The sequence below is a fragment of the Nyctibius grandis genome, chromosome 21, assembly GCF_013368605.1.
Source record: "Nyctibius grandis isolate bNycGra1 chromosome 21, bNycGra1.pri, whole genome shotgun sequence".
NCBI lineage: Eukaryota > Metazoa > Chordata > Aves > Nyctibiiformes > Nyctibiidae > Nyctibius > Nyctibius grandis.
Genome location: NC_090678.1, coordinates 6,425,488 through 6,542,037, shown reverse-complemented (window position 1 = coordinate 6,542,037; position 116,550 = coordinate 6,425,488). Strand labels below are relative to the sequence as shown.

The window sequence follows — 116,550 nt, the reverse complement described above, 5'->3', positions numbered from 1 at the left end:
AGTTATGTGTGTAAAAAGAAAACTTAAATCTTCTCTTATCTCATGATTGTTATCGTCAGTCTCAGAGCATGGTTAAATAATATTTAAAAAAAACCCACCACCACCACAATCCTGGATTCGTGTTCACATTCATTCTAGCCAAACACTGAATTCCTTAATTTTTTCCTTATATGAACTATTCATTCGTATCTTGAAATTGATTCACCTTTGTTTTACTTTTTATTTTTCCTGAGTAGAAGTTGTCAGTAATGGAGTGAGGATCAGTTTTCAGAGAGAAACTGAGCTGAAAATTGGATCCCTAAGCTGACCCATGTTAAAAACAATTTTAAAGTTTTTTTGTTCTTTTTGCAGGGGGGAGAGTCACATTGTGAGAGTTACACCAGGTATTTTTGTTCCCTTAACTTGTAAGTGATAGTATGGAATACAGCTACTACAAGGCTATGTATTATATTCAGACTGCTTTTTTTAGAGGATGCTGGATTTTGTCACAGAAAATAACAGTTCCTCTGAGAAGTTCTTCACTCCCCCCAGACTATTATTTATAGTAACTGTAAACGTAACGTGCTGAACTTTTTTTTTAATTGTGAAATAATAAGTACTGTACCATTTGGTTAGTAACTGTTTGCAAAGGCGAATGCTGTTTACATATGAAGAGTCCCAGTTCTTTAAATTAGGATTATCATCAAGCGTTCAAAGGTAACTGATGCTCTAAGAGGCTTAGGCAGAAAGGTAATGCTGCCTGCAACATTCTTGAGAGCACTTGTTAAAACATGTGAGCAAGCTGTCTCTGAGGCATACACATCCCTCTCTTGTGCAAGCTGTTCTGTGTGATGTTTGTTTACCCACTGCTGTATTAGGGACTTACTGCAGTTATAAGTGTGTGACACAGCTACGATTAGCTACAGTGAAAAAAGGGCAACAAAACATGTCCTCTGAGCTGCTGCAGTCCTGCCAGAATTAGGTCAGTGGAAAAGATGTATCCCAAATTTATGCAAGCCATCTGTGCTTGGATTTGTGAATGAATTTGCCAGGGGTTGTGTGAATGTTGCCACAGAGAAAACATTAATTGTTTTGTCTTTTATAGAGCTTTGTGTAAGCTTTCACTTGGGCTTGTGGAAGCCTGATCTACAGAAAGTCACTTTTAAGCCACGGTCTGCTTGGCATACTTAGCTGCATGTTTTGGTAGAAGGAAGAGTAGACAGACATTACAAAGAAATATATGGAAATAAGGGACAGCCATATTGTAGGCCAATATCTCATGTTTGCTGGAGAAAAGCTGCTGGCCTCTCATCTTGAAAATAGATGTTAAAACCAATACTTCAGTTCAGCACAATGTCCATTGGAAACACCTGCTGAAAATAAGCTATAGCATAACCACAAACTGGAAGCTTTCACAGAGCTCTCATTGCTTCTACCTTCCTTCCTTTCTCCTGTGTGAGACAAACCTGTGGAGAAGTGTTGCTATGTCAGCTACACCAGAAGATGCAAAGTCCTGGTCTCCTCTGTTCAGTTAATCTTTAAGTAATCTTTCGTTAGAGGTGTAGTGTGTAAGAAAGGGTCGGTGGTTCTCTATTGCTGCATGGTTTGGGTTGGTTAGTTTGGTTTGTGGGTTTTTTTTTTCCCTTCTTCATGCAGCAGAAGTCTCCAGGCTCAAGCCGAACCAGCAGTGTAAATCTGGACATCAACTTAATGAGAGTCCAAAGTCCTTGAGGGTGCCTTTACACTACTCCTTTTTGTCCAAAGAGCAAGCACTAATACAATGAGTACATGCAGACTGCTCCCTGTGTTGGAGGTACAAATGAGGCTGTTGGCTGTTACCAGAAAAGGCCACTGGTACACAGAGCAGCCTCCCATGCTGCAGTATGTATGCACAGAAAATTAGTAACAAACACCATATCGTTACTATCTCCAGATTCCTCCAGTGATTTCCACATGTCATCATGACTCCTCTGCTCTTCTTCAGTCTCTTTTCAATATGTGTGTGTATATGTATGATGGACAAGAGAATTGTCTAGCCTCTGCCTGCTCTACCTGGAGCAGGTGGCTTTGTTGGGAACAGAATCACTGGCTGGATGCAGGTGCTGCCTGAGGATTTGTTTTGGGTCTTTGCTGGTATGGATCAACTTGTGATGGTTCGGTGTTTTTCCACACATGATGGTCGGGTGAGTTCTGCTCCAGAGAACTTGAATGACTGGCATACATGGGATGTAAACAGTAGGGAGGGGAAAGGATTGTACAAGGGGTTTTCTTGCAGGAGCCAGAGTTCTATGTAAGGCCTCTGTGCTCCTTTAACCCCTCCAGTTTGCTGATTTCTTCTGTTAGAGCTGAACAAAACACTGGTAAAATGGACAGTTTATTCCCCACCTGTAGGGGAACTGGCTCTGTGCATGTTTCAATAGGTTCAACAGGAACAACCTTCTAGTGAGTTTATACTACCCCTATGTAACACTGGAGATAAGTTTCTGGTGTGTTTCAGTATCTTTTTCCCCTTCCAGAGCAGGAATGTAGCATGCTGGTGGGATTCTCAGCAGCCAAAGTGTGGGATTTTTTTTCTGAAAACTTTCCAAGCCTATCCAGAATACTTCAGGTTGGGCCAAGCTGAGGAGAGATTGCAGCGTTGGATTTCAGCCATCCCACATGGCTTGGGTGAGTTTGGCTGCCAGGGTTTTGTACAGACTGCCATAAAGACTGGGACAGTTTTCAGAACTCAAGATGGAGTTTAATCTTACATTGTGCTGGTACCTCTCTCTCTAGAGTTAGCTAAATTACAATATAACTTCACAGCAGCTTTGTGTAATCCCGTGCTGCAGGTACCCAGAGGTTCAGGGTGCTGATTAATTTCCAGGTCTGTTGAAAATAGACCGCTGCTATACAAAAATACTATAACTCGTAACAAGTCAGCAGAAATTTTCAAAGAACGGTTTCAGCTGTTTGCAGCTGGATTTGTACCTGCTATTTTACCCCATGGGGAAAAGGGGAGAGCTACTGCTCTGTATCATCACTCTCCTGTAGCCCAAGGCTGACAGAAGGACATTTGTGTAGGCTTTTCTTCGTCTTGGAGAGCATGGGGACCTTAGCTCAGACCTGATGTAAGGACGCTTAGTGCTGTGGAAGCCAGAGGACATTACTTAAGGGTACAAAACTATTCTTGGAGCAAGGTTGTATGCTAGACCTAGGTTTGCTGCATATGAGCAGGAGGTGGTGCTTTGTACGCTTGAATGGTGAAACTCCGAGCTCAGGTAGGCAGGACTCCGCTGCTCTGTATTTCACTGGCATCTCCCACTGGGAGGAATGGAGCAGGTATGGCATCAGGCGACGCTACACTGATGTCCAGTATCTGGTGAATACCAGCAGCCTCGGAAAAAGAGCCTGCAATGGTAAGAGCAGAAGGATCAGGAGAGCTTATGCTCTCAAATGTAAGGGTTTCTATTTTTTCCCTGCTTACTTTATACCTTAATTGCTTGCACAATGATTTGTTTTGACCACACTTGCTGTTGTCAGTGTGTGTAACCAGCCATCCCATGAGGATGCTCGGTACGCTCTTTGGCCCACATGTTAACAGCAGCAGCAAAGGCACAGACAACTGACGGCCACCTAAATGGTGCGGAATGGAAATCCCCCGTGTAAGCTTCACCTGACTTCACCTCTAAATGTTTGGGCTCTCATTTTAGGCTGGTGTTCTAGTTTGTTGTTTTTTTTCAAAGCATTGCTTTATGTAATTAAAAAATGTTGATTACATGCAGTCACCAGCTGTGCCAGCGAGAATTTTACAGCAAACAGAGCTCTGCGTCAGATACATTCAGCCTGGATTGGTCACATTTGCCTCTAATAATCCATCAGGCTCCAGCTTTCTTGGTATACTTCAACAGCCTTTTTGTTTGCTGTAGTGCTAAAGTGGAGTTGTTGAAAAGTGTTACACATGGTTCTCCCATTAATTTGGTCGTATTTTAAATGTATTTGTATTTCTGTAGCCATGAGTTCTGCTGTTAAACTATGTGTTTAAAGTACTTCCTCTTGCTTAATTTAAATCTCTCATCTGATCATTTCATGAGGTACCTTCCTATTTAGGTTATTGGGAGGAATGAATACTCAAATTCCTTCTATATTTTCCATTTCACTCATCGTTTCACAAACTCATATCCTCTGTTTTTCAATCACATCAGTTTTAAGCTCTAGAGTTTTAGCTGATTTCACCTGCCTTCCTGTGGAAATCACTGCATGCCTTCTGTGCTACAAGCAGTGACCTTCCGTACACCCATTGACAGCTGAAGTTGGCCAGAAGTTGATGCTGTTGTAAGTTGTTTGGAGTCTGTCTGGTTTTTTTTTCCCCCCATGTGTTATTGTTTGTATTTATCAACCTTCACTTTCTGCTCTGTACTGTGTAAAGGTACTAGATATAAACTTTTTTTGGTGCAAAAAGTAGTATTAACCATGTATTTCAGTTACTTTCTGAAAAAATATAAACTGTCAGAAAGATCACAAGGTACCTGGAAAAGAAAGCGGCAAGCTTTGGCAACACTTTGTGCTTTCCCAAGTAGCAGGTGTACACCAAAGTGAATGATATAAAAACATTTCTGGGAACAGTTAGTACAAGGGGCATGTACAGTGGCAGTTTTCACTGGAACAATAATCACAGTGTACTATTGGATTTTTTAATATCTTTTATTTAAAGAGCGATAGATTTAAAATACTCTCAGCCCTGAGAATTTTACTTGTTTGCCCAGCAATTTGAAGAGAATTGTAGATGAGGGCTTCAGCTCTTTGATGGTGTCCCTTGAAATGCAGGCTCCTCGTTTGTCATCTATTCAGTTTTGCTTGTCATTAGATCTGTATTTGTGTATAAAGAAAAAGACATCCAGTATAGTTTTGTAAAAGAAAAGCCTTAAATGTTTTGGGGTTTTTGTTTGTAGCATGAACAGAAGCGATTTGACAGCAATTACAGTGCCAGGGCTCTGAGAAGGGCGGTACCCAGTGACTCTAATCCTTTCAAACAGCGTCATTTTACTTTCAGTGGCAAAACAACAGGGTCCAGAGAAAATGGGTGTGATATTTCTCCTGGGTGATACAGCCCCCGGTAATTGTAGAATGCCGTTTTTCGTGGCTCTGTACAAACACATCAGAGAACAAATAGGAGAGGTGGGTGGATGACAGGCTGACTAGCTCAAGGCCACACAGGGTATTGTCCCAAAAGGAGCATCCCAGGAGCACTGTAACGGCTCGCATATAAGGCTAACTCCCCTCTAACCTCCCATGCTTCTTTACAAGGAAAAAAGGCTGGAGTTTAAATAAAAATACTATGTCATTTTCATAGTAAAAGTTTAAAAAAGCAATTATGGAAGGCAAGAGCTTGATTTGGATGTTTAGGATGTCTTGTAAAAGTCCCAAGAATGTTTCGAATAGAATTTAAAGTGAAAGCATATAAAGCCATGAATTCTCATTTCATATTTTCACTGTTAATATTGAATAACTAAAGACAGATCCAGCAAACCCCTGGCAAATGTTTGGGGTGGGGGGAAGTTATTATTTTAATGGGAGGAGCATAATTTTAGCACAGCTGCCACAGAACTACACAGGACCAAGCTCTAACCACGGTTGCCTTTGGAGATAGCTTGCTGATTTTAATGCAGTTGCAGGAGCCACATGAAGAAAATATCTGGCATGCTGTTACTAATTTCATTTGTGGAAGATGAGATAACTAGTAATGAATATAAACACTCATTAAAGGTAGACTCACCAGTTAAATAACTATGCTGACTAAATTAATATACAAAGAGGTGCTTTGCAGTCAGGAGGACATTCAGCTGGGATGATACTCTGAAAGGCAATTTCTGCAAATTTATGATTTTATTAATGCTACCTGAGCAACCTTCTGTTTAAGCTGGGAATCTGCAGACCTTTTTCTTCATGTCAAGGTCACTTCCATCCCCCCTTTCTGCTCCTTGCTGCTTCCTTGGCAGTGCCAATCAAAGCGTCCCAGGGATGCCTGCTGAGCAGCACTTCGTTATTTCAACTAGGACCAGTTTTTTGGATCCAGCACACTGCATGGCTTTGTGAACAGCTGCTGCAGCTCAGATGAGGAGCAGGAGTAAGTGCCTGAGGTTTGGGGAACATAGGATTGAGAACTGCTTAAACTGACTTTGAAGTAAAATAATGTGCAGTTAAATCATGCTGCCATCTTGTGCCTCCTGCTTAGAAAGATTTTTTAAAATACTGAAAAGTGACAAAATAATCGGAGTCTATCGTGCAACAGCAGGAAATGCTGAAGCTGTTCTTTAAATAGCCAGTGACACAGAGAGAAGATTTTTACATGTTTTCCGAGGGATTACTGTTCCTGTTGAAATCATGAAGTAGGTTGCCATTTTATTCCTTAGCCTTTCACAGGAGCGTGGACTAAAAGCTGGAGTTGTACAGTGTGTGCATATATATATCTTCTGTGATACTATACATCTTATTATGGAGAACAGGCATCCCATAATGTGCAGTTATATAAATTTTTATGCTTTTTAACAAATTCATAAACAGAAAATGGCATTTAACATGAAAGTCAGTTTATAGTGTTCATTTATTTACTAAGTGTACCTGGAGGAGGAGAAATCTCGCCAAAGTCTGCTGGAGGCTGTGTCCACCCCAGTATCATGAAAGAAGAAATGATGAGGGTCATCAGGAGGGTGAGTTGCTTAAACCGCCTTGCTTTTGACAGTCAGGACTTGAACATGATGCTACTGAATAGTAGGATGTTTCTAATTGAGCGTCATATTTTTATGACCTCTTTGGCAGCTCTTGCGTTTCACTTGACCTTGCTTTTGAACTGATGTAGGTTTGTTTTGTGGGTTTGTTTTCCACTCCCACCCCAGAGCTGGGATTGCTCATTGCTCATGTCTCACATTTCTTCTCTGTCCGTGGATGACTCCCTCCAATTCCCTTAGTCACCGCGGTCCCTGTTGCAGGCAGAGGCAGGGCCTTCAGGCGTCAATGCCTCCTGGCAGTGCCATAGGCTTATCCAGATCTTTTTTCAGGGCACTCTGAGGCTACACAAATGGTTACCACTTAACTGTTGGCATTTGTCATTTATAACATTTAATGTAATATTTGATAGATGGTGTGTTGGACTGTACTGCATAGCTTGCATGGCCAAATGAGACTTAATTTTCTTATTCCAGGTTTCTATTTCAGTATTACAGCTTGGTTTCTTCCGGGTTGCCTAACTTGGAGCTTGAGCAAAGGGAGCGTGCCTTTAGTGACAGCAACCTAAAGTAAATGAATACTGCTACTACTACTAAATGAATAACCACAATTCTCCCTTTGTACCTGTGGGATTAGTTTATATCTCTAAGCCTGCAGGACAAGTGCTTTTGGCTTTATCATGATCCCTTCATGTAAGAAAAACTTGTTATGACTGTGACAACCCTTCTTTTCAGTAGTCCCGGTGAGCACAACAAATGAGCAGGTCAGCACTTTCCTTGGTCCTCCTCATCCTATTAATGTACGTGTGGGATAGTCGTGGGAACAGAAAGACCTATTGAAAAAAAGTCAAGAAGGCCAAAATGTTTACTGCTTTATTTTTTCATGCTAGTCGTTGTTAGAAAGTTCAAGAGAAAGAAGTGCTGACTGGCACTGCTGGTGATCATGACAAATAGCGAGATCTCTGCTTAGAATAGGGGAAAAAATACATTAAGGAGGGAAATCAGATGGTGTCATGCTGTCTGGGCATCAGGAATCTTATTAAAAAGTTAACTGAAGTGATTTCAGCATCATTTGTGGTGATTTTTGACAAATTATGGTGAATAGGTGTCGCGCCCGACTGCCGTAAAAGTCGTGCAGTACCTGCCTCTAGAAGGAATAAAAGGAGGAGCTGAGTAATCTCAGATCAGTTTAATTTTCATGTACAGAAGAAAAAAATCTGAAACAAAAGCAGCTGGACAAGTAAACCATATGGGTTTTTTTGAGGCAAGTAATCTCAAACCAAAATAATGCCATCCTACGACAAGATAAAAAAGGTCTGATTGCTAGGGGAGAGGCAGCACGTGACAATATACCAAGTCTTTTGGCATAGCTATGCCTAACGTGACTTTAGATGAAACTGGGTACAAAATGGTTGCATGGTGCTACCCAGGGGAAAAAAAAAATTAAATGTTTATTTTCAGATGCTTGTCCCAGGATCATTTCTTTCAATCTTGGGTGGTGAATAGAAAAAGTAGTTTCGTATGTTTACTAATGAACTAGTACAAATTTGGAGAATCTGTAGGCTATAGGGAGAGGGATACAGCTGGGATTCAAACCTTGACAAATGGTGAAATGGTCATGGAAAAACCAGGATGCCATGCAATGGAGATAAGTGCAGGCTGCTGAATTTCAGGGAAAAAAAAAACAGCTCTGTAGACAGCAGCAGGCGACCGGCTGTTCTGACAGCAGAAAGTGCTGGCGTTTATGCTGGGTCACAAGCTAAACATGTCAACAAGCTTGTCCTGTTGTGAAAAAGCCAGTACCACGCTGGGGTGTAAACAGTCATGCAGACAGCAAACTACGCGTTGCTATCTCTTCGTTCCGCTCAGCGTGGTGCGGTCACAGCTCCAACACCTGGGTTTTGGGTTTGGAGCTGTGCCCTCGAAGAGAACCTGCCGTAATTCCCAGTCTGCGCTTCGGCACCGGCGGAAGCGGTGCTGTTCGCTTGCTGCCTCATGACTTGGGTGTCCGATGATTCTTTTTAATACAGACAAGCTGTTTCTTCCTGTCTGCAAGCAGGGAAGACAGAGACTGATGTGAGAGCTGACCGGGTGAATGAATTGGGTTCTCTTTTTGGTGTCGTGTGTGGTGCTGTCCTAAAGCTTGATTCCTGGCCCTGCAGAGCTGACCTGGTATGCCCGTGTGCTTTGACAGTTAGTTTTACATTTGACCACTCCATCTTGTGTAGTAGGTGTTGATGTTTTCCAAGAGGGAGAGATACTGATATTCAGGTAGTTGTGAAAGTCCATTCTTGTATTTTTTACTTAATCTCGTTGCACATTTCTCTCAGATTTAACCTTATAGACCCAGCGGATGATCATGTGCCCATTACTGTATGTTTTTAAGAGCAGAGGGGATGTCTACATCATACCTTTATTGCAGATTCTGGGTGCTGCCTGAAGTCCACAGCACTCCTGGAACTTGCATCCACACTGCCGTTGTAGGCAGTATGAGCTCAGGATCATCTGGGTCTGGATCAACTTGACTTGCCCATGCAGCTGTGAGGACTTGGGAGCATCTCGCCTGCCTGCTGTCAGACAAATAGCGTCTTTGCAAAGGCAGATGATGGAAAATCCTGAAATATAACCCTCTCTCTGTGGGTCACCTTGTTTGGACATCTTTAGTCATGTGTAAGGAGACTGCAAGCAGGATATACACAACCTGGCTAACAAATACAGCTTTATGGTTTTAGCACACAGTGAGGGCAGGTAGGTTTTAACAAGCCGCTAGACAAAGTGTTAGTGCAAGCTGCTAGACCAGGCGTTACTATGCTTCTACCCTCCTCTCCCTAAGACATCCAAAGAGTCATTGCTGGCCCTGTAGACATTTCCAGGAGCAGAAGGGTTGATCTCCAATGCTCCCTGCAGCACAGCCTTAATGGTACTCGGTTGCTGTCTTCTGCCTCTGTATTTCCTGTAGAATTTTCAATATTGATGTTTTTCCTCTTGAATCTTTGAGCCACTGACTTTCCCTGCTGTAGCAATCCTGTAACTTTGTCTTACCTGGCATAGCTCTGTTTTATATCTTTTTTTTTTCAATTCTTGGCAATTTTTTCCGCCTATTTTAGGGCGCTGGGCTGCCTTGAAGTTAGGCATTGGGCCCTTGGACACTGTTGAACTGCTTGGAGAGGAGGCGGAAGGTTTACAGAGAAAGGATTACACTATCCCCAGCCTTGGAGGCAGTGTTGGTGAAGGCTAAGCAGGCAGCAGCGTCGATGTCAGGCAAGTGATGGGTTAGGCTGACAGGGGTGGAGGAGAGTGAGAGCCAACCTCAAGCACCAGAGCCAGCCCCATCTCAGCACCAGTGTTGATTCTGGGGGCTGCATTGCCTGCCTTCCTAGAAGACAGACCTTCCTAACTCATGGCTACTTAAAGAGACTTTCTGCTGCCTCTGAGCACGGCTCTAGGTTTTGTTGGGCTGCAGTGATAGAAATCTGAAAGAGGAGTTAACCTGCAGGTGCTTAATCAGAGCTGGCACATGGTTTTCCAGGCATGGAAGCCAGTTCTCAGGGTCAAAATGGCTGGACTGCATTTTATATATCTTGGCCAGGGTCATGAAAGCATCTAAATGCAACAGCATGGGCACTGGAGAGGGATGACTTAGTTCCTGGGCCTCTTGTTCTTTTCCAAATGGTAGTCAGGTCACACCATCTTCTACAGAGGGTGAAGACACGCACGTCTCTCCGAGTGCACCACTCTTTAAATAGAGGCTCAGCAGTTTTCCCAGATGTTAGTTTAGCAATGTGAGGGCTAAACAAACAGCAGCAGATGGGGAGTCCCGTGTTGTTGTGCACCACAAAGCTGGAATACGACTCCAAAACACATTTTGCAGAGTTGCTGCTCACAGCAGGTTAGTGTGAGTGAGCGGTGAGCTACAGCCGAAGGAAATGAGAGAGCAGCAGGAACATTGTTATATCATCCTCAGTCGTGATTAGGAAGGAGCACTGGAAGATGATGGCTCACCTCTGAGCTCTGTGTGTGGCTGCTGCAGCAAGGGTAAATGCAGAATTAGTAGCAGGTTTTTTAAAGACTTTTTTTTTAAAGACTTTTTTTTTCCTCTAGAAACCTTTTACCAAGAGTGTTGCTCCCAAGGGCACTTACTTTAGGAGGGAGAGAGGTTATCTCAAGAGCCCTTTCCCAAAAGAGTTCTGTTATGTGATGTTTTAGCAAGAAAGACCTTCTCCAGAGACTATGTGTTCCCTCAGGAGATTTATCTGTTTTGCAGAGCTTTTCCTTGTGTGTTTCAAAAAACCCATTTCTGTCTCCATTGATTGGAAAAAAACATTAACATCGGTTGTAGCCTTTGGTCTGTTGGTCTGCTGTGGTGTGGTGGTCTCCCTGACCTCCCAGGCTGGCCTTCAGTCACACAGACGTTACACTACGGCCACCTTGGTCTGTGCCTTTGTTTGGTACCACCCCTGGCTTGCGCTCTGCTTCCAGACATTCAAAGCCCTGGGTCACCGTCCTTTCTGAAAATCATCTCCCACTGCCTTCAGATAGGTGTCCAGGAACATGGCCCCGGGATCAGGGACTAATGGAATCAGAGGCTACACAAGCAGCCAAAATTCCGTGCTTTTTCTCTTGTTTTGCCCATGGGAATCTATTTGCCTTTTCTGCCATTTGCAAGCCCAGTTTAGCCAATAAAGGGCTCTCCCAGGGTCACAGATTCAAAGCCAGATGTGTAGCAGTATCGTGCTGTTTCCCACCAGTGCCAGTGCTGCCCCATGATGGTTTCTGGAGCTAAAACACCTCTTAGGGTGTGGGACATCTGAAAAACACCCGAGTGACTATCTCTGGGGTTTATATTTCCAAGGCCGGGTATTGCTGGATTCACAACCTGGTTTACGTAGGGCAGAATATGTGTGTGTGAGGGGAAGGGGAGAGAAATGCCACGGGCAGGCAGACTGCTGGTGAAGCTGTCTGTCTCTGCATGGGGACCGGGGTTCCCGAGGTGGATCCAAGCCATCAGACTTTACAGCCAGCTCGAGCTGCTAATTTCAGTAGTGGCACTGCCCCGGCTGCCTGCTTTGAAAGGTGCTTGGGTTTTGTTTATGCACAAGGGAGCCGTGTTTTGTGAGCGCACCATCCACCACGGGGGATGTTTCTGTGAGCACAGGGCCAGCACTAATGCCATCCTGTGTGGCTGTGAATGCTTTTGCCCTTCATTCAGCGCTCTCCACCCCTGCTGAGCCGAGAGCCCTGCACTGCTCACAGGCGTACATAAATGCTGCTGTTCACAGCGCTGCTTCAGCCGGGCTTCCACACCCCAGTGCCTCTAATCCCGGACAAAACCCGGGCCGTAGAGCAGCAAACACAACGAGACCTCTATTCTTAGCCTGGAAAGCCTCAAAGCCTGTTCTCTGGGGTGTAGGGCGATGAATATGCAGTTGCTGGAGCTCTCCACAAAGCCGAGTGAATAGCAGCGTTTGTCGTTAGCCCTGAACATACACTGCTCTCCCATTGGATCCGGAGCCTTCGCTGCAGCTTCTCCCAGTTACATAAATATGGCCTATTTTCCCCTCACGAATTAACATCCTGCTCGCTAAGTTTAGGCTTCTGCACGTGTACAAAACAAACCCTCTGATTTTTTGCATGCAGCTGGAAATCCTGGCTCACCCGGGAAGAAGCCATCCCTACCCCTGTAAAGCCTTCACAGTGGTGGCAGACAGTGCCCCAACAGTGTCCCCATGCAGGTGGCACGACCCTGCGAAGTCCTGGACAGTGCGTGGCAAATCCGAGGTGCCCTGGCCTTTCCCCCTGGGAAAGCCAGACCCCAGCTGCGAGGATGCTGGAGGGTCTGCCTCCCTGGCAGGCTGCACGGCGTCCTGGAGACACGAAGGTTGGCCGCATGTGTTGGGGCATGGAGCAGATGGCTCCTCACTCCCCAGAAGACGCAGATGTGGGTATTATTTTCCCCAAAGATGCTTCACCCCCGCCCCTCTGAGCGTACTGGGAGATGGCACTGCAGCATCTCTGCATCAAAAACAGCCCTATAGAGAATGGATGTCATTGGGAAATCTCCCAGCCCTGGGGCGTAAGAAAGCTGACCTGCATCCACTGAGACTGGGGCGGCTTTATTAGAGATATATAAGTAATACAGATGCACAGGGCTGGAAAAGAGATGCCTGCGCCCCCCGCTTGCAGGGATATTACCCCCTACTTCAGCAGCCTAAAGGGATCCAGCTCCCCAGTGCTGCTGGGGTCTCTCTGTGGTGGGGAAATGGTCAGGATCTTGACGTAGCATCAGATGTTATCTTCTTACTCCTCTTGTGGTGGAAATAAGGGTACCTGGTTGTAGGTCCTGAAATGATCATCCCCTGGGCCAACGTATCTGCTGCTACAGCCAGAGAAGCCAGCCGTAGCTATGGATGCACAGTGAGATCTTTTCTGTTCCAGGGCGGATGGCATGCTGTGACTTGAAATCTGTTCTGACAGCTCCTGGCAGAGTAACCCGTGAGGGAGATGTTTCCTGGAGCTGGGCACCGATGTCCTGAGGCCAGCTGAGCAGGCAGGCAGTCAGAGTGCTGGATTTTGGCTCAGTAGGACTGGGTCCTACCCTGCTCTGCTGTAGACATGTGTGTGATCTCAGGTGAGTATTGAAGGTGTATTATTGAACATAGTCACTTAGAGGTAAAGATGGAGCTGGCAACGTGGTGTACTCTTGGGTTAACTGCTGTGGAGGGTATTGGAGGCTTTCTGCGCTCGTAATTCAGTGCATCACACCTATTGATTTTTATTACTAGCAGCCCTGTAGCTAGATATCTGTGTGTCTCTGAAATCACCAGTGGGAAGCCTTAGAGTAGGGAGTTGCAGTAAATGGGTGACTGGGGGAGTTTCAGTGGAGGATATAATACCTTAAGCATCTGACTTTGCTTTCATTTTAATCCTTGTGACCAAATCCAGTGACCAAATTGAGCACCCCAGGTGAGACCCAGCCCCTCTGAGTGGTGAGCCAGAACAGAAGAGGGGAAGAGGTGGGGGATCTCTTCAAAAGCTGGCAAAGGCATTAGGCACAAAGCTCTTCCTTCCTTCTAAAGCATGTGATGCTTTAGAAAAGCACATTGTAAAAATCGGTGTAGTGAGGAACAGGTGCCCCTTGGGGGAGGATTACGGCTAGATCTCAGCATCCCTGGTGTTTTGGGTCTGTCATTGCAGCCGGTCAGGGGAGTGTCAGGGACTGCAGGCAGCTCTGCAAGCAGCTTTCTGTGCAGCGTGCCCAGGGAAGGTGTTATGGCTGGAGTGCCTCTCCACACCCTCCCACAGCCCTGCCAGGCCTTTGGAACTGCATCGGCATGACCCAGATAATGGGAATGAGGGGGGGAGGCTGAGCTTTAAATGGTGCTTAAATGGTGCAGCTGAGGATGGGTTGGGGATTTTTTTTATGTTCAAAGGAGGAGAGGAGTCATCGAGGAGAAGCTGAACTCTCTATCACCGCAATCCCTTCCTGCCCTCTGGTACGGCCCTTCCCCTCCCAGGTGAAAGCAAACACAGACAACAAAGCCCCTGGTGCCCAGGCGGTAGTTTTCCTCGCTCCGATGGTCCATGAGTCCCTAATCTCTTCCCTGTCCCTTTTTCCCACCGTGCCCCCGGCCAGCAGCGGATGCTGGCGAGTTCTCCCCGGGCAGCAGCCAGCCCGCGGCAATAACGAGAGCAAGCCAGGCAGTGCCATCCTATACACGGCTCTGTCTGCTCTGCCTGTGTGCATCTGCGAGAGCGTGCGCTCTCCCTCTCCCTTCTCTCCCTTCCCTTTCTTTCGTAACCCCCCTTCTTCCACCAGCTCTTGTTCTTTTCACACCAGGAAAAGTAGCACAGTGCTGCTGCTCCTCCAGAGAGAACCGTGGCCGGGCTGGGTCCTTTGCCCTCCCCGATGCACCGGGAGTCTGCAGACACTGTTCCTCAGGGTCCCAACCAGCCACGTCCATCAAGCACCAAAAGCCACGTAGCCACCACCCCGCTGCCAGCTGCAAGACAGGTAAGAGCTAGGAGGGCCGTGGTGGGTGATGAAAGGTCCCATGGTCCTCTGCTTGGCTACCAGTCCCTGGGTGAGGGATTGTTACTTGCTCCTGCCCCAGTTTTCGTGGGGAAGAAAGGCTCCGTGGACAAAGCGGGAGGAGAAGGGTGCTGCTTGGGTGTCATCCCTACTAATGTCATGGCAGCGCTTCTCCCAGTGCATTCATCTTCCCGTGGCATCTTATGAATGGTCAAAGGGACACAGACACCGCTTCTAATTAGCAGATGGGGAAAGAGAGCAGTGTATTTCTTATGTTAAGCCCAGCTCAGCCCTGGCTGGGCTGATACAGGAGCAGGACTGGTTCTGGGGTGATCTCCGTTTCAATGGGATTAGCAGTGGGCCTTTGATGCTGGGAGAAAACATCAGTCTGTGCTGGTGCCTGCAGCTCTGAGATCTTCACCGTCTTTTATTTTTCCCCCTCTTTGCTGTTGTTGTTATTTTTAAAATGATGGATTGTATTTCCTTTGAATATTTGGATGTCTGTGACATTGTGACTAACACCTGGGCTGAACGCTGGGGCTGAGCTAGTTAAAAATAAGACTAATTGGAGCGAAAGGAGAATGTGTTGGAAGTGAGAGAACTGCATGGAGCAGAGCCTGTAGCGACAACTTGCAGATGGCAGGAGTATGTGCGCTCTTTGGGGGAAGAACAGGGGGCTAACCCGAGAGGGCTTGTCTTCCTGATCCCTGCAGCGGCAAGGGTCGTCTCTTTGCTGTTTGATGGGTGGGGGGAATAAGCTGGTAATTTGGCAGAGCTCAGAAATACAAGCTGTGCTGGCATCTTCTCTCTGTGGCTGGTTGCCGCTGGACCCAGTCCCGCAGGAATGCAGTTGCATTCCTCCAGCTGGGGAGCGTACACGTTGCATAAGTGGCTGTGCTTTCGCTGCCCTGTTGTGCTGCCCTTCCCCGAGACCTGCTTGTCCCTGCAGCCCCAGGCTCCTCCGAAGCAGCACGGTCTGCGCTGGCAGGACATGCCTGGCCTCTTGCCCTGCAGTCCTTCCATGAGGCTCTGGAGATGTTGCCCAGTCCTTAGGGCTTGACCAGGGCAGGTGTTGGCAGAGCTTGGTGTGCATCTCTACCCAGACTGGCAGGACACCGGTGATGACTGCAGGCCAGCCTCCCGAGGAGAGATCGGTGCTGGATGCAGCAGGCATTTTTATGAAAGAACTGTCTGCTGGAGAAGGAGGATGAGCCCATCTAACTCCATTTATGTTTTAATTAAGGCTAGAGCAGTGGCCTCCAGAGAAGAAAGAGAAATCCCAGCTCACCCGTGCGGTTAACTCTGTTTGTATCTCACCGTACAGATATCCATTCAGCTGCTCACGTGTTTAAAGTTAAGCACAAGCTCGGGTGTTTTGCTGCAGTGGGAGTGACCTCCCAGTGCCACGTTGTGTATCTGTGTAGCGGTTAATTGCCCCAGTAAATCCTTGCTGTGGGACCTGGGTGCCCTGTAAGCCTGAGTCTTTGAAATAACGGCGATAAGAGAAAAGATGCCTCGACCTTGTCCGTCATAAATGGATTTGTGACTGCAACCCTGAGATCTCGGGGCTGATTTCTAACATTCAATAAGCAACTAGTTTGCAGCGTTCAGCTCCCAAAATGCAGGCTGCTTGCAAGCACCCTGAATGATCTCTCAGCAGAAAATGAACCCCGTGTGTCAGCAAGCCTCACTCCCTGGCCCGTGTCGAGCATCACATCTCAATCAAAACGTACAAGGGATGGAGCATCTGCGGTAGGGATCTTTGTGGAGCGCTGTCTATCGGGGTGGATCCGTTTTGGCTTCCCGGCCATACACACCAACTGCCTTACAGCCACTGCCATATTGACAGCAGCCACGATGCTGAAAGGTGGGAGGACTCCAGGGCTGCCCAGAGCAGCTCTGTGTCAACTCCGATCCTTTCTGCCTCCCTGCTCCACGCTAACAGCATCCTCTCTAACGCGCACACAGAGGCACCGACACGCTGCTTTATGTGTAACTGCTCCTGGGCATGGCAGCGTGCTTCCTCAGAGAACAATTATGAATTCGTAATCAAGTGCTTTAAAGGGGAAATTCTTCCCCTTGGTTCCTGTCTCGCCCGCTGCCCCTCTCAGCCCGGAGCCTCCTGCACTGCTTCGCTGTCGGTTTTGCATCCTGCCTGCCTGGAGGAACTGGGAAGGGAGCTGGGGCATGCTGGGGCCAGGAGCCATCTCGCAGTGGAGGCATCTGTTCTGCTGCAGCGATCGCAGTGCCCGAGAGCCGCATACACGTCCGGGAGACACTCTTATCATTGACCAGGGGGAGAATTTAAATAGCTGCCATGCTCTCGAGCGAAGCCAGAGACAGAACTGTGGATCATACTTTATGTAACTCATTTTTATTTTTGAATGCAGCCTTTTATTTCCACAGGGAGTTCAGCTCAGTGGGTGTCTCCTATCTCCTGCCCTGCCTTGTTAGCACATGTGAGGTGGCTTCTTCTATCAGCCCCTCATCCAGTATATCAGCTGCTTGGCTTCCTCACCTATCCCAAAAACTCAAGCTCTCCTTGTTTCACTTTTGAGGATTTCCTGCCTGCCTGGCCTGATGTGGAGAATGATTTGAGGTTTAAGGTGAATAGAAGAAAAATTAACCCCTTAAAAACACTCTGAGCTACATCTGTGGATGTTTCCTCATGTTACTGCAGCTCTGGGAGCTGTTCTTGTGGCTCTTTTCACCGGTAGGACAAGTCTGTGGTTTGTTTTGCGGTTTAGAAGCTATCTATGTCAGTTGTAATTCCTTCCTGCCAAGACAGTCACCTCGTGCTGGACCAAGCGTGTTTTCCCCTGGACCCTAAAACAAGCAGGCAGGCAGCCTGGCACAGTGAGCAGAGCATTGCATGTCACATGTCAGTTACTAACCATTTTCTTCCAGCTTTAATCGCAAACAGTGATGGAGAACAGCAAACTCTGGAGATGAATTAATTACTAATTCGAATTACCTTGGGGTTGAGCCTATACAAGTACCAGTCTGGATTCTGGATAAATTTTGAACGACCATGTATCAGAGGAGATCAAATGCCACTTTGTGTCTTGAGAGATTTCCTAGGATTGTCACTCCAGGTCAAGGGTGGTTGTTCCTTCCAGTCTTCCAGCAAAACACCAAAGCCCCCTTGGGTCATAGCAGAAGTGGAGGACCATGGCTGCAGGCTTGTGGTTGAGCTAAAGGCAGGCTTTGCAGCATGCAGATCACCTGCATTCCCAAAGCAGTGACTCCTGTGGGAGGCACCCGGCCCCATGCAATTGGCATTTTGCAGTCACAGAGCCTCCATCACCAAGCATCTTCCAGACAGATCACAGAGGCAACAGCACCACATGAAAACGTACCAAAGAATGACTTCAGCCGTGGGGATGTAGCTGCCAAACATGACAGCAGTCTGAAGAAGCACTTTCTTGGTGCTAGGGAAAAACTTCTTGGACTAGCAAGTCGTGAAGCACACCCTGGAACGAGGCCCTTCCAGCACGGCGCTAGAAAAGAGAGATGCTGGCACAGACCCAGGAAAAATTGCAAAGTAAGAGCGAATGCATCCCCCAAGAAGTTCAAAGCCCTCGTGGCGCGGATCACTGTAAATATGACAAGGCCATGAAGTCAGAAATGAGAAGTGGAAGCGACAGCAGCAGGCTCAGCGCGACAGCTCGTTAAGCATAAAATAATGGAATCCCAGAGTGGCAGCAGACCCCAGGGAAACAGAGCAAGAGTGAGAAGATAGAGAGAAGTTTGCTTAAATGTCAAGGTGAAGGAGCTTATTTAAGGCAAACCCCCTGGAGATGTCAGCCAAGCGAATGAGCTAGTCAGCGTAGGCATCCTCTGATCTTCCAGCTCCAAACTGAGAAGGGTGGTCAGCTGCCAGCCCCGGGAGGAGCATCCCTGTAGCTGGAGCGGCTAAAGCCACCCAAAAGCTACCAGCCAGAGCTGCCTTCCTGCTCTGTGTGAGGAGGATGTGTGAGGGCAGCAGTACTGGAAGGAACAGATGTCTTCAGGCCACGCGATTTTGTCCAGCAACTGAGTGGCAGAAACTGGGACCGAGTGGACTGGTGGAGGTGTTTGGTCCAGAAGAAGTTTTTGGGTAAAAAGCACTTGAATGATGACCAATGGAAAAAACACACAGAGTAGGCAGGGAGACATTTAAAATAATAGGGAGGGTGAAAAGGACCCTGGTGTGGTGGAGAGAAGATTAACGTCCTGGGACCAGGCTGGCAAATTCCCTTCTGCCCTGTCCAGTGACAGCCAACACTCCCGACGCTGCGTGTGTTCATCACTTGTGTGTTTGATGTTAGCAGGTCATGAGGCAATTGCTTTAAAGTATTTATTGGAGAGATTTAAAATTTTGGATGGGATTCAAGCCTAATATCAAAATGAGTTATTTTATTAAAAGCTTTTAAATAGAAGCTACAGACTGGTCAGAAGCAGGAGGGCTATTTTAGAAGGAATTTGCTATAAACCTCTTCTACTGCACAGAAGCTTTCTAAAATATTATTCTGTAAAATATAATTCTCTGTATCTGCAATTTAATTATATTTCCCATAGTGCCTCTGTCAACACAGTTCACTTATTTTTGTTCTCTATTAACTCACACCTGGCACAGGAAACTAGAAGAAAAAAAACCTGTTGATGTTGAGTGTCGTTTGTGGGCTGCTCCAGGACCTCACTGAGGTCACGAAAAGGGTGTGTTGACGTACTGGAGAAATAAGGACTGGGGTCTTGGTCCGTACTGGTGATGGCAATATATAAAACTGGCATAAAAGCAGGAGGAGGAGCGGGAGTGCCCACGTGGTCCTCTGATCTATCCCACCCAGGGTTAGTGGATCAGAGGTTTTGATTTGTTTGAGACTGCAGCAAAGTCCAGGTGTCTGAATAATGGACTAGAATTATCTAGAGCTTTGTTGATTGAACATTTTGTTGACCTCCCCCACCTCACAAAGTCTGTGTAAATGAGATCTGAGGGATGTCCTGGAAGTATTATGAAAACGTCGTCACTTCTGACATCCTGTGGTTGCTCAGAGAGAACCTGGAAGTGTGGAAATGCATTAATACAAAAGTGACATGTTACAAGTTAATCCCTTGGTGATGTTGTATTAAATTTGGCTTGGGTTTGGGGCAAAGGCTGAAGCTGACTGTTATTTAGTTTGAACAAACCAGCCTGTTGTACCAGAGGCATAAGATGAACCTCAACCTTTGACCTTGGCTGAGAGGAGATCATATCAAGCCGTGGCATTTTTTCAGTGCTTGTCTTCTGATAGCTGGAGACATGATTAACCCAGGTCAGGATGAGCTGGGCTTTGCGATGGGAGGATGCGAACAAGGCAAATATTTCCTTGCCAAGTTGAGCTGTGAAGGAGGGGATCCAAGACGATGGAGAGCTGGGATCATTGCTGCAGTGCTACTGATGCCTGTGTTTTTGTAGTGAGTTTTGCAGGACTCTGTCTCTCCCCGGGGATGTTGCCTGGTGATAATGTGCTATCTCAAGACACGCTTCCTGCTGGTAGCACCAGCATGACAGGCCCAGCAGTGTTTTAGCAGAGGAGAGGCATGTGACTACAAGTTTCCAGGAAAAAGCCAATGACTTGTTTAACTGCAGAGGAGTTTCTTTTTTATTATTATTATAATTTTTATATTTTTTTTTTAGTCAATCAACTTCATCAGGATCAAAAATCAGTGGAGATCTCATGGCTTGAGCTCTCAGTGAGTCAGTGACCCACATCAGTGCCTGTGCAGCTGGCGTGACACCCGGGTGTTGTTACTGATGTGTGAGCTAAGCCCAGAGCTGGGGGGCTGTGCTGCAGCCCCACCGTGTAGGTGCTGTGCGTGAGTTAGTTGGTAGAGTCACTGGGGTGCACTGGGCACCCCATATACATCCTCTGGAGGATGGAGGTGTGGGTGCAGGAGGGAAAAGGGAACGGGAGCCTGTACCGTGGGGTGAGCGCCCCGAGGGAGGTGGCAGGGAGCCTGCTGCGGGGCAGGGAGCGAGCAGGACTGCACACCTCAGGTGTGAGGGAAGGGGAGACAGATAAAAGGGGTCGGTCACATCACTGACTTGCCAGGTGGATTTTTTTCTTATTTCTCCCCCTGGCCTGCAATGAGGTCCTCTCTTGCCTGCTAACGATTTTATTTGGCCCTATTGACACCAGGGCTCGTTAATTAAACTCTCCCATCCCTTCTGTCTGTGCCAGCTCCTTGATGATCTGTGATCTGAGGGCAGCAGCCTTCCTTAAACCTCAGAGGAGCCGATTACAACGGTGCAGGCGGATGCTTTATTCCAACATACCGAGGGTGACAACAGTGAGCGCTTTCGCAGGCAATCCCCCCCCCGCCCCCAGATGCTCCCCGCCAGCATTTGGCATCCGCTGCCCGTGCGGAGCGGTCCCCCGTCCCCAACGGGGGAGAAGCTGGGGCTGTGCGGCCAGGTGGGTGAGGAGGGGTGCGGTGAAAGGTGCCGATGCGGTGGGCTCCGCCGGCTGCGCAGCCCAGCCCCAGCCTGCCGGGATGAGGCTGCTGGAGGGTTTTGCTGGATGCGAGAGCGATCTGCTCTGAGCTGCGCCGCTGCTGCTGCTGCTCGGAGAGAGGTGGGGAGGGAAGGGGTGTCCAAGGGTGACTCTCACCCCGTGCAGGGGGTTGTCTCTGAAGAAGACGGCTCTGCTCTCTCCCCAGAGCCTCTCTGACCACGCTGTCAGCGCAGACCCGCCGGCAGAGAGGACAGGTCAAAGGCAGTGAGTATCTTTATCTGTGTCTGTCTGTCTGCAGTGCCTCTGTGTTCAGCTCTTTCTGGCTTTCTCTGCATGTGAATGTATGGTCTTAAATCTATTGAAGCTCCTGAGATCTCATGGTTTGTGTTTGGTTTTTTTTTTTTTAACCTTTGTGCTGCTGATTTTTGCTATTGGGATGGCTTCTTCATCTTTGCCCAGGTGATCTCCTGGGGTGGTTCGATAACCTGAATGTCATAATCACACCCCTCCCTTTCTGTCTCCCAAGGAGAAACCCCCAAAACACAGCTATGATGAGACTGGCAATTCTCCTTGACCCACGGGTGTCCTTTCATAGGAGGGGGAGGTAGGATGAATGATGGAGCAGGAGGCAAAAAACCTCACCATGGACCCTTACCAGGATGCCTTTACTAGACACCACAGATTGTATTTCTAAAGTCATAATTGACCAGCTTTGTTTGCAATCAGAGGAAATATCTGTGGGTACATCAGCCTAGCAGTGGGATTGCCTTCACGGGAAATACAGGTCTCAGTGTCCGTGAAGTCAGGCAGACTTTGGGATCACAGGGAAGTTGGGTGCTGCTCAGCTGTGCAGGTTGTCGTTGCGGGGGCTGGCGAGCGGGGGCGAGCAGAAGGCTATTTCGTAACAGTACCCCCAAAAAGCAGGGTGCTGGAGGAGGCTGCGAGGGAGAGGGCACCCGGCTCCGCTGCCAGCCGTCACTTCGGAGCAGCAGTGGGACAGGGGAGTAGGGGCTGCTGGACTCTAGGAAATCGTGTGCCGTGGCCCCGCGTGCGGGTGAGGCTGTTAATGAGGAAATTTAAAGGGGCTTAAGGAATTACAAGGATTGATTTCAGTTAAAGCGCACCGAAGCAGCCGGTCAGGGTAGGGATTAAGGAAATGCACTCACTGGCATGTAGCGCAATCCCAGTTCCATTAATTTAGTTGGGAAGAGGCTTTGTGCGTTTTTAATGTAATCAGGTTTTAAAAGGGATGTTGCGTTGGGCAGCCCAAGCTCTGGGATCTCCCCAGGCCCCAGACGAGCAGGGTCCTGGCCCCTTTGCACACTGTCTCTGCTCTCATCAGTTCCTTTGTCTCCTCCTCAGTTCTTCCCTCTGGGCAAGAGGACATGGAGGTTATCTGGAGCTTGGCCCTGTCCTGGCAAATAAGAAACCTTTGCCCTTTGCTCACTAAACAGTCCTTCTCTCTGTCCCATTGGTCTCCTGGCTGGTGGACCTTGTCTTCACTCTCTGATGTGAGATTTGTTCAACCTGCCTGTGTGCCAAGGCTCACGGAGACCCTGCCATCCCCTCGGTCCCTCCCTTCCTCCTTCCCTCCCCTTGCAGACTGTGCATCTTCTTGGCGGCTCCTCGCAGGCTCACCCCGAAGAGGAGATGCTTTCTTTGAGTTATTTTTGTGTGAGTGCTTGAGCCTGTGATGGTGAAAGGACCAGCATCTGCAGACGCGTGAAGTCCTCCTGTTATTTTATTTGCAGTGCCAGCTTTGCCATGATGCCTGGCCATTAACATCAGCCATGACCTGGAGGGACAGGGACAAGAGGTAGTTTGGTCTTCTTAGCGAGGTCAGCCCGGAGCTCTGCCTGTTGAGGAGAGACCTTCAGAGGTGTTGAATGATGAGTGCGATAATGCCAACTCCTGCTGCTCCGTGGTGAGCTGTGACGCCAAACTCAATCACTTTAGACCTGAAGCTGGACTTAACCCACGGTCCTGGTCTTAGAAGGAGGAAATGCTGTCTCTCCTCTGTGATCATCCCTCAACTCTGAACGTCTTCCACTGAAAAACTGACCTGCAGCGCTAGGAGGCAAGGATCAAATGGGTTGAGAACAACTGGCCCTCCTTTTTTTTCAGAGGATTCTTTGATATGTTTTTAAGCGCCAGGACATGAAACAGTAAATCCCTCCTTTCCGCACTCCTGCCTCCTGCAAACAGCCCCGGACTGCTGTCCAAAGCCAGCCAGTTAGAAGGTTAACTATAACTGGATGCCTGAATGGCTGCCTTACTGATCCCACGGAGGTAACTGAAAAGACACGATGCATCCCTCACCTCTGCCCACCCTGTCGCTGTCTACCTTGTCCTGCGAGCCTTTCAGCCTGCTGCAGTGTCCCCTCTTCCCTCCTGCCCTTCCCTTGCCTCTCCGCCTCCTGTGGACCCGGTTTCTTTCCCCCTCTTTCTCCTGTGTCCTGTCTTGGAAGTCCTCACCTAGAGATCGGTGTTCCATGAGAGACAAGCTCCTTGCTCATGGCGCAGCATCTCCGCCCCCCATACGCTCTGATTTCCCGCTGCAGTCCCTTGATCTCAGGCATCAGAGGGAATCCTGAGCAGCATTGCAGTAATGCGTGTCACACCTCTTGCTGAGAGATTCATGAGCTTGCTAGAACAAACAGCGCAGGATACATAAAGGCTGGGGGCAGGAGGTATCAGGAAAGGTACCAGAAAGATCGTATAGTGGACTCGGTGTCCGTTGGAGCACAGCAGGTCCAGCGTGCTCAGCTAGAAACACCACACTTTGCAAACAGTATTTTTGCATTGGTGTTTGAGGTTTATGTAGCATGGCATCCCGAGGCCACTGGTCACGGGTCTGTGCTTTGAGGCCGTGCAACAATTTCTGCGACTGAAGATCTCCAGGTTTTTGTGCTTGTTTTAAACGCTGCGAGCTGCCTGTGCTGTGCCAAGGAGACACTCATTGCATTTAATTAACATTTAATTTGCTTTAAGATTACATTAAGATGTGCAATAATAGAAACTCTCCGAAGGGCGGGAGGAGAAGGGGGAAACAGGCGTGCTACGGATTGGCTCAGTTGCTGGTGCTGAAGTGGTTCTGCAAGAATTACATATGGAAGGGAAAAATACTGTGCTTCCCTCTGCAGTCACAGAAAGTATTTGGCATCTGTTTGGCAGCAGCGCTGGGAGAAGGGCTTTCTCCAGCTCCAAACTGGGTCCAGCAGCTGAGAAGTGGAGGCTGGGTTGCTAAATCCTCCTGCCACAGTCTGGAGGAGAGAATGGCCTCGCTCGACATGCAAGAGAATCTAGTAGAAGAGATGCCCTTGGGCTGGAGAGGCAAATCACAGGCTCTGCCCTTGTAGACCATGTAAAACCATTAACCGGCACGTATATGTTTTTGAGAGGAGATGATGCCAGTCCCCTCTAATGCATGTGTGTGTTATGTTTCCCTCTCCCTTCGTGTTCCTCCCATCCCAGGGTTATCTAACGAAGGATGCTGCAGACGTGCTGGCTGTCCTGGGAAGGGGGCTGGGGAGGATGCGAGGGGCTGGCAGAGGAGTGAAGGCTCTGGGGCTGGTTTGAAATTTAGAGGGGAAAAAAGCATTAAAGGCATTTTCTGCCTGGATAAGCCTGTCAGGAGAGATGCAGTTTGTTCTGCTTATGTAACCCTGAGTCTGAAGAAGCTGCTTGGGATCCTGGCCAGGGTCTCATGGCTCTTCAGTACAATCTCACCTTGCAGGTGCCTTGCTCCATCTCTTCTTCCTCCAGCCCCCTCCACCCCTCAAATCCTGGTATTTGTGCTGTTTCTGGTGCTGCCGGATCGTGGTGACTGATTTCTGGTATTGCTACTCTTTGTCCTCCTCCCACACCTGACCAGAGCAGGTCTTTCCAAGAAACCATCCCAAATCACCACCTTTAAAAGCCTTTTTGCCAGCCAGAGCAGCTGAATGACTGCTGTGGGTGAGCCTTCAGCTGCTCTGGTGCTGAGTCCGTCCTTAGCGTCTGCTTGGCATCTTACTGAAGACGTTTCAGGGTCCCTCCCACAAATGAGGGAACTAAGGACACAGGTTTGATGAGGCACAGAGTCACTGAGGTTTCTTGGGTTTGTTGGGTTTTGTTTTGTTTTTTTTTGTCACTCTGGCTAGACTTGTAATCGTCGTCTTCTTTGGTTTTCCCCTGCTCACACCCCTGCTCCCCCACATCGACCACAGGAACAGAGGGATGAGGACTCGCCTGGGCTGCCTGTCTCACAAATCAGACTCATATAATGATTTCACAGCTATTCTTCCGGACAAGCCCAACCGGGCTTTGAAGTGAGTATAGCTGCAGCATCCCACCCCACTCCCATTTCTGTCCTTCCCCTGCCTGCCCACCACCCCTTCTAGTATTACCTTCCTTTTATTGTTCTTTGTATAAGCTTTGACTGTGACTCTTTTAGCCACAAGGAAGGAGGAAAACAAAACAGCACTGATACAGCAGGAACAGCCTCAGAAAATACCTGGACGTCCCAGGAGTGATGTACTCAGTCCCCACTGCTGTATTTGGGACATGTCTGCTGGTATCTGAAGATGTAATTTACCCCTCTGTCATCACAAACCAAAGTCCGAGCAGTTTACTCGGTGTAAGAGGTGACCAGCAATTTCAGGCCACAGTCCTCCTTAGCTAAGCCTTGTCATTAAACACTACCAAAAAGTCCTGCATTAGGTTGCACAGCACTTAAGGAAGATGCTTCAGACAATCCAAGAGTCCTGATTTGAGATGAGTGGGATGGGATCCGTCTGATCACAAGTCACTGCTTACATCGAACCTAAGAGTCTAACCTTCCCCTTAAAGTCAGGAGAGAGAAATAAACACTTCTGCAGGGGTGGGTTTCATTTCACTTAACTTTTGGCATTTACAATGTAAATGTCTACATCTGAACTTGTTCCCTGAGCCTCTGCTTAGAGTCAATGAGGAAAAAATTATCCCTTTTCGGGTATGATTCATCTGGCCCATTTTACCCACCTACCTGGAGATGTGAGGTGAAGAGAAGTCAAGTCCCTTGGTACCTCCTCACTGACTCTAAGGGAGCCCAGGGTGACTTGCTCACCTGGAGACCTCCACATTGTAGATGTCCAAAGTTAGGTGAGAAGAATCCCGCCTTCCTCGGTGTCCTTGTCAAACAGCCCCAGAGGGGGTCAGCAGCCGTGGGTTGTCTGTAACTTGCCTCTTCCTTTCTTTACAGAAGACTGTCAACAGAAGAAGCAACAAGATGGGCAGACTCTTTTGATGTCCTTTTGTCCCATAAGTGTGAGTAGAGATCAAATTCTACCTTTTTTTTTGCCCCTCCTACCCTTAATACTGGTTTTAGCTAGGGCAAACGAAGTACGCATTGCGTTGCATAGCACAGGAACGGTCTATCGGGTAGTTGCCTACTACCCACCAGGCAACGGTCACAGTCGTTTATAGGTGGTATTTGTCCTCTGGTTAAAACATGAGGGAGTGGGTTTCTGTGGGTTCCCTCCCTGGCTTTGCTCCTGACAGGGTGATCACAACTGATAAAGCCACCAGCCCCAGCTCTAGCCTTCTCCAGCTCTTGGGGATGCACTGGAGGCAGGACCCTGATGCTGTAGCCACGTACGCTGTCCTTTGGCATGTGCCCCTGGGTCCAGTCTTGCAGCACAAGCACATGGCAGGTTCTCAGCTTGCCAAAGCCCCCTGGGATCCGTGGCACCGGCTTGTCTCCCTCTCCCTCCAGCTGCTCTTCTGAGCCTCTGTGCAGCTACACCGTGTGGAAGTGCAGCCTTTGCTGGGAGTGCTACGACACATCGGTGTACGTGGCCCAGTAACCTTGAACAACTTGCTCTCTAGCAGAAAATTCATGCGTGGTAGCCATTAGCAGGATCTAATTACCAATGCAGACCTGAAAATTTCACCTCCAGAAGCCTTATGCAACCCTCTAACCAGCACACCTCGCTCCATTCAATAGATCAATCACATCAGTTCTGTTCAGAAAATATTGTTCTGCTTCACCAGTGTTTTCACGCTGAGAAATTATAGACAAGACAGCAAAGTTCACAGTATAGGTTCATTACTGTGTTTCCATTGGAGAATAAAACAAGAGCGAGTCAAGGTCGGGGTGAAGTCAATGTGGGCGGTGAACTATTTTATTGCAATAAGGAACTGTCTGGCTTGCTTAGAGATTCAGGTTTTTCTGCACTTATAATTTAAAATATAAGTGTAGAATTATATTTTTATTTTAAATAAAGTGTAATTTTGCTGGATTTCTGCTGAGATGACAACAGTTTTGGCAGGGAATTAAGTGACAACTTTAAACAGGCTGGTTGTCCAAGGCAGAAAAAGCAATATATAATTTTAGCAGCAGTAGCTCGTTGAGAACATTGCTCTTGCAGCCAGTAGGAAAAAAAAAGATGGTGTAGCTGGGTATGGCTAAGAAGGAACATTTCTTTTGTCAAAATTCAAAACAAGAAGGGAAAAATGCACCAAAGAGAATATAGGGTGCCTGGGGCTGGGGAGGGGGGACAGGATATTCACGTCAGTGTTACAGTTCTGTACTTGAGCCCCTGTTCCTGCTTCACCAATGCAAAAGTCGAAATTTTCCTTATTAGATACAGACTGCAGCAAAAGTGCTTTGGTTACAAAAGCCAGTGGATTTACGCATCTATGTACTGACATTATACAGACTGTTCCCTCTTCAGCTGACTGCTGCACATGCTAAATCAAACCTTAGTTCAATTATTTCATCCACCAGCCTCCACAAGAGTGTCTGGTTTTATTAATAAATTAGCCTTATAGAGTGATAAATGAATTATCAGATTTTTGCCTGTCTCTAGAACGGAAAGTAATTCTGATAACTCCCTGGCACCTAATGAAAAATATTCAGTTCCTAGTAGCAACAGAAGGTGGTCTTTAAAATTTAAATTAATCTTTTTCTTTTTTTTTTAATCAGCAGTCATGGTGACATTGCCTGGTGATCAGTGACAAAGAAAAATTGTTTAATAAACTACTTTCTAAAGGAATATATTACATATATTACAAGATCTGCTATGAAAACAGAACAAAAGAGAGTTGCATTTTTTGCTGTTAGAAGCATGTGCTGTAACTGTCTCAGTCTAATTTCTCTGTGACTGCTCAGGTGAACAATATTAGCCAGGGCAAATTTGAATTCGTGCTTGGGGGCACGGGCTAAGCATCAGCTGGGCTCCGGGAGAGTTTCCCCCGAGGCTCACAGCATCAGCAGGTAGACTGTATCTGCTCAACCGCTTCTGCTCCACGCATCTGTCATAACCTCTTCCTTCCCTAGATGGACAGCTTGTCTGTTTTGGGAAGGAGATCGTGATGCCGATTTCAGGGGGTTCAGTGGTGCTTTCTGCCGTGGCCCGATGTTATGGTAGTTTTGGATCCCTTCCAGTCAACCTGTTCTTTGGGGGGGAAAAAAACCCCAGAGTGCTTCAAGGAGGACTCAGGAGCTGGATGTAGCAGCTGAAAATGGAGCAGTCTTTGTGGGTAGTATTTCAAGGGGTTGGACAGATGCAGAAAAGAGCTTCAAGGAGCAAGAAAGTGGATCAGAGCTCCCTGAAAGACGCTCTGAAGTGCCAAGGTGAACAGGCTGCCCTCGTACGCGGAGGAGGCTCGCAGGGCTGCAGTGCTCGTTATGGGAAAGGCAAACAGCTTGTACTCTTCCACTTCCTATATTCGTGAGTCTCCAAATGGAAGTGACCTGAACAGGTGTTATGTATTATACAGACTCTATGGAGAGTGTCATTATACTAATTTTTGTCAAATACCCCTTGAGGGACGCTGGCCCTGTGCAGCCCCCTCCCTTCCCTCTCCACCGATTGTTTTAATGAATGGCCTCTGTGGGTAATGTTTGATCCTGACATGCTACTTCTGGCAGCGCCTTGGGTGGAGGACTGAAAAACCCTGGGTTTTGAAGCAGTTGCATGTCTCCAGAGATTCCCGGGCTGGGCAATGCCCCTCTGCATGGAGTGGTCTAATTGGATTAATTCCCCGGTCATTTAGAAAATAACCTGTGTTGACATAAGCATAAGATTGTGAGCAGGAAAGGCAGAAAGGTTCTCACTGTCACACCCCCACCTTCCTTTTGCACTGGCATTGGGACATCAGCATCCCTCAGCCTAGCCTTCTTAGAGTAACCAGTGAGGAATAGTGGGATGCAGCTCAGCTCTGTTTCATTGATGGACGCAGATGCATAGGTCAGTGCAATGATATCCTACTTGTTTTTGCTAATGGGTGGAGCAAATCAACTTGAAACCATACGATCAGCCAGCTGGTCCCCTTTTTACAGCAGGGGCCTTGTCTGCGCTCTCTGCAAGAGACCCAAGCGCAGTGTTGCAGTGTTCCCTTGGTCAGGGCTTCTAAGCCTGGCAAGCAACAGGAGAGAGGAGTTTGAGCCTACTTTGCAGCAGGAAATTGAGAGAGCAAGAGATGGATCGTATGTAGAATGCTGCTTTGGGTGCTCAGGGAGCAAAAGCAGTGGTTTTACATGCTAGATTTTGGCATCTTTTCCCATTTTTTGCCAGCGTGGATTAGTGATGGCTCCCAGGGAAGTGGAGCTCAGTGTGGCCTGCAGAGTGTGTGTGGATGCATGTGAGTAACAGAGGAGTAATCCTTCCTCTGTAGCCATGCCCAGGAGGTACAGGCTGGTCAGCCAGATGGAGATTTCTTTTGACAGGCTGCTGGAGGGAAATACAAGCAGTGGCATGTCTCATTCTGCAGCCCTCGTGGGGCTGGACACATGGCTTGTCATTTGTCCAGAATCCAGCAGGACAGTCTGTCCTCAACCCTTAGTCACTTTTCAACGAAGCATCCGACGCAGAAAACCTTTGCACTGAATTTCCATTTTTATCTCAAGGGTGATTTTTTTCCCCTGTCCACCATGTTTTGTGATCTCTTTGCTCTTCTACACAAACTTTATTGTCCCCCTCCTCTTTCTGTTGTCTACACATTGCTCCTCTTCCTACACAGCACAGGAATATCACAACCTACTCCTGGTTCTTTCGAAGCCAGAACAGCATTAGCATTAGCGTTGTGCTGGTGACAGGCAGCTAACGTTCACCAAAGCGATGCTGAGCAGCAGTGAGAGCATGTACCTACACGATACAGAGCACTGTGGTCTTGTCTCTTCAGCTCTGGACCCAACATGCTCCACAGAGCATCCATCTACCAGCCATAAGGACTCTACCTTTATTCCCTACACGAAGCGCTGATTGCCCTGATGGTGTGAAATGCATGTGTTGAATAAATGATTGTTGATCACTTACTCTGACAGTGGCTAATGCTTGGTTATGAAGCTGTCTGCCTGAATGATTTAAGTCCCTCATCTCTGCTCTTCCTCGAGCTGCTGCAGCTTGCCTTAGTTAAGACCCGTGCTGTGTTTTGTGCTAGCCAGTTCAGTCCCTTCCTCCACAGCCCTTCTTGCCAGAAAGGATCCGCTCTCCGTGGCCTGAAGGACAACATTTAATGGTTTGTCAGGAGCGTCTGAGTCCCGATCCTCACATAGTTTTTGGTCTGCCTGGCAGTCCCCATCTGTAAAACACAAGTCCTTGTCATTGTGTAATTCACAGGTGACCTGCAGGGTTATAGCTGTACGGCCCACTGCAGGATCTTGGGATGGGGCAAATGGTGTGTACAAATACTTGCACAATCCTTCCTGGCAATCCTCGTGTGCATTCCCTTGGTCTATTTGAACAGAGAGCAGGGCATTTTGAAGCTTATGTTTACACTGCAAAAGTAAAAAGCAAACATCATCTGCTCTTCTTTCAGACTCTTGACACTCAGTAGAAGAGCTCCATTTCTTTGCCTTCATCCTCTCTGCTCCATCAGTGCTGATTTACTCCTTTGGTTTCAAGCAAGGCTCACTGCTCTTGAGTCAAATTCCTGAATAAGTGTCCAATAGTTGTCTTGAAGGGCTGTGTATCTATACTAGTACCTCTCTGTTGTCTTGAATGGCCATGCCTTTAGGCTACACATTTTATGGATACCTTGTGCTGCTGCATCTGAAGACTTCTAATCCTGCTTTTCATTTCTGTGCTGTTTCTGTAAAGCATCCCTTCGGAATCGCACTTCTCAGGTGTTCCCATCTTTCAGGGTATTTCAGGGGGCTGACTCAGTAGGTGATGCTCTCCTGCAGATATCCTACTGCAGTCCAGTGCTGGTTGGCCCAGCAAAAAAGCTGCCCAGTTGTGTGGGATGAGCTTTGAAATGCTGATCGTTCCTGCATGATAGCCTTCCTGGGTGGGAGGAGATTAAAGCCAACATCCAGGTCAAATTCCAGCTCAGGTGATGACAGTCCCCATACCTAATTGTCCTCCTGCCCTTTCAACTAGATTTGTCATTGTTCCATGGTGAACTCGTGGGCAGCAATTTGCTACTGCGCAGTCATCTGGGCTCCCATCTCTGAACTGCGGCTGCCAGGCGCAGCTGTAAATGCTGGCAAGCAGTGAGAGGCTAAAGGTGAAACCTGCCGAGAGCCAGGCAGCCTCCAGTCAAGGATGACTTCTGCATCCAAGGCCACCTCTGCAAGGTCCTCCCAGGTCCACCCTTATCATTTCCAGGTCTTCAAAGGCTGTGCGGAGTGCACAACAGGAATACCTAAAGAAGCGGAGAACAGCCAGACACTATTATTTATCCTCTGTCTAAACTTATTTGAAGATAAAAAGGAGCTGACTGACGTGAGAGCGGGAGGCAGAGCATATGGAAACTCCTGGTCCCAGGAGGGACCTGCTGTGGCTGCTCTCTGGGGCAGGGCTGAAGCAAACGCCTTTCTCGCCTCATCAATCATGATGTCCCCTTCTTTTAGCAGATACTATATTTGGCAGATATTATATTTTGTGGACATTATATCTGCCACACAAAGCTTCTATTTCTGCAAGTGATCGTCTGTCAGTGCTGGGGCTCTTGTGGAGAAAAGGGCGGGGGGAAAAAGCCCAGGACAGAGAAAGGGGAACAAGACCTCTGCAGGGACCAAGAGCAGAGGTTGTATAGTCATAACAGCAAGCTTGGGTGCTGGAATACTTAACATCAAACATCCTAGGAGCTGATGATGCGTAAAATGACATACGTCTCGGGGAGCTGCTGTTTCCTCGCTTTTGTGGTTTCTTCTTTCTGAAACCTGCCAGCCTGCTGTTATGTCCTCTCTGTTCCCTCCTGCAAAGGCTCCCTCTTCTCAAGCCCTCCACTTGCTCCCTGTGTATTTTACGGCTGTTAAGGGGGACATGGGTTTTGAAAAATGTTTGTGTCTCCTAGATTTCAGGGAGGTGACCAGCCCTAAAATATTTCTCTCATTCACCATATTTATCTACCCACGGAGAGGCTCAAAGCAGCCACGGGCAGCGTGATCCTGGCAGGTACCCTGCTCCTGGAGATGCCTGTGTCCCTCTCTGCTCTGCAGGCTTCTTTGGGGCTAATGTCACTTTATTGCCCCAGGCTTGAATGCACAATTTGCACTGTTAATTGCTCTGCAGCGCTCATGGCCCAGAGCCCTGGTGTTGTCCACAGCAGCAGTGTGAAACCCTGATCTTCCCCTAAAAGTGCATTAATCAAGAAGTGGCTGGGCAAGTTGATGTGATACAGCTATTTCTCACCCTCCCGGGGCTGACAGAAGCAGCAAGCGTAGCTCAGATGGGATGTTACCCATTTTAGTTGCCCATCGCTGTGCTCTTTGCATCGCGGACTGCTGACGGAGCAGTTAGTGCAGAGCCCATTCAGGGAGGAGCTTTGAGAAACACAGAGCAGAGAGGTTTAGCCTGTACTTTGGTCCTGTCTGGCCTAATAACTTTTCTGCCTTTCCCTTTGAGAATGTGGGCAGTCAGGCATCTCCGCTGCCAGAAATAGGATTGTTAGTTGCTGTTCAACACCTGGGGCCGTTTCTTAGGGCCTCAGGCTCAGGACCTGGAACTGAAAAATATCCCCATGTCCTGAGTTATTACTGGAAACAAGAGAAGCAGGAATAAGATTAGGACACACAAGGGAGAAAAAGGGCAGTGTTACGTTGCTGCTTCTCCTCGCATACCTGGTGCAGGCGAGAAAACCAAGACAAAGCTGTAAGGGAGTTTGTGATGGATCCTGTGACATGGCCAGCCACGTCCCTGGTGGGCCCGGGCTTGCTGTGGACGTGTGAAAATGACCTGCACCGAGCATCAGGCATCGCCCCTTGGGCTCCATCCAGCTCCCATGTCCCCTGCCACAGGAGGAAGGAGGGAAGGCAGCACTGCCAAGATCTCTCACGGCAGAAAGGGGGGACGTGGAGCCCTCAACCCACAGCATTGCAGGAACTCAGGTCCTACAAACCCTCATGGCTCTTTGTCCATCCCTTCCAGGCACACACGCAGTTGTTCCTCTCATCCTTTTGGGGAGTCTGACCTTGCCAAGTGTATTCCCGATTCCATCAATATTTTTAGACACTTGAATGGAAGGAGACAATGCTGACTCCGGAGGTTTCCAGTCATCAACTACAAATATTCAGACCCTATAGAGAAAGAGCAGGAAAAGTTAGAAACATGTTACTGGAAAAAAAACAAACAAACATTAGGAGCCAAATTTATCCCTAGGCTAAAGGAAGGAGAAAGGGCATGTGTGAAACCTTCAGCTACTTCAACTCTGCTGGTGCCATTCAGGGAAAGGAAATAAAAAACAATAGCTGTGTCCATAAATATGCCCAGGCAGGGCTTTAAGAGGACACAGATTGCCTAATAAATCTTTCCATATTTCTAATCTGCCCCGGCTGACTCAGATTACATTACTGAAATGTCACAACTGCTAAGCATTAACAAGCGATAAGAACACTTTTACCACCGACTGCACAAGTGGTAATTATGCCGCGTCCTTTCCCTTTCCCCCGTATTGTAGCTGTAGCAGTTAGACTCTCCGAGATCCTTCCTCTCTTTAAATAAGAACAAAAAATATGTCACAAGGCAATAAAGCAAAGTGACAGAAAACATAGGAGACAAGTCCACGGACGCTATGTTTTATTAAAGGTTTTTCTAAATGACAGATTGGGCATTACAAAGTGCTGCATTAACACGCACAAGATGCTGGGGCAAAGACCGTATCATTGAAGCTTGACATTTTCAAGAGGAGCTTTTCAAAGGTTAGGTGCCCCAATCCCGAAGAAAGCCTTTTGCCGTGTTAGCTGGCAAAACGCTTTTTCAGAGCAACAGCAAATGTTTGGCTTTGTGGCAGCTCACGAGAGTCTGGCTGATGTGACAGTGTAAGTTATGGACACATGTTGGGATCACAGAACTTGGGAGAAAAATCGAACGATCTTTGGTAGGCAGGGGTGGATGGAGGGATGCCTATTAAAGAGACTGCTCCCTGCCCTCTTTCCCCTCCCGCTGTAACTCCCCGTGCCTCCCTCACAGATGGGCTGGCCGCTTTCCGCGCTTTCCTGAAGACGGAGTTCAGCGAGGAAAACCTGGAGTTCTGGCTCGCCTGTGAGGACTTCAAGAAGACCCGCTCGGCAGCCAAGCTGGCCTCCAAGGCTCAGCGGATCTTCGAGGAGTTCATCGACGTGCAGGCTCCTCGAGAGGTGGGTATGCCAGCACCCTGGGCAGGCAGAGCATCCCTCCTGCGCAGGGAGATGGTCCATCTCCCTCAGCTGGGACCTGTGGGGTGCTAGGGGGTAGGGGAGCCCTCCCTTCCCTCCTGGGGGTGGTGGTGAGGAGGATGGGAATGCCATCCTGCCTGCTAGAGCTGCCTCTACCCGGGGTGACTCATCCCCTGGTGAGGGCAACTGCTTTGATGATGCTAAATTAGTCACAGCCAGTGAGTTCACTGGCAACTGCAACCTACATTTCCTAACCTCTATGAGCTTCCTAGGAGTACTTCACCTTGCTCCCCTCATTTACTATCAATCCCTGAGCAGGCTGTGGGGCTCATTTCTCGCAGGACATTTTGTATAAGAGCATCCCACGAATGACTAACTTGTTGACTCTCCAGGGAGGAGTGTTTATCTGCTGACTAACTCCCAACTCAATTAGACCTCCTGAAAGATACGAGCAATAACTCAGAGCTGAACAAAAACTGCAGTCACAACCCGAAGCCCAGAATAGTGAAGTCCTCTTTCAAGTACTGACAGGCTGATGTGACTGTCGGATCCTGTGTTGTGATGTTGGGTTGTGTTATTGTATTCATAACACAACCGGGAGGGTGCTTGCTGCACCTGCCCTCCCATGGCGGCCCTCCGGCGAGATTGCACGGGTGCCTGCGAGGGGATCCCCCTAAAAGGGCTCTCTCTACTCCACCTATGAGCTAGGAAGGCTATTGCGAGGCCACTGACAAGCACCCAGATTTACACCAGCTGGTGGGGGCATCTCGGGGCGCACTTCAATCCCCATCGCCCTCGGTGAGCATCTTCCTGCTGTTATTCATGAAGCTGGGTGAGATTTTTCAGGACTGCAGGGCTGAATCTGGATTAGAAACGTGAGGGCAGGTTGGATGGGGTCTTTCCTAAAACTGGATGCTGTGGTCATAATTTTGGCGTGCTAGAATGTGAGACAACCCTTAAGTGACACAGAGAGCTAATCTGTATTGCTGTCATCTGAGTTAAGGCAGACAGCTTTACTTTCTAGACTCCCTTAAGTTTGGACACTGGGTTAATAGCAACAAATAACATCTTTTCAGTCAGATTTTAAACCACAAGCCTAACAAACACTGACTGCTTTGCTAGGGAAAGAAAACAGGGAAACTCAGGCTGCTGGCTTTGCAAACAAACGGCAGTCATAACATCACGGTGGTTTGTTTTTTCAAGTCCCTGCTCGAGACATTGTAACACAAAGCTGTTATGGGAAAAAACAAAAATTTGTTTTATAACAACATAGTTTAAAAACATTTAAGAAGACCGTACTAATAGTTTAAACCCAGCTAAAAGTTCATTCACTCTTATATTGGGGATGCAGTGAAGAGTAAAGTGAATAGAGAAACCTTGGTTGACAGAGAGAGGTTAGGCTGAGTCAGCATTTTTAGGTGATGTGCTACATAAACCCGTGCTTAAGAGCCTGAACAAAAGTAACTTGATTTCAGCAGTGCTCAGATCAGTATAAATCTAGTTCAACTCTTCCAAATTTGGGGCAGGATTTGTAACACCGGATTGCTAAACCCCACAGAGTTTTGGGGGTTGTTTAGGCATGGATGAGGGTAGGACCTTGGTCCTTCTGCTCCTCGTACAGCCACAGCTGAGATGAAATGTGCCATGTGAAGCAGGCAAACTGGCCTCTCGGTACCAAACTCTCTTCTGCTACTTTTCCCAGGTGAACATAGACTTCCAGACACGGGAGCTGACAAGAAGAAACATGCAGGAGCCCTCCCTCTCTTGCTTTGACCAAGCTCAGGGGAAGGTGCACAGCCTGATGGAGAAAGACTCTTACCCCAGGTTCCTGAGGTCCAAAATTTACACAGACCTGCTGTCTCAAACCCAGAGGAGGCTCAGCTAGAGCAGCGATGGGGCCCTCAGAAACCATGTGCTTCCCACAACAGCCAAACCCATGTCTAAATGTGAAACTTTCTTGGTGTTAAAAGCAGTGGGAATGAGAAAAGAGGGAGAAGGGGAAGAGGAGGCTTCCAGAGTGTGATCTAGACGTGGTATTAGGACTCTTTGAGTTTCTGTGCTTTTTTCCGTTAGCAGTAGCATCTTGCAGTTGTTGCCCCTCTCTAGCACAAACCCATCATCCTCTCTAGTTACAGGGTCATCTGTTGGGAAGGCAGGTTTCCTTTAAAATTGCTACCTTGGTTTGTGTGTAAATAATGCCACTGCACCTTTCCACCCTTCCAGACATCTCCCTGGCTCTCACCTCTCCCCTGTGTTTGGAGGGGCCCTAAGGGCAGTTCCGAAACTTGTGGAGCGAAGTCCAGCCCAAAGCATTGTCTCCCACACTGGTTGCTGGGGTCTGGACCCAGAGACCGAGGGGAGGGAGAGAAAAGGCAAAGGCACATGATTCATGCTGCTTCCCGGAGCAGAAACCGTCAGCGAACTCAGCTCACCTTTCCATTTTGGTCGCACACCTTATGACACCAGCTGTTACCCTGTCACAGCCCCCCCGCACCTCTGACGTGCTTATCTTCCAGGGATGGAGACTGTTACTTTCCGTATGACTGTCAAGGAGCTGAGTTTTTCTCGCGAGGAAGGTGATCCCAAAAGCTCTCGCTAGACCTGGGCAGGGAAGTCTTCTAGTGCGAATGGTTGTTTTTCATTAATGTTATTTATTTGTACTGTAGTTCAGCCTCAGGACCCCAGTCGTCGTTCAGGCTTCATTGTGCTAGGCACCATACCAAAACCTAACACAAAGAGGCTCCTGGCCGCCAGAGACATTAACAGGCTTGTGGCTTCTTGGGAACGAGCTGCCAGGCGTCAGGGAAGTCGAGAGAAGGAATGTCCCATCTGCCCCATGCTGAGATATAAGAAGAGCACAAGACCTGCCTGCTATGGCAGATAGCATTTTTCATGTCGTACCTGACCAGTGTATGGCAGGGAGAGGTAACATGAAAAATCACAATTATATTTTTATTTGCTGATTATTGACTGTTGTTGTTACCTACCAATTGTCCACTGTGGGTGGGTTCAATGCCATGTAAAGAACTACTAAAGACACAGACCCTGCTGCATGGTGCTTGCTTAAAAACAGGACACGGGGGAGCACGCAGTGAGCAGGACGAGTGTCCGGGTGTAAAGTGGTGTGTGAAGTGTTCTTTGGCCCTAATCCCATGGCCTGGCAGCCAGCTGCAGGAGAAGACTCTGGGCAGATGTCACTTGTGTAGCACCTCCTCTGTGCTGGGCAATAATACCATCTGAAGGCCCTTCATGGGCCCATAGCTTTATGGCAAACAAGGTCTAGTGGGACGGGTCTCTGGGGAAACTTGTGCAATGCTCTGGAAGGAGTCAAAGGCAGACTCCAGAAGGCCCAGGAGGTAACACCTCTCAGCAAGCTCCTCCAGCATCAGTGCTGGCATCCTTTCAGTTCATGTCAGAATTCATCGAAAAAACTTCAAAGTAGCCAACACTCTGTAAAAACCAAGCTCCCCTCTCTCCTTCATCAGCCTGGGGAACTGCTGTGAGCAGGCACACGCAGAGGTGGCATTGCTGCAGTTGTGACAGCAACTGTACTCGTGCAGGCTGATGTAGGAGTAGTGTTTTGCCCATTAAATTGGTGCCAGGTAATCTCCTCCACGGGAAACATCCTAGAGCATAGAGGGGAGCAAAAGTATTGTCTGAGGCATATGAGTCTATCATGGTTATTTTTGTTGCTGCTCTTACAGTTTGTCTCTCTTGCAGGAAAGCAGACTAGTTATTTAAAGTAATTTTTTTTTTAAAAAAACCCAAGAAATTGGCACCAGCTGCTTCTTTTATGCCAAATGTCAGTCTGAAGTGAATGAAAATAGGCAGCTTATAGCTCTTCCCCTTAAACCAGGGGCTGATTAAGGAAATAATGACTGAGCCAAAGCTTTGAAAGCACTGAGTGATGACTAAGCCCCATCAAGGACAAGTATCCTATCTTTCTTTGATTCATCTCTTACTGATGTGAAAGGAATACAAACCCCATTTCCCCTCTCCACAGGCACACACCTCCAAAATTTTGCTCCCGTTTCAAGTAATGTCAGAGTGGGCCAGCACATGAAAAGAGGAAAAAAAATTGTTTCGCTCAGTTCTTTTTATTCTGTGCGTTCGCTGGCACGTACCCAGTCAGCTCCCAAGCCCTTTGACAGCAAAAGGGATGAAGAGCTTACAAATTGCCTTGCCCTTCAGAGGTTGTTAACTCCAGAAGCAGACGAATCTGCTTTGAGTTTCTTTCTCCTGCTTTGGCCCGTCAGCCAGGCTTGGGATGATTTCCATCACTTTTACTGGACTTGTTTAATGTACAGGATGGGTCCCTGCCCTCCACGCTGGGGAAGTGTGAAGGGCAAAGTCCTGCTAGTGTAAGCAGGGGAGGGAAATAGGTGTGTGTGTCTGCGGGTGCGGGTGGGTGAGAGCGCATGTGAACTCATGTGTGTGTTATTTAGTGTCTCCTACTAGAGAAGCTTTTCTGAGACATAGATGTGCATGTTAAAATAGGAGCATTAGGCGTAAACGACATAAAATGAGATTTTTAGCCAGTGTTGTGTTTGCCTCGTGTGTAAGTTTGACTAGTAATAAGAGACCTAAGCCTCTGCTAGGCTTCCAGTTACCTATAAGAGCACATGTATCGAACTGAATGTTCACTGACAGGCACAAAGCCAAAATGTTTACAGCATTCAGAGCAATAGCAAAGCATACCTCATGCCAGTCCTGGAGTGCCTCTCACCCTCCAGTGCAAGCTCTCCCCTCCCTGGGGGCCTCTTCCTTCTCCCCCAAACCCCTCTCTCCTGCCCACTCCTGTCCTTGTGGTCTTCCTTCCTTAGGGTTTCCTCCCTGAAGCACTCCTGTCCGTGCCAACCGTCCTCTCCACCAGCACTGCTTGTCTCCATATATCTGAGCCTGGGTCTCGCATCACCTCCTCCCATGCCCTCCATCTCCATCTGTCCCTCCTCTATTCTTCGCCCTTTACTTTCCCAGACACTTGTCTCTGGTCTTGCCATCTCTCTCCTACGTACCTCCTACTGTCGCTATAAAGCTCCTAGCAGCTATTCCTTGCCCATTATATAAGAAGAAAATGCTTCACGTAATTTCTGCATTATCTTTCATTCCTGGGGCTGTTGCAGTTGTCTTCTTCCTTGGTACTGTGGTTTCTCCAGCATTGAAGCATTATATGACAGAACTGGAATTAAAGTACATTTTGCTGCTAGACCAGAATGCTTTTCTCTACCCCGCACCCCTTGGGCTTTGCAGAGGCTCGGCTTGTCCCCAGTATCGTGTCTTCCTCCTCCATCCACGCTCCACGTGCTGCGCCTGTGGCAGGGGCTGGCGAAGAGAGGGTTGTGCGGAGGCAGCGGCTGCTCCGGCAGGGTCACAGCTGTGCTTCCTCTTGGCTTTCTGATTTTAAAGAACGAGTGTAAATAAAGGTGTGTGTGTTGTGTTTGCGTAGTAAAGTCAAGTCGTTCTGCTCTGTGCATCTTCTTGGTTTTACTGGAGGGGTGTATCCAATTGGAGACTGCAGTAAACTCAACTGGAGTTCAGGGAACCGAGGGTGTGGGAGGGAGGTGGCAAAAGGGGATGAGCTTATTACTGAAAAAAAACAACATTTCTGGCAAAAAGGCACGGAAGAAAAGGCAGTGCCTGCTTCTGGAGGGACCGTGTGTACCAGGGAGGTGTGGGGACCAGCCACGGTGTGAATGGCTTGTCTCCAGCAGCCCCACAGCTTCCAGTTCTCATCATGTGCTGCGTGCCCCAGGCTGGATCTAAACCATGACGGAGGAGGACGTAATAAACAGCCTGAGAGTACTCGCTCTGTGCCCGAGTGTCTGAAAAGGTGCGAGTCGAGCATGTTTTCCTGCGTGGAAAGTGGGAACTGCGAGCCTGGGGCTGGGGAGGTGCTTCCTAGCAGAATCGCTGAGGAGGAAAAGGATGGGAGAAACTTGTGCCTTCTGGGACCCTGCCCATTCATGGCCACCTCCATGAACACCCTGTGGGGAGAATGGGGATGGCTGGGGAGCAAACGCTCTTTATCAGCTCGTGAAGCCCACTGATATGCAGCCAGAAATGGCCATGGTGAAGGTGGCACAGCTGGGGCATCAGCCTCTCCCACAGACCCGGCACCGCGGGTGGCACGGCTCCCACCTGCCCCTCTGGCAGCGTTTCCATCACACTGAAAACAAGTGCCAGGTCTGCTCCCTGTGCCAGGACCAGCAGTGAGGAATGCACGAGCAAGGTCTCCAGAGAAGGGAGCAGCGTGGATGGATCAGGCATGACCAGGCCACGAACAAACGCTTTCTCCAAGCCAGAGAAGATCTTTTGAAATCTTGGGTGTCCGTGTAGGTAACAGCAGCTTTACTGAAATCAGAATGTGATAATACAAAATGCCGTTGCAGCTGGGATTTCCTTTATGTTAGAACTTCAGTGAAGTTTTCACTGATCAAATAACAAGAAACAACGAGGGAGAAGGGTTTGATTAGGGCAATTACTTGGGTATGATCCTACGATTCCTGCATGTGTTTAACCCTATAAAATGTTTGATGAGTTCTGCTTTTGGAGGAACCAGAAATATGAATGGAAATGAGCACAAACTTTGGGATTTGTTTAATTCACCAATATTGTTGTTGTTTCTCCCATATGATCATTCTTTCCTTTCTGGTTTGGGACTTGTGGGGAAAATCCTCATATTTATGAGAAGTTTTCTTTCAGGTCAGCCTGTTAATGAAGTGTTTTTACTTTTAATCAGCTTGAAGTGTTGGACTTGAGGATCTTAAAGGTCTTTTCCAACAAAAATGATTCTATGATTCTAGGTCAGGGTGACTCGGCGAGTCCCAAGGGCCAGTTCAGGGACTCTGGAGGAGCCTGGGCTTGCTGGGGAAGGGTCGGGCAGCAGCTGAGGGCAATCCCAGGTACTAAAGGAGGAAGGGGAGGTGTTAGCAGGGGCAGAGACCAGAGTGGGGGCAGTTGGGGGGTTGTCTGGGTGTCAGCAGAAAATGGCATGGTGGAAGATCTGCTGCAGAGTGGGGCTGAAGCCACCCCATGGGGGCTGTGGCTCGCCTGGAGAAAGGGCTGGGGACAAGCAGAGCATCTCCTGAGGATGGCTGGTGAGCGAGGGAGAGCAGTGACCTGGGTCTGGCCTGGCCCTGGGTATGCCAAGAGTGCTCCTCACCTGGTGCACAGCCCATCCTCCCTGCCAGAAGGTGAGTGTTTGCTGCATGGTCTGCACAGGGTTGCATTTAAAAACAAACATTAAGTGAGCTTGTTTTTATCTGGGAATTGATGACATGGAATTTATCAGTCTCTCTGTCTTCTCTCTACCTCCTTTTTTTTTTTTTTGCCCTAATTCCCTTCCCTTCTTTTGTTGTTTTCCCTTTTCATCTGCTGCCTCTTCCCTCTAAGCCTGTCTCTGAGCCAAAGCAATTTGCATGCATCCTAGGAAGGATCTGCCATTAGTGCTGCTCTGGCTCTCCTCTTAGTTAGGATATATTTAGCCATCGCCTTTGGTGGTGTGGATTTTTTTTTTTTTTTTTGCTGTTTAGTGGCTTTAAAGAGCAGGTGCCAGGAACAGAAAGAGAAGATTAAAAATACCTGCTGTCAGATACCTCTCCCTACGCAGATGTGCTCTGGCGCTGTGCAAAGCGAGCGCGTGAGCCAAGTGGATAACAGCTGCCCCTTGAAGAGCTCATTTGTAATTCTAATTTTTTTTTTAAATTTTAATAATCTCTTTCCGCATTGCTACAAATTTGCAGAGCAGCTATTTCCTCTCGTGCTTCGTGCGTACGCTTCTGTTGGGAATGAATTAAACGCCCCGTGGGTCAGGGCGAGGGCATGTTGTCACACACGAGCCGCAGAGGGACAAGCAGTGCTGCCTGCGCGGGCAGCTGCCTGTCCCCCAATGGCACCGGGGTTTCCCTGGGCAGGGAGGCATGGATGGAGCAAGGCTCGCCTGCACCCACACGGACGTGGCATCCTTGGGGACCCCTTGCAAGCGCCCTGCTGGCACCCCCTGCCAGCACCCCTTTCCCCGTCTCCTTTGCCTACATCTGTCCTTAAACACAACCAGAGCTTAATGCCGGTTTGCTGGGGGAGGAGGGGGCTGTGCGATACGAGCAGTGCCTTTAAGTCTCTGCCTTCCACTCCTCTGCATTTAGCATCTCCCTGATTTCACGCAGACAGCTCCAGGGGACGCGGCGGGCTTTGGGCAGTCTCTGTTGAAGCAATGCGGAGGGCACACGGTGCTGTCTGCAGGTTTTACTGGTCCTGATTGCCTGCCACCTCTGCGGTCCCCCATCAGTTTAGGGAAAATAAATCAGGTGTCAGGCTCCTCGGTGAGCCTGCCTAGCCCACGCCTCCTGTGATGCAGCAAGACCCCAGCAGCGTGGCTTGCCCTGGCTCTTCCTCTTCTCATCCTCCTCCCTGCCTCCCCCTCGCATCCATTTCTGTATCTTCCCCGTATTATTCCACTCAAAATACAAAAATACACAAATACCTGGTACCAGAAACTCCTCAGAGCTTGGCTGTGCTCTGGGGCACGTGTGCAAGGGTGCTTTGCACCATGTCCCCAGTCCCTCCCTGTTTCCCTGTTACCCGCCTCATTTGTGTGGTTTTCGGGACAGGAACTTTATTTTCCTGTTTTGCGAGGTAGCTGGCACTTCACAAATCCTAACCCAGAAACAACAGCAGTGGTACCTGGGGCTGAGAGGTTTTGTTTTGCTTCTGATGAGGAAGCTGGTAGCGGTACCCCTGCAAAAGCTGGAGGTCAAAGGTGGCTGCGGATGCCATTGTAGGTGCCTTCATGACCTGTACCTCCACAGTCCAGCCATGTCCCAGCCTGAGCATGCAGGGTCCCCCCAGTGCACCCTGCCTGAGTTGCTGGGACCTCCCCAGTAGAAATGATGCCCTGACAGGGCCGGTCCCCATGGATGGGAGGTGGGCTCCATGCCCACAAGGCTGCGGCATGGTTACGGGAGGGGAGCCTGGCCCCTGGCGTTGCGACACAGATGAGGTTGTTTTTGTGTTCCAAAACAAGGACTGATAATACAGGCAAGCGGGCTGGAGCCGCGGGAGGCTGCTAAGCTAAATGAGACAGGAAGAACGTAATTAAATTAGATATAGAGTGGCATAAAGACATCTGAGTACATGTGCGTCGTTGGGCTCCGAGGCTGTTGCATAACCCTGCTGAAGAGCTCTGCAGTATGATCTATTGCACCTACCACGTCCCGCGCTGGCCAGCTGCCTCTCCCTGAGCAGCATCTCCCACCCCATTGGACAGGAGAGCTAAAAAAGCTGCCCCAAAGGAGCAGAGCTGCCGGCCAGCGGTTTGTGCAGGGGGCTGGTGGCCGCGGCAGAGAGGGCAGAGGGTCTGTCCCAGCCTTGGCGGGGAGGACATCGCCCACTTCTGTGCCTGGGCTCAGACACAGTTGCCCAACGTACTTTATTTCCATGGGGAAAATCTGCGGGGAGAGAGGGACTGCAGGAAAGGAGAGGTTTCAGCAGGCTGTCACAGCAGGGCAGAGATGTGCAGAGTTTCTCCACTCTGGCTCACATCACCCAGCTCCTCTCCCATGTCCTGTGGCTGTGTTGCTGCCGTCCCGGCTGTATTTGTGCCATACAGTTACATTTCCCTGGCTGCTTCAAGCAGCACGTCGCTCCCAGCTCAGCGGCTGTCTCGGGGACCATGGTCATGCTGCCAGAAGCCATCTGTCCAGCTCTGTGTGTCTGTAACACATGCCCAGCCTCCCGGAGGTTTTCCTCTGGGCATAACCTGCTCGAGGGATGCCTCAAACACCGGGGAGAGTCACCAGAGCATCCTACAACTGCAAACCTGGGGGTGGGAGAGTGGGCTGCAGCACGTAAGCACGGTTTTAAAGGGGAAAAGGACACAGATGCAGTCCTGCTTAACACTGGGCATGACCCTCTCCTGTGGGTACCAGAAGCCCACACCCACATCAGCATGGCACCGCTGCTGCGGCACCAGTGCTCCCAGCATGGCAGTGAGCTGGGCTGGAGCATCAGGCTGATGTGGCCAAGCATTTCCCTTGTACTTCCCCTTCTTTCCTTAAATCCACAGCAAGGTTCACAGCTCTAATCGTGGTTTTAAGGTACTGGGAAGACATGAACAAGGGCCTTCTGTAGCTCCAAACATTTATCTGTAGCTGAATATCTGCAAACCAATAAGCCTTAAATTTTTTTATTCAAGTGAAAGAGCACAAAGCTGTTGGGAAAGTGGCTGCTCTTGTCATTAAAGCTGAGACAGGAGCTAAAAACATGTGTTTGGTCTTTAGCCCTGATGCATCTTTACTGGCTCGCTGTGGGCAAGACACTTTGGTGGCTTTTTTGAGGTGGTGGCAGCAAGACAGAAGTCCTTAGTGCAGTTCAAGGGAGCTGAGGTGCCTGGTGCTCCTTCGAAAGTCTTGTCTGTGTGAGCCGTGCTGGGGAAGCGGCAGCACATCTCCTGCAGCGAGGTGCTCCAGCAATGTCCTGCGTGTGCTCAGTGAGGACAGGAGACAACCTGAGCTCCGGAAAAACATCTGTGCTCGCTGTGGAGCCGGTAATAGCAGGGGCCAAGTGGGGAGGAAGGAAGAGGATGAGGAGTGGAGGTGGTAGCTCTTGCCTTTGCCATGGGCAGGGAGGTTCAGGGTCACTCCCCGCACTGTGGTGAGCTCCCTCCCAGAGCCACCACCCAGGGAATTGCAGGGAGAGCAGCTCTCCAGGACCCTGCATGAGCCCGATCTTGGCACAGGGGGACCTGTTGGCTGTCAGGGATCTCTGCTTGTTGCACCAGAGCTTGGGGTTCACTGGCACACAGTGTCTGACACTGGTTTAACTCTTTCTCTTCATCCTTCTGTTTTGCTGGTTCAGTCCTTCCCCTCCAGTTTCCAACCTCTCCCCTGCTTTTGGTCTCTTCTTTCCACCTTTGCTGCTCATTAGGATCCCCCTTTTTCAGATGCTTTCCCACGCCTTGCTCAGGCTTTCTGTGATGTGCACCCCCTCCCTTTCTCTTCTCCCACCATAGACCCAGCAGAGAATTTGTGATGAAGAAGTGCAACTTCTGCCAGCTTGTGGGGTCAGACATCGGTCCTTATTTATTCTGGCAGCGTAATCTGGGGAGGATGTGGAAACATTACACCCTCCTGCTCCATCTGCATTGCAAAGTGGGTGTATTGCACTGCCCCGGGGAGCGCAAATCCTTCCCCCAGGCTTTGCATCTGCCCCTGGGATGCTGCAAACAGCCTGACTCAGCTGCGGACTGCCATCCCCTGCTTAAAGCACCCGGGGGAAAGCGGGGTGCTGCCACGCCAGCCCTCGCAGCGCCGGGGGGATTGGAAGTCCTCGGGCAGCGGGATGGAGCTGACGGATTCCCGTGCGTTACGGCATCTGTCCTGTCCCCCTCGCTGTCCCCATCTGCGTCCCCAGCCGCCGGCCGTTACTCAGCAGGCTCCGCACGGCGCTGGAAACGAGCCTGTTTTTTCCTGTTATCGAGGAAGCAGTTATGACTGTGATGCTCAAGGACAAGCCTGGGCCTCCCACCCTCCCCTCCCTTACCAGCACAAAAGAAACCTACCTAAGCCGTTATCTTGGCTGGGTGCTGCCAGAGCAGCGTTTGGTTGGCTGGAGCGGTGCTGGGTCCCCCTCCCAGCCCTCCCACCCCATATAAAGCTCGGCTCCTCGCTGCTTTCCCAGCCCGCAGCACACGACTGCGGACAGCTGCCTGTTGCACCCCCCTGCCATCGCCGTGAGGACCCGATGAGTTGCTGGATGCCCGGGTGCCCAGCCCTCGGCGTGTGCCGGGGGCTAGCCGCGCTCCCCATCGCTTGCCTGGAAAGGTAAGGGGGCTTCGCCACGCCGCACGGCCGGGATGCGGAGGGTTAGCTGGAAAAGATGCGCCCAACTCCAGAGCGGCCAGGCCGGCCTCTGGGATGCTGCGGTACAAACTGGGGCGCAGACCGCGAGGAAACACACAGCAAAGGATGGCCCGAGTGGTTTGTTTTGGCTGCATCCCCGGAGGGGAGCACAGAGGTAAAACAGAGGGAGAGGAGGCTGGATGGGGCTGCCCTGCGTGTGTCCGGGCGGACAGACACACCGGGGCTGTTTCTCCAGCTCTGCAGGACTTGCTTCAGGTTGATAGCGGCAGGACTATTATTTTTGTCAACACGGTTGAAATGTTAAGTGACACGTTGCTCCTCCTGCCAAACACAGCTCCAGAGCCCCACGTTGCCGGCTTGACATTTAAACCCTTATTTTTATACGAGTGCCTTGGGATGCCTGAATGAGCGGCAGCACACAAACAGCAGCGGGGCTGCGTGCTGCCTTGGGGGGACCCTGGGGAGAGGAGCTCGTTTAGCAGCAGCTCCTGCCGTGTTGCCGCAGAGACCTCCCGGCAGGGAGGTGCCACCGCCGCAGAGCCACGGTGATGGGCAGCAGCGTCCCGGGCTCTGGCACAGGAGCATCGTGCTGGGTCTCCGAGGCATGGGGTAGGTGGATGGTGGCAGCGGGCAGTGCAGCCACCTCCACGGCGTGGTGGCAGGCTCCTGGTGACTCAGGGGCACCCCCAAAAAATAATAAAAATAAGCAGGGGAGAATCAGCGCTGCTGCAGGAGCCTGGCAGCGGGGGGATGCTGCCGCTCGGCCAAGCAGAAAGCCATGGCGGTGGTTCTCCAGTGTTCCCAGAGCAGCGTAGCACTGCTGGGAGAGAGGGGACGGGAGAGGAGCCAAGTGAGCGCCGGGGAGCCGGGGGGTGGCGGGGGCTCCAGCTGGGCACTCGGCAGCTGCTCTGCTACCCATCCCAGGGGAAAAACCTCGCCATGCTTTGTAAACGCCTACCTGGGAAGCGAGCGGGAGGAACCCATCCCCTGGGCTTAACGCCCTGCTGAGCAGGGTTGCCAGGGAGCAGCTAAAGCGATTGGGGGAGAGTTTATTTCATACAGCAGAAGGCAAGGGAGCCGCGGAGGCTGTGGAGCAAGCGCTGCCCCTCCACGCTGTCAGGTCCGCAGGGGGCTGGCGGCAGCAGGCTGGAGGTCCCACAATCCCACCCCTCCCCTCCCTCCCTTCCAGAGCCAAGGATCTGAAGACTCGCTTAGGGATCCTGCTTCATAAACCAGAGCTGGGACACAGGATCGGGACCTCCAGCAAGTTGCAGCTGGGCTCCAGGCAGAGGTAAGCCCAGCGGTGCCGTGTCCCGGGTTCAGCCGGGGACGGGTCCCCACGGACCAGGCTGTCCTTGGGGATGCTCCTGCCCATCTGCGCAGCAGGGAGGACACAGCGCAGCTCACCCTCCCCACGGTCCCACCCCGGCAGGCAGGGAGGGCGGATCACTTCCCAGCTCCACCAGTTATAAAATCAGACTGGGGACTGATGCTCTGGCATTAGGCACAAGAGAGCAGGGCCTTAAAACAGGCAAGAAACCCAGAGGGTTCCCGCAGATCCTGGTATCTTCAGCCGCTGCCTGGGAACCCCAGGGAATGGAGGCAGCATTAAAAACAAAATACTAAATATTGCTGCTGAAGGCAGGGTGTCTTCTTGCAGAGGAAGGTCTGCCGGGCTTGTACGAGCAGAAAAGGGCTGCTCTGAGTACCCTTTAGAGAAGCTACCTGGCGAAAGCTGCGTTATGGAGCTGGGGTCTGGCGAGCCATCGGGGAGGGTGAAAGAAAGGGAGAAAGGAAAGAGAGCCCACAGGTAACGGATACTGGGGTCACGCTTTGGTTTCCTACCGAGTGCCGCCCTCCCTTCCTGCACTGTCTCCCACTAACGGGGCTGCTTGACTGCAGAGCTCCCCTCCTTTGCCGCGGGGCAGGAGAAGTGCTGTTGGTGGGACAGCGAGCCTTACGTCCTTCTGTCTTTTCCAGAGACTCCTCACGAGACGTACTCGAATGGAGGGAGTCCTTCGACCAGCTCCTGAAGAGTAAAAGTGAGTAGGATCTTGTTTTCTTCTCTTGGTGACAGCGCGTGGGACAAACACGCTCTCAGTGAGCAAGAGGGTGACTGTAAGCCTGGAGCCAGTGTACGAGGAAATCTTGTCTCCTCCTCAGATGAGATGATTTAGGAATTAGGAAGAGGCCCCTTTGCTGCCCTGATGGAGCTCATCGCCTGGCTTGTGAAGCTGTACCATTTTCTCCTGGCATGGTGCTTTTTGGGAGGTCTTGCAATGCCTTGCTGCTTCCTCCAGACAGGAGCATCGCTGTGGGCATCCCGTGTGCAGCAAGTCATCAGGGAGAGCATCATGCTGTGCCCTGATGGTCCCTTTCTCCACGCTCAGGAGAAGGCAGCGTGTCTGCTCTCAGTGTTCTCCGTTGCACAGCAATGCAGCCACCTCCCCACAGGCTTTTGTTGCTCAGAAAACTGCGTTTCTGCCTTCTATCTGTCCTGTGCCTCCAGGGAGGCTCTTCCCCAGGGAGAAGGAATTCAGCTGCTTTACTGAGTTCCACGCAGCCATTTTCCCCTCCAAAATTTGCTATATGGGTGGTGATGCAGAGGGTTCCTGTAAGGTGCTGTGTCTCTCTCCCCCATGCAGACAGTACCTGTAGACCCAGAGAGGGGACCTCTTTTTGAGTCCCATGCATAATCCCTTCCTTACAGCAGGTACACAACGGCAGGAGTGCCAAATTTTAATACAAAAGTAGTTGTCTACCTTAAAACTATTCCACAGCAGGAGAAAATCTTTCCATTGTGCTCATTTGGGGCTGGGTGTATTTTTTTTCCAGCCTTCCCCACGTGCTGTGATGGCTAACAAGCACCTCCGGCTTTGTAACTTAATACATTCCCCCAGCCTGGCGCTGAAATCCTTGCTGTAATTACTCTCCCATACTCCTCAGCATCTCGTTCCCCCTAGACCTCAGCTGAGAAATGAAAACAAAGCCATCGCTGCTCGGTTCCTGCAGGCGTACTGATACCTCAGTGGATTTCTCCTTAGGTAGAATTAGGTCTTTTCCGAAGCTGTAAAGAAAATACTCTGAAGCCTCATTACAGAAAGGTCAGATAAATAAAAACCAGAGGATTATTTGTCTGTGGGAAAGGATTTTATTGGAGTCTAGAGGCCAATTAGCAGCATCTCAGAGGGTGGAGTTTGCCCAGAGGGAAAGGAAATCTGCAGATGTCATGGTCTGAGCTCCCAGGGCGACGCTGCAGGCAGCATCTGGCAGCCATCCTCCTCTTCCTCCCCCTGCTTCTGCCCCATTAACCGCTCTTCTCTCCCCTCCCAGGTGGGGTGACCGCCTTTCATACCTTCCTGAAGACGGAGTTCAGTGAGGAGAACCTTGACTTCTGGCTGGCGTGTGAGGACTTCAAAAAGACACGGTCGAAAACCAAGCTGGCCTCCAAGGCCAACAGGATCTTCGAGGAGTTTGTCCAAAATGAGGCACCCAGGGAGGTGAGAGCATTTTCTGCCTCTGTCCTGTGGCATTGAAGAGGGTGGGAAAGGAATAAAAAATCCTGCTGGGTTTTATCAAAGTGGGAAGGTGTGCTCTTGTTCATGAGAGCTTTCAGTTCTAACCTCGCATGGTCTGCCAGCGTGAAGGGATATAAAGGGTTGTGAGCATCTTCACCCTCATCTGAAGATGGAGAAAACAATTTTCCCCCCCTGGTGGGAGGGGAGTTAACGCCGAGTTAATGTTTGTGGACGCTGCTTCCTTGCAGGTGAATATCGACCACGAAACCAGGGAGATCACGCGGAAGAACCTCTCGGGTGCCACCTCCGCTTGCTTCAATGAAGCCCAAGCCAAGACCCGCACCTTGATGGAGAAGGACTCCTACCCCCGGTTCCTGAAGTCCACCTCCTACCAGGACATGACCAAGCAGGCCACCAGCCGCGGCATCAGCAAGCGGTCACATACCTGACCCGAGCCCGAATTCACCATGGGGGGACGAGCCGGGCGACCAGGCAGAGGCTGAGAGACCATTTGCAAGGGCTGAGGTCCACGTGGTGGGGCTTCGGCTTAATTCCTGCCATTTTAGCAGGATTCCCAGAACCTCAAGCGCTTCCCACCAAGCTGCTGGGAAGAGAGGTCTTCCCTCCCCGGAGGAGCGGAGTGGGTGGGAAGCTGATGCCTCCCCTTGCAGCGCAGCTGGAGACCTCTGCACCACCGCAGGGACAGAAAGAAACCGGATTTGAGTTGTAAGCCCGGGAAAGAGAGACCGGATTCCCCTGAGCACCCGCAACCAGAGAGCTCCCACCTGCCCTCAGGACCCTCAGGATCCCCCGCCGGCTGCAGAGACAGCACAGGAGCCTCCAGTCCCCGCAGTGCCCAGGCAACCGCCCCACACCTGCCCGCAGGGCTTGTCCTGTGAGGGAACATCCAGAATGAAAGTCCAAAGGCCACGTGGCATTTTCAGCTGGAGGGACCCCGCGCCTGCCTCCCCCTGACCCCGAGATCCTGCTCCTGCCGTTCCCTCCGCATGCTCTGCAGCAAAGATTTGACCTTCTTCCAGTACAGCCCATCCCTAGCAGTGGTGGTTTTATCCCTTGCTTAAGCTCCGGGACCTTTAGATCGCACCTAATCTTAGGTCACGTGCATAACTTTTTATTACTATTATTGTTATTTATTTTATCATTATTATTATATATATTTATTAATAGAGCACAGCTGAAAGCATACACACATCCCTTGCTCTGAGGAGCTTGTAAATTAAATTATTTTAGGTAGTGCAGCACTTAGCACACCTCCCACCTTTGCTATATAATAACGTATGAGAGATGACCAGACAGATCTGTACCATGACCGTGGGACAAGGTATGCCAGCAGCAGCAGCCAGAGCTGCGGTGCGGGAGGGCTGCTGGAGGGGTCAAAGGCGGCAGGTTTCCTGTGAGCTCGGAGCACCGTTGATGGCAGTAAAAGGATGCTTTGCAGTCTGTGCAGTTACTTAGAGGAGACTTAGCTGAAAGCAAAAATCACTGAAAGGAAAATCGGCCTGGTTTAGGCCAAACCAGGACACCCCTAAAATAGAGCTTTGTGGACAGCATCTCGGCACGTAGGCTTGTGCTTTGTCCTAGGCAGAGGACAGTGATGTAAAATATGCACTTTGGTGAGGGAGCCTAGTGAAAAATAATTTTTTTAAACACACGGGAGAGGAAACCTGGGGCTTTCCTCTGGTTTAAAAATGGGTTTGGCGTTCCCTTGGCCAGTGAAACCAGTCTGCAGCCACAGCACTTCACCAGAAAGCTTGGGGAGCCAAGCGAAACGGCGATGCGTGCTGTGAATTCAGTGTGTTGGGGGGCAGAAGGACATTTCATTGGCTTGGACCTGTGGGGCGAGCTCTTCAGAAAGCCCCTCTGAGCAGGGATTTCTGGGTCCCACAGCCACCCCGGAAAGCTGTGGATCCCCTTTGGCAGCAACGGTGCCAGCAGCCGCGTGGGTGGGTGATGGGGAGCCCACCAGTGTCCTGTGGAACGTGCCACCAGCATCGTTTCCTACTGATACAGCCTGGGGCTGCCACATGTACCTCCATTCATCCCTAAAGACCAAACCTGGAGGTCCTTACCCCACTGGTACTCGCTCCTTGCCGAGGGAACCAGCTTTTGCCCCCCACCCAGCATTAGCCGAAGCACAGGATCGCTCGGGCTTTTCACGGCTGTTTGAGCAGAGCAAGGGACCGAGGATCAATTTGGGGGTGTTCTGAGTCCTCTCTTCCCCTTTCCCTATCCCGGTTCTACCTCTGAGCCTCGGTGGGTCCCGGCTGCGTTCGCAAGGAGATTTTAGCTGTTTTCTTATTTATTATTTATTTTTACAACTGGAACCACCTTTCGTTGGGTTACTGAAGTGAGCAACGCACAATGGTCCGTTTTCGTTACTACACAATATCGTCATTATAAAATAAAACGTAAAGAGGAAAATACTGTGACAAGATGGGTTTTTTTTGGCTGTGGGCTTTCAATTAATTCTTACATGCTAATTCTGGACGACTTGCAAAGCACGCTAAAGCAAGGTGCTGGTGTTGGTTGGCTCGAGGGGCATTTACAGTCGCTTTAAATGTTGCAATGTCAGAAATGGGAAAGGAAGGGGAAGACTTCGGAAGAGTAAAGCTTCTTCATGGTGTTTGGCTTATTGAGGAGAACCAAACAGTTCAGAGCAAGAATGAAAGCAGAAGTAAAGTTTTGAAGATATTAATTTCCAGGGTGTTCAGTACTGTTTATATCTCTTGCCATTTTTCTGAGCACTTTACAGGATTGCGGCTCCCAACACCTATTTAACGTCAGTAAGACACTGTTGTCTTAAAAGCTTGGGGGGATTCCAGTTAGGGCTGCTGTTTGCAAAAACTGTTTTTGGGTTCATCTTATAAATAATATTTGATTTTTAACAGTAACTCAGCTGATGATTGAATTAATTTACAAGGCAGGGAGTTATCTGGCTCTAGAGGGGCTGTTAGAAAACATCCTCCCTGTGTTGCAGCACGTGCTGTCTCCGAGGCCTGAGCAGTGCCCTGTGTCCCTACGGGATGCTTTGGGGGGCAAAGGGGGGTGCATGGGGTGGGCACCTCCAGGCACCGTGGGAGCCCTGGGGGGCTGCCCGCGGCACGAGCGATGCAGGGAGGGGAGCACCCACGTGTAGCTCAGAGATGTTCATGCCCCGAATAAAAACTAAACAAAACATGTTTTGAGGCTGTCTTCTATTTATTGTGCATTTTGGAAGCCAAAACTAACTTTCCTGCACCGGTGGAGAGAGTGAGCGGACTGCCAAGGAGGAGCTGGCATCACAGGTGACTGTAACTCAGGAGCACTTAGGTCCCAAGGTACTACTATAGCACAAGCCTCTGCCATTAAAAGGCATTTTACAAGCAACTGCATCTATACAACATGTTATGTCTCTGCTAATGCAGCCCTACAGAGCTCAAGGATCATCATTCATTGCAAAATACATCGACTCTTCTCCATCCCTGCTGCCTACAGCTGCCATCCACCTCTCCGGAGGAAGGCAATTTAAACTTTCCCTTATCTTTTATTCACTATTTCATTAAGCGTGGCCTGGTCTTACAAGACAGGCAAATCGGAGTCGCAGCAGTCTGTGTGTAAACCTGAACTTGGTGCATGTCAGGGAAGAAATGAACTGAAAGGTGTCCAGCAAGTATTTAAATTATCTGGCAATAAAGAGCAGCAAAACAGTGTAGAAGCAGCCAGAAACAAAAATCATAACTTTTCTTTTTTAACTGAAAAAAAAAATGAATATTGTCTTGCATACCTTGAAGTTAATTTAAAACTGATTCTCCATTAAAAAAATATTTAAACTGACCAACAAAAGAAGTAAGAAACATTTAGAATGAAAATCTTTTCGAGCTTCCTTTAGAAGGAAATCTGGGGCTGCGCCCACCCTTGATGCACCGTGTGTGGAAATGGATGGCCCAGGCCGAGTCTCAGCCTCGGCGGTACCCCTCAGACCTCACAGCTGATACGGGAGTATCCCATTTGCAGCGTAGTTTCATCTCCACAAGTCTGAGATGCTTCCCAAAGAGAAAACTCAGTCACTAAAGCCATGCTTGCATCCAGCGCGTCCTCCGCGATTGCTGGCAAAACCCAGTAGCAATATAACAAAACCTTTAAAGCCTTGGGGGGGATAAAAAAAAAAACCCAACCCACAAAACTGCCTTGAGAAAGAGGAGCCGAAGCTTCCCGCGACCGCCTGTGGGCTTCCAATAAACCACGACCGAAGTTTCCCAGGGCTGAGGCTGCGAATTTGGAAGCAGCAGAGAAGATCTGAGCTCCGGGGAGCAAACGTGGGGGCTGGCGCTGGCCCCCCCCCGCCCGGGTTTGACACATACTTGCTCCAGGGCCAGGTTTCCATGAGCTGGGATGGGAGGTGGATTTATTTGGTGGATAAAACCCCACCCGTTTCCCTCTGCCCTGGGAGCTGGCGTGTTCCCAGCAGCGGCTCGTTGGGGTGGCATCACCGCTCAGCTGCCCCATCTCCTCCTGCGGCCGGGGTCCGGCAGGACCAAGCAGCCTTGGGGCACGTGCATAGGTGCATTAGTGTCCCCACAAAGACACGTATTCGGGCAGGTGGATGTGCATGTGTAGGTGTAGGGATGCTGAGCTTTCTGGTGCGTGCACCGCAATGGATACACGTGCGTAACAACACACGTGTGCAGGCACGTTCATATGTGTTTGCATGGGCATGTGTGTACATCCATGGTTTATTTTTTAAAGACAGATTTTAAAGACAGATTCATGCTTTCTGATGGTGCTGGGCTCTGCAGCCCTCACACCTCCCCGGGGCCAGGCTGCCTGTACTGGAGGGCAGCTCTGACCCAGCGCAGCTGCAACCTGGGTGCAGCCTGCAGGGAGAAGTAGTGGATGAGAAACAGCTGGGAGAAATGCTGCTGGGGAACCGCCTCCGCTGCTCGGGAAAGGCATTTAAGCTCAGGTCCTTGGCCTGGCTCCTCATTTTGGCTATTCTGGGATGCTTTGATGGACCTGCAGTGCTGTGTCCAGCTCTGGGGGCCCCAACATCAGAAGGACATAGAGCTCTTGGAGCAAGCCCAGAGGAGACCATGAAGATGCTCAGAGGGCTGGAGCACCTCTGATATGGAGACAGGCTGAGAGAGTTGGGGCTGTTCAGCCTGGAGAAGAGAAGGCTCCAGGGAGACCTCATAGCAGTATGCCAGTACCTGAAGGGGCTATGGGAAAGCAGGAGAGGGACTTTTTACATGGGCAAGTAGTAACAGGATGAGGGGGAATGGTTTAAACTGAAAGAGGGGAGATTCAGATTAGATATTAGGAAGAAATTCTTTCCTATCAGGGTGGTGAGACACTGGCCCAGGTTGCCCAGAGAAGCTGTGGCTGCCCCCTTCCTGGCAGTGTTCAAGGCCAGGTTGGATGGGGCTGTGAGTAACCTGGTCTAGTGGAAGGTGACCCTGCCCGTGGCAGGGGGGTTGGAACTAGATGGTCTTTAATGTCCCTTCCAACCCAAACCAGTCTGTGATTCTATGACTTGCTCTGCCCTCCTTGCCCAGGGACAGGGACATGGTGCCCTGCTCTGTGAGGTCCCTGCCTGCCTTGCTGTCACCCTCACCTCTTCCTCCCAGCCCACTGATGTGCTGGCCTGGATTTGTGGTGATGAAGATTGAGCAGCAGCCTTAAAGGCTAGCAAATGCAGGTTAAAAATGGAAAAATGCTTCATGACAAAGCGAAATGAGGTCGATGCTCCTGCGTGGATAGCATCACCTGTTGGTATTTAAACCATATCCTTCTGTGGAGTATTTTCCAGGGCCGTGTTCCAGCACCGAGAGTCACATCAGCGTGGCCAAGCACATAAACCCTGGGAGGTTCCCATTTGGAAACATAATAAGGAAGCAAGTGCAGGGAACGTGAAGAAAAAAGCCATCCTACTATTCATAGCTACTTTAAAAATTATTTTGACTTTGGTAGGCAGTTTTTGTTGCCGCATTTTAGCTCATGTTTATTTGTGGCTGGTAGCCAGGGTGTGGATGCTCGGAGAAGCTATCTCAGGGGAAGGGTTGCAAAACGGGTGTGGGTCCATCAGGATGGAGGAAAATGAAGATTTGCTTAATTGTGCCCTTGGTTTTCCTGCTGACTGTGTCTCGGCAGCTCACCTCCTGAGTCCATGTGTGCATGGGGGTAAATAAGGACTCTGCAGAAGTGCAAATACAGCAGGAACTACAGAATCACAGAATGTTAGGGATTGGAAGGGACCTCGAAAGATCATCTAGTCCAATCCCCCTGCTGGAGCTAACTACGTAGCCCAGAGGCTACAGGAATGGTTGTGGAGAGGAGCTCTGCGACTCCTGTGCTTTAGAAAGCCTTTGAGACCCTTCTATTCCTCATAAACTGCTTGTCCAGGGACAAAGAGTTTAAATGTATTACTTTACAGAAAGCAATTTGGATCAGGGATGAGATATAGGGAAAGCGTTGCCAGCAAATCCTTCTTTGCTGGGGTACGGTCGCAGGATAATCCTGCCACAGTCCTGCCGGTTGCAAGCACCTCTTTCCTGGCACCCTAGGGTTGGGGTTCCTACCATCCTAGCGTTTTTCATCTTCCCACCATAAGGTAATGAACTACTTTAATGAAATCAGCAAGCTGAAAAAGCCTTTTGTAATTGGGTGGCTGGGTGATGTGGCATTGTTATGTATTGTAATGTTGACTTTCTTTTTTTGGACACCTCTATTGGTGGCTCTGAGCCTGTGATGTGCCCCTGCTCTGCTTCTTTGTCTCTTTTCCAGCCTGCAAATGGGTAGTTAAACACTGTCAGCTCTGGTCAAACTGGGAGGGATGCTGTCCAGTTCAGCAGATTTCTGTGAATTAAAATGGGGTCTTGACAGCCTTGAGAATGATTTGAGATCGTTCCCTGAGTTTTCACTGTCTTTGTCCCTCTGGGGCTGTGCCAAGGTCTCCTGTGCACCAATGTACCGTGGAAAGCCAGGTGTGAATCCATTGACGTGGTTTCAGCCCCGTTTCAAGAGTGATCTGACTCCTGCAGCTGGCACGGTTCCGTGGAGGCGGCTGAGGAGGTTGTGTGGGGTTGGCATGCTGGTGAGCTCATCTTACGTTACGGGGCAGTGGGGGAAACTGGGTGGCACGTCACAGCCTGGGTTCCTTCACGTGTTTCCTGCGTGCTGTTCACACAGAACTGCCTACAAGGAGGCTGGTGCCTGGGCAGCTGCCTGCCTGCCAGCGTGAGTGCGGTTGGGAGCACCCTGGTTGTGGTATAACGGACCTGGAGCTCAGAGGTTCCCTGGGTGAAATTTAGCAGCGTGGCTCGTTTCCTTGTGTGGATGGATTTACCAAAAGGTGAGGAAAAGCTTAAAATAAAAGAAACCCACCCCAAACTCCCCCCACCCCCCCAAAACCCCCAGCACTGGTACATTTAATGTCTCTGTGCCTTCAGCTCCTGAACCACTGCTGAGCACGTGTTTGTAGACAAGGTCTATATGTGTAGGACTGTACAGGAGAGCGCTTTGCTCATGACCTCCCTGACATGTGCTGAAAAAAACAGTTGCCAAACACCCCCCCAAATACCCCAGCATCCTTCCACGAGTGGATAAAGGCTGTTCCTTCCTGGGAGGGGACAGCACAGACTTGCAGGCTTTGCTGGGGATCAAATACCAGCTGGGGATACTTGCTGGGAAGCAGCAGTGACGAGCAGCTGCTGAGCAAAGCTGCTCCTGGGCTTTGAAGGCATTTTAAGCAGCGGCTGGGTTTCTGGGACCCCTTCCTTGCCTTCCCGGGGTGGGTGGCAGCGGGTGATGCTGGGCAGGGTTGTGTGACTTTGCATGTTGGCTGGTGCCCGTGCTGCGCAGACGTGGCTCCTGGCCAAAAGTCAAGTGGGCAGGACAGACGTTTAAACATTTCCTAGGGTAGGGAGCATGCGGCTCTGTGCTCGGCGGAGGAAGAGGAGGAAGGTGCCCAGCCCCTGCCTTCCCCCTCCCCGGGCTTCTGCCTTCCTGAAGGGGGTGAGGGATTTGAGCCCCCACCGTGCCCAGGGGATGCTGTGCTGCTTTTCCAGCCAGGAAAGTAACATTTTGGTGTTTTTATATGTGGCAAAAGGCACAGACGTTACTAGAAGGAAAGGAAATAATCTAAATCAATGAAATAGCGTATTCACTCCCTGCTGGGTGGGGGGAGAAACCATCTATAAAAAGATCCTTGGCTTTCCTGAGGGTAAATTCATGTCAATTTATACTTTGGCTTTATACCTTAAGACTTCTCTGTCCCTTTTCTGATTCGCTTAGATAATTTATTTCCAATTCAGCTTGTCAGACAGTGACTTCTGAAAGCGCTGGCCACTTGAACCAGCCTTTGCAGTCAGGAAAATGGGTATTGAAGTTCCAGCTTTTCTAGATACTAGATAGATAAAGATGGATCAGGTCCTACCTGATTAACCTCTTAATGTCGTGAAAGGTTTAGGAAAGGCTTGTGGTCAGGTATTGTCTCCTAATTGCCTATGGAGGCAGGAGGGATTGAGGTTGGCTTTCTGTCTCATTCCAGGTATTGGATTGGGGACTTTCCAGGACCGTGTGTGTGGCTGCCATCCCAAACCGAAGGGGAATGCCCATCTCTGCCTGCCTGCTGCGTTCTCCACCCAAAAACATCGCTGGGGGGTGGTTTATTAGGTAACTTGTAATAAGTCTGAGATAACATTTATAGCAAGAACACCGTGGGTTCTCCCCAGAAGAACCACGAAGCCCTTAAAATAGCAGCCTATCTTACCTAGCATGTTTTGCCAGCCAAACCCAGAGCATTCCCCACAACGAAGGCACTGAGCGTTGTACCTCTCCCATCCTTCTATGGGATCCTTGGGCTCAGGTGAGGAACATCAGAGGTACGGAGCCATCATGGAGCCCGCAGCTCACAGCCAGCAGGATTCACCTACCCCTTCCAGCACAGAGACAGAAGAAGACCTTGCCTTCAAGTTAAATGCTGCTGTGAGGGACAGTAATATAGAAGATGTGGTGAAGCTGCTGGATGAAGGGGCGGATGTGAACTCCAAAGCAGAAAGTGGCTGGACACCACTGCAGAGCGCCGTGCAAGCTGACAATGAGGACCTGGTCCGTCTTCTGCTGGACAAGGGTGCTTGTCCACATGCCAGGAAAGACAATGGTGGCACTGCATTCATTGAGGCAGGGATAGTGGGAAATGTAAATATACTGAAGCTCCTCCTTCATTGTGGGCTAAATATTGATGACCATGATGATAATGGCTTCACAGCTTTCATGGAGGCTGCATGGTATGGGAAGGAGGAAGCCTTGAAATTCCTGTATGAAGTAGGAGCAAATGTGAATTTGAGGAGGGCAGTTAGTGAGGAGAAAGTGAAACTGCATAAAGGAGGTGCGACAGCACTGATGGATGCTTGTAGGAAGGGCCACTTCTCGGTTGTAAAAACTCTTGTCCAAGAGATGGGGGCTGACATGAACGTTTGTGACAACAATGATAGGAATGCCTTGATCCATGCCCTCAAGGAGGGCTGTGCCAAGGAAAGATACGAGTCAGCTGTCTCCATAGGCCGTTTCCTGCTGGACCACGGTGTTGATGTGAACAGCAAAGATGAATGTGGGAAAACTGCCCTCATCCTAGCTGTTGAAATGAAGAGCCCATATTTGGTGGAAGCTTTATTGGAGAAGGGTGAAATAGATATTGATGATGCAGATGAGGAGGGAAACACAGCACTGATGGTGGCTGTAGAGAAAAAAGATTTCAATATAGCAAAGCTGTTGTGCAAATATGGAGCAAGGACTGATGTTGGGAACCTTATCGCTGTTGCGAATCGGAACCGTGATCCTAACATGGCACGTCTTCTTCGCCAGTGTAATGCCAAGTTTGTTCCAGAAACCCTCAAAGACTGGAAGCCAAAGAGCAGACGCTGGAGGGACCAGCTGAAAAAACTTTATAAAATATATCGCCCTATGATTGGCAAACTGAAGACATTTCAGTACATCCAGCAGAAAATTCAGAACACTTCCCGGGGTGGCATCTACCTGGGGCTCTACGGTGGGACGGAGGTAGCAGTAAGAACAAGCCGCAGTACCGAGGGTGCCAAAGAGAAAAGTTTCTTTGAACTATGTGATAACTGTGAACATCTACTGAAGCTCTTCCAGTTTGAGAAGGAAAGAGGCTACATGTACTTGTGCTTCCCCCTCTGGGAGAAAAACCTTGAAGAACACCTGCAGGAGCCAGACGACCAAAGGGATTACAAAGATGCTCTGAGGATGATCCTCCAGGCAGTGAGAGAGATGCACTCCCTTGGATTTGCTCTCCAGGATCTGCATCCCAGAAGCTTTTTCATAGGTTATCTTTTGCTTTCTCAATATCTTCATTTTGCTTTCCTGTTACCTGTAGCTTAGAGAAGATGTTTCATAGCAGTCTGTAAAAAAACAGATATGAAACACTAGTGCAGACGGCTTTATGGAGAATGAGGTGTCTGTGGCATTAGCTCTCCTCTTTGTGTAAGTATAGACACAGCCACAGAGGAGTGAACGGAACAACTTTACCTGTCTCATTAGATCTGCCCTCCTTTCCAGGGCTTTGCAGACAGATCAACCCACAGCAGATCTCTTCAGAGAATTGTTTTCTAGAGAAGGGGCCATCCAGAAGTCAGTGACAGACTGTATCAAGGTTTGCCACCATTATTTGTTAACAATTTCTCTTATTTCCTCAGATTTAGGTGGCAAAATTTACCTGGCAGACTTTGATAATAAAAGAATGTTGATTGAAGGCAAAAAAGAACTCGTAAACTCAGACTTGGAGGTAACTTCCCTGCAAATCAATGTATGGTTTAAAGTTTCAGGCTGTCTCTGGTATTTTCTGTTGCTGTGAATCCTAGGGAAAGCCTTTCTGCATGCTCAACTAGAAAACACCTTAGTTTTTGGGAAAGCCCATATAACAATAGACGCTACATAAGAATGATAGTGATTAGGATGCAAGGCTGTGGCTGGTGCTGGGATATCCCCAGGTACTCTGTGAGCATGATTAGGGTGCCTGTCTCCTCCGTCTTTGTGCAGACAGCTTCAAAGTTTGTGTTTGGGTGCATTTGTGTACTTCTGCACACCTGTAGGTGCATGTGTGTGTTCACGTACGCAGTCTGCTCATTTACGAACACTAGTCCCCTTCCTTTTGGTAAGAAGTCTCATGCATCTGGCACATGAGCAGCGATGTGTTTCTTTGCAGGCCCTCAGCAGGCTCGTGCTGTATGTTTTAACGGGGGGTAGGAAACCCCTTCAGCAAGTCAGTACTGAGGATTTGCCTGCTGATTCCCCAGACTATGAGGAGGCTCTGGACCTTGTAAGTAGCCTGGTCTCTCATGATGAACGAGGCTTGGAAGGTTTGAGGAAACACCCCTATTTCTGGAGCAAACAGACGTAAGTGCTAGGAGTATAAAGGAAAAGCTTTCAGTATGGGATTTGCCTGTAGTGCTGGGAACAGCAATGTCCTGTTGCAGCTAATGAAACTCCTCGTTCCACAGCAGGTTCAAGTTCCTAAAGAGTATATGGAATAAAATCAAAGATCTCCGCAACCGAAAAGCTGTCTTTCAAGCTCCTAACTCTACTGGGAGTTTTCCTTATCCACGATGGACCGAGGAGGTAATTCTCTTCTCTTCGGATTGATATGAGGTTTGAGCTAGACATTGAGGTGGAGGCTTTTCCTGAGTGTTTCACAGGCCCTGTTTAAAACCGTAACTGGAAAAAGTAGCCCCATGCAAATACAGATAACTGGGGGAAACAATTAAATCTAAGCCACATAGTCAAAATACACCGGACTAAAGACATTGATGCTAAAGGGAGCTCTGTTGACTGGGGTCAGTAGGGGATGGTAGTTACAGAATTAGCTGGCAGATCTTCAAGAGTGTTTGTTGGTGACCCCTTAAGACAAGGGCCTCTGGCCCTTGTTGCCAGCAAATTTCTAGCAAAAGTTTTTTGTTAGATTGGCTGAAAAGCAGTGAGACCAGGCCTGCTTTTGCAGGTAGCATCCTGAAAAGATGTGCTGCATTGTTTGAGATCTGACAGTCTCGGTTCAGTACGGTAGCCCATGTGGTCCTCTGAACAGTGGCATGGTTGGGTCAAGACTCCAGAGTCCCTCGTGCCCTTCAGGTACGCATGAAAATCTCCTGTGCCATGTTGACAGTCCTAATATGAATGCCATGCCTTGGCAAGGCAGGAGAGGAACCACTTAGCAGAATCAAGGGGTCTGTATGGCACATGCCCTGCAGAGTGAACTCTTCTGCTCATGTTGGGAAATATGCTTTTAAGGGTCTCACGATTTACCCGTGCAAGATGATGTCCCTGCAGAAAGGCAGCGGCTGCGGTGAGTGGAGGTAGATGTGCTGCTTTCATGGTGTGCAAAAGGCAGAGTGTAATCTACGTGCTTTTTTTCAGATTGACAAAGATCTTCTGAATATCATGAAAAATCCTAGGAAAGGAAGATCATTCCAATATAGCAATGACATCATCGACCTACTGAGGCTCATCAGAAATCTGGATGAACACCCAGATACCAGGTACATGTTCACATCCTTGCCCCTGCCACAGTTGCATTGCAGGGAGCATCTGGGTATCTGCAAGCGCCAGTGAGTTTGAGAGCAAAATCTTCTTCAGATGATTTTCCAGAAGGGTGAACACAACCAGGATGTGGGAGATGATAGGCACTCTAATGACATGAGCTTTAATGGACTATCTCCTCTGGCAGCGCAATAGTGTGTGAAAGATTCTGTGTCATGGCAGCAAGCAGTCTGGAGTCAGCCCTCAAAATCACCTTCTGAGGGTAAGAAAAGGAAGTTAGCTCACAGGATTAGACCTCGGATTTTGAAGCAAAATCTGACTCCCAGATCATCTCCCACGGATGAACATTGTCAGCCAGAGCCTTCCAATCGAGAGGGATGGCAGCAGCTTCAGAGAATTGGTTGCAGCTTCCTCTGCACCCTGGCCTTTGCAGAGCATCTTGTGGGGTGGAGAGGCATCTGTGACAGCTAAGGCAGATCATGGCTCTACAGCAGAGGACACGGTGTCCTGGGTTATTTTTGCTGCAGGCTGGTGTTTCTTGCCATAGCTCCAGGAAGGCTTTTAGAACACTCTTAAACATTTGTGTCATCCTTTACACCTTTGAAAAGCCTCCTTATCTACCTTGCTAGCATTTCCAAAGTGCTGATGTTTACTGTGCTGAAGTGCTTTGAGATACGGATCAGGAAGCACCAGTCCTATTAGAAGATCCTGTTAGGAAGTCTTGACTCCTAAAGAACTGCCAGAGTCTCCAACCCTCTACAGTCATGGGTGCTTAGATGTGAGGTTACGTGTGGTGTTAACTCCTAGTGATGGTTTCACTGATGCTGGTGGCCAGCACTGCTCTTCAGTGAAGATGTGGATGGGATTAGGCAGATGGAGGTGCTGGACAAATAGTGAAACAGTGGATTGAGGAGCATAGGGAAGATATAGAAAAACTGCAGCTCAAGGATTTCTAGGAAACCTTCCTGTGTTATCAGAAAGCCTCTGGAATGGCTTTTTCTCTGCAAGGGAGGAACCAGGGCATCTTGGACACTTGACTCCCTGGGCAAGATTTAAAAAGCCATGTTGGTTTTGATCTCTTTCAGGATCAGCAACAGAATAGGAGACCATGCTGAGTATTTCTTGAAGCTTTTCCCAGCACTTACCATTTATGTCTACAACAGTTTACGCCAGAATCCCGAATACAGTCACCTTGCAGACATTCAGGACGCTTCTCTGTAGGATGTCATTGCCTCATATCCCAAGTCTGAACCCACCATTACTGCCTCTTTTTATTCCCTATTTCTTCATCTGCAAAAGAGTTGAAGAAAGTGGGTAAGGAGATGGGAGAGAGCACATGCAAGGACAGAGCACGGAGGACTTAGACTGAGAAATGAAAGATGCTTCAGAAGTGTTTGGTGTAACAGCCACAGGCTTTGGAGAGGAACCAAGCTGAGTGCCAGCCCAGGTCACCCTTGACTACTTCTGTCCCTCTGGGCTTATCTGTCTCTGTGAGGTGGACATCAAGGCCCTCATCCTTATGGAGAGCAGGGAGATGTGGGACAGCCCCATATATCCAACACATCTGGAAGGCAGGAGAAGAGCTCAGCCATTGCCAGAAAACATGGGACTCTCTGATACAGGAAAAGGAGCTAGAGCTCCTTGCTAGGGCTAGTATTCCCTCCAGCTCACACAGATGAGCCACTCATCTACCCCTAGAAAGACATGGATTCTCTCATTTCAGTCTTTTTGAAACACAGCAGCCAGAAAATGAGATGCCTAGGCAATGGTCTGGCTGCAGAGTTGCCCTTGGTGTGTTATCCCTCTGAGCTGGTGGAGGCACACTCAGCCCAGCCCGCTGGGACCTGAAGGACTTCTGTTGGGGGATGCAGGAGATGTTTCCATGAGGAATGGACGTAAGAAGCACAATCCCACAAAACTCTGCTACTGGGAGTAGTCCTGCCTCACCTGAAAAAGGTCACTGGCGCCAAAGGGGCTGCAGGGGCTGGTTCCTCCTGGAACAGACAAGATCTGCTGTGGCAGGCTGGCTCTGCAAGGCAGGGCTATGCACTCCCTGTGTCCAACAGTGCTGCTGTTGGTGCATCACTGTCCTCCTGCCAGGCTCGGCTCCCTTGCGCAGAGCTGGTGCCCACACAACTGGAGCATGCAGCCAGCTCACAGCTTTGATATTGGAGGCTGGGTGGCACAAACCCTTTTCTGAAATCCTACGGCATGCACTGTGTGTCTGACTGTCCAAGGGCTTGCTTGTTTCTCAGCTAACGCTCTGATCTGCTCGATGATTATATGCTGCTTATGGAAATATTTTTCAGCTGTTGAAAGGATTTTTAATTTTTTTCAAACAGATTGTTATTCTTTCAATTAGCCTATGGAGAATCAAACTTGGAATAAACTTGCTTGGAGAACTGACTCTTGCTACACTCATTTATGAATGAGGTCCCCATCCCCTCTGCAGCACCATAAAACACCCAAAAGGCTGGGATTTTTGGCCTTCCTGTGGAAGTGCCTCTTGGTTGTTTAGGTGAGGTGGTGGATGGTTTTGTCACTGCTCAGATGAATTGCTTCCGGACCATATGGGCATCTGATGGCAAAAGGTGTTGGGAAGTACTGAAGGCTTCCTGGCCTCAGAAGCAAGCTCTCTCTTGTGAGATAGCGGGCTAAATGGTGGGGTTTTGGCATTGGTTTTGTGGCGTGAGGGTGAGGATTTTGTGGATGTTGAGGTGTGAAGATGAGCTTCAATGCTTGCACGTGTGTGTTTGTGTGCATGTAAAAGTCTGGGAGTGGATGTGTTTGACCCATCTCCTCTCTGACCATGTGGCTGCCAGAACACATCATTGAGGCCCGCGTGTGCTTATAGATGTAGGTACCTGCAAACCAGTGGGCATTGCTGGGCATGAGTTGGGCTGCAGGCTGCCATGCACGTGCTCGTGGCTCATGAGGTCTGTGTGCCACCCTGCATCGGAGTTCCTGGCTCAGGCAAAGGTCCTTCTGATGGTCTTGGGAACCTTTTAAAACACATAAATGTTAACAACAAGAAAGCTTGACTATGCAACTGTTGATGAGGTGCCATTAGAGAAAATTCTCTCAGGAGAATGTCAGCTCCTCTTGCATCAATACTTTTATTTTTTCCTTTCCTCCCTGCTGTGTGGTTTTTTTTTTTTTGTTCTGTCTGTCTTGTGCCCAGAAAGCAGGAGGACACCCAGAGATGCATGTCTGGGTCTCAGCAGCATGGGGAGCACAGTGGCTCTGTGCTGCAGCAGCACGTTTCTGCTCTTGCACAAGGAGAGGTGAGGCCATGGGCTGGGCTCCCTCAGCCTCTTGTAAAGCACCACGTTTCTGGCTTGCTTTGACCTTTGCATCTTCTTGCATTGCTCTGCTGTTCTGCTAAAGGGCTGTGACTTGACAGCCTTAAAAGGCTGTGGAAAAGCCTTCCTGAAAGCGAAAGGCCAGGCAGGATGGAAAACGAGTGGCAAGGACAGCTGGACTGTACCGCAGTTGGGTGGTGCGGTATGGCAGTGCCTGATGTCGCAGCCCAGGAGTAAGGATGTCCTAGGGAGCCAGGAGCAGAGCTGCCAGGGTTAGTGCTGCCTGATGTGCCGATGGCTCCCAGCATCAGTGCCCATCTGGGAGGTGCTACCTGTCTTTGCCTCGCACAGGCAGGCTTGCAGACCATGCGTGGTGCCCAGGGGCATGATGATTTGGCCCTACATGCTTCATTCCCCCGCTGTCATGGCCATACGTGGTGTATTTGCTGTGCTTCTGCCTTTTTTCCCCCGCTCCTGCTGGGTGACCCCAGGGGCAGCTGGCTCAACCTGATATGATGGGATCAGGTGCTCCCCCATCTTGGCACTTGCGTGCTGAGGACATGCCTGTGTGCACAGGGATGGCCCCGGGTCAATGTGTCTTGTCTGCTGCATTAGGGGAAAAAAAAGTCTACAGAAGTAGTGGAGTGAGGATTAGTCTTAGCTGCAGTTTTGCTGTGATGAGCTTCAGGCACATCTGTGAAGCCTTCTAGGGACCGGGCTCACCTGGGCTCAGGCTGCAGAGCCTGAAGTGTTAGTGCAAAGCGCACAAAAATGCAGCTAGCTTTTGGGGCTGAAAGCTTTTGGGGCAAAACCAAGTTTTACAGCACAAGGGCAATTTTGAGGAGCTGGTCACAGTTCAGGTTGTAAGAGTAGCATCAGCTTCTTAAGTCCTTCATTTATAGCAATGTTCTTGGACTTTGGGTTTGTTTGGGTTTTTTGATCCTCCAGAAGCAAAGCGTTGATAATCATAACTGACAAATATGAAACATGTTGTCACCTGCCTTAAATGCACCTGTGTTATTCCAGGATGCAGTCGGCCTCTTCTCCCAGGCAACTAGCGACAGGACAAGAGGACACAGCCTCAGGCTGTGCCAGGGGAGGTTCAGGTTGGACATTAGGAAGTATTTCTTCTCAGCAAGGGTCATTAGCCATTGGAAGGGGCTGCCCAGGGAGGTGGTGGAGTCACCATCTCTGGATGTCTTTAAGAAAAGACTGGACATGGCACTTAGTGCCATGGTGTAGTTGCCATGGTGGTGTCAGGGCAATGGTTGGACTTGATGATCCCAGAGGGCTCTTCCAACCTGATTGATTCTGTGATTCTAGGATCTGAGGGTTAAAAAGTAGATAAAAATAACTCAAAATTACAAAGCTGAGAGCTTGTGAGGGAGCTGTCAGAGGCAAGGTGTGATAAAGGTCATGGTATCTTCCTCCTGAGGTCCAAGGAATGTTTGGGATTTCTGCAGCTTCCTGGTGACTTGGCAAAGCCACTCTCCCCTATTTTCACCTGGGGAAAATTAAGGTCCTTGATATGATTTGGTTAGTGCTTTGTAAACATGCTGGCTTTTAAAAAAAACATGCCGAGGTCCTGAGTCAGGCATGAGCTGATTTTGATTGGACAATCAGAAAGGCTCTGGCAAGACAGGCACCATCTCACCACTCAGGGACAGCTGAGTAGTAAACCAGGTGGGCTCTCTTGGCCTTGCCACACACAGGAGGTATTTAATTTGTGTGAGGAGCTGAGATGGGGCTTTAAGCCATGCTGGGCAGAGGAAAGCGATCCCAGTCCTTGGGGAGAGGCTGGAGCAGCTTCTAGGGTTGGGTGGTCTTTGAGGAACCCCTTCCTCAGGCAAAGTATGTCCTGTGACTGCTTTCTGGCTTTAAGCACCTTCCAAATTTCTTGGGAAAGATCTCGAAGGTGGTGGTGTGCTGTGCACCCAGTGTGATTTATTTATAGTTACTGGGTCCCAGCTATGGGCAATGCCGTCTTTTACAGGTATGTATGAGGAAGTAGACTGTTGTGTGGACAAGGGTATCTCTTCAGGTGGAAATACATGTGGAGGTATGCCCCTGCAATAGCTGCAGAGGTGCAAGCTGCTGTGCTCTGTTACCAGGCAAGCTGGAGGGTGCTGTGAGTTGCTTTATTTTTAGGTCTTACAGCTGATTAAGTGCAAACTATGCAGTGTGTCCGGGCTGCTCAGTTTCCTTGGAGCACACCCCTGTCCTCCTTGGTGTGGACGGTGTGTTGGGAGGTCTGTTCTTCCTTGGAGGTCTGTTCTTCCTTGGAGGTCTGTTCTTCCTTGGAGGTCTGTTCTTCCTTGGAGGTCTGTTCTTTCCTTGGTCCCTGCAGGGAGGGGAGAGGAGAGGGACTTTTTACAAGGGCATGTAGTGGTAGGACAAAGGGGAACAGTTTTAAACTGAAAGAGGGGAGATTCAGATTATCCTCACTAACAAGGAGGGTCTGGTTGAAGAGGTGAAGGTTGAGGGCAGCCTTGGTTGTAGTGACCAAGGACGCGTTTGACACGGTCTCCCACAGCATCCTCGCAGCTAAACTGGGGAAGTGTGGTCTGGATGATCGGGTAGTGAGGTGGATTGTGAACTGGCTGAAGGAAAGAAGCCAGAGAGTGGTGGTTAATGGGACAGAGTCCAGTTGGAGGTCTGTGTCTAGCGGAGTTCCGCAAGGGTCGGTTCTGGGACCAGTTCTATTCAATATATTCATTAATGACTTGGATGAGGGATTAGAGTGCGCTGTCAGCAAGTTCGCTGATGACACAAAACTGGGAGGAGTGGCTGAGATGCCGGAAGGCTGCGCAGCCATTCAGAGAGACCTGGACAGGCTGGAGAGTTGGGCGGGGAGAAATTTAATGAAATATAACAAGGGCAAGTGTAGAGTCCTGCATCTGGGCAAGAACAACCCCATGTACCAGTACAAGTTGGGGACAGAGCTGTTGGAGAGCAGCGTAGGGGAAAGGGACCTGGGGGTCCTAGTGGACAACAGGATGACCATGAGCCAGCAGTGTGCCCTTGTGGCCAAGAAGGCCAATGGCATCCTGGGGTGTATTAGAAGGGGTGTGGTCAGCAGGTCGAGAGAGGTTCTCCTCCCCCTCTACTCTGCCCTGGTGAGGCCGCATCTGGAGTATTGTGTCCAGTTCTGGGCCCCTCAGTTCAAGAAGGACAGGGAACTGCTAGAGAGAGTCCAGCGCAGAGCCACGAAGATGATTAAGGGGGTGGAACATCTCCCTTATGAGGAGAGGCTGAGGGAGCTGGGTCTCTTTAGCTTAGAGAAGAGGAGACTGAGGGGTGACCTCATTAATGTTTATAAATATGTAAAGGGCAAGTGTCAAGAGGATGGAGCCAGGCTCTTCTCAGTGACATCCCTTGACAGGACAAGGGGCAATGGGTGCAAGCTGGAGCACAGGAGGTTCCACTTAAATTTGAGGAAAAACTTCTTTACTGTAAGGGTGACTGAACACTGGAACAGGCTGCCCAGAGAGGTTGTGGAGTCTCCTTCTCTGGAGACATTCAAAACCCGCCTGGACGCGTTCCTGTGTGATATGGTCTAGGCAATCCTGCCCCGGCAGGGGGATTGGACTAGATGATCTTTCGAGGTCCCTTCCAATCCCTAACATTCTGTGATTCTGTGATTCTGTGATTCTGTGACCATGAGATGGTAGAGTTCAGGATCTCATGTGGCAGGAACAGAATAGCTAGCAGAATCACAACCTTGGACTTCAGGAGGGCCAACTTTGGCCTTTTCAAGCAATTGCTAGGGGAAATCCCATGGGACAGGGTACTAGAAGGTAAGGGGGCCCAAGACAGTTGGTTAGCATTCAAGGACTGCTTCTTCCGACCTCAAGATCAGAGCATCCCAGCAGGTAGGAAGTCAAGGAAGGGTACCAGGAGACCTGCATGGTTAAACAGGGAACTGCTGGGCAAACTCAAGTGGAAGAAGAGGGTGTACAGATCGTGGAAGGAGGGGCTGGCCACTTGGGAGAAATATAAGTCTGTTGTCAGAGGATGTAGGGAGGCAACTAGGAAAGCTAAGGCCTCCTTGGAATTAAACCTTGCAAGAGAGGTCAAGGACAACAGAAAGGGCTTCTTCAAATACATTGCAGGTAAAACCAACACTAGAGGCAATGTAGGCCCACTGATGAATGAGGTGGGGGCCCTGGAGACAGAGGATAAAAAGAAGGCAGAGTTACTGAATGCCTTCTTTGCCTCTGTCTATACTGCTGGAGGCTGTCCTGAGGAGCCCCGGACCCCTGAGGCCCCAGAAGAAGTCAGGATAGAGGAGGAATCTGTCTTGGTTGATGAGGGCTGGGTCAGGGACCAATTAAGTAATCTGGACGTCCATAAATCCATGGGCCCTGATGGGATGCACCCGCGGGTGCTGAGGGAGCTGGCGGAAGTCATTGCTAGGCCACTCTCCATCATCTTTGCTAAGTCGTGGGCAACGGGAGAGGTGCCTGAGGACTGGAGGAAAGCGAATGTCACGCCAGTCTTCAAAAAGGGCAAGAAGGAGGACCCGGGTAACTATAGACCGGTCAGCCTCACCTCCATCCCTGGAAAGGTGATGGAACAACTTGTTCTTGGTGCTGTCTCTAGGCACATCAAGGATAGGGGGATCATTAGGGGCACTCAGCATGGCTTCACCAAGGGGAAGTCATGCTCAACCAACTTGATAGCCTTTTATGAGGATGTTACTCGGTGGATAGATGATGGTAAAGCTGTGGATGTGGTCTATCTCAATTTCAGTAAAGCGTTTGACACGGTCTCCCACAGCATCCTCGCAGCTAAACTGAGGAAGTGTGGTCTGGATGATCGGGTAGTGAGGTGGATTGTGAACTGGCTGAAGAAAGAAGCCAGAGAGTGGTGGTTAATGGGACAGAGTCCAGTTGGAGGCCTGTGTCTAGCGGAGTCCCTCAAGGGTCGGTACTGGGACCAGTACTATTCAATATATTCATTAATGACTTGGATGAGGGAATAGAGTGCACTGTCAGCAAGTTCGCTGATGACACAAAGCTGGGAGGAGTGGCTGACGCACCGCAAGGCTGCGCAGCCATTCAGAGAGACCTGGACAGGCTGGAGAGTTGGGCGGGGAGAAATTTAATGAAATATAACAAGGGCAAGTGTAGAGTCCTGCATCTGGGCAAGAACAACCCCATGTATGAGTACAAGTTGGGGGCAGACCTGTTGGAGACCAGCATAGGGGAAAGGGACCTGGGGGTCCTAGTGGACAACAGGATGACCATGAGCCAGCAGTGTGCCCTTGTGGCCAAGAAGGCCAATGGCATCCTGGGGTGTATTAGAAGGGGTGTGGTTAGCAGGTCGAGAGAGGTTCTCCTCCCCCTCTACTCTGCCCTGGTGAGGCCGCATCTGGAATATTGTGTCCAGTTCTGGGCCCCTCAGTTCAAGAAGGACAGGGAACTGCTAGAGAGAGTCCAGCGCAGAGCCACGAAGATGATTAAGGGAGTGGAACATCTCCCTTATGAGGAGAGGCTGAGGGAGCTGGGTCTCTTTAGCTTAGAGAAGAGGAGACTGATGGGTGACCTCATTAATGTTTATAAATATGTAAAGGGCAAGTGTCATGAGGATGGAGCCAGGCTCTTCTCAGTGACATCCCTTGACAGGACAAGGGGCAGTGGGTGCAAGCTGGAACACAGGAGGTTCCGCATAAATATGAGGAAAAACTTCTTTACGGTGAGGGTGACCGAACACTGGAACAGGCTGCCCAGAGAGGTTGTGGAGTCTCCTTCTCTGGAGACATTCAAAACCCGCCTGGACGCGTTCCTGTGTGATATGGTCTAGGTAATCCTGCTCTGGCAGGGGGATTGGACTAGATGATCTTTCGAGGTCCCTTCCAATCCCTAACATTCTGTGATTCTGTGAAGAAATTCTTTCCTGTGAGGGTGGTGAGAGACTGGCCCAGGTTGTCCAGAGAAGCTGTGGCTGCCCCCTCCCTGGCAGTGTTCAAGGCCAGGTTGGATGGGGCTTGGAACAACGTGGTTTAGTGGAAGGTATCCCTGCTCGTGGCAGGGGGGTTGGCACTACATGATCTTTAAGGTCCCTTCCAACCCAAACCAGTCTGTGATATGATAGGTCTTGCATCAGTGGTGGCTGTTGAAGGAGGCAGGGTGTGGGGGATTGAGGATGAACAACATGGCTGTGTGCTCCCGGGGGGGTGTTCAGGACATGGAGAGGTGCAGCAACTGGGGAGTTTCTTTGAGTGTTACTGGAGATGGGGGGGGTGACCAGCATCCTGCACAGACCCACCCTGTTGGCCTTTGGGTTTTAAGGGGAATCATAGCTCTGCTGTTCCAGGTGCTTGTGCTGGTGAGGTTTGGGGGAGGTAGGCTCCCTCTGTGACCACCTACCTGTTCTGCAGGACAGGAGGCAGGCTGGCTGAACAAGAGCCTTTTCTCAAGACTTTTATCTGAATCTGAGAAAAACAACATGCACAAACTTCCCATCATGGACTGGTGCAGGGAGCCCTAAAGCCCAGCTCCCAGCCTGGCAGCTGGAGCTGGGACTCCAACTTCCTTGAGAGCAGGAACGCTCCTTTCAGCACTGCCTCACCTACTTCCGACTCCAGTGTCTTCGTTCCCTTCCGGTCCTGCGGCAGCAGGATCTGGACCCCTTTCAGGAGCGTGAAGGCGATGACGGTGTGCTTGCCTGGAGAGGGAGAAGAGGTGAAAGCGGTCCTGTGCAGCGAGCGCTCTGATGGCAAATGAGGGAGGACAGCAGGGCGTGTTGGCCCCTTTGAACCCCATGGGGCTTGTACGGAGGTCAAGGAAGGGTGGTTGTGCAAGGGCATGAGTTACCCAGATCTCCTTGAAGCTATTTGGGGGCTGCAGGGCAGTGGTGATATGTCCCACCCCGGCTCTGCTGCAGGGTCGGGGGGTGGCAGATGGGAGGCTTGCGAAGAAATGGCATTTGGAGAGACAGGGACTGTGGCTTTGTGCCCGCACGAGTGGCTGGTCCTGAGAGGAGCTACCCGCTCGTGCCCACGAAACGGGGTGCGGGCAGCACGTCCAGGCTCACAGGAGCGGCACAGGCAGTGCCACAGTGACGCCTGGTGATGGGAGAGGGATTGTGGCTGCCACCCTCCTAGTCACGCACGCACCGCATCTGCGCAAAGCACCGACCCTCAAAACGGGAGGAAAGCAAGACGGGGGCGATAGGAGGGCTTCTCTGGAGTTACAGGTATTTTCCTGAGCAATTTTAGTGCCTTTTAAAGGCAACATAATCAGTTTTTCCCAGCTGAAAAGCACACCCTCTATCTAAAGGTCAGAAAAGCAAGATCCTTAGATAAAGGTCATCATGAAAGTGTGATGTGGTGCAGAAGACCATCCTGAGCAAAAAGTGGCACAGGCATTAGTGCAGTCAGAGACAGCAGCTATTGCTGGGTTGCACGCTGATGTGCTTTGCTCCTCTCTGACAGGCAGGGCTGCCTGCGGGATGGCAGGAGCCAGCCTGGGCTGCACCCCGCGGGTACAGCTCTGCCCTGCCGAGGTGTGACGGTGTCTGCCCTCCCTGCAGGCTGGGGCAGGAGCAACAAGACAGGTCTGAGAGATCACACATCTCTTCCCCTGACATGCCACCCAAGTGGAGGGATTTTAGCTGCATGGCTCTGGTTATTCATCCTGCGAGCTGCCACAGGGAGCTGTGGCTTGGGGACGATTGTCCCAGGGACATTCACTGCAGGATTAATGTCCATGTGAGAAAGATCGCAGTCTTCTCTACGCGTCCCCAGCTGTCTCTCCAGAGCAGTATCTCAGTGCACTCACGCTCTGAGGCTCTGCGTAGTTAGATATGGGCTGTGCTGCTTGGGCATGCACCACTTTGCAGTGATTGAACATCTCTCTCCCCCTATTGGTTTCCTGAAGACCTTGGCAAACATGTGTCTTTGTCCCAGATAACACAGTGGGTAGCTCCTGGGTAACATGATGCTTCTGGCTTATCGCTAGCTGGAAATACACGTGTGATGGGTTTTGTCTGTTTTTTCTGGTGGCAATAAGATTTTTGCATTAAAACAGCTATATTTGAGAGAGCCCTAGAAGTGCAGTGAGGCTCTAACAAGGTAGAGACTCAAGCTGAACATTGCATTCCTCGGGGAATATCTGAGGTGTGGAGTGGTTTGAGCTAACAGACCTGGCTTGGCAGTCTTGGAGCACACCAGCACGAGGGGTCTGTTACCCCAGCTTGGCTGTGGAGCAGTAGCTCAAGCACCTGCCAGTAGGTATCAAAATCTTATAACTCTGCTGATTTTTAACCAGAACTTGACAGTGATAAATGACAGGGAGCAGAACACTGGCTTGCTGACACCCACTCGTCCGTCAAAGCAAGATTAGCATGTGCCTATTTTGGTTTCCCCTTTAATCAAAAATCAATTAGACAATTACCAGATGAATATTCAGCCAGGTTGTCAGGTAGACTGACAGCACCTGGCACCACTTTCTTTGTGTTTTTCAGTTTAGAGTTATTCAGTGTATTGAAACTAAACAAGTGGATGATGAAGGGAAAAAAAAAATCCCCCTTCCCCAGAGAAGTCCTAGTGAGTGTCACCTCAAATCCTGCTGAAGCTTATTCTCCATTCCAGATGTTTAAAACACCCTCCAGGTAATGCCACTGAGCCTGGTGTTTGGCTGCATGGTTCTTCTCCTTTTCCCACCCCCATCTGATTTGCAACCCAAAAGATTAGTTGCTTTATTCCTGTTTTAGGGCGTGTGCGCGAGAGTATTTTTAACTTGTTTTTTTGAAGTAAACATGAGTTATGCAACAGCTCTTTGCTCATGAAGTCTCTGCACCCACTTCTCTGTTCCCCAAAGAAATTTCTGAAAACCCACGGGGCAATTTGGACTGAATTTGATGGGAAGGAATTGTTTTGAAGATGTTTTGTTTTCCAGTAGGCCTGCACCACATACATCCTCAAAGCTGTGCGAAGTGGTTGTGTGAAGGAAGGAGTTTGGCTCTTTTAAGGGAAGCCCCGTGGGACACCAAAAACCCCGGTCTGGACATCTCTGCATTGGAAGAGCATGCCTGAGGACAAATGTGGAGCAGGGGGACAGCTTACTTGGATTGTAGATGTCAGATGATTCAGAGGTTTTTGTACTGGGTGAAGAGGTTGGCAGCCTGTCCTTTGTGGAGTCCGAAAAGCTCCTCATCGCCTTCCAGGTGCAGAACCTGTATAAGAAATACTGAAGACAGCAAACCTCCAAGTAGACATCTACAGCTGAGCTCCTGGGGAGTGTCTCATCTGCATTTTCATCATGTCAGAGGAACAGATGGCTGGAGAAAGAGGCTAGCATCCACAGAGCCTCCCTCACCTTGGGAGAGAGGGGACAGGTACCTTTTCCAGAAGTGCATCAGGATGGGGAAGATGGCAACCTTGGCCCTGTGGTAGAGGGTGCGGTTCAGTAGCCCCTTGGAAGATAAACTCCAGATTAGATCTCTCTCTTCTTCAGAGATATTTACCTGGCCAAAGAAGAGACCTTGATTAACCAAAGCAATTTGTGGCTCTGCTGGTGGGCCCTAGAGGCATTTTTCTCTTCCTGACCCCACCTTGCATTTCAGCAATCTCTAAGAATAGATGTTAGTTACTTCCTGGCCAACTGTCCCAGGTACAAGGGTGGGGTGACCTCTGGTTCCTGTGGAAAGCACTGTGCTGTGCTTTCTGAAGGAAAGATAGGCAGAGCCATGGCTACTGTAGGGGAAGAGGTGGGTGCAGTGGGGAGGGAATGATGGTGGCATTGACCTCTGGAGATTGGAAGGACTGAATTGGTGGAGCGCAGCTCCCATCCTGATATTTCAGCCCTGGCATTTCTCCAGCAGGTAGGGTATTTCACCATTTCCTTGTCCACTCACTTGTTCTCAATCAGTCTGTGTTAAGTGCTAGTGTGGGTCTGGTGGCGAAACAGTCCCCATCCCATGGAGCCCAAGTGGAGGTCCCAAGCTCCAGAGCATGTTCTGAAGCTTCATAACACACTTAGCTGGAGCAGATCGAAACCTCTGCCTGTTTCCCCTTTCCCCACAACTGCTCACAGCTGCGATGCAATGGTCTTGAGCAATGAGCTGACAGCAGCCTTCAGCCCTCCTGGGTGGGTCCCAGCATCTTACCCGCAATTTGGGGGGAATATCAGAATTCAGGAAGAGTTTGCTGATGATGGCGGCTTTCCATTTGAGAAAGGCAACTTCCTTCTCTGATGCCATGTTCTGTGCTGTCAGAGCTTCAACTGCATCAGCCAGCCTGGAAAACCTGCAAAGGTGTGTGGGGTCTTGCTCTGAGACAAGTGCTCTGAGTGCTAGGCTGGACAGTCATGTTCTGTCTTAGCTCTGTATTTACTGGGTCAGAAAACGCAATCCACAAGATGTGGAACAGTGAGACAGGTGGGATGAAAAGCCATTTCCTGCTTCCGTCACCCTCATGGTCATGGCATTCACCTGGGGGATGTGATGTTTGCCCTTCTTCAGGCAAAGAGGGGAATCTAAACCTGCTGCCATGTGTGTGGGGGTGTGCTGACTGCAGGGCTGCTGTGCATCGCCCATGGCTTGCTCTTACGGGTTTGCCAGGGAACCGGACAAAGTCAATGGAGAAATGCCACAACTGGCACGTCAAGAAAGGTGTAGGCAAAATGTTAGATTGCTTGGGACTATCAAACCAAAAGTACTTCTCAGATACCCAAACAGGAACCCTTAGCCAGGGGACTTTTTCTGGCTGAAGTGGAAGGTTTGGGGGGCTCCAGGGGCAGGTAACCATGAGCAGATTAGATGTAGACTGCTACTGGGTGAGACTTGGGTTGTGTCATATGCTGCAGTGTGATGTCCAAATACTAGCCTTGCATAGAGGTGCTGATAGGAATTTAGAGGTGGCAGCACAGACCTTAGTGTGTGCTAATGAATCCAGGGCCCAGGCTTTATCCCCTGCTGAGAAATGGGCACTACCCGCAGGATGGGAGGCTGGTGGTACCTGAGCACTTGGTGGAAAGGGAACTTACTTGTCAATCTCCAGATAAAAGCGGAGGTCGTCGACGAGGAAGTTGACGGTGATGAGCTGGTTGTTAAACAGCTGACGTTTCACTAGTACCTCCTCCTTGTCTGGTGGGCCGGTGGCAGAGGCCGTGTGGGAGTGGAAACTCATGGTGCTGCTGCTCTCTATCAAGCTGATGGGCAAGTCTGAGAGAGGGGAAGAGCTGTTGTTTCTTGCTTCTCCAGCACTGGTTTTGAGGCCCACAGGGCATCTGATGCTGAGCTATACCCTGCTCCTTCACCTCAACTCTGCTTGCTTTACCTGCATGCAAGTAATTTGCTGCGGGTCTTTCTACCTACGTGGACTACAGCCTTCCTGCAGCCAGGCTCTCCAGGGAATTCAGACCCATCCAGGGTGCAGCCTTCCCCCCCAGCTCGCTTCCTCCATCCATCCTCCTCTTTGCACCCATGGAGTGCTTATGTTTTCACAGGGGATGACCACAGTAGATCAAAAGTCTACCTGTCTGCCTAGCCATTATCCTGTCTCTGACAGGGGCCACAAACAGATAACTAGGGAGGAGGAAAGGTAAAACATCTGTGCTACTTTCCCCATAAACAATATTCTTCAGCCTCTAAACATTTTCATTTCTAGGGACTTCTTGATCTAGACAGCGTTTCTGTGTATTTAGCAATTTCAGCCAATTTCTTTTCTAACAGCTTTTTCAGCCTCCTCTTGAACCTGTGTGTAAACTTTCAGGATCTACATCCTTTGGCAAAGCACTCTGTAGGTCAGCTCCCTGTTGCACAGAAAACTATTCCCTTTTGTTTATTTTTTGGCCTGTGTCACCTTAGCTTCATTTAGTGCCCTCTGTTTTTTGTGCAAGGGGTGCAAACTCGCATATACATTATTGCTTGAGAGATGTGACAGCATCATGGGACACCCACATCAGAAACCCAGATATTGCATGAATGTGTATGTGTGCATGTTGCCTGTGCAAAATTCTGGACCTCATCTCCTGACTCCAGTGACTCAGTGTGCAGATTTCTGCACAGCAACATCTGGCATCCTGAGACACCCTCTCTTCTGGCTCTTTGCATGCCTCCAGCAGAGAAAACTAAGTCAGGGTATGGGGATGGGAGATGAGCCACAGGTTTCCTCTGTTTACTTGTCTGCCTAAACCCAGGACTGTCTTGGGGAGGGAGGAGAGGGGTGACAGGAGTCTAGCCGTACTTTCCTCCTTGTTTTCTAGTTCCCGCCGGAGAAAGTCCTCAAACTCCACACGGTGTTTGTCATTCTCCATCTCCCTTCGGAACTTGCAGATGCTCCTGACGATGCCGCGAATGGCATACCAGGACAACCACTGCAGAGACACAGCACAGCTTGCGTCAGCCAGCAGCACAGCCCCAGCAAGCCAACCCCTGGCTGCAGTGATAGGGCTTGTTCCCAGATGGAGCTCTCCCGTTTGGACCCACCACTGTGTCCTTCCATCCACTGGATGGACCCACCATCCAGCCTTGGCAGGTGGGATTTGTGACCCAGCCATCATCTTTTCTTTCTAGTATTTCTGGGTTTCACTGGTGACAGTGTGAATCACTTGGGCAGTCCTGACCAAATCTGATGGAGTCTGCGTGGAGCAGGACTCCAGAGCCTGTACAAGTGAGGCTTTATCTATCAATTAGCTGCCTTTTTGCAACCATACAAATTTGGCCACCTCACCCCATTCATGTGAGCACTGCTTGACCCACAGCATCTTCTCTCTTTCTTACCTGGACAACATCCTCAGCCTGCTAGCATAGAGGGTCTTTCCTTACCAGCTTGTCTGTCATGAAGTTCCCATGCTGTGACCAAAGGCTAGAGTGAGGCATATCTCTCGGGGGGAACAGGTCCTGGTACTCTTTAAACCTGCCAGATAGGAGATCAGAGAGTGAGCATCAAGGGTAGCCAAACACATGAGGAGGGCAGTGGTTTGGTGGGAGGGTGGCTGAGTAGAGGGAGCAGCTGAGAGGGAAAGCCCTGGGGTTGGGGTCTCACAGGACTTCTGTTACTGGAAGAGGTTGGAGAAAGGGATAAGGGGCTGGATTCCCCTCCCTTGGGCTCTGTTTTGGCCTGTAGCAGGCTTGGGAGTGTCTACCCTGCTCATCTGCAGCGTGTTTCCTCCTCCAGTCTGGCACTCTGCAAGCCCAACAGTGATTTGGTGCCTACGGGACAAGCCCTGCCAGCCTTGTGCAGGTAAATGCATCAGCAGCTGCAACAGCAGCTTTGCTGGGGTGAGGGTCTGGCTGGGATTTTGATGCACCAGCTGATAGTTCATAGGGAAATATGTTTGTAGCAGTTGCCATCTATCACCTTGGGGTTCCCATGGGAAGGATGTGTTTGTGTAACCACCGGGCTTAGGAACCAGCTCAACCCAGGCCCTCACCATCGTTTTTCCATTGCATTCTGGATGAAGACCTGTGCTGCCATCAACATGAAAGGTTTGATTACTTCGGCCTCGTCTATTTCTCTGATGACAGAAGGGTGACAGTCCAGCTGCTCCTCTGGAAGAGAAGTGTGGTCACTGCCTGTCCCTGCCAGCCACCCCCAAGCCACCATGACATCTCTTCCTATGCTCACATCTGTAACTGGCACCCTGTCCCATCTCTGCCTGCCCTGTCTGCTGTTTGCTGAATTTGGTTGTCTCATCCCGTTTCCTTTCTATACTGTGCTAATTGCATACTTTGGGAGTGACGCTGTGACTCCAAGAGCATCTAAAGGAGACAAGAGGGAAGAGATCTTTCTGCCAATGCAGGAATTGCACGCTGCAGGTCTTGGTCAGACGATCCTGCCAAAAAAGTAGACCACCTTCCTAGAAATATAAGTGGCAAATAAATGCTCCACTGGATGGGAACGGAGAATTGGCAGGTTCCTGCAAGAGGATATAAAATCTGCAACTAGCACCCAGCTCAGGGAAAAGAGGCTTTCATCATGAATAAAGTGCAGGGTGGGAGGGCACCTACCAGCTGGGATTTCAGCACGGAAATGATTTCTGACAATGCTGTTAATGAGGGAGCTCTTTATCTTGGGGTCGGTCTCTGTAGTTAACTTCTCAACGGCCATCCAGAAACGCAGTGGTTCAGCTGCGTTGCGCTCCTTGAGGAACTGCTTGAAGAACTGCAGGTGAGCAGGGTTGTGCAGTACTTTCATGAAGTTCCTGTAGAGGAGGAGACACCAGGAGACGTGATCTCTGTGCCACCAGTGACCTGGAAAATAGCCAGGACCTCTGTGCTTGCTTCTCCAACAAGAGAGAGACACCTGAAGAAGAGCTAGAAACATGTGGATGAGTGGTGCATGGGATCTGTGAAGCAGATGGGCCAGGAAAGGTACTGGTGGAGCACAGCCTGCCTTGTATGTCTTGCCCATAGAATCATTTAGGTTGGAAAAGACCTTTAAGATCATCATCCACCGAGCCGTTGGGAATCCGGGGGGGGGATTCTCCTGACAAGCTGTTTCTTTTCTGCTGTAGGTGCACCTGCCCAACAGCTTTACTGCCATGTATGCAAAGGAACTGGCCTCATCTTCAAGAGAAGGCTTCACCCAGGGAGTCAAGGAGAAGGCAGGACTTTGGGTCTGTGATGGAGACCTTGGAACCTGCAAATGGACTGGGAAGCCCTGCAGAGACCAGGGGAGGGAGGCAGGTAAGGATGGGGCACCCAGAAGGACTAGTGGGAGGAGGAGGTTGTGCTGCCCTCTGGCACTGGCTGAGAGTAAACAATAATTTGCCATTGAATGGCAGAGGGCTTCATGCATTTGGTCATGGAGAGGGTGTTCTGGAATGGAAAACCCTTGCCACTTGTGACTGGTAGATCAGGAGATTATGGATAGATATAAAGCCAGAGGACAGCTACATTGAAAAGATTCAGCAGAGCTTTGAAAAACCAGAGTTGGGAGTGGACTGGAATTTTGGGTCATTTATGAGGTCAGCAAGACCTTATTTGAAGATCAGTGGACTGGGTCAAATATTTGCTTTGTTTAAGTGTGGCTCCTGAGACCGAATTTCACAATAAAACCCAAGTCCTACTCAAGACTTGTGTCCTGGTTACTACTTACATCCCAATGTGGACCTGCAAGGACTCATGTCTTCCCAGGAGATGAAACATGAGCCACATGGACATTCAAGCGGGCAGAGAGTACGGAGATATAAGTGCGGTCACGGGGTGATTTTAAGGGATTTTTTTAGGAATCTGAGAGCTGCCCAGCTGCGGTACAGGTGGCATGCCACAGCACGATTGAGGATGAAGTGCATGAGATGTGCACAATATGTGAGGAGTAAATATGAACTATGGGGTTGGGAGTGTGTTAAAACATTTTTCTCCTTTCCCTGGTAACTCCTACAGCTCAGACCCACAGGCCACCCATGCCTACATCTGAGAGGGCCCAATGACGAAGCTGGGAGCAGTGGCTCTACAGGAAAGCACTGGGAAAAATCTGCTTCCTGAAAGAGTGGAAATAACAAAAACCAGCAAAGCCCTGTGCTGCAAACTGCCAGACCTGGGTCTTTTAGATGGCTTCTGTACTGCAACAGTGATGGACTTCCTCAGGCTTGCTTCAGGTTTTAACACAGGAACAGTCATCTTCTTGCTGTTGTCAGGTTCAATGACTGTGGGGACAGAACAGGGTTGGCCCCTTCCTCAGGTGACAGCCAGAGCCCACCCACAGCTGACTGCAGGGCAAAGGACCCCACAGCCACCACGCTGATGTCTGCATGGTGAGCCTGGCTCAGGAGACACTGAGTGCTGTGGGGACTCTTCACCTCTGCATGGCTTGACCTCCTCAGCATCCGCTTCAGAGAAGCCCTCCCACTCCCACCCTCTCTGGCTGGATTAACACCCCAAAACATGCCTTTCCAGGGTGGCTAGGCCTCTCTCTCCTTCTGGAGATGTTCTACTGGATGATGGGATGCGAGCAGGGAAGCCCCTGCTTGTCCAGTCCCCTAAGGGTATGCTGGAACACCTTCAAGGGTGTGATGGTTGAGAGCCCACCCTGGTTCTAGCCTGCTCAGACTGGACTCACCAAGTGACGGGCTTTTGAGATGGCTTAGGCTATCCACAGCCAGCAAGGATTTCTGAACAGACAGCTCATTTGACATCTTCTGGGAGTCTGCATCAGATAGAGAAGAGGGGACAGATCCCATGTTCATTCCTTCTGTCTATGACAGCCCTTCAGCACTTGCTCTGAGTGCTGTATTGTGATAGTTACCTTTCCCTTTCCCCTTCTGTGTCCTGTTCCCATGATCTACCCATGCCACTGCACTTCTCAGGTATGATGGAGGCACCACAAGCTACTTAAGGGTTGCTACAGGTGAATGCTGTCACTCTCAGTGCACCAGCAGGTGCCCAGAAACTTGATGTCATTCTCAAAAGATGATGTGAGAAGACAATGCTGAGGTGTTACACCAGCATGGCCAGCCCCAGCATCACCAGGAGAAGGTCAAGATGTGGAAGTGGGGTGACAGTGGCTATCACTGACTTTGGTTTTTGCTGCAGCCTCCATTTGATCTGGTGACCCAGACCAGCTCAGTGATGTGGCATTTGGTGCCTCTGGTACTGGCAGGAGGGAGTTTGGCCCACAGGTCACTGCCAAAGCTTGGATTGCAGCTGATGGCTCTCAGATACCTTGTCCCAACCCACTCCATGATGTCCATGCCCTGTCAGCAATACAGCAAGGCAGCTGTGTGCTAGGGTCATTGGTCCCCACGGGTACACAAAATATGCTTTATCAGCCTGAGCCAACACAAGCCACAGCAGAAATTCAAAGCTGCCTCTTACCAGTGCTGCACACGACAGGTTTCACCTCTGCCTCGATGGAGCCCCCTTTCTGGAGATCCTGAGTGGCAATTAATCGCCAGTGCTCGGAGGAGAGACCTTCCAAGTTCCTTGTGCCATGCAAGGCCTGGCTCAGCTTCAAGGACTGGCTTATCCGCTGGGACAGGAGGAATAATTCATCTTTCCCAAATGCATGGCCTTGCATCTTGGGCATCAGGACATCGCTCTGCGGAGACTACGGTGAGAAGAGCAGAGGGTGACCACGGAGCACATACCCCATCTGAGGAGCCGCTCCTGCACTGTGCCTGGTGGGCTAGCTGCACTTTTTACAGTGCCTTAGAGTACAAACCTACCCAAGTTAGATCTCTGCTTTAGCTTTAAACTGTCTGGAGGAAATTTATGTGAGCCCAAAGCTCAGCATAGACCTTACACCTACCCTTGCAACTGCTTAGGGCTGGCTCACATCTGTCTGCAGCTGGGACGTACCGGGGACATGCAGCAGGTCCCCCGGGTAGTTCGAACAACAACTTGGACTTGGACTACTTGCCAGCAAAGGCAGCAGCTTTCCTGAAGAGGTCAATGCCCACCCAGGAGGGCTCAAAACAACCCTGAAGGTGTCCCCGTCAGACAGGTAACCTCGTGTGCCCTTGTCCTTGGCTGCCGTCCCTGGGACCGGTGCCCTGGGTGGGATTGCCTCCCTCGCCTCCCACTGAGACCCTCCTGCAGGTTTTGGCCCTCCCCACTGGCGAGTCGTTTGCACGACTTGCCAAGCACCAAAAATAACCCTGCTAAGCCTCTGAGCAGCTCCCCTGACATCGCTGCAGCAAGACCCAGGAGGAGTTTGGCTTAGGGCACAGTGCCTGCCGAGAGCATGGCCTCAACACCTGCTGAAGTGCTAATTGCACTCCCACACCATGTCTGTGCTCAGAGGGGTAATTTCCTTGACAAGAGATGCTTAAAAACCTGGGCAGTTAATTAACTTACAACCAACAGCATTTAATGAATGAGGGTCAGGATCTGCCACCTGACTTTTCTGAAATGCTCAGCTCTTGTTGACTGAGACGCTGGCACCTCTGTGAGCCAGGTCTTTGGGGGCACTAGCCCCAACAGCCTCTCCTTGCCATTTCCAGCATCAGCTGCTGATTTTATGTTGCGGTTTGGGGCAAAGCATAAGGATTGGTTTGAAGAACACCGTCTGCAGGGAGAAAGACTGCCTGCGTAGGGATGGAGGTGGGATGCTTGGGGGTTTTGGTCTGTGAGGAGCTGTCCTGGTGTAAGGCTAGCATTTAGGGTGTTGATAACCATGAGGTATTAGTGGGATAATATTCCGGCAAGATGAGAGCTTGTATGACTCTGCTTTCTTAAATCATCCCTTTTCACAGTGGAAAAAATACATGGAGAACTTGAGCAGTTGAATCACAGGCTGCATGCGCTCTTCCCCCAGCATGTTGGCCAGGCGCTCGTGCCGGGACAGGGACATACGCACGTGTGTCTGCACATGAGTCACATTAATAGCAGTATTTGCTGTGGACAAGGAAAAAAAGGGGAGAGGTAATGCCCAGAAGTGGGCAATCATGGGGTGGTTCCTCAGTGCGCTGCCTGCTGCTGGTCTCACCCCTGCCTACCCTGAAAGACCACGTTTAAGTTTTTCCTTGCCTTTGGGCCAGGTTATGGCCCTTCTCCAAGGAGCTGTAGCAGGGTGTGTCAGTGCTGCTGACTTATGGGATGCTGTGGGGGAAGAGCTGAGGATCATTGCTCTGGGCAGCTGGAGCAAGGCAGGCTCTGCTGTATCACCCTGCAGCAGCGTTGGTCAGGGGACACCATGGGATGCTGGACCACTGCAGCTAATGCTGGGCTTCTCCTCCCTCCCTCTCTCCCCCCTTTTCATGCTTGCACACCCCACCAAGGATGCCTGTGTCCCCTGTGCATCTCCTTTACCATAAACTGCAGGAACGTCCTGTCATCATCAGCCAGAAATTCCTCGTAGAAGCAGCAGAGCACCTGAGGAGGAGCAAAGGTGGGTTGTCTTCAGTCAGTGCTTCAGCAGCAACTGCCACCCCCAAGCCCCACCATACCGTGATGTTGCAGTGGTGATGCTGTGGGCAGGTTACAGCTCGCTGAGACACCCAGGACAGCTCTGCCAGGAGCTGTACACCCAGGTTGGTGTGCTGTGCTGCTCAGAAGGGCTCAGGTTGTAAATGTCTTTTACTCATGTTGTGCTGGAACCAGCTAGTCAGATGCAAAAGGATGGCCACTGCCCTGCCATCCCCTGGCCCTTGGCATGTGCATCTAACAACCGAGGTCACCAGCTGCTAAATGACTGCTCACATCTGCTCCACTGCCCAGCAAACTGGTGAGGATGCTCCTCTCCACTGGCCTGGAGCATCTTGGTCACTGGTTCCAGTGCAAGGTGGCTTGCGACTATAAGTTTTTCCCTTCCTAATCTCTTTTCATCTTTGTTTTCCAAATACCTCTCTTCTTAAAGATGCCCACAGCCCTCACACCAGCCCAGGGGTGCCAATGCCAGCTGTACCTCCCAGCCTGACCACTGCCAGCACTGCTCTGTACCTTGCAAATCTCCTTCTGGGCTCTGAATATCCAGGGGGAGAATTCTCCAGACATCAGATGGTTCCTCAAGCTCCTGAGAGTCCTGGTCTCCAAGGGAAGCTGCCGAATGGTGCCCTCTTCCAGGTAGGTCTTGCATATCTCCTCCCCAATCAAATGACGCAGGAAGAAACTGTTTTCTCTGCTGTGGTCCAGCACCACAGGCAGAAATTCCTCGAGGTCATGCCACAGGTCCAGGAGACGAGTCTCCACGGACCGGTCCTGGCGCTTCAAGAAGTCCCTGAAGGGCCGTCCTGCACAGGTCTCGGCACTAAGGGCCCAGGGGAGGAAACTCAAGGTCTTAACCAGCTTTTTCAGGGATGGCAGCTGGACAATGCGTGCAGAGGAATGCAGGTTAGAGAGGTCTTTCTCTTCACAGACGTCTTCCAGGTGAAGGACCTGCTCTGCATTGGGTCTAGGTCTTTTGGGAGAGGTTGCTCCTCCTTTGCCTCCAGTGTTTGCAGGATGCTCTGACTGCTGAGAAATCAATCTCAAAGTATTCTTACCCAGACGTGATTTCTTTGTGCTCCCAGCTGGCCCCAGCTGCCTTTCTGGTTTCACCTGAAAACGGGGCATTTTAATTTCTTGTGTGTCTTTTCCATCCTTGACCAGACTCCAGATCTCCGCTTTGGCCTGCTTGCTGCAGTAGGGCCCTGACAAACCCTGGCTCCTTTTAATATGCATCATGAAGAGATTCTCTGAAATGTCTGATGGCTCCTGCGAGTTGGCCCGTAATAAACGCTCCTGATATTCCTGCAGCAGAGGCTGGCATGATTTCTCTTCCTCCATGCCCATCTTGCAGTGGATGAAGAATTTAGGGAGCCAGTAACTCTGAATTATAAAAAGGGCCCGTTCTTGCATCTTGCTTAGGATCTCCCTCCTGGTGCCGATAGGCTGAATGTCACCAGCTTTCGTCAGCGACTCTGAAATGGATGCAGGGGGTTACGATGGCAGGGCTGGCTCCATCCAGACGTGTTTGTGCCAGGGAAGTTCCCCAGCCAAGCAAAGCTGGTGATGGAGCATCTCCCTGGGAGCACCCAGGAAAGTCCACCTTGCTGGAAGGGCACTGCTCATCCCCATTCTTACCAATGATGGACCTGCAGAGAGTGATGACACTGGAGCCTTCACGCAGGTGAGTGGCTTTCAGCCTGTGGAGCAAGGACAGGCAGAGGTCCCTCTGCCTTGCATCTGACTCGTCAAGCCCCAGGAGCCTTTCGGTGGTGAGCCAGAAGTGGGTCAGTTCTTCCCCTATGGATCAGACAAGGGATGGGAGTCAGAGGGAGTCCCTGAAAGCTCTACTGATGAGTGAAGCAGCCTGTGTTTTTTAAAAAAAGAAAGAAGGAAAGATCGCCTGGATGAACCGAGGGAACAGTGTAGAGAAGAGCCAGGGCTAGGCATCTACCCAGCGTGCTGTGCCCATGCTGGGGCTCTGCTGCTGGCTCCATCTTCCAAAGCCATGTCTGGGATCGCAGTGTCTGCTGTCCCACTGGTGCTTGCCGGTGTCCTCCCAGGCAGCTGGCCCACGGCTGGCCAAGAAGGGGCTGTGAAGTGCCTCGTGCCCACCTGCCATTCCTTGGACGAAGGCCCGAAAGTGCCACATGCCCTGGCTCCCGCTGATGCACTTCTCCAGCAGCCACCGGTCAGCGCTTTGCCAGTTCAGCAGTTTTGCTGTCAGAGAGTGCAGAGCACAGCATCAGGGGGTGCGTGCAGGAGCGGCCCCCAGGAAAGCCTGGTAGGACAGACCACGGCATAGGCCTTTTCCCAGCGTAGGATGCATCACATGAGCATCATATTGCAATACAGTGAGAGCTCTGTGCACCCTGCACAGCGGCAAACCCGAAACACCAGGGCCCCAGTTTCCCATCCCCGAGGATGCTCTCCAGCCCTGCTCCACCCATGAAACACATGGTAAACCCTGCTAAGCAGCTATTTCAGCTCAACCCCACGGAACCAGCGAGCCTGTAGTACCAGGGCTGTGGGGTAAAGCCCTTGTGGATCTGCTGCATCCCTAAAAATGGGATGTGCAATGCCTTTTTAACCCGGAGCAGAGGCACGACCTGCTGGGCAGGCACCAGGCGGTGACACCCGGAGAGAGTAAACCCATCTGCAGAGGTGAAGTTGCTCTGATTTCCCCCGTGCTGCGGTGACTCACCTGCTTCCCCCGACCGAATGAAATCCAGGAACTTCTGGCAGAGGACGAGGTGGAGGCACAAGCTGGATTTGCAGAAGTGAGGCAGACGGTGCTTTTCCAGCCAAGCCAGTAAAGCCGGGGGGCTGGGATCCTGCATTGCAACCCCCCCCCCCCCCCCGCCATGCCGAAGGAGAGGATTAGGCTGGAGCAAGGAGCCGTCTCTTGCCTGGGGATTAGGGTGAGTAACGGGTCCCTGCTATGGGGGATGGAGGCAGGGGAAGGTGCCCTGTTGCTAGATGGCGATGCAAGCCACCCCCGTGCTGAGAAAGAAGGGGGATGCTCAAGCTATAACCCCTGCCCGCATCCCCGCCAGCTCTGCTACAAACCTGGGAGACCCGGTGCTGCGCGGCTGCCTCTCCTCGCAGCCTGCCTGCCTTCCCCGAGCCCGGGCAGTAAGGCACGGCAGCTTTCTGGCAGCACCCAGAGGAACAGGTTCCCTTTTGTTACAGGGTCTGAGTGCTGCAAACAGCGCTCGTGGCTGTGGGGAAGGGGGATGTCCGTGGGGAGGGCTGAGCCAGTTTGAGGATCAACAGGACTTCACTCCTGGTGAATTCAGGAGGAATATAGGACACAACGGGCTGATGTTCATGTCCTCCCCTGCCACCACACATGCTCTCCTTAACTCTACCTATTGATGTTTACTGAGGGCTGGGTGGACCCCATAAGCTGCACCAGGACTTTAAATGGCTTGTGCTCCTCCCAGGGCTTAAAAGCAAAATGATGCCTGGGTTTGAAATAATCCCCCAGCTGCATGAACAGGAATGCCAGAGAGTGGCCTTGGCAATGAGAAACCAGCTCCTTCCGCTCCCTGCCCTGTGTCCTTCCTCCCTCCTCCCTCCTTGCAAGGGGCATTTTCTCACCAAGTGGCTCGGCAGCTCTGGCCAGAGGTCCCATTGGCCCATGCTGCTGATGTAAATGGGTGTCTGGCCAAAAACCTGTATCAAAAGGAAAGGGGAGAGCTGAAAGAGACGGAGAGTGGCAGGGAAGCCCAGAGCCCAGCTGTTCTAGTTAGTCCTCACTATGAAGAAAGGCATCGTCTTCCCTTCCAGACCTCTATCTCCAAGCTGAGGTCCTCAGATTTCCCTCATTTTCCAGCCTGAGTGTGGTATATTCCTAATTTTCCTGGGGCCTCTAACACCACAGAAGCTAAAAGTTCACCTGATGAGCTCAGAAAGGTCATGGGCTTTATGGTGCAGAGTGGACTTACAGGAAGATTCAGAAATGTGTTGAAAAAGTCGACAAAGACATCATCTCTCAGCAGAAGCCCCATGTCCGTGGAGGCTATGGTTGCTACAAGGGGGAGAAGAGAAAATTACCCTGGCTTTGTGTTGCCAAGTGGGATATAAATGTGAACCAAAGGATGAGTTTTAAGAGGGACAGCTCTAGGGGATGTGCAGTATGGGCTTGTCCCGTGTGCACACAGAAGGATTTGGACCAGGGACAGTCCATGAAATTGGGGTCCCCGTGTGCTCTGGGTAGGTGGCACAGGGTGTTTGGAAAGCACCAGTTTCAGCTGCATGCAGGAGCTGGAAAGTTCAAATGGCAGCTTCCTAAATAGCAAAGGTACGTGGTTTGTGGAGGCTGGGCACAAATGTGGTGGCATCTGTGGGGCAGGAGAAAGGAGGTGCTGTGGCTGGAGGGGACGAACTGTGCTCCTCCACCTTCCCCAGGCAGTAGACATAATCCTGCTGTCATGGAGAGGAACTGTGTGCTGTGCTCTGGTGCTGCTGCTCCAGCCCCACTGCCCTGATGCCCTCTGAGCCCTCTCACTCGGGTTCTGATAGCAAATTCCCCCAAATTAACAGGCACCATGAGGCTGGGAGCAGGTTGTGGCTCTGGGTAGAGTGACAGTAGACCTCCACCCCATCCACCCAGGACATTGGGGCAGTATGTCAGCAGTGTGCCACCCTCACATGAGGCGGTGGACTGGCATCAGCCTACTTGCATGAAGGCACAGCTGTGTCGCAGGGACGACCCACGTTTCAGAAGCCTAATGCTGCTTTTCCCCCCTTCTGTCCCCTTCTGGGTGTGCTTAGAGGGGCTGTAGCCTCCAGCAAAGGTAACTCACCGGTGGTTGTCATGCTGCCATGTCCCAGGGGTGTGCTCCATTGTGCCACGCTGCTTATGACACGCTTGTTCTGGCGTCTCCTTGGGAACCGCAGGGCTCTCAGCATCTCCCTCTTTACTGTCCTTCAGGGAAATGTCACTTTTTAAATCTCCAGCCCTGCAAACACACTTGGACAGTCCTGAAATTAAACCCTTCCCCTCTCTCCACTTGGGCAAACTTCTTGCCTTCAAACCAGGTTCTTAGTAGCACCTTGGCACTGTGCGTGGTTGCTGTCAGCATGTCTGCTCAGGTGGTGATGGAAATTTCACAGGAGACCCTGCTACGTCTGCCCTGGACAGGGCAACCCCAGATTCCTTATTAGCTGTCCTGCTTCATCAGATTTGGAGCTGAGACCCAACCTTGGAGACCCTCCAGTGGGAAGAGAAGAAAGAAAGAAGGAACCACATCTCTTTTGCTGCAGTAGTGACCTGTTTCCGTGGCAGAAGGAGGAACCTGCTCCCCAGGTGGGTATTTGATCCCCCACAGTCTATAATGCCGCGGTGTCAGACGTGCGCCCCAGGTTTTGGGCACCGCCGTGCCTGGGGTCTCTGATGTGCCTCGCAGCAGGGCAGCGGGTCCGGTGGCCCCATTGGGAGCAAAGCCACCGCACGAGGTGGCGCTGCCAGACCAGGAATGGGCAGCTGTCCCCGGCAGCGACAGGGCTCTGCGTGTCCCCAACGGGCTCGGCACTCCCCGGCCACGGGACAGGGGCGGCTCCTAGTTAATGGTGGGGCTGGTGCTGGGGACCCCAGGGCGACAGTCCTGGGCTGCTGCCACCGGCTCGCTCCGTCACCCTGAGCAAGCCAGCTCGCTGCTTTGTGCATCGCTGTGCTGCGGTGTGCAAGGAGGATAGCTGGGTGTTGCGGTTTAAAGCTGGGCTGGCTGTTAAACCGGTGGTAGATGCTCTCTGTTAACCCTCTTCCCCTGCCCCAGAAGGGGAAGGGGAAGGGAAAAGGGAGACAGACTTATGGGTTGGAAAGTTAAAACAGTTTTAATGAACTATAATAATGAAAAAGAGTACAATAATAATAATAATGAAAATAATTAAATATATACAAATATATACAAAACCAAGATCCAGCTCCCTGATGTCAGGCACATCACTACTGGCGCTGCAGGGCAGGCTCCGAGAAAGCCCAGGCTGGGCTCAGTGATGGACAGCAACTGGGTTCAGGGATGCACAGATTGAGATCAAGGGCAGGAGAAAGACGGACAGAGTCCTCTTCGGACACCAGCCATTAGCAGAATGGAGCGAGACCCTTGTGATCCCCCCACTTTATACTGAGAATGACGTGTATGGGATGGGATATCTTTGTTGGTCAATTTTGGGTCACCTGCCCTGTCCACTCCTCCCTGCAGGTGCGACCCCCCTTCGGCTCTTCACTCGTAAGCAGTGAGGAATACAGCAGTGACCCTGAAACATGTGTAGAGTGGCTACAAGAGGTCCCCAGTTCATATCTGGGTGACCCCTCTTTCCTTGATTTCTCTAAGAATAAGTACAGCAAGAGCCTTTCTGCATAACCTCCCTACCGGTGCCTCAGTGATAACTACAAACTTTGAGCGTTATCAGTCCTATAAGCAGAGACTGTCTGCAAAACATGCAGTGAGTTTCAGAAAGTGCAGTTACTTAGAAGAGACTGAGCTGAAAGTAAAAATCACTGAAAGGAAAATTGGTCTGTTTTAGGCCAAACCAAGACACTGGGCTAGACCAGGCCAGGAGGGACATGACAGCAACTCGTGAAAGCATGTTAGAGATCACGCCTGATCTGTCTGTGCACACATGTGTGCCCTGGGGAGGTCATGTCCTGCCATGCTGTGAAGCACTGGCCACACCACAGTAGTGCAAAGGGTTGAAGCTGTTGGGTTTAACCGCAGCGGGAGGGGTGCACGTCCTTGTGGTGCATGTGGGATGTGCGTCCTCGTGGTGACAGCGAAGGGGTGTTGTCCTTTGGGTGATGCTTTGCTTTTGGGAGGCAGGGGCGAGGACTGGCTTCTGCCCTGCTGCAGGATGGTTTGGCAGCGCCTGCCCTGCGTCAGCTGCTGCGGGGACGGCTCCAGGATGGGGCCGAGCACAACCCCTTGGGGATGCACATTCACAACCCCTTGGGGATGCGCATTCACCTTCCATTGTCTGGTCACTACACCAAAACCCAAACTGACCTGGGGAAGCCATGAGCCACAAAACATCTGCTTGTCCTAATGGTGCCAGGCAGAGCTGGGGAAAGGAGTTGTGGGAGACCCTGGGGAGGAGTAGCTCCGATCACAAACTCATACGGATTTGTGCTGAGATGAGAGGAGGGGTTAGGGATGAGCTGGCGTGGTGGCTGGCTCACACATGAAAGACTCAAAAGTCCTCAGGGAAAGGCTGCAACTGTCAAAAAAATATATTTTCCAGTTGGCAACAGAGCAGGTGCCCAGTGAGATCTTCAGAGGCTCGTGTAGCTCCGCTGGTGCCTGTCCGGCTCTGGACTGACCTCAGTGGGACTGTGCCAGTCTCTGCCAGGAAAGGACCAAGGTTGTGAGGAGGAATGGACTGACACGGTTACTGTGGGAGTGCACCAGGGCTCTTTCCATGTAGTCTGTCCCCAAGAGGAGACACCAATAACTCTGGCAGGATGTGTGGCTACTGAGAGAAAAAAAAAAAAAGGCTTAAAAAAAAGAAAAGGCTAAAAAAAAGATGGATGCATGAGCACAGCCCAGATTTAGAAGGTGGCTCGGAGAGGAGCACAGAGTGGCTGGACTTTTTGTACAAAGATAAGGGTAGGGTTGCAACACCAAACACGTCAGAAGGGCTTCGCTCCCCCTCTGTCCGAGCCCGAATTACTAGTGTCCTCTGTCCCCACGGCACTGGGAACAGCCCACCCTCGGCAGACCTGAGGCCACCTCTGCCAGAGGCACAGCCTCGCGCTCCCGGGGTGGCAGAGGGGACGGGGCTGGGTTTCTTATCCTTGCCCAACATAAACTGGCACGGCTCACCATGGTGGCGAAGTCCAAGGCTGCCTGACTGCGGGGTCAGCCTCGTCGCCTGTGATCACTGACTGCCCGCAGCCTCCCCATGCAGCCCAGCCTGCCCCTTTTGGTGCCGTGGGGAGGGTGAGGTTGTTTCCCCCCTGAGCTGCAGTCGGTACCCACAGACCCACGGCAGCCCCAAACAACTCTGCATTGCTTTTGGTCCCAGGTGCTGGTCTACAGCCCCTGCAAGCTGGGAAAATCCAGCACAAGGGACCTCAAGCACCTTGCTGCACAAACCTGCTCTCCCTCTAGCACAAATATTGTATGCACAGAGTGAGATTTTGGGACAAGACTGAGGTTTTCCCCCCCCATACAGCTCAGCCTGTTCTCATATAAATAGTTTAGGACACCTCAAAGAATTCATCAGCAATGGGTTTGATCCTTTTGGGCCCACAGCACCTTAAAACTGGATTTGTCTGAGGTCTCAAGTATGGCAGTTCAGCTTTAAGTATTAATTCCTTTCTTGAATATATTAGGATTAATTTTTTTAATGTGATTTTTCATGCTCGATCTCCTGGGTGCGTTAAGACTCGTTTGCTCAGCGAGGACATCTCTGGTATTTCCTTACATTAATTCAAAGTATTTTTGAGCCTATTGCCATCTGTCAGTAGTTTCCTCGCTTGGGATTTACGGTGGAGGCTGGGCTCTGACCCGTTACACCTGACAGCCCCCACAGCAAGCTCTGCGTTTGCTTGTCTCTTCTCCAGCTCAAGCAAAATCACTCGGGTAACCTTATACGTGCGGCCGGGTCTGTTGACTTTACCAGCTTAAGCATGTGCTGTGGCAGGACGGGGACCTAATTCAGCCGTAGGGAAGGGACACGGATGACAGTGCTTTGCTAGTTACCTTTTATAATTTACAACGTCAGGCCCGTTGACTCCACTGGGGCAGCGCTTGGAGGATTTCTACACCTCACTTGGGGAGCTGCAAAGTGTATTAAGCTGAAATTAATCTGCCAGCCACAGCTAACGCAGCCCTGACCTAGCTGGGAGTGCATTTAGCAGAGTGAACAGTGCTAATAAAAAAAAAAAAAGACCAAAAAAAGATGAAAAAACCCCAACAGAACAATCCTGCCAATGCACACCGCGACCAATTTCCAACTGCTGGGAAAGGCACGCACTGAGCGCTCCCCGGGATATCCCCCACCCTTGCATGGAGCGAACCGAGCCAAGCAATTTCTAGGTCTCAAATCCCGCCTGCCCCTGATGTTCTCATCTTCCAGCTTCCCCTGGTTGCTTTTGAAGGCGAGCACGTGCTTCTCGGTGGCGGCCGTGCTCGCTGGAGACGCTCGGCCTCCGTGCAAGGCCCGGGAGAGGTAGGTGCTGCTGGCGGGGCTGCGGGCAGCGGCGATGCCCCTTCTGCAGAGAGCCGGGGAAGGGGGCTGCTGGGGGGCGAAGCAATGCCTTGGTGGGCATCAGGCAAGGGGGCTGAGAAAGGGGTGGAGAGGGAGGTGCGAGCAACCCAGGGGGGTTTGCACAAGGCTTTCCTGGCTGCTGCATTCCCCTAAATGCATCACGGGGATTGCAGCTGAGTTGCATGGCAAGGGAGCTTTATTTTTTAATCTGCGTGTGCCTCTGCATGTTTTTATTCATTTGCTTTCCTAAATTGCCCTTGTGTGCAGCCCAGGTAATCTGCTCTGCCTCCGAAAGCCCCTCTGGTCACCGGCTACCCTTGACCCTGGCAGCATCTTCAAAGGGAGCATGGGCTTGCTGCGGAGCGTGCAATGTTTGCTCACTTATCGGGCCAGCAGCAACCGCCTCCCTGCCTTGGGGGGTTTCGTCAGCCTCCCGCAGCGCGCTGGGGGAGACCGGTCGGCCACCGCTGCCTGCACAAGGTCAGTACCCCCTGCACAGACCGTTCCCCTGCCCCATGGCGAGCTCCCTGTCCTCAGCTGGTGACTGCTGTTCGGGGGCAGCTTGTTAATTAAGACTCATCTTCCTAAGGCATTAGGTTCATTTTCCATCCCTTGCTAATCATGGGTAAAAGGGTCTGTGTCTCCAGTTCCTCCAGCCCCGTGAGTCCCTCTGGAGCCCAGGTCCCAGTAGTGGTGGCCACGCTGTGATGGGTCCAAGCAGAGGCAGCTGTGCCCGGTGGTGGGCAGAGATGGAGGTGATGCACCATCAGGACATCCAGCCCACGTCTGGTCTCGCTTGGGTGTGTTTCAGTTACTTATGCGGGGCTTCACAGCTCAAAGAGCTTTCCTGTGTGGGTCTGAAAATGGTACATCTGAATTTGGGCATGTCTCAGCTGTTGGACCTGGGGAGAGGAGAGATGCTGAACATGTCCCTGCTTATTGCGGGGGAGTTGGACTAGATGACCTTTAAAGGTCCCTTCCAACCCAAACCATTCTATGCTCATCCCTCCTCCTTTCCAGCTGTGCCACTTCTAGAGGCTGGTTGGACTTGATGATCTTAGAATCATTTTGGTTGGAAAAGACCTTTATGATTCTATGATTTTGGGTGTGTCAGGCCTCCTCCTAGAATCTAACCGGTCACAACAAAATGGACCGTTCCTCCTCCCTGTGTGACGTCTCTGTTTTAGAAAAGAAATCATTGATTTCTATTTAAGAAATTTTTTTTTAGTGCTGGTGAAAGGCAAATGGGTACCTGGGCTTAGCAGACCAGGTCTACAATCTGTTGGGGTTGAGGTCCTGGGGGTGGCCAGCTCCCCAGCTGCAGGGTCTGCAGTGAGGGGCCACCCTTTGCGATGGCCCCAAGGTACCAGGAAGGAGCCCAGCACTTCAGGAGCAAAGCCAGTGGCCACCTGCCCCAGGGCCTGAGCCACAGGGAAGTTTCATATCCTGCCTTTTTAACCCTTGAATTACCCCCCCTTTTTTTTTTAATCCCCTGTGGTGTGATATTTCTGCATTTTAAGGCATTCCCAAATATATGAGGCTGTACTTTCAGGGGGTCCTAGCAGCCAGGCAAGGGGTGCAAGGCCCTGTGCTAAGAGCAAGCTGCCCAGGACAGCCAGGGGGGAAAATGAGGACAGGGATGGGGGGCACATGAGAACAGGGATGAGGGGAACACGAGGACAGGGATGGGTCACAGCAGCCCCAGCAAGCCATGTCGGGGAGTGAAGCCATGGCCCCTTGTTGCTGCCTGGTTCCTGGCTGGGGTTAGAAAAAGAGGTGCCAGGGTGGTATTGATCTGGGCACACATAAAAGAGGGCACGTCTCATGCTAACCGGGAGACTCGACTGTCCTATCCCCAAACCTCTCCCAGAGACCCCAGGCACCTGCCTGTGTGCTGGCCCTGCCTTGGAGGGATGTGGCAAAGCCCAGCCCTGACCGTCTCTCCCAGCTCACCAGGAGCTTTCCAACCCCAGCAATTCTCGCAGGATATAAACTGTGCCGGGGGGAAGTGCCGGGGCAGGCGACTAAAGGTGTTCCCACGAATTAATAAGAGGAAAACAGAAAAGCCATGTGCCAGTTGGGACTCGCCCCTGGCGCGGCGCATTGTCTCTGGCAGGCTCGCTGTGCATGCAGAGCGGGGCCCTTTGAAGGCTGATTTAAATCCACTCCTGGGAGGTGTCACCTGTTGGCATCGTGCCTTCCCCAGCTCCCGAAGGAGGCTTTTGTCTCGTTAAAACGCTGGCGACAATAAGGGTCACTGGAGCATGCAGCTGGGTGAAGGCACAGCCTGAGCCGTGTTTCCTCCCAAAAAAACCATTAAACCCGGCAGCCTGCAAGGGGAGGAGGGGAAGGCAGGCAGTAAACAAGCTGCCCGGAGAGCTGGTAAAGGGACGCTGTCCCCCTGCCACCCTCCTGGGAGAGGGCACAGGCCCCTTGGCTGCACTGCCTCTGTGGGCTCATCAACACATTGTGCAGGACAAGCCGGACCAGGGTGAGGGCATGGGGCTGCCACCAAACCTCCCCCGGGGCAGGGAGCGATGTCCCCCCACCCCAGCCGTGAAAGCCTTGCCCACACTTGGGGGTCTCTCCCAGACAGGGGTGTGCTAGCCAGCGTGCATTTGGGGGATGGAGAGGAGATGTTTGCATAGCAAGCTGCCTTGGCTTCCCTTTTGGGGTTACTCGGAGCTCAGTGGGTGAAAAGAGGAGCTGCTCAGATCGGGGCGAGGGTCACCCCACGCCACAGGGACTTCCACCCATAAAGGCCCTGGGCTTGTTTGCAGCCAGCTCTGGTGGCCAAAGTTTCAGGGGAATTTGCAGGTAGCAAGCACATTTCCAAGAATTTGGAGCTATCGGAGCTGTCAGTGTCCCGTTTAAACAAACCCTCTCTGCAAACCTAGGGAAAAGGCTTGGGCACGGCTTTACATTACCTGTGGCTTGACAGCTCCCTGTTATGGGAGCTATTTTGGATCTCTCCTAGCCTGACTGTGTCTCAGCATCAGCTCCTGCCTCTTTTTGCTTCAGCTGAGCCCTTAAGATTCAGGTGACCAGAGCTGAACTCAGTCTGAATATGAGATCCTGAGCTGATTTCTGTGGGTAAAACACAGAGTTCATTCCTGTGTGGAAACCTTTGCCCTATACACAGGGTGCAGGAACTGGGGTAAGTGGGGCAAGGCAGTTTCTGTTGTAATGCTTGATGGCTTTACCTTGCCCAAGCAATGCCAGGAGGTGAACAGCACCTGAATTTCACCTTGTCCTAGACAGCCTGGGGGAATTAACACACAAGGTTAATGTGGTGGTAAAGAATGAGCTGGGTTGTCCCCAGAGGGAGGGTGGGGACCCAGCTCTTAAGATGATAGGCAATAAACCAAGGTGAGGCCTTAGCCAGCACTTCCACCTCCTCCTGGCTGAGGATCCAGCTGTGTCTTCAGTAGGAGGGCTGCAATGGTCAGGAGGGTCCAGCTTGTGGAGGGATGGCAAGTTTGGTGTCACCCTCACGAGGCTGGCATGGGGCAGCCCAGGATGGTGTCACCCCGAGGCAGGTGCCTGGCCTGGTACCTGTGGGTGCACGGAGGCGGCAGCTCCTTCTGCTAGCGCTGGCATGGTTCTCCTGCCTCTTGGTGCGGGCTGGGAGGTGCAGAGGGCTGAGCAGGAGCGGGGATGGGACAGCGAGCGAGCTGCCGGGGTGGAAAAATACTGGGCAGCGCCTGCAGTTTGCTGGGTGCTCCTTGCCACCCGGGTGCCTCTGAAGTGGGTGCTCCCACACCCACGGTGGGGCTGGGGGATTTCTCCTCTTTGGTGTGACAGTGATGGACCCCGTGCCCTGAAGCGAGGGTCTCGGCTGCAAATCCAGGTGCTGGCGCCTGTTACGTGCTCCGAGGGGTAAAGCAGGGCATTGAGCAGGCACTGGCTGTTCCCCCACCCCTGAACATGAGCACCAAGCCAGAGCCTGGGCCTGGGGGGGGCTCCAGGTCCCTCTCTTTCCCCGCTGCCCTGTTTACCCGGGGTGGCCGATTTCCATCCCTGTGAGTTATGCAAAAGCAGCCGCTAATGTAAACGCTGCGGAGCGCCCTGGATCCGCTCCCGCCGCCGCTTTCCCACAGCTATGCCAGATGAGCGGTTATTTTTTTTTCTATTTTTTCGGGCCGGGAGGTTTGCAAAAAGGACCCCAAACCCACCCCCCCCCTTCCCTTCACTTTCTGTCCGTGCGAGTACGGGGGGGGGGGCTCCCCCCCATTCCGGGGGCCGGCGGGCAGGGGCAGCCCCGCCGCTGTGCCCTCCCCGCTGCTGCCGGAGGAGGAAGAGGAGGAGGAGGAGGAGGAGGCGGCCCCTCGCCCCCCCGGCCCCGTCCTGCCCCCGGCCCCGCCGCCGCTGCCCAATCGGTGCGGCGGGGCCGGCGCTGCTGCGCCATAAAGGGGCGGCGGGCGCGGCCCCGGGAGCCGAGCGTGGGAGCCCCGCGCCCGCCGCCGACTCCAGGTACCGGCCCCAGGAGGGAGGGAGGGAGGGAGGGAGGGGTGGGGGGTGCCCGCGGCCCTCGGGGCTGGGCACTCCCCGGCCGCCGGCGGACAGACCTTGTAGGGGAAAATTCCGCCTTCGCTTGTTTTGGTGTTTTTTTAGGGGCGGGCGAAGCGGCAGCTCGAGTTATCTCTTGAAAACAGATGCTTTTTGCAGGTTTTTTTTCTTCACGAGGCTCTTCATCTGCTTGCTCAAGTACGGCTGCCTTCCTCCCTGCCCGGAGGCGTACGCGTGGGTGATGCTGCTCGCGGTGGAGAAGCCCCGCCCGGGGCGAGCAGAGCCCCGCGGCCGGCGCGGAGGGGCCCCGCCGCAGCAGGGCGGGCTGGGGAGGGGTGGCCCGGAGGCCCGAGTGCAGGGCTGAGGGTGTTGGGGTGACTTTCCAAGTCACTTCGAATTTCTAAACCGTTTGCGTTGCCGAGCTCCTGCAAACGCGCGTGGAGCCCGGCTGCCGTGGTCCTACCACGCGTGGGTGGGTGTCTGCAGCTGCGGGCTGCGCTGGGCTCGGTGGAGATGCTGCAGCCTGGGACCAGAGCCCCTTCAGCCTCCCCATCGCTGCCTGGGTTGCTCAGGGGTTGCTTACGCTGCCTGTTGCTTGCCTTTATGCTGCCTCCTGTCCTGGACAAGGCTTCTGTAACTTCAGATGAGGTGATGTGAGAAGGCAGCTGGGGCTGGCGAGCCCTCCGCGCTGAAGCAAGTATATTAAGAAAGCCCCAGTTAAGCTTTCCTTGTGCATTAGCCTTGCTCAGGAGCGGCGGTGAGCGTGGAGGTGAAAAGCTCACACAGGGCTGAGGAGCGCTTTTGAAGGCTGTTGCTTGGTGGATCAGACCTAGTGTATTGGCAGGAGTCTGGGTATTAATGGGGCGCTTTGAAGGCATTGCTTCTGGAGCAGGGTATTCCTAGCTCCCTGTATCTGCCTGCTTTTCGGACCACTGGAGATGGTAGCCAGCCCCATGGCCAAGCTGGATCATGCTCCTCCCTGGCTTGGGGGGTGAAAAATCTGGGAGCACAGGGAAGGGCTCATGGTTGGGGTTGGTTTTTGTATCCTCCCTGCAGGAACCCCTTCATCCGACCTGCAGCCATGGCCACCTCGGCGAGCTCCCAGCTGAGCAAAGCTATCAAGCACATGTACATGAAGCTGCCGCAGGGGGAGAAGGTCCAGGCCATGTACATCTGGATCGATGGGACGGGGGAACACCTCCGCTGCAAAACCCGCACGCTGGACCACGAGCCCAAGAGCCTTGAAGGTGAGAGGGTTGGTGCAGGATTCACAGCCCCACGCTGGGCGGAGGCTGCTCCGGAGAAAGGATGGCATTTCTCCCTTTTGATGGCAGAGGGATGAGATTTGGAGAAGACACCGCTCCTCACCCCATCCCAGTTACCTCCTTCCCCAGATACCCCGGGGGGACGTTCCCAGCTGTCCAGATGTGGGGTTTCAGTGAGATGCCTGGGGTTGGGAGCCGGACCCTGGCGCTGCCCCCGCTGCAGAGGGGGCTGTTGGCAGGGGCTGGGGGCTGTTGGCAGGGGCTGGGGGCTGTTGGCAGGGGCTCGGCAGCCCATTGACTCTCAAGTACTCGTTTTGGCCGGAAGTAGTTTGGCAGAAGAAAGTGGAGGGGAAAGAATAGAGCTATCCGGTGTAATTAAGAGCTTGTGTCCCTCAGAACAAACAGTCCCAGCTTACACAATAATAGCATTAGGATTTTCCCCAGGTTGCCATGGTGCTGGCTGGAGACAGTTATGAAATGAAAATACTGTGTGTGACTGAGCAGAATTATCTCTTTTTTTTTTCTTCTTTTTTTTTTTTTTTCCTCCCCTTTTCCCTCTAAGGGGGTGGTTGGCACAGCTCCTTTGAAATCTTTGTGCTTCCCATCCTCCTGCTTTCCCCCCAGGATATGGAGGAGATAACATTGCCCGGGTGGAGTTCACTGCTGCTCCTGTTGGGCTTTGACCTGGAGGGCAGTGCACAGCTGGGAGGGGTGGGCCAGGGGGCCAAGCTGCCTATGCTCCTCCTTGTCCTCCTCTATATGAGAATCCACCTATACATGACTTGCTTTCCTACCTTCTCTGGGCTATGCCACAGCGATGAGGGTATTTTACAGCTCCCTTCTTCCTATGGTTTGAAGATATCTCATGCTCTGCCCTCTCCCAGCTGGCCTAGCCACCCCTGCGAGGAGACTGGGTGCTCTGCTTGTCCCGTGGTTGTTGTGACATGGGAAACATCTTCAGTGCTGCTCGGTTCCCCAGTCTTGGCCAGCAGCCCAGCAGCTTGTGTTTCCCAGGGTGGCTGGGGAGTTGCACTCCCTTGTTTTTTTGCTTGTTTTGTTTTTTTTTTTTTTCCTTTTTGCTTCCCCCATTTGGAACAAAATCTGCTGAGCTGGGATTATTGTAGGCCTGTTCTCTATAAGCATATTCACCTCTGTAATACTGGAGGGCAGCAGGGAACCCATCCTCCTGGTGACCGGGGACCCTGGCTCACTGTGGCTCGTTCCTCTCTCCGCTCTAGATCTTCCCGAGTGGAATTTCGATGGCTCCAGCACTTTCCAGGCTGAAGGCTCCAACAGTGACATGTACCTGCGACCTGCTGCCATGTTTCGCGACCCTTTTCGCAAGGATCCTAATAAACTAGTTCTCTGCGAGGTCTTCAAATACAACCGCCAGTCTGCAGGTGAATGGACCTTCTCCTGGTGGAGGTGGTGTTTCTGGGGAGAGGGAAGGGAGACCTATCCAAGTGCTGTTCGTGCCCTTAGCATTATGCATGACACAGAAATAATCTCTGCCCTGAAAGTAAAAGGCAAACAAAGTGCTGGTGGTGGAGAAAGGGCTGGTCCTGGGGTTCTTCACCAACGCTGCTGGGACACAAACTGTAAATAAAGTGGAAATGGGGAGTGGAGGTGGAGATGCTAATAAGCCTCGTGTTGCTTTTCCGTTCTAGAGACCAATCTCCGACACACCTGTAGGCGGATTATGGATATGGTGTCCAACCAGCACCCCTGGTTTGGCATGGAGCAAGAGTACACTCTTCTGGGGACAGACGGACATCCGTTTGGCTGGCCTTCCAATGGCTTCCCTGGACCCCAAGGTAACCTCTCGGGAGCCTGTGCTGGACCAAGTCAGGAGTCCTTAACGCCGTGTTTGAGCTGTAATCCGTGTGACGCAGCTTAAGGGCTTCAGGCGAGCCGAAAGATTCGAGGTGTTTCTAGAACTGAAGGTGGACGATAGCAAGCAGGATATGGGCAAAAACTAACCTGTGAAATTAAGATCGTTACAGAAAGGCTAAGATGAAGATTGGCCACATCTAAATTTGCTGCTTGGTTTGTTAGTCTGCAGGTCACTTAAACTCTTGCCCAGCGTGACAGAGCACAAGCTCAGACTTTCAGAGGGACTTGCTTTGTGTGGGTGTTCTGCTCTGCTAGTGCTTCCATGAAAAACAGATTTTGGGGCTTTTCCACACATACCAAGCCTTTGGAGAGTTCTTCCCTGTGTGTGCTCAGTCTTCACTGAATTTAAGCCTTTTTCCTCCTGGAAACTCATGTTCCCCTTGCTGTTCACCTGTGCCGTTGCAGGTCCATACTACTGCGGGGTAGGGGCAGACAAAGCCTATGGCAGAGACATTGTGGAGGCCCACTACCGAGCGTGCCTTTATGCTGGCGTGAAAATTGGAGGAACCAATGCAGAAGTGATGCCAGCCCAGGTAAATTGTTTTAGGCGCCTCGTGGAATGAGGTAGTACAGAAGAATCCCAGGCAGCGGGAGGTTTTGGCTCTGAGCCGTGTAGTTTTATCAATGATCAGAGCATAGCGGGGTGGGAAGTGTCTCACTGCGAGTGTCTCTGCACCACTGAGCCAGTGACTCCTCCTCCTTGTAGTGGGAGTTCCAGGTGGGACCATGCGAAGGCATTGAGATGGGGGATCACCTCTGGATTGCACGCTTCATCCTCCATCGGGTGTGCGAAGACTTCGGTGTCATTGTGTCCTTCGATCCCAAGCCCATCCCTGGGAACTGGAACGGTGCTGGCTGTCACACCAACTTCAGCACCAAGAACATGAGGGAAGACGGAGGTCTCAAGTAAGTTTTCTTTGAGATGGGCCAGTAGTATCTGTTTGCAAGGCAGCAGGCTGGACTTGTCGGGTAGCAAGAAGCTTTTTGTAGAGCTTTTGATGACATGGGAGATGTCACTCTGGTGCTTGGCGTTATGTTTGAGCCTTTCTTTTGGATATATTCTTTTTTTTTTTTGTATTTTGTGTAATGATACATTCCCATCTTGGTGCTGGGTGGGCAAGTCAGCCAGCAGTACAGACAGAAGCACAGGTGGCCAGGGTGCAGCTACTCATAACAGGCTGTCCAGCTCTTGATCTGCCACTGCTGGAAACGAACACAGAGAGAAACTCAGCATAGGCTTTTTTTTTTTTATGAAGAAAGAGAAATACCATTTGCTCTGTCTAGGCCAGGCTGTAGAAGCAAAGGCCATGTGTTCTTAAACACAGAGATCCTGGAAATGTAAAACCCGCGTTCCCCTATGGGACTGATGTACTGAGTGCAGGCAGGGACCTTGCAGCATGGCGTTGCAGTGGAGGTCTATGAAGGGATTCCTCCTGGCAGCTGTGTCTTCTTGCCTTAATCTTAGTGATACTCTGAGATAATGAGCCAACCCATGACCGTGTGAGCTGCCTAAATAGAAACTTCAGTGTTAAGGAATCTCCCCTCTGACGGCAGGTTCCCCAGGGCAATGTGTCTGTGGGATCTGGCCGTGGATCAAGCTGGTGGTGTCCCACACACAGCACTCCTGAGGGACCTTTTGAGGCCATGGGGATCCTTTTTCAAGAACTAGCCTGGGTCAGAAGTAGGAGCGGAGAGAAGCCCTGTGTTGAGATGATCAGAAAAGTGGGTTGTAGGCATAGGCTTCATCATGAAGTGGCTTGGGGACAGCAATCAATCTACTGTCACTCGGATGCTCGTACCATCCATCAGACACTCACTGTGTCTTCCCCTCTTCCTTGCTGCCTTCACAGGCACATTGAAGAGGCCATCGAGAAGCTGGGCAAGCGTCACCAGTACCACATCCGTGCCTATGACCCCAAAGGGGGGCTGGACAATGCCAGGCGCCTGACGGGTTTCCATGAGACATCCAGCATCCACGAGTTCTCCGCTGGCGTGGCCAACCGCGGCGCCAGCATCCGCATCCCCAGGAACGTGGGCCATGAGAAGAGGGGCTACTTCGAGGACCGCCGGCCCTCCGCCAACTGTGATCCTTACGCTGTGACAGAGGCCCTCGTCCGCACGTGTCTCCTCAACGAAACCGGAGACGAGCCTTTTGAGTACAAGAACTAAGCGGACTGCGCCCACAGACACCGCCTTCCCCCCCGCACTTCCCACACCCCTAAACTTCCCTTCTAGATGTATTCCCGAGGGTACAAGATAACACATTTTGTGTCTTAGTAACTCTTGTTGTCTTGAGGTGGGGAGGAGGGCAAATTTAGTTCTATCGATGTCTGTTTGTCATTGACTCTTCAGAAGACAAGAGGAGGAGAGGGTATTAGAGAACTTTTAACCACTGTTTTATTTTTTTTTTTGTCTAATTCATGTGTACATCTGATGGGATCCAGTGGCTTCCAGGGACAGACTGCACACACAAAAAGCCAGCAGGCGAGTGGAAAGCTTAAAACTATAGCTGACTTCCCCAAGAGTCAAATTTGGGGTGTTAGCCCCCCTGTTGGCTCTCTGCAGACGAATGGTTCTCTAAGGTTGGTGTCCTTCTGTGGAGAAGGGAAAACGGGAGGTGTGATGGAGCCCTGCATGCTCCTGCCTGTATGGTGTGATGGGGGGAGGTCTTCACCCTCTGGCCACTCTGAGGTTTCTGGGAATCTTCTGGCATTGAGATCAGCATAGGAGCGTTGAGGAGAACTGGTTCTGTCACTGGAAGTCAACTGGTCCCTGGCTCATAACACAGAGTGAAGTAGTATTTTTCTATTTAAATATAAAAACAACAAAAAAAATATATATGAAAGTGTTTTTTTTTTTTTAAGAAAAGAGATTACGTTCCAATGACTCACCCGGCTAGAGCAGGCAGAGCTCCTGAGGATGCTGTTGGAGGGCCTCCAGGTGGGACTGAGGGTGAGCTTGGAGGGCTCGGTGGAGGAGACTCGGCTGAGATTTGCTTCAGCATGGAGTGGAGTTTGCAGGAGGCGGTTCCCAGACCTGGGAAGCCTGCAGAAGCATTTATCGCTGTAACTTGAGCAGCTGCAACTCACTTATGAGCGTGTAGATCAACAGGAGGAAGGTGTCCTGAACTAGGAGTTGACTGGTCAACCGCGTTCTGGACAGAGCTGTGGGTGTTTTCCCTTTCCAGCGGGGCTAGCATGTCACTAAAGCAGGGCTTTTGATAAAGGAAAAAAAAAAGTTTTAGATGATTTTTTTTCATAATGTTCTTAGTTTCTAAAACTAAATGGTTTTACAGAGACCGTTGATGTCACTGTTGTGTTCTGGCTCTTGGGCTGCCTGCCATCCAGCTGTGATGGGGGCTAGGAGGAGGGAGAGGCCACCCATCCCTCTCAGCCAGCCCTGGCACCTCCCAGCTCATGCTGGGGGGTTCAAACCTTCCAGGATTTTACACTTGGGTATCTTAGATGGTGCCAGTTATATTCCGTTGCATTTGGACTTCTTCTGAATAGATTATTTTTTTTTGTAATAAAAAAAAAGAAAAAAAGGAACAAAACCTGAATTCTGACTTCTGCCTCCTTTCTGCGATTGATCCTGGCAGCTTCTTTTGTGTGCATGTTGCCTTCAACATTTGAAGGGAATTTGACCCTGATAGTGGATAGGCTTTGGCTTTTCATTTGTGGGGTGTTGGTTTGGGGGGCACGGGGTCTTGAGATCCACGTGTGCTCTCCAGAAAATGGGGTTTTGTAGGTAGGTGTTGATCCTCTGGTGAGTGATAGTCCAGCTGTGACTGGAGTGGGGTTCTCTTGGTATGGGAAAGGGACTGGACTTGTGAGTGTCTGTAGGGAGGGGTTATGGGGTAAGCGTGAGTGTTTGTGCATCTCCCCAACCTCCTCCACACAAGTTCTACAGGATGTAGAAATGCTACAGAAAATAAAATTCCAGCAAACTTCATGAAAAAGGGGCTTTGTGGAAGAGGGCCCTTTCCCACTCTCCCTGTGGAGAAAATGCTGCTCATCCACCTTTGGCATGAAACCAGGCAATTAGAAAAGTAAGCAAGGTAGTAGAAATGTGTCACGTTGCTCCCCAAGTCCTTTATTTAGCTTGTGGTGCTATTTCCCAGCTGCCTAAGAGGTACCTTCTCTGGGGGTGCACACTTTAACCGTTCCCGTCTTTAAATATGGATTAACTACACGCGAGCATGCTGCCAGGCTGGTAAGGCCTTTCCTGCCGTCACGTTTTTGTGGACCAAGCGGTCTTTTGCATCTCCCTTCTGGGGCGTGTTCAAGGCAGCACCTTCCTCACCAAAGCCCCAAAATTATCTTCTCTCCCTGTGCCCATGCAGGGTGGATTGTCACTGGAGCAGAAGCGAAGCGGACACCATGTCCTTTCCTCTGATCACGACATGACCATGAGGACTTTGGCTGCGGTCTGGGCTGGTGCAGGGGTACTGCAGCCAGAAGAAACCCACGCTGCTCTGGAGTAACTCACGAGCCCAGAGGTGTTGGGGGTTTCTGCTGGTTTGGGTTGCGGGGAGGGACAGCTGCTATTCTTTCTGCTTCCGAGAAAATGTTACAGAGGAAAAACTGGATTACACCTGAATTAAGGAAATTTCTGTAAGGGCATTTGCACATAAGGAGGGACAAGGCATGGTAATATTTTTTTTTTTTTGAGATTCCTGTACCTCCAAACACGGTGCACCCTCGAGGCTGGAGCCCTGTCCCTTCAGGGACCCTTTTCTCCCGGGGAACAAAGGAATTGGGAAAAGGGGGCATGGCTTAGTTCTGGCCACCAAGCATCACCAGTAGCTGATGGGCAGACAGGTTTTGTCCCGGGGCTAAACATCATCTCCCTGTGCCTCCCAGAGCCTCAGTGATGCAGATATGGAGTACCATTTGTGTGTCCCCGCAGAGGATGCCATCTCCAGGCTGGCTGTCAGGGTGATAACGGGAGCAGCTTCTGCCCTTTGCTCCTCCAGCTGCCTTGAATGTAAATTTAGGGCAGGAGTTTGGTGCTTAATGGTTCCTCTTGTTCTCAGCTGAGAAAGCATTTGTCCACTCACTTCACAATTACCCAACTGAAAACAAGGTAGAAACAACAAACATTGTGCTGCAAAACAGCTTTTCAGATGATTATTAAAAATACACGTTAAGAAAAAGAATATAATGAGTTAGAAGGGAAAATCCTTCCTTTCCTCTAGACACGGTGTTTTGACTTTTTGCCTGAGGCCTCCTCTCTGAGTCTGCTTTGCAGTTCCCTAAACACCATTTCCCAGCTACGAAGGGTAGAGAGGCCTCCTCTTCAGACCGTAGAGCTCTTGCAAATTGAGCCTGAAACCTTCAGAAGCTGAATTTACTGCTTATATATTTATATAAAACATTTTGACTTTTAATCTTAGCCTCTCAGGAGGAGGCGAATCCCTTTTCTCTGCTTATTCACACATCCTTAAAAAGTAATCAGTGATATAGAAACATTCACTGGATACAAGAAAATGCAAGTGTCGTTCCCAAAGGGTTTGCTAGGCACGTTGGAGCGTCAGGAACCGCTCCGAAGGACGCGGTCAAAAATAGCACCAGCGTTTTGAAGTGCCTGTTGGTTACGCTCCCTTTTAATCAAACACCAGCTTAGGAGACAAGGCTGCTCCAAAACGATTAATATTATCTGCTCACACGCCAGGCTTTTCCCCTAACTGAATTTTAAGGCAATCACAATAAGATTAGCCACAGCTCCCTTCAAATAGAGCCTGCAGCAGACGAGCTAATCAAGATCACACTTGCAGCATCTTTTAACACCCGGCTGTGCTAGCCCCGTTACTGTGAGGACACGAGGGCTTTCCTCTTCCTGAAAAGCCTGATGTGAATCAGGTGTGTCTGGTTGGGTTTATTTTACCCCTTCACACGTTCAGAGTGCCCTGATGTTGCTCCAGTATCCACATAACGGTCCCCTTATTTTTTTTTTGTTGTGTTTTCCAGCACTATTTGATCTTCCTTGATGACCCTTTTTGGTAAGTCAGCGTATGCAGCCTCCAGCCCTTGGTGTGACCACCTCTTCCTTCCTCAACATATCTTTTAGAGAAGAAATCAGCCAGTCTTAGGTGGGTAAAGTTTTGCTGAGCTGTCTTTTGGATGCTGTTACCTTGGTGGGAAAGAGGCACTTCTTGTTGCTAAACAAAATTGGTTTTATTTCTCTGAGTCTGCATTTTTCCCTTGTCCTGGGATGTTGATATTGGCCTGTGTGACTGTCTTGCATCTCTTTCTGCCCATGGAAGATGGGAAGGGATGGTCCCAGGAAGGGAGCCAGACACAGACTGCTGAGGGGGTGATTTGCAGAGCTCTGCAAGAGCCTCTGTTTGTGCTTGAACCTCATGTTACCAGAGCAGCCCTGCTTTGCTCTCTTGAAATGCCTCTTGGAGGTCCAGTAGCTCCTCCGATGTGGTGTTGAGAGATGTCCTGGCTGAGATCTATGCTTGCTGTTCATCAGCTGCCTTGTGAGTGGGTACAGAGCCATAGAAGAGGGGCTGTTTGCCCTCTTGAAGGAGGCCAGAGCATGCTCTGGAAAGGTGCTGGAGCTCAGCCCACAGGGATCAGATCAAGTGTGGCTGGTTAGTAGTTTCTTGTGTGACCCAGATGAGAAAAATAGTGGAGCCGGGAGGGGAATCCTGCTGTCACAGACATCAGTAATTCGGCTTCAGCTGAGCCGGGATTTTATTCCACTTGTTTAGTTACTGATTAAACTGAGGACAGCCGCTTAGGAAATGAGTAGGAGCTCTTGAAAGGGGAGATCTCCTTATGTCTGCCTGGCTTCCCTGGCCAGCTGGATGCAGGGTCAGGACTGGGGCCGCTCGTGAGCAGGTCCTCCACCCACGAGCAGTTCTCCTGGCTCTTCAGGTGGGACTGACCACCTATTTCACCATGCTGGCTCTTTTGGCTTTTGAGTCCTGACTCTGCTTGCCGGTAAAGGGGCCAGTCCTTCTGTAGGATTTGAGGTACAGAGAGATGATTATCTTTTTTTCTGAGGTCATGTAGATTATGGGGGATATCAGTCACTGAGTAATGACCCATCTGGATGCCTAAAGGTGTCACTTGTTAATTGCCTGGTTCATGAAGAAATGGTGATCTCAGTTTGCTCCTTGTGACTCTGCTCTGAGCCACTGCTGGGTGTTTGGGGACTGTTCCCCTCTCTTGTGCAATGACCTTTGATGAGAACATGCAGAGAATGGCTGTGGGCAGCCCCAGCCCTGTTGCTCTCTGCACTGAAGCATCTCCAGGGTCTCTGTCCTCAGTGGGAGATGATGTGGAGCAGAGCCTCTCCCAGCTGCTCCTGGAGGTGTCTGGCCTGCGTTTGGAAGGAATGAGGTCTGGAGCTGGGTGCTTCTTGCGGGTTAGCCCCCAAAACCTGCTGTGGCCTTCACACAGAGCATGCATGTGTTGACCTCAATGAGAGCCTGCCTGGCTGGGGATAAACTGGGGGGAAAAAATCCTCATTCTGTGACTCCAGAATGAGCACTGGTGCTGCAGCTCTTCATGGTCTTGTAGGAGAACTGGGGCCTTTGCCTCTCCTAAGCCTTCTCCCTCACTGCTCTTTTCTTCCCTTCCCTGGTGAGATGGGGCTAAAGTGCTGTGGGTGCTGGGGTGGTGGTGCAGAGCGGCAGCTCTGGCTTTACCTCAACCAAAAAAACCCATGGTGGTTTTTTTTTTCCTTTTTTTTTTCTTTTCCTCTCTCTGTCCTGGCCTGCCCATAGGCTGGCACGGCTGGGCTGTTTTGCTTTCATAAGCTGCGTTATGTAAGCCGCGTCTTGAGTGGGGATGCGGTGCCAACTTGGACCCCGCGGCGGGAAGGATCTGCATTCCTCTGCGGCTGGGTTTAATCCCTGCCTCGAGCCACAGCCGGTTTGCCGGGAGGAATTGAGGGCTGTGCCGAGGTTTCTAATCCCTTGCCCCAGGTGGAGCCTGTTCGTTTGTGCGGGAGCCCTGCTTTCCTTTGTCAACAGGTTGTGCCCATGGCTCTCCTTAGCAAGCCCTTTCCTTGGCTGCTAGGAGGGTTGGCCTGGGCATGCACAGTGCACCTTGGGGCCTTGCTCTCCTCCCCTTGTTTGTTGAACTCTCTGTGCTCTGTGGCTTAGGTTGCACTTGGGTTTCCAGGCTGGCAGGGAAAGCAGGTAGGCTGCAGAGCCTGAGGAAGACCATATCGATGCCAACAGCTTCTCCACCTGTCCCACCACTGACTGCCCTCCCAGGGTGCCACATCTGCAGGATGTGACCCTTGTCCCACCAAGGATCTGGGGGAGCCCTGGAGATCCTGCACCTAGGGCTCCTGTGGCACCAGCCTGGCTGGGTGTAGGGTGCAGGACAGCAATGGGTGCTTGGCAGGGTGTTTGTTGGCTCCCCAGCAGCCTGAGCAAGCTGCCTTCAGCCCCTGTGCCCAGGATTGATGGTCTTCAGGACCCTGTTTGGCTGGGCATGGGCTATGTGGGTTCAGAAGGAAAGGTCCTCTTCCTCCACTCGGGTTTTAGATGAAGCTGACAGCAGCAGTGCCTTGCTGTGTGTTTTCACGTTCTGTGGGTGGTTGAGGCACTAGACTCCACAGTTTTTGCTGGCAGCTTTCCCCAATGCTAAATACACTGTTAAAATGAGAATTATTAATCAGATACAGGTTTGGGCTGTTTTTTTTCTCATCACAAAGCTGAGTGGCCCAAGCCCATCCTTATGGCTCGTGGAGATGCTGAGCAGCTGGCTGAATTGCCCAGCTGCTTCTGTCCTGGGCCAGAGCTTGACCAAAATGCCTAAAATACTGGGAAAGCAGGTGGATAGGATCCTCCTCCCCTACGGAGCTGAACATGTAGGATTCTGGAAAGCATGCTGGCCAGCAGGTTTTTGGTAAAATGCTAGGCTCAACATTTACCCCAACCACAAAAAGCAATCTGCTCAAAGCCCCTCCATGTTTAAGGGAGCCTGAGCAAGCCACCAAGTTTGAGGTGGGCATAGCCATGCCCAGGGCTAAGATGTCCGGATGCCATTTCCATTTAGGAAGCTGCCTGGGAACAGCTGGGCTTAGAGATGGGCTTAGCCTGTCTCTGAAACTTGGAGGCCAGGGCTTCAGCTGGCTGAATCACTGAAAACTATGTGCTTGCTCTGAAATACAAGATATTTTCAGACTATTTTCCACCCAGACAGCTAACACATGCAGGGTGATTAACTGGCTCCATTTTTTCCACCTCTCCCTGTGGCTGGCTCTCCTGGCAGGATCTCCATCCGCTCTTTAAAATGTTTTCACTGTAACATGGATGCCTTCCCTTCTGGCAAATAACTGTGCCAGTGATCAGCGGGTGACACTGTCACCATGGGCTGTAGACCTATGAGGAAGCATTTCATTAAGAGAAGAGATTGCTTTGGCGTGCAAGTTTATCTGTAACCTCTCTAGGATGAAGAAAGCTGCTCGTGAAGCTGGCTGGGGAAGGAGGTGGTCTCTGGCAGGGATGTCTCTGTACCAGTTTGGGGATGTGCCCCGTTTACCAGAGCAGGAGCCAGGGACACTCCATGGATGGTGGTTTGGGACCAAAGAGCATCCTAAAGCTTTGTGTCATGCTAGCAGTCTGTGCCATGGAAATGTCCTGGTCAGAGTGAGGCATTTCATCTGGGTCATTGGGGCTCTGTTTTCATGGGGAAGGAAAAGAGAGCTGGCAACAGTGCTAGTTTACTCCCAAAGTGTGAGTTGTAGAGCTCACACATGACAAAGCCTACTTACACCAGCTTCTCTGCACAGGGTAGAACAGAGCTCAGAAACATCAAGGGATAAGGGGCAGTATCCAGGACCCTAAAGAAGGTGTCTGCCTGGCTTATACTAGCAATGGAGAGCAGAAGGGGTTAAATACAGCCTGAACGATGTACTGCAATGCCCCAGTGCACAGGGAGCCAGGCTTTGGCACGGCAGGAGCAGAAGGGCTCTGAGTCACTCCTGTGAGCCACCCACGGTGGTTCCAAAGCACCGGGGAAGGAGCTGGGCACGCGATTTGATCCTGCGCGTGGGTAGGCACGAGTCCACGTGGTTCCTCTTGAAACAAAAGACAGCCCTTCTCCATGTTGTGCCTTGCAAAGAGGCAGCCTGGGCTTGCCGGGGGAGCTCGTGCTGGAGAAGGTCGTGAAGCTTGTTAAGATGGAAGCTTCTGCTGGAAGATCTGGTCTTGGTAAAACAGAAATCTCTGTGTGAAGGTTGAGGTGAGGTAGAGGTGGTGATGCCATGGGGGTTCTGCAGAGCACCTGCGAGACCAGGGTGAATGGGCTTCTAACAGGCTGTAGCTGAAGTGGGGCCCCCAACATAAGAAGGACATGGAGCTGTTGGAGTGAGTGTAGAGGAGGGCCACGAAGATGATCAGAGGGCTGGAGCACCTCTGCTATGAAGACAGGCTGAGAGAGTTGGGGCTGTTCAGCCTGGAGAAGAGAAGGCTCCGGAGACACCTCATAGCAGCCTTCCAGTACCTGAAGGGGCTACAGGAAAGCTGGGGAGGGGCTGTTTACAAGGGCATGGAGTGACGGGATGAGGGGGAATGGTTTTAAACTGAAAGCGGGGAGATTTAGATTAGATATTAAGAAGAAATTCTTTCCTATGAGGGTGGTGAGACACTGGCCCAGGTTGCCCAGAGAAGCTGTGGCTGCCCCCTCCCTGGCAGTGTTCAAGGCCAGGTTGGATGGGGCTTGGAGCAACCTGGTCTAGTGGAAGGTGTCCCTGCCCATGGCAGGGGTTTGGAACTAGATGGTCTTTAAGGTCCCTTCCAACCCAAACCAGTCTGTGATATGATTCTATGAACTGGATCACTCCCAGGGTGCCTGTGCAAACAGCATGTGACCCTGGTGTCATGGGACTTCTTGGGTGGGAGCTAGTGACAGCTTAGCCCAAAAGGCTCTGGCACCCAGCAGCTCCCCCTGCTCATCTCCCCCTCCTCTCCAGCCAGTGGAAACTGCTCACATGAACTCTAAAGCAAACGCTGCGATACTTGTCTTTTTGAATAATGTCAGGCCTTTTTTCTGTGCGCTATTGAAGCAGCAGCTGTATTTCAACCAGCTGGCAGCACTCTGGGAGGAGATCAAGTGTTCTTAGCAGAGCTGGGCCAGAGCTATGGCTGGTGGAGATCGGAGTGATTGTGTTTGACCTCAGCGCTGAGCTGCTTTGTACCAACTTTGAACTTGGCTCCCAGGCTGAGGCTTTGGGGGATTTTGGGGGGAGGAGAAGTGCGCTTTGTAGAGGTGAAACAGCCGTGCGTGCTGTTAGCGGTGTGTGTTGGGCAGGAGGGCGAGGAGCTCGGCTGTGCAGTCAGGCAGTGGCTGCTGCTGGATGAGATTTGGCTTGTGTAGGGAGGTCTCTGAGCACTTGCTGTTGGATAGTCCTCTTCTGCGCGCGGGGCAGCTGGAGCTGTGTACTTGTGTATTGCTACACGCTGCCCGTGCGTGCCGCAAGAGCGGAGCACCAGCCCTGCCAAAACATCCAGCCCTTCTGGGAAGCACCCGCAGCACCACATACTTGTCCCACGGGATACGCTGTGCCTCCCTCTCTGCCAGGTACCACGGGGCAGGCACCAGCCCTTCCTCTGGGCTTGGGAACAGCTTGTTTTGAACGTCAGTGGCACGGAAAGCAGAGAAAGCGGGAGCAGATGTGCCTGGGGGCACTGCTGGCCCATCTCCCTGGCACAGGCAGGAGTCGCTCCTCTGGCACTGCTGCCTGCAGGCACCTGCCCCTGTGCTGCTGAGCCCCAGGACACGCTGCACACCCCCGTGCCAGCACTGCCCCATGCTCTCTTTGCTGTCCTTTGCACGGCAAAGCTGCTCTGTGTGCGGGATGCATTAGTGTCTCCTCTCGATGCTCACCTCAACCTTCCCATCCCTCTGCTCTGTCTGTCCACTAACGGGTAGCTCAGTGTGGAAGTGGGTTGATAAGGGTGTGGGGGACGGGAGGAGTTGGAGGGGAAGGAACATGCTCAGATGAGAGGTGGGTTTTCTTGTGTGGTGTTGTTTTTTTTTTTCCTTTGGGCCATTTGTTGGGGCTGAAGTTGCTCCTCCGGAGCAGCGTGGATATGCCCTCAACAGCGTGGCGAGTGGACATGGCAGTGACAGGAGTGTGGGGGCGAGAGGAAGGCACTGAATAAATCACGCCCGCAGGTGGCTTTTTCTGCCCGACTTGGTTTCTCTTTCCCAGGAGCTGCACAGGGTTTATTGCATCGCACATCTCTGCTCTGTCTCTAGGCTCGGCTGGGTGTGCTGGGCTCGTGACTCATCTGCATGGGTGCGCTTTTCCAGCGCTGTTGACATCTGCTGATCTCAGATTGTTTTCCAGCCATTAAACCCTATGTGGCAAGAAAGAATTGAAGGAGGGGAAGACACCTCATTAGTTTTTACTCCACCCTGCATCCTTACCATCTCTTTCCTCTTGTGGAGATGGGCAGGAATATTGTTTTGCTTGCCCTAGGGGGAAATGAGATGCTATTTAATTGCCTCCCACCACGTAGCATGGCTGTTGGAGTCAGGATGCTGTGCTTGGCTGTCACTGCATGGCACTTCAGGCAGGATGGTGCATCCTGAATTGCAGCCTAGCCAGTGTCAGGGCTGCTGTTCCGACTGAAGCGGAGTGGGATTCGGGCAAGGTGTGTTCCTCCTTGCTGCCTGGATTACTGCCCTGAGCAGCCAAGTCCCTGGTGTTGGTCACAGTGAGCCCTGGCTCCTGTTCCTGCCTTTGCTAGGGCAGGGCCACCAGAGTCATGTAACCAGCCTTCTGGGCAGGCTCCCAGTTCAACCTCCTGCCTGCCTTGGTCCCGTGGCTTGCGGGATGCTCACGCAGGGGCCAGGGCCGCGGGTTCCCGCGGGGGCGGCTGGGAAGTTCCCAGCGGCGGAGGACTGGGAACCGCTGAGTAACAAGGCCAGGCAAGGGGTGAGCTCACTTCTGCAGTCTGTCGTCAGCGGGAGCGATGGAGTGATTAACTCGGTGGGGAGGTCAGGGAAGCGTGGCCGCCTGGAAGGATTCCCTCACCCGCTGCTCAGCGAGCTCTTGTGAGCAACCAGCTGTACGCTGGGGTTTTAACTCACGCCGGCGCACAGCCTTCAGCCCTTGCTTCGGCTCCTCCTAACCACTCATCTCCAAGTCAGCAGCAACCCTCACCTCCTCACACCCAGGTTTGCGTGAGGTGGGCTGAGCCCCAGGCACCCCCCCTGCTTCAAGCTGCTGTCCAGAAACCAGCCTCTGCAGGGTAAATCGGGGTTTTGGTGTGGTTTTGTCTTCTTATTTCAGTGCTATTTCGCAGGTGGCATAGCAGAATGCTGCTCTGCAAAGCAGCTCTGTACTTAAAAGCAAGGCACAGGATGCGTGTTTTCAGCATCCCAATTATATTGAGATCAAAGGCAGTTTGCAAGGAAAATGATGGTTATTGCTACTTCCCACAGTGCCAGCCCAGCCGCACGGCACACAGCCCCAGCTTGGCTCCTGCTGCTCTCCTGGGCACGGGACAGGGATGGGGACAGCCAGGAGCCGGCTGCCGCAGGAGCTCGTTCCGGTGGGGGAGGCATGAGCTTCCACCCTAGCCCAGCTCACAGTTTCCAAACCGCCTGACAGGGCTGAGAGCAGCCAAGCAAGAGTCGGGCAGCAAAGTCGTCCACTGATGGGCGTCTGCTTTCCTTTTCAATGCCCCCAGCTGATGTTTCATAGGAGCTGCAGATGTTTAATATCCAAGGGCATTTTTTTTTCCTAGGGTGGGCTTCTTCTAAGCAGGGAGTTGAGAGCGTGAACAAAGAACATGATGATATTCTAAAACTGGTCATATTTTGCTGTAGCTAAATCTAGCCCTTGTGCCAAATGGAGATTTATTTCTCGATGAGGTCATCTGCAGAAGGACAGGCTGTGCTTTCTGAGCAGTAGTAGTGTTGTTGTGGCTGCTGGGCTGGTTTCAGGTGATGGGCAAGGCAGCGTTTGCCAGGAGAGGTAACGCTTCTGTTACACGCACTGGATTGCTAGAAGAAAAACAGGCAACCTGCTGGCACAAGGGAAAGAAAACAAGAAATGTGTAAGCAGAGACGTGGCCAGCCTCAAACTAGGTACGTGGGGTAGCTCTGCTCCTGGTCTGTCCTTGGTTTGAAGATTTCTTGCTCCATCTCAGACCTAAGATGGGTTTGGGCCAGCATCTCTTTGGGGTTTTCCTAGAAGATAATTCCTTTCCCTACAAACTTTAAGGACTTGACACTTGTAGTTTATCCATCTTAACTTTCCTACATAAACAAGGCTGAAAGAGAGAAGATAAAACACGTACGGTGCTTTTCAGAGCTTCCCACCCCACGGGGAAGGGGGGTACTGGGTGGGAGGTGAGCCTGGCTCCTGGGGAGACAGGCAGAGATGGGGATGGGAGTCTGCTCCAGGAAGGATTGATGTAAACACCTGGGCGAGCAGATAGTGGCCGAATCCTGGCTCCCCTGCTCCGCCTCTGGGTTGGTGTCTGGGGAAAAGGGGGGGGTGACGAACCCGATCCTGCTGCGGTGACGCAGCATCCAGGAAACGCTGCTGGGGGTTTTATGTGGGAAGATGACTCCACCTCGTAGGTGTCACACCAGGGCTGGGGCAAAGCCGTGAGCAGGCAGGAGGAACAAAGCTGCCTTTGTTGTGCTTCCCCTGCCCTGCAGAGCTGTCTGGGCCCGTGCCAGCAAGGTGCCTGGCTCGCTACCAAGACGAGAGGTTTGGGGGAGGCTGGCTGAGCAGCCACGAGCTTCCCAGAGCTGAAATTTGGTGGTAGTTGTTGCTCTCTCACCTGGAGATGCTGCCTCCCTCCCAGCAACAGCATAATGGGGTTCGGATGGGGTAACCCCTGAAACAGCTCATGGGGCCAGCACCTTCCCTCCCAGCCCGC

General features: G+C 51.0%; 5 protein-coding genes across 11 annotated transcripts; 4 read left to right on the top strand and 1 right to left on the bottom strand.

The window, feature by feature from the left end:
* The first annotated feature begins 14,589 nt into the window (after window positions 1-14,589).
* On the top strand, window positions 14,590-36,637 carry RGS8 (regulator of G protein signaling 8). Of its 3 annotated transcripts, none has more exons than XM_068416888.1 (6): window positions 14,590-14,694; window positions 21,394-21,452; window positions 25,397-25,498; window positions 26,410-26,474; window positions 34,568-34,734; window positions 36,455-36,637. In XM_068416888.1, the coding sequence occupies exons 1-6, from the start codon at window positions 14,590-14,592 to the stop codon at window positions 36,635-36,637; spliced, it is 681 nt and encodes a 226-aa protein (XP_068272989.1). The 3 variants fall into 3 exon arrangements, with proteins under 3 accessions (XP_068272989.1, XP_068272988.1, XP_068272991.1); XM_068416887.1 differs by lacking the exon at window positions 14,590-14,694 and adding an exon at window positions 21,063-21,149; XM_068416890.1 differs by lacking the exons at window positions 14,590-14,694; window positions 21,394-21,452 and adding an exon at window positions 23,452-23,477.
* A 9,854-nt stretch (window positions 36,638-46,491) lies between these two features.
* Window positions 46,492-50,577, top strand: RGS16 (regulator of G protein signaling 16). 2 transcript variants are annotated; one of them, XM_068416937.1, is made up of 6 exons: window positions 46,492-46,571; window positions 47,800-47,901; window positions 48,271-48,420; window positions 48,591-48,652; window positions 49,944-50,110; window positions 50,377-50,577. In XM_068416937.1, exons 1-6 carry the CDS (start codon window positions 46,492-46,494, stop codon window positions 50,575-50,577), a joined length of 762 nt encoding a protein of 253 aa, XP_068273038.1. The 2 variants fall into 2 exon arrangements, with proteins under 2 accessions (XP_068273038.1, XP_068273039.1); XM_068416938.1 differs by lacking the exon at window positions 48,271-48,420.
* An 8,253-nt stretch (window positions 50,578-58,830) lies between these two features.
* RNASEL (ribonuclease L) lies at window positions 58,831-65,071 on the top strand. Of its 2 annotated transcripts, none has more exons than XM_068416935.1 (6): window positions 58,831-60,470; window positions 60,841-60,929; window positions 61,350-61,540; window positions 61,648-61,762; window positions 62,555-62,676; window positions 63,763-65,071. In XM_068416935.1, exons 1-6 carry the CDS (start codon window positions 58,973-58,975, stop codon window positions 63,896-63,898), a joined length of 2,151 nt encoding a protein of 716 aa, XP_068273036.1. In that variant the 5' UTR covers window positions 58,831-58,972; the 3' UTR covers window positions 63,899-65,071. The 2 variants fall into 2 exon arrangements, with proteins under 2 accessions (XP_068273036.1, XP_068273035.1); XM_068416934.1 differs by having other exon boundaries at window positions 61,645-61,762.
* A 3,102-nt stretch (window positions 65,072-68,173) lies between these two features.
* RGSL1 (regulator of G protein signaling like 1) lies at window positions 68,174-89,619 on the bottom strand. The gene is made up of 21 exons (XM_068416747.1): window positions 89,607-89,619; window positions 88,746-88,828; window positions 88,399-88,473; window positions 87,500-87,629; window positions 86,911-87,015; window positions 86,434-86,595; window positions 85,312-86,270; window positions 84,682-84,744; window positions 82,750-82,978; window positions 82,000-82,087; window positions 81,470-81,604; window positions 79,939-80,132; window positions 79,362-79,479; window positions 78,754-78,844; window positions 78,173-78,302; window positions 76,971-77,148; window positions 76,093-76,231; window positions 75,326-75,450; window positions 75,050-75,159; window positions 72,557-72,648; window positions 68,174-68,320 (listed from the first exon to the last, which is right to left on the bottom strand). The coding sequence occupies exons 1-21, from the start codon at window positions 89,617-89,619 to the stop codon at window positions 68,174-68,176; spliced, it is 3,366 nt and encodes a 1,121-aa protein (XP_068272848.1).
* A 4,288-nt stretch (window positions 89,620-93,907) lies between these two features.
* GLUL (glutamate-ammonia ligase) lies at window positions 93,908-105,237 on the top strand. 3 transcript variants are annotated; one of them, XM_068417019.1, is made up of 8 exons: window positions 93,908-93,972; window positions 94,279-94,491; window positions 99,577-99,767; window positions 101,024-101,185; window positions 101,453-101,599; window positions 102,084-102,211; window positions 102,385-102,584; window positions 103,529-105,237. In XM_068417019.1, exons 2-8 carry the CDS (start codon window positions 94,358-94,360, stop codon window positions 103,845-103,847), a joined length of 1,281 nt encoding a protein of 426 aa, XP_068273120.1. In that variant the 5' UTR covers window positions 93,908-93,972; window positions 94,279-94,357; the 3' UTR covers window positions 103,848-105,237. The 3 variants fall into 3 exon arrangements, with proteins under 3 accessions (XP_068273120.1, XP_068273121.1, XP_068273119.1); XM_068417020.1 differs by lacking the exons at window positions 93,908-93,972; window positions 94,279-94,491 and adding an exon at window positions 98,384-98,484; XM_068417018.1 differs by lacking the exons at window positions 93,908-93,972; window positions 94,279-94,491 and adding an exon at window positions 98,637-98,718.
* The last annotated feature ends 11,313 nt before the right edge of the window (window positions 105,238-116,550 follow it).

Coding starts and splice junctions, on each gene's coding strand:
- RGS8 (XM_068416888.1), top strand. CDS start 14,590: ATGCACCGGGAGTCTGCAGACACTGTTCCTCAGGGTCCCAACCAGCCA. Junction 21,453..25,396: donor GAGAGGACAGGTCAAAGGCA/GTGAGTATCTTT, acceptor CATCGACCACAG/GAACAGAGGGATGAGGACTC. Junction 25,499..26,409: donor AAGCCCAACCGGGCTTTGAA/GTGAGTATAGCT, acceptor CTTTCTTTACAG/AAGACTGTCAACAGAAGAAG.
- RGS16 (XM_068416937.1), top strand. CDS start 46,492: ATGAGTTGCTGGATGCCCGGGTGCCCAGCCCTCGGCGTGTGCCGGGGG. Junction 46,572..47,799: donor CCCATCGCTTGCCTGGAAAG/GTAAGGGGGCTT, acceptor CCTCCCTTCCAG/AGCCAAGGATCTGAAGACTC. Junction 48,653..49,943: donor CCAGCTCCTGAAGAGTAAAA/GTGAGTAGGATC, acceptor CTCCCCTCCCAG/GTGGGGTGACCGCCTTTCAT.
- RNASEL (XM_068416934.1), top strand. CDS start 58,973: ATGGGATCCTTGGGCTCAGGTGAGGAACATCAGAGGTACGGAGCCATC. Junction 60,471..60,840: donor TCCCAGAAGCTTTTTCATAG/GTTATCTTTTGC, acceptor TTATTTCCTCAG/ATTTAGGTGGCAAAATTTAC. Junction 62,677..63,762: donor GATGAACACCCAGATACCAG/GTACATGTTCAC, acceptor GATCTCTTTCAG/GATCAGCAACAGAATAGGAG.
- RGSL1 (XM_068416747.1), bottom strand. Junction 84,745..85,311: donor CCCAGAAGGAGATTTGCAAG/GTACAGAGCAGT, acceptor GCTCCTCCTCAG/GTGCTCTGCTGCTTCTACGA. Junction 72,649..75,049: donor ATCTGACATCTACAATCCAA/GTAAGCTGTCCC, acceptor CTCCCTCTCCAG/GCAAGCACACCGTCATCGCC.
- GLUL (XM_068417019.1), top strand. CDS start 94,358: ATGGGCTTGCTGCGGAGCGTGCAATGTTTGCTCACTTATCGGGCCAGC. Junction 101,186..101,452: donor ATACAACCGCCAGTCTGCAG/GTGAATGGACCT, acceptor TTTCCGTTCTAG/AGACCAATCTCCGACACACC. Junction 102,585..103,528: donor AGGGAAGACGGAGGTCTCAA/GTAAGTTTTCTT, acceptor CTGCCTTCACAG/GCACATTGAAGAGGCCATCG.